The sequence below is a fragment of the Pararge aegeria genome, chromosome 6, assembly GCF_905163445.1.
Source record: "Pararge aegeria chromosome 6, ilParAegt1.1, whole genome shotgun sequence".
NCBI classification, from domain to species: domain Eukaryota; kingdom Metazoa; phylum Arthropoda; class Insecta; order Lepidoptera; family Nymphalidae; genus Pararge; species Pararge aegeria.
The window spans coordinates 10,413,419-10,528,820 of record NC_053185.1 but is presented as its reverse complement, the minus strand read 5'-3'; the positions used below and the strand labels follow the sequence as shown (position 1 = coordinate 10,528,820).

Sequence of the window (115,402 nt, the reverse complement as noted above, 5' to 3'; positions counted from 1 at the left end):
CTACAAATGATTCAAACAAACAAAATAAACGCGGGGATATTAAGTGGGGTATTGTTATTCCCAACAGCTACAGATATAAACAGATCGCGGTACATGTAACAAAACAATATAAACCAAATTGGAAATAAAAATTATTGATAATAGGCATACAGGTTACTTTTGCAGCTTTTTGATAATAACTCTTGTAACATAAACGAATTTTACACATTGATAATATCGCTCTTGTTAAATTATTAAACCTAGTTTAATTTTTTTCATATTTTCGTAAGTAGCTACTATTTATAGGAACTTACACCTGACTGATAGTTTTAGAATAATCTCTTGATTGGTGTAAATAATTAAAATATTCATATAACTCCTAAAATCAGAAACTGCATGCATAAGACATGCTTATCCGGCACAATTCTTAAAAATCTGTGATTTATATTGTTTTTCTTTTTCAATTACATATTGATTAACTAAACTTAAGGTAAATATCATTTTCAGTGAAATGATTTTTGTGAATTTTATTGTTTAAAAAATTATATGTATGATTTTGGTTTTATAGATTGAATTGTAAATTCCAATTTTACAGATAAAATAATTAATAACATATTTTTCAAGGCAATTGTAGTAATTACATACGGGCCTTGATTCTCTATGGATTTAAAATCTTAACTATACATGAACAATTGTGACGTTAATTTTTATACTTTAGCAAGTAGTGCTAGAGTATAAAAATTAACTAACGTGGTAGGCTAAAGCACTTAGATACTGTCAATTAATTTGTCAGAAACTGGTCAGTTCGATTTGAATGAAATAGAGAATCAATGAGTCGAATTACACTGGTGCCATTGAACTAGCTACTTAATTTTTATAACCTTGTGTAATATTTTTTATGACACAATATTTTTAAATACAAAGACTAGTAAATGACGAATAAATTATAACATTGATTTCGTTGTTTTATTTGACTTTTTTTAGTTTAAACGAAGAACCCTATCAGGCGGAGGGTGTGCTTCCAGAAGGAATAAAAAGAAAAACCTAGAGCAGCAGCAAATGTCCATTACATCGGATTCTACAATGAGCGGTTCGATTTACTGACAAAACGCAACTACTAACTGTAATGAACTCTGGTATATTCATTTCTATAAACATAATATAACGGATAGTGCACGTTGAACTTATACCACTTTCTTTACACTCTAGTCGCACCATGGGTCGCTGAAACAAATTAGCAATCAACTTTTACAAATTACTACTAAAACCCTAGAATAGCCCCATGGCGCTAGGACACCATAGGCGCTCGTTAGTAACTGTAAAATCTTTTCTCCACGTATACCAACGTCCCTCTGTTGTGTTACCAACAAGTAGAGTTCATGCCTGATAAATAACTACAAAAACTAAAGAGCGGTCGTCATCAATTTACGAAAGTTACTACGAAATCCAAAGGGGCGGGGCGGGTCACAACGGCAGTTGGTGTGGCAACGCACAGTGGGCGCAAAATTAAGCTTTCCTGTTATATGATTTTTTGTGGCCATGGATTCGACTGGGGCATTTGTCATACCATTATTTTACTATGACCCAAAACGAGACCCCTGGTCAAACTGAATCATTGTGGTTGTATGGAGTAGGAAAGCGGCCAGGAACTCTGCTTTAGTCAATGTAGGTTAACCGCATCTTTACTCATTGGATTACTCCCGAAGACTTACTGGTCGACATATAATGATTATCTCTACGATACTTAATTAGTCTGCGATACTCCTGCCGGTGTGCCCGACTAGAATCAGGATTTTTTATTCGATGGTATGACTGATTGTTGTTGTAGCTGTTATTGTTGTAAGTGTAGTTATGGTCGTTCTCGTATTTATTTGTTCAGAGATTGGCGATTGTTGTTGCTGTTACTTACTCTTACTTGACCTATACGTTAAGCATTTAAATAATCATCTAGAACTTAATACAAAACGAGTCAATATTGTTGTGGGAAATTCTTGTTTTCTTTCAAAGAGTGAAACAGACGACAAACATTTACCTATAATTTAAGGGAAACTAAAGAGTCAAATTATTTTATTGAGGACTTCCTTCCCTGGCGCGACTTTGAGCTCTGTGGTCTCATGTGTGTGATGTATCGGGTTCTCGATTTCCGACAGGGGCAACAACTTAAGTATTTATAATTTCTAAATTTTCTCTGGTCAGTATATATATATTTACACGTATTTTCAAAAACTACAAAACAGGTATCTCTTATTTTTAAATCAAAAGCTAAAATAACAAGTTTTAATAATTTATCTTGGAACTGTTTAACTCCCTTAACCTCTGGTATGCCTGAACGTGGATCAGCGCAAAGCAGTTATCTGCCGGAACGTGGATCCACGCTCTCCGACCAGCAGACAATTTTTTATAATTTTCTCTCATAAAAACGATGCAGAAGTGTCAAAATCGCTTGCGTCCTTGAATGAATGAATGTACCAAATTCTCTTATACCTGTCTTTAGTTCAGAAACTTGTTCATTCGTGTCACTGAATACTCGACTTCGTTGAGAACTAAGTGTTTGATTTTTTGTAATTACTGGACACAGTGAGTATATTTTTGTGTTATTTCAATAATTTCTTTCATTTAGAATAGTTTTCAATAAAATCTTATGAGAAATTTATGCAATTACTAAAATAATTAGAAGTAAACGATTTGTCGGTTAGTTTTTTTTTTCAAATTTATTCATAACTATTGTATTTCTTTCATTCTGAGTGCGTGTTATATATAGTTTTGAAGACTTTTTTGTCAAGATCTTCAATTTGCAAAGTGTTTTCGTCCATAATTCATAGTTTATTCAGAATCTTTGTTTTTCGATAGTCTTACCGCATATTGAGCGCGGATCCGCGTTCCGGCTAAGACGTACAGGGTGTTCAAATTTATACCACGCACTTTACTTGTTTATTTACTTTATTGAGTTGTCCAGAAAATATTTTGAGATATCTTGCATTGAACCTAACAATATTTTATTAATTTAATTTCAAGGTTATAAAATAATGGTGGTGTACCTAGATGTTGATAAGTATCTCAACAAAGGAGATTATTGCCTATGTCTTCGTGAAGCTATATGGCCTTGGAAAGAGACTCATTTTATAAAATTAAGTGCTTGTTTCATATGTAAAAAACGCACGAATTCTAAAATGCCTCGACATTTATGTCTTCGGACTGACAAAAAAAGTACTTTTAAAATGATATTACACGCTAAACATTTTTGGTGTCGAAACTGTATGTTTGCCATATATGAACATTACACAAATGACGAATGTAACATTTGTGCTGATTTCTAAATAACAAAAATTTAATTAAGTATTACAATGAGAAGGTTACTGTTATTTGTTTAAAACTAATAAAAAAATTCACATATAATTAGTTTTATTCTTTGACAAAGCAAGACTATACAAAATGTTGTAGAGGTAATTTATTTACATTTCGACTTCATGTCTTACATTATAATTTTGCGCGCGGACCAATGATATTTTTCAAGTCCGTATTTTTCTAAGAAAAATTACCACTGACTTTAAACGGTGAAGGAAAACATCGTGAGGAAACCAGCAAGTCGAAGAACCTAGCAAGTTTGAGGACTTGTGATATCCACCAACACGCACTGGGTCAGCGCGGTGGATTATGATCCTGATTGGGTAGGCCATGCTCCTGCAGTGGAGTCGTTTAGAACGAAGGCTGATGATGATAGACATGCATTCATGAATATGAAAATAACTTTATCGATTCGAGTCGATTTGAATTTATGTAGCATTTTTTGTTTTTGTAATAAAACCATTCCACTATACCTACTTAGTTCACATTGTTTTATTTCTAAACTAAAATAGTTACAGTAGGTGATACAATAATAAAGTACAAAATAAAATTTAAAAATTAAAAAAAATGGAACATCCTTTGTACAAATATACATGGCTTTGCCGGAACGCGGATCCGCGCGTTCGTATCACTCTGTTTTTCGCGGCAGATAGCGTAATTGTCAAATGGCTGCGTCCGGCATACCAAAGGTTAAGAGAAGAATTTTCAGTAATCCTCGTTCTAAAAATATTTTTTCAAACCTCCAATTTCTTTTTAGCATTTTGGACTGTAGGCTGAAGGTTGTCTGTCAGTCAGTCAGGACGAAGCGTTTAAAAGATAAAGATACATAAGGATACTTATTCTAATAGAAAAAGGCAGTTTTGGGTATTTTAGCACCTTATTTATATAGGGTTGTAATTTGTGCAAAAACATGTCATAGATTTATATTATTAAAAATTTATTTCTTACATACAATAATGTTTACTTAAACTAAAAACTAAATTAAAACTAAAATAGCTAAGTCATATCAGCTAATACGATATCTTTTTCACAAAACTATATATATATAATTATATTCTTCTGCGAAGAGTTAATTTCCAAAGGGAGTCAGCTTTAAAGTAGATTACAAATGTAAAGCATTAATTAATAAATACAATAAATACTTAACATGAAAATTAAGCTGACTGACTGAACTCATAACTTCTGCGATAATTTATACAAATTCTTTGAAAATTTCATCACAATGTTTACAATTTACAAGTGTTACGTAATGTAACATTACACGATCGCGTTCAAATGTCTTTAACCAACCATGTTCGTCATCACTGTACACAGACACTGTTACTATTATCATTGCGTAGACTCAAATAGCTTTTCTCGAAAGTATTTAATTTTTTGCGCAAAAAATGCTTCCAAGCCTTCGGCGCATCTATAAAATTCTGAGTCTTTTGGATTAAAGTAACGGCAATTGTCAAATATCTTAGTCATATCACCAATAAAATCACTTAATGTACTATAAGTCTGATCGTTCACCTTTCTTTCCACTGTCTGCAAATCTGTAAAAGAATATTAAAATTGTATAGAGAAATCACAACCGTAAAACTATCTGAGCTGTCTTAAAGCCCGCGTTACGTGCTGTCCACGGGACAAATCGTGACTCGCGAATTTATGCACGATATAAACAAGAGTATGGGAGTTCGCGTTCCTTATTGGACGTGCGAAGTTTAGGTCGTAGCATGATGTTATTACAAAATGATTTGGAAAGGTGGGTTACGTTATTATAGTCGTAAAAATGTAATAGGCCCGTTTTGACATTTGTGCACGACCATAGAATGTAACTTGGAACGAAACTGATAAAAACAATAAAATAAAAATCAAGTACATGTTTTAAAAATACGTAATTTTTTTTTGGACGTTAAATAATATGAAAGAATATATCGAGAGTATTCTTTTTGCGCTTACTTTATAGTAGCATGCAATTTATAATTGTTGCGAAACGTTCCGAAAACAGTTACATTCTCAGTCTTTTTTTTTTTTATACTAGAGCTGTAACCATTTTTTTACTGAATATCGAAAATAAATTTTGTGTAGTAATTTATACTGCAAAGAATGAGCTTGGTTCTCAAAATGGGTTCTAAATAAATAGTCTGAGTTGATGAATCTGACCAAACGGCACAAGACTGAAGCGTCCCCGCGCGCACTGCGCAGTTTTTCGTTCCTCATCTTGTAAAGTTGACTGTGCGCTCGTTTAAGTTTGATATATATTGTTTACTATTACGTTAACTATGGCTCTTCTATTTTGGACATTAATTTAAACATAGAGATTTGACTCGATATTTGTGTTATATAGTTCTAACTCTGTTTCAACATGTTGAAAAGTGGATGTATAATCAACAGCCAGTCACAAGTCACACGTATTGGTTGTGAAGTTAAAGGAATACTTTGAACGAACGAACACTTTATAATACATAATAATATCAATCAAGTACTGATACAAACTTGAATTGATTTATCGTGAGTATCGAGTCCCGAGTCTTATGGTTCCATAACTAGTTACGTCGCGATGACAAATGTCAAAACGGGCCTATTACTTTTTTACGACTATAAGTCAAAGTATGAAGCGGACTGTAAAAGGGTACAGATGAACTCGCTAAAAACTGACATTCAGATTGCAAAAACCGTAAGCCCTTTGTAGCAACAGAAGCAATAATTTATCTGCATCAAAATTTACAGTTCACATTTTATTTTCCGGATCTAAGTTGAGTCATGTGTCAAAATGTCTGAGTAATATCGAATTCCCACAAACTGCATTCCTGTCACTTCAGTCAGGCTTACTAAGATCTCACATACTTTAGTATAATGAAAGCATACATACCCATTGGTTCTTTAATGACTTTGTAATAGGTCGGAGCCTCTCTAGGGTCAACTGGCTCCATGAAGGGCCAAGCGTTTTTATGTAACTGTATCTGTTTTATGAGCCTTTTGAGATTTTCGAAGTCTTTGGCGGTGAGCTCTTTCATATTTGCGAAGTTAACCGAATTGTTTTTCTGACAGTTCGGACAAATGTATTCATCGATGTTGTCGGCCTCGGACTGCAAGATACCGACGCATCGACCGTGAAACCAATCTTGGCATCGGTCACAGCAGATGTAAAATCTGAAACGTAGGTTTACAGTTAACTGATGCTGTGTTCGGGCTTAGCTAAATAAGAAGTATTAACGTATTCTTTTTGTATTTTAGTAAAAACTTAAAAAAAAGTACAATATTTTAGTACTAATTTATTGTATGAAATTAAATTCTGACAATTTAATTGCTTTTTTTTTTAAACATAATTTTTGCTGCTGCTAATTTAGCTGGAGTAAAGCCACTTACATCACAATTTTGTCTGACTTGTGTATTAGATCGTTTTTGAATAATTAACTCTTTAAAAAAATGACAAACGTGCAAGAGAGATTGACGAAATGTTCGTCTGAAGGATGATTTCTGTTAGGCCATGCCGTGGCATTATTGTAGGAACTGGGCACGGCCGAGCCTCGTTCGAAGCACACTGTAAGTGGCGTGCACTTCATGAATGCACCCTACTATTTTTATATAACTCGTATAAGAGGATATTTTTTGCCCTGGTAAGAAACCCGGTGCACGCCACACAATGAACTGCTTCATATAATATGTTTGTGAAGTTTCAGATTCGTGCGTCGTTCGCGTCTCGTACGTGGCACGGCCTGCGGCCGCCACCGCATAAATCATCCTTTAACGAGTTCTTGGAACGATCAAAAAGTTTACGTAGGTATATGATAAAGTGTGTCATACTGCGAGTTGTCGTAGGGTTGCCGGCACAAGCAGTATAGCTCCTGCGTCTCTTCCGCGCGGCGGCACTCCGCACACACGTACTCCTCCATGCTCTTGCTCATTTCCTCCGTGACGCCCACGCAGTCGCCGTGGAACCAGTTGCTGCAGTGCTCGCAGCCCACGTAGAACCTGTGGACATGAGCGGCTCTGTCGAAACTAAGGCAAAACACCCAATTGACACTTTTTTCCATTACATGTTAGCCCTTCACTGCAATCGAATTTGGTGATAGGGATGATGCAGTCTAAGATGGTAGCGTGCTAACCTGTTAGGGATATGGCAGTTGTATTAAACCCATTCGCCTATTCTGTTTATACGCGACAATACGTACGGCAGAACACAAATCGCTTAGCGGCACGTATATGTCGGTAGGGTGGTAACGAGCAACGGCCGAAGCGACAAAAAGGACACTTTAAAGATGACAATAATTGATTGAGTAATAGTTGAACCGATGGACGTTGGGGTCCCAAGGTGCTTGTAATCGCAGTGTTGGTCGGCTCCTAGCGAGTCGGATAGACGACTTCAAGCGAGTCGCAGGACGCAATCGGCACCAAACCATGGAATTTAAAACTAGACATCCACTGTTACACATCTGGGTATGTCTAACAGTGGATGTCTATCGATTGATAAGACGATGGTGAAAGTTGTTTCTAGATTGTGTGTAGCCGACAACTATAATCTGTATAGGTTGCAACAGTCACCCAGCGTCGCGGTGGCGGGCGCGAAGTATCATGTGAGGATAATAGTGCAACGTTTTATATTACAAACTGTTTTTTATTCATAATGTTTGAAAGACAAATAGGAGATAGTAAATTGTTTTAGGTAACTAGTATATTTCTGAGGTGTATAGTTATGTTGCACGTCTTACAGACTTACAACAATATACGTCATGGTTATTTTAACCAATTCCTAATTATTGTCGAACATTTGAAACTACAACACATATAATCCTTATTAGTATTTTAAATGCGAACGTATCTACCGCGCACTTGCAAATTGCGGAACAATCTCCCATCTGTTATTCAAGGGGCGCATAAACAAATTCCTTAATAGCCGGCAAAGCATCGGTGGCTCCTCTGATGCTGTTCTATATAAAGTATTACAAATTTGTTCCACAAATTAAAAAAAATACAACCAAATAGATAACCACTCCTTTTTGTAAGTCGGTTAATAAGGACTGTTTTATTACAAAATTAACATTCATTTTTAGACGAAATATAAAAAATTTAATCATATAGCGTGACAGGTTTATAAAACCTCCGCCTATAAATGTTTCACATCAAAAAAGTTATTAAGATAAACTCACTTGGTGTTATCATAGGGTGTGCGACATACACACAGCAACTTCTCCTTCTTGCTGGACTTCTTGGCGTTGGAAGGCTTGTTGTCTCGCGCCGACATGGAAGCCGTGCGGCGTTTGCCCCCGCCCACGCTACCCGGTGCTCCGCCCGGTATGCCGGTGCCGCCGCGTACCTCCTCCTGCTTGCTCCGCTCCGCACGCGTGCGCAGCGCCAGCTCCGCCGATAGCTCCTTCTAAAATATTTATTCGCCATTCAGCTTATTTCGGTTGGACGTATTTAAACGAAAAGGATCCAACTCACCGATGTTAAGAGCGCATAGGCATCTAGGCAAGCGCTCTAACAGTAGGGCGCATCATTACCCGATAGTGTTGACACGATGTGTGATTGCAATGAAGAAAATGAGATTCAACGCTTTTATAAGCTTAGTGCGGGATTGCAAACATTTTCAAAGGAATATTAATTTACCTAAAAACGTTCGTGAATTTTTTTGTTGTTTTAGAATGTCTAATCAAATCTGAAGTATTAAATAATACGGAGCGGATAGTGCTTATAATTCATTACTTAGCTTCAGAATATTTCCGATGTCACAAAACCCGAAGACTACTATAAAATAGTTCAGTTCTAAACATTTTAAAATCGTCCATTGAATGGCACGCATGCCAACAGTTCGCTATAGCCAACAATAGAAAATTAAATCTTTCATAGGTACCTGTATTTCAACACCGAGCTCCTTTTCGAGTAGGCCCCGTTTTTTTATAATATCTTTCTTGAGCATCTCCTTATGTTTGAAGAGGAGAAGAAGGCGGGAGTGAGTGGAGGCGGCGCGGCGGCGTTCTTCTGGCGCGGCGAGCGGGGAGACGGGCGCGGGCGTGGTGGGCGTGGCCGGCGCGGTGACAACGGGCGGGACGCGCGCAGGCGGCCGCACGGGAGAGGCTGCGGGCACGGGCGCGGGCGCAGGGGTGGGGGCGGGAACTGATGGCTGCGCGGGGGCCGGAGGGGTCGTGGGCGGCGGGGTAGGCGCGCGCGACATGCGCGAGCGCTTGCGCGGACTGATTTCGACCCACTCGTCGTCGTCGTCTTCATGGCGCGACGGCCCGCGGCGCCGTGGCGGCGGCGGTGGTGGCGAGGGCGAGCGCACTGCTATTGCTCTTACTTCTCTTTCCACTTGAACTTCTGGTTTCATTTGTTTCTCCTGGTACCTTTGTAGCTGCAGTAATTTCTCCTCTATCTCAGGGTTCAAATTCTCCTGTTTCAGAGCGCTCTTGATTGCTGAAAGGCAAATATACTAAATATAATACCACTGGAACCCACTGGTATGAGATGTCATACCAGTGGGTTCCATCTAGCTGAAATATAAAACGAAGACTCGTTTGAATTATAAAATATCTTTGGTAAATCAGAACAGTTTTCGAGTTAAATGATTTTTAAGTAACAAATAATTGAAATATTTCATTTTTAATAATAATACGTTTCGACAATAAAGGTTGATTAAAAAGACCTCTTTAAATTTAACCAAATATGTTTTTCCTATAACGAAGGGTTTTTAACAACATGTATTTTATGCCATTAAAATTTCCATCTCTAGTAGGATCGTAAGAGCAAAATCTTGAAAGTAATGCTTCTGCGTAGCAATAAATTTTGTGTTATTTATTGCAAACAATACAAAAGCTACGCTAAGCTACTTTCTGTTTTGCCTCTGAACATTCTAATAGAGATGGAAATTTAGTATAAAAAAAAGATTACACAGCTGGTGAAGTCGAAGTATCATAAAGTTATTTTGGCACCGCCCATAGGGGAATGTGCTTTCTATTTGATAACATACACACAGGTTTTCTATGCCTATTCAGACGCTAGGTTTCAAAAAAGTTACTCGCTTCAGCTTTCGGTGACTGTTCTTCACTACTTACTTAGTAGTGTAAGTAGTACTTAGGAAGGAACTTTTTTTTAATACTTACTTTGTTGTATGTAATCCGGAGTAAGAACAAATTTATTATGACTATGATTTCCTCCGTGAACAGCATTAACTATATCAGTTTTGGTATTATTTTCAGATATATCCTCAAGTTTGGAAGGAATTGCCTCTTTTTGGCTCACAGCTTCTGCAACATGATCTTCGCCATTCAATAAAGGTGGCCGTTGTATTTTTTTATCGTCGGCTTTACCATCCTAAAAGGAAAAGTAACAATACGTCACTAAATAATTGTTCAACAAAACAGAAAAAAAGTCCTAAAGAAAAATCAACAAAAAAAAATTATAAAGAAACTACTGGTTTGTGGGAATATATAAGTACAATAAGAAGTCTTAACGATAGCAATATTAAATTATCTTACTTATATAACATGTAACAAATTTTAATATATTTAACATAGATATTACTTAAATTATAGATTGCCCATACACACCCCCACAAAACAATGGCAAATATAATTAATATGTAACTAAAGAGTAAAAAAAGTTACAGAAACAATAAAAGGTCTTGATTAAATGAAAGTCAAAAGCTATTTGAAAAATTTATTGAATAACAATTTTGCACTATCCATTTCTTATAAATGGCATTGATTAATTCATCTACACATAATACACAAAAACAGGAGGTGTATGAGCAATTCCATTGTAGAAGACTTCAAGTCTACTAATACAGTTTTGAAAATAGCATTAAAATATTTTACCATGTCATATTACAAATTGAATCGATGAAACAATTATATTCAGGCCCATCTAAGGGTGCGTCAGATAGTGTTTGAAGATCGTTAGTAAATAAAATAAAATTTTTCCTCCCAGCAGGATTCTAATTCTGCGAATATTTTCCTCAATTATTGATACCACGAGGAACCCGGTTAATGTCCGGTGGCACACAGGTCCAACAGGTTTGAATTTTAACACGCTTAGTGGCAATGGGCCCGAGGCAGTAGTGCACTTCATTTCTGGCTTTTTTTTTACCAAACCTTAACCCCAATATTACCAAACAACTCGTCAGGACAAATGCTTCATAACGCCGTAGGAAAATCTGTAATACGGTATTTATGGCAAATATACACACTAACCGTGTAATATAATATGTTTATCTTGAAATGCAACAGCCTATGACAAAAACATAGGGTGTATAAAAGAAGAAACATTTGATTGAGCGTGTTAAGCGTGGAAGCAGGTAAACAGAAACTGGAAATTGAGAATTTTATGCCTTAGAGACCGGGCTGTTCCAGCTACAACGTTAAAAATAAAAAATCACGAACAAAATTATTATAAGTAGCTAAATTATTATAAGTAGATGGATTAATAATTTTCCTTGTGATTTTAGATTGTATTTGTAAAAGAATTGTCAAACTTCCAACCGAACAGAGTTTCTCAGATCAATACATTGGCAAAAAATACAGTTACATTTTCTCAAACATCACGAACTCGTGATATCTCAAATACATAGGCTACGTCAGTTGAAAGTGTGTATTAAATTTTATATTTCCATGTATACTTCCAGAACTTTAAACAGAATAATTACACAGCGTTATAATACGTATTTAGAAAGAAATTTATCTCGATTTCATTAATTTTAGAAAAGACTTCTTAAATCAATTCATCCTAAGGGCTATATTGCACTGCTACGGACAAAAATTAATTTCAAATTAATTGTAAGTATATTGCTCTTACTCATATTGAATGTACATAAGTCAGAGATAATTTTCAACGACTAAACCGTAAATATCAAAATTTTCAAAATTTAATTTGCTAAAACTTGCACTCGCGCTTGCAAAAGGCCCTGGCTAAATTATCCGTTTCCATTACTGATAGTAACACGAAATCGGCTGAAAAAGAATCTATAGTAAATGTACATTTAGTCAGTGGGGAATCCAAATTTAAGATGTGAGATATGATAACATGTCATACCAAAAAATCAAACTGCTTGGTCTATTTTTAGCGTTTCTATGCCATGCTAATAAATTATTTCGAAATATGTTCTACTTATACGTAAACAATACATATTTATTCTGTGCTTACATTTAATAATATAGGTAAGTTCGTTACTATACTAGTATTTAATTTGAGGATGTCATTTTTAAATAATAAATAAATAGTTAATCTAATTTTATAATTGAGCCAAACCAAGAATTAGTTTGTTTCAAATTTCGTTAATAACTAATGATCATTGATAAATGTGTTAAACGTTCATCTGACATGGTATTGACTGACGAAGTGCTGGTTGACTAATTGTTTCCGATTTTTTTTTTGAATTCCTAAAAAAAAGATCTTAAAAAAACTCCTGTAATGAAACGAATTATAAATAACGATTGTCGATGAGTGAAACAGTGAACCTTGCAAGCGGTATCCTACCCTACCTTAAAAAAACTTGGAATCTGTTCGCAGCGGACTGCTATACTGCATATAATACCAGGCAAATTAAACACGAGCAGTGGAAATTGAGTATTTTTTTACCCAAGTTTCTGATACAAACTGAGCATAGGTGTGGAACGCCCCTTTGCGTTTCTGCTTCTTATTATTTAAATAGAATAACGTAAATTATGGACATTTAATAGACAAGCGCGGTGGAGAAGAGCTAGACTCCTAATAAAACCTAGCTAAATAACCTCAGTGCATTTAAATCAAAGAACACTGTTTGATTAAAGACCAAATGTTAGAAACTTTATAGCGACATATTTATTCTGTGGCTTGGCTCAAGTATAGTAAGTAAGTAATGCATATTTTAAATATTAGGATGTATTGAAAATGTACTATATTACACATGTATTTCTAAACTTATTTAATATACATATGTAGACGTACAAATACGTAACAATAATTAATTTAAGCGCGAAACAAACAGCAACCTGGGCTGGTGCAGTCGCGAAAGCGCAGTCCTCATGGAAAACACGAATACTGCATTGCGACAGTATTTATAAAATATAAAACGAACTATTCAAAAATGCCAGCATTTAGACCAATCCAGCACCGGGTTCTGTGTGTTCAGTGCTTAAAAGAATTAATTACATAATATTATATTACTAACAATTTGCTTAGTGTATGTACATTCGAGTCTTTGGTTAAGAATTACAAGTTAATACACAATGATCTTGAAATATCCATTCCTGTAAACAAAATATGCCACTTTTATTATGAGACTCATAAAAATGCATTAAAGCCTAATATCCTTAGAACTAAACAAAGTCCGAAAAGACATTTTTTACACTCAATAACCTATTAATTAATTAATGTTGAAAAAAAATTGCTTGAAGGAATGGAAATTTTAGTTTAATTGACCATTTAAAAGTATAACAATTTAATAATGCAGTCTTATAAACGCTATATTTAATAACTATTTATCAATTATCGATATTATAGAATACGTGACCAGACTTTTAAGCAATACTTACAAAAGACACTTTAAAACAATGTGTAAAAAAAATAGTAGACCTATCTCACGAAGACCGATTATCTAAGGTCCTTGTAGAGCTCATACAATATTGTTGTAGTGTGATTTCACGGTTATCTCGCCCTACGTTTACACAGAGCATAGTGACAAGTGCATAAGACACTTTCGTAGAGCATCTGTATTAAATAGGCAGTATATAATCCACCAATTTACTTACTTAATTGAATGTATGAAATATTTTGAATTAGTTTCAGTTTTTGTTTTGGATGGAAAGTAGCTGATCACCACCATAAGTATTGTAAAAGCGTCACCAGAGAGTTGGCCGAGCAAGAAGCTCGCAAAAGGCGAGCCCTCGACAACATCTGAGGATCGCCATCTAAGGTCGCCTCCTGTTAGGCTCGGATATCGGACATAGGGCGACTCATGTGGGTTTACTGTTCTAGAGATCAGTCCACATCTATGTCTGGATGATGTTAGAAATAGGGAACCTAAGCTAGTTCCAATTCAATTCAAACGATTGCAAATTTAAGTAGTTATAAGTTGTAGTTTCTAACTACAACCCACTTTTAATTTTTAATAAGACGCTGATCGAATACGTTTCATTATCAGATAGTGAATTAAGTTTATCGATATTGCATTGCATTTTATTTACTCTTTTTTTAAAAACCTCAATTGTGACCTAAAAATATCACTCAATATAATAAAACTTAACTGATTGTGCCTTATTAATGAACGTGGCATAACTTTGGAATATTTACGCAGTGTTATAACGCTCTGAGATTTAAAAGATACTGTCAGTTGAAATAATACATAACAATTCCGATGTTACGTTTATTATAAAGATCCATTTGGTATACACACATATGTGTATGTTGGACACTGCATAACCACAAACAAGGCTCAACAGTCTCCTTGAGGTAGATCTACTAAACGGGCTAGTAATTAAATGGCTCCTAATGTTATTATAAAGCACTATAGCTGCAAATAAATATTCTAAAATATATATCAATAATACACCAATATAATACTGGGAGCAATATTAGGATCGCTCAGTCAAGAATATCTCTCTTTATGAGTTATTGAAAATATGACCCAAAGAACTTTAACAATGAATAAAAAAAAAAATTAAATCACTATTTATTGTTGTATTACATATTAGACCGCTCCTAATATTGTAACTCCATTACTGCTTTAACTCCAATTTATTCATAGTATTCAGTCCAGACATAGGTAGTGGTGGGTCGTGTAACGAAGTAGCTGCCGGACGAGTGGCGCCTAATAGTAATATATTACCTGGAGCGGGGGTACGGGCGGCACGAGGGACGCGAGGGGAGCGAGGGGCGCGAGGGGCGCGGGAGTCGGTGCCAGCGGCTGAGCGGTGGGCGAGGGATGCACGGCTAAATACATCTTCCGAGGACCCAGCATGCCCTGTTTTCCTGTGGATTCTTGAGCTGAAAGTAAAATTTTCAGCTTTTATTTATTGGTTTTAATTCTTTTAACTAAAATTGCAACCAACAATGAACAAAATGGAACATGAAAGCAAATGTAAAGTATGAAAAATAAGATACCTTTTAATAGTTGTTGTTTCACTTGGTGCTGTACGAGCGCCAATTGTTGTGGTGTTAGAGAATAACCATGGAGTCCTTGCAGCACAATACTTGGTCCACTGCTGGTTTGCATGACCTAAAACCACGAGAAGATTTGCATTACTTCAATCCTTCAATCATGCAGATCTCCAAATAAATAACAAATTATCAATAATTGGAAATTTTTCATTTTAATCACCTGTGCGGTTACTGTCTTGATGACGGTACCCGGAGGTTGTCCCGCCAGAAGCCGTTTCTCCGTCATTTCGTCTTCTGAGAGTTGCTGCTGAACCGGAGAAGCGGCTGGCGGCGGTGCAGGTCGCGCGGCGGCCGGTTGAGCTGGAGCAGGCGAAGGCATAGGGGCAGGGGAGGGTGCGAGCGCGGGTACCGGCGTCGGCATCGGACTTTGGCCTATATGCGCGACGATTTGCGCTTGGTTATTGCCCGTCGGCCGGATCAGCACTTGTTGGCCATTAACGGTTGCTAGTTGTATCTTGCCGGCCGCGATTTGTTGTACAAGCGCCGGGTTGTTGACGACTATCTGTTGCGCGGCCGCAGGGCGGAGTCGAGGCGCCGGCGTGCGTTGTGGCGCTGGCGCACGCTGCATCAGTTGGCCTTGTACCAGCATGGTCTGCACGGGCTGGACGCGAGGAGGGCCCGGCGTCCGTGCCCCCGCTTGCACGACCACCTGCTGCGGACTCTGCATCACCACCTGCGGCGACTGAACGACCACTTGCTGAGCTGGCTGAACTACGATGTGCCGCCCGCTTGATACTATTGTCTGCGTCGTAGTCGGGGCAGTGTTTCGGCTTGTCGATGAAGCGATATCTGAGTTATTCTTGATTTGAGTATTATTTCTATCGGCACTATCAGTCGACGGTGTGTCAGTTTCGGTCTTGACGGGCGCCGGCGATGCCGCAACTAGTTGCCCTGCGATGCCTTGTTGACCCGGCATAACCACGTGCAGTTTACCATCGGGCATCTGTATTAGTTGTTGCCCCGGCAACAAGCCTCTTACTGTAATTTTACCATCAGGCGCTCTAATTATTTGTACCTTCTGTGGACCATCTTTCTGAGGGGGCGCACTCATTTTCGCGGCTTCAGATGCCAGAACTGATTTACCCGAACTACTGATCGGTTGACTTATCACTCTGGTGGTGCCATCTGCACCTTTAGTCATAATGATTCTTCTTGTTCCAATAACAGTTTTTTGTCCAGTGGGGGTAGTTGCATTCGAGGTTAGCAAGGAAGTCAGAGTACTTTTACCAGAGATCTGATTTGGGGTAGATTTTGACTTTTCTGTAACAAAATATTAAACACTTGAAAATTAACTCAATGGCCTTGCAAGATGTTGATTACAATATTAGAAATAATATTCATTAAATTAGCTCAACTCTAATGAGAACGATCGAGCGGCAGTGGCAATAGCGTGGCGAGACGGGAAAAATGCCACAGACTACTGGGTGTAGGCGGCTGCTGACTGAGGATCTTAACTTGTAATTGTACAAAAATAAATATAAAAATTTAGATTTGACATGTATTAATATCCTAAACTATGAAATTAATTTACCAAAACACAAACGCAAATGAAGCAAACAATGTATATCAAAACAAAAATGATTATTTTGGACTAAGAAACAAATTGTTGTTATATTCTTTCTGGAAACGCCCTGCTCTATTTTTGAACTGACAATTTACTTTAGTTTTGGTTCATGAGAAACTGGCTTCAAAAATTTAAAAATAAAAATGTAGGTATAGCCTAACAACAAAAACTGCACACAATATGTCTTTTATAGTAGCGGTTGTACGCACTTCTCGTTGTGATTTATTAAATAGAAACTATAACTACGTAAGTTGATCTACTATGAAAATTAAGCTTAATTTGCTAGGCTTCGCGAAAAGCAGGAGAATCTGTAATATGTTATTTATAATTTATTCAATCTTTATAATCCACACCAAACAGATCTTCGGCAATGTTCTCCTTACGCACGTTTCGGTCAGACACCAGAGCATCCTCCAGAGATGTTGACTTTACAATGAAGAATCGTTTTGTATCCTATCCAATATTTACGTTTACCTTAACTTTGAGGGAAGGCCCCATCCATTGCTCCATCCAATGCCCCAAACCCCAAGAGTTATAGTTACGACACTGCCGAGCAAAATACTAGTTACATCTACCGATAAGTATTTACGATACTCAATCGAGCGTCAGTTCGATTGCCTTATCGCTTCAATTAACGAAGTTGCCATCTTAGAGTGCATCATCATTTTCATGTCAGCACGGCCCGAATGGACAGGAGAGGCCCTGAGGGATAAAATTGCCATGTCCACCTGCCAAAGGGCGGCCACAGGGAATAGGAGACGTTTACCCCCGTTTTTTATTACACGTATATTATTTGTATATCATTTCAACTTGCGCGCCAATGCTGGCAGAGTTGTTAAACCTGTGTGAGAAGATAAAGTTCTTTTCCCCAGGAAGTTAAGTGTCTCCTGACCATGCTAGCCGTACTTTTTATAAATTATCAATAAAAAAAGGCTCTTAGTTACGTTCAGACCTTGCTCTAGGGCTCTCTTCTGTTGATGAGCCGCTCGTTGCTCGCGCAGTTGTTGTTCCATCTTGTCTTTGAGGTCTGCCGCGTTGGCCGGCGCCGAAGCAACGCTACGCTGAGGCAACTTGCCGGTTGACGTGCGGGTGACCGGAGTTACTCTCTCCGCTCGCTCGCCGTATTGACGCACTTCCCATAGGTCAAGCTTTTCTTCATCCACCCATTCTTCTGATACCTACCAATTAAATAAACTATTTGAAAGGTTGCATGCACCTTGTTTAATTTTTTTTTCCTTATTCTTTCCCCTTGGGAAAAGGCAAAGGTACAGCCAAACACCTGGTTTAAACTTTATTATGTTATAGCTTATAGTTATACCTTGAGTGAAAAGATCTAACAGATTTAGACATCTTGAATGCACACACCTGTGTATTTTGAAGATGATGATAGTCGTTCTTTGACTAGTTGTATAGTTTTAAAGAGTAGTTTAATCCATTAAATTAAGTTTTTTTCTGTATTTTAGGCACTAATGCGACAAACTATTACTTCAATTTTACCATATTTTATCGCGTTATGCTACCAAAATTTATTTTTGTAATAGAATAACCAATGTTGGGAACACATTGGAAAAGGAAACAACTAAAATGTGAGCTAAATTGCTAATACGATCGAATTTATTGCTAAGCCTGTTGCTATACAAATAAATACCTGCGGTTCAGTATTTTGAGGTGATTCTGCTCGTTTTCTTTTTCTTAAACCGCTTCGTATAGAGGTTACCTCGCGCACAGTTTTTGGTAACTCCAGTGGTATTACTACTTTTCGACGAAGATATTGGGTTCGTTCTGAAAACTGCCCAATGTGACGATGCTTTAGCAATTCCAGCGAAACAATCTCGGTATCCGTCGTAAGTTGATGTTTTCCATCGGCAGTGGTAGGCTTCGCAGACATATCGTCCCATCGCAAGCAAGCCCACATTATACGCAATTGCAGAGCTGCACTAGCTAACCACTGTAAGTTAACAGTACGATAAAGCCAACACGTTTTAAAAAGAGGCCTCGCACAAGGATACGGCCATACAAGCTGATTGGCTTTAGCACTTAGACTGAAACCAGCAATAGTGCTATGCCCTGCTTGTCTGCATAACTTTTTCAATTCATGGTGAGGCAAAACCAATATAGTTTTAGCTTTGCTTTTAGTATGGAATGAGGAGCAAAGAGGATATTTTACAGGGGTCCTTTTCTTTTTCTTTTCGACTGCCACTGTTTGAACACGTTTCAAGTAAACTTTTCCACTTGGATTGTCAGTTGAATAAATTCTTGTGACAGCACTATCGGTCTTTTCTTCTTTTATTTTGTCTTCTTTCTTTACATTTCGGGTTAATCCAAACCGCCTATTGATGATAGCACGATATTTCGGTTTGACAGCATCTTTGTCTGCTTTCATTGAACATTCATAAGAGGAATTCTTCCCTCTACTATTCAATGGAGTACCACTAGAATTAGACGCCGTTTTCGCAGATTTACCGCGAGTTATCTTTAGTTTAGGTATGGGTGGACGTCCTTCAGTGTTCTTATCTTTTTCATCCAGTTCATGATCGGTAAGTTCTTTTAGTGGGCCTATTTCCACGTCATTTTCTTCGTTACTGTTACTAGTTATATCAATGTCCATTTCATTTCCGATTGCAGGGACGGAACATTCGTCGAGTGTGCTCTCTGTTTTAATAAGCGATATACTACTATCGATCTCATGCTTTTCCATTTTTAAATTACTAACATCACCATCTCTAGATTTTCTTTTAACAAAGCAGTCAGAATTTTTATTGTCACATTCCTGTGCACATGCTACTGCAGATAGTAAATCTGACACTATGTTTTCACTGGAAGTTGTAGATTTACCTAGTAAATATTGTTCTAATATTGATATTTTGCTTTTTTCCTTTAAATCAGTCAGTAAAAATGAATTATTCGTATCATCTTTTATTAAAGACAATAACTGATTTAAAAGTTGTCCTTTTTCAATACATATAGGCGAGTAGCACTCAACTTTGAAGCCTGACAGCTTGTCAGATGACTCTGATCGGTTACACCCTTCTGAGTAACATCTATAATGTTTTGTTATATTACTAAGATTTTGATATTTTTCTTTCACAGAATTGACGTTTTTCGAAGCACATATTAAAGTTTTACTATCACTGCCTGGATCTATATTAGGCATTTCCGCTTCAGGCTCCTCATTCTCTACATCTATATTTCTATCTTCCTCACTTTTTATCTCTGTTTCTTCTTTTTTTATATTGTTCAACATATTACCGAGCTTTTTTTCCTCCATAAATTTTAAATACGTACGACGAGCTAAAAAATCATCCAATTTAGATTTTTTTCCTATTTTAGGATAATATCTTCTTGTCGAGGAACTCAGTGCTTTTTCCACATCAATCTCTTCAAAATCTTCAGTTTCCTTTTCCAATTCCATATTTCTCATTGAAGCAGGTACTGCAATAAAAAAAAAGTTCATATGTCTGACATTCATAATTACAAACTCCTACTTCTAGACTTATTTGCAAAAATCATTTTAAAAAGTCACACAATGCATTCAAAAGAACATAGTTTTCACCATTAAGACTATTGAATGATATTTTATCTTTAAAAAATCTTTACTGGAATGAACCTTACGTTTAAGATGCATCATGCAAATGCATAGAAATTTAAAATCCACCTACAACCTACAATAGACATTGATTTTAAATACAATACTGTTCAGTAAGACATACACGTTGATGTGACATCCTTATCTGCATAATCATTTGAAGTCAAATATTCATAAGTTTTAGGTTCCACTGCTAGTACTTTCAATATATTTCCTTCTCTGACCCTGACAGTTATTTTCGCTGGACCATGACTTAGGCTCAATTTTAAATTTGAATTGTGTTTCTTTTGCTTCCTTGTTGCGGAATTCCATAACCAACCCCATTGGCCATGAATTCGATATTCTTCTCCTTTTTGTTTCCAAACCTAGAAAAAATATTAAATTTTTAAAGATATTTTTCGAATCTACTGCAAACAATTAGACAAGTTGTAAAGAAACAACCCCAACTTTTTAAGACAATATTCATCTAATTTATTTCCAAAGTACATTTTAATGTTGATATTTCATTTTTATACAAAGCAATTGTATTTACTTGATGTCGCAGTCCTAAGGAGTACTTGACAAAATTGTATGCAGTTCTATAACGTTCTTCCTCTTCATCTCTCTCCTTTTTTTCTCTTTTGTCTAGTTTTTTCCGCTCTTCTCTTTCTGAAGCAGTGGTACGAATGAGGCGCACATGACCCAATTGTTCATGCCATGCTGGCACCCAGACAACATTTTTTACACATGCCTGTACAAACAAAATGTAGTAATGAGTAAACATTCAAGAAAATAAAATATACATAATATAGTAAAACTGGATACCTGTAGGACACAAAGAGCTCTAGCAAAATCACGAGGTGCTTGGCAGAGTTGAACAGCCTGTACCCAAGGTTTTCGCAGCAATGTCCAATTGGGATGCATAAATTGTTGCACTATATTAGATTCCAGCTGAAGCAATGTCTGTCTTAATGTAGCCACAAGTAAAGGCTTTGTCCCTGTGAAACAAATGTTACCATTTGCATTTCATATTCATAATTTGTATTAACCAAAACAAACATGAAACAATATTAATAATTACCATTCAGAAGACCAACCCATTTAAACTCTTGCCCAGATGACAAAGAAAATTTATGTGAAATATACCGCTTCTTGTCCCTTTCTTCATTTCTTTGAGGCTTATTCAATGCCAATGGGTTACTTGTATATTGATTTATATAGGTTTTAAAAGTATTTTCGTTTCCTAATTTAAATAGATATGTCCCATTAGAAAGCTGATTTGACTTCAACCTTGTCACCCTATCTGTAACTAAACCAACAATACAGTTATAAAGACAAAGACACAGAAATCAATTTTTTTTATTGCAACAGTGGACCCCAAGTCTGCTATTACAATTATTATTATGTCTCAGTTGTTAATATAATGTTGTAAATAATATCATAGTACTAAAGAAAATGTAATGTAAGTTTACTTTGTTAGCTATTAAATATTTCACAAACACGCATATGATTCCAATAGGCAACACCAACTTCTTTTGCTATTCATAGCAGAATATATTTTAAAGATATTAAATTTTTTGATCTCATATTTTGAGAAACACAATGGTAATATTTGATTTGGGGCCTGTCTGAGGAAAACTCAAAAACTTACCATCTTCAGTCTTCTTATTTATGAGAGATTTAATTTTAGGTGTGCAACTGTTTTTATTTTTTTTTGTTTCATTATCATCAGTATTGTCATCATTATCCTCTTTAATTGGATCATCACTTGTTACAGTTATTTCATTTTCAACATCTACATCAGAAACTAATGAATGGTTCTGTTTTTCACTCAATTTCATATCAATATTTTGTCCATACTGGTTATTTTGTTCTTTTGCTTTTTTTTGTTTTATAATATTTGAATTCTCAACTTCTAAATAAGACTTACGATTTCCTTTGACTTGGTCTGTCAACCTCTCAGTTATATCCATTTGTCTTGATATTTCTTGTTTCATTTCTAAAAGTTCCCTTACTAATGGTGCTTCCATTTCACGTGCATCTAATACTTCAAGAAGTTCTTGAAATTGCTGGCTAGTACTATAGTACCAAACATCCCCATTTTCAGCCTCTCTGTGGACAGAAATGGAAATGGAAGGTACTGTTTTTTTCTTTTAATAAAAGTAGAACAAATAGTATTATTTAAACACTTACACAAATATACGTCTAGCAATAAACCAATACTTTCGGCCATGTCTATCAAACCCAAGATGTTCATGGCGACATAGTAAACCTTGTCTTTCAGCATCAGGTAAGCAATCAGTTACACCAATTGTTTTGTGTTGCTTACATAAAACACACTGCCAATCTTCAGATGGAACATTCACTAATGGTGGATCAACACACTCAAGATGAAAAACTGCTGGGCAAGTTTCACAGCAAAGCAGATCTCCCAAGCGATGACATACTCTACAGTGATCATCATAATGTATAGGAACTGTAATAAAAATTAAGTACATGAAATAGTTGCATGAAAAGTTCAAAATTTTTTCAGTATTATAACTATTTTTCACTTGTCATTATGCCTTTTATTATACACAGAGTCACACTAATGGCCAGAACCTCATAATTATTAAAGTCTCCCCAATATCTGTGATGCTACAGATGAACATTTTATTATAAATATAATAACCAAAAACATAAACTGTTTGACATTAACATGTATAATATATAAAAAGCCATCAGCAAACGGTAGATATATTACTTCATACTATAAAGGTCCACTTCAGGACTAAAGGCCTCTCCCAATAGAAGGTTTTGCCCATAATAACCATGCTGAGCAGATGAGCTGTTGATCACAGTCGGTGGAAGTAGCATAGAGGATGCTTCTGCCTGTTATATTCCCATAGTAGCCTTATACGACGCCCAAGGGAAGAGGAGAGGTGGTTGCACCTGTATCCTGATTTGCTGTCACCATATGGCAGATACATTATTTGCATCACCATATATGTATAAGTATACAGTTTGTGCACTGCACTCGTATAGTTTTGTCATGTAGCATGTACTAATATTATAATTGCAAGTGCTTTGTTTGTATGTTTGTCCATTCTTAACACTCTTAATTAAGCCCACTAATAAACATGTTTTTTTTCAGGGAACAAAGAACAGAGAATAACATACTCTACTTTTTAACCCAAGAAAATGGACGGTTCCCCAGGATTTGTAATAATTATTATTTCTTAAATACTACCTAAACCCTGCCAAGCTTTTTGTGTGTATTAATTTGGGAAAATTATTTTATTTAAAACTATAAGCTTAAAATTTCCTTAGGGATGATAAGTACTCAAAAATACTAATTTGTTAATGTAAAAATTTGAAGTCACTGCATACATACTACTTATTTTAAAATGTTGCAAACACAAACATTTTGTAGCTCATTTTCATAAAGATTTCCTTTACATATACATTCTCTAATATTTACATTTACTATACAATCCACACTGCCTACAAAAGTCAGTATTTTAATTCAGTGCAACAACCCAGTGTCTATTGAATATGACCAGTATAAATTTTTTCAATCTCGTCCAGTATCCATCAAGCCACTTAAAAAAAGCAGCTACCATTCTTTAAATCTAGTAACTACCTCTACTAACTTTCTAACACATTTTTGTTTTTTCTTTATAAATTCTTACTTTAATATATGAGTTGGCTTATCAGATAATAAAACAATTGTTTTAAACAGCCTTTAATTCCCATTGATTGTTATACTATGAGAAACTGATATCATGAGTAGTCACCACAACAAATTTAACTAAGTTCTGGACTAATATAAACTGTGTGCCTATTTCTTCAAGTTTAATGGGTGATCTAACAACACACATAGTTACCAACCTCTAAGATAAATTTTCCTGATTTCCTCTTAGACTGATTTAATACCTATAATCAATATATAATCTTGAAGTTTCTAAAACAGCCTAGCCAGCTAGATGGAGAGAACTTCAGGGTCATATGTTTATTAAACATTGTAATTTAGAAAGTGGAAACTAAGACACTGCCTATAAAACGTATCACACTTACTTAAGAAGTACAATTTCATGTAACATATTGCACAACATGCTTCAGTTTAGAAAAAAAATTATCTACAAATTAAATTGCCAGCCATAACTAACAACACTGAGTTGACATTACATATAATAATTGTCTTCATGGGAATTATTTTTTAAATCTTATTGAGGATCTTTTCATTTGTTTCATAATTCTGTCCCCCTAAATACAAACTAAAATAGTATAATGTAGCACTCACCTTCACTTATAAGATCATCTCTCACTGGATTTGTAATTAAAAATTGATTACACATGAACTGAAGGACTGCCACTCTGTCCTCAACTATGGTAAAAGGATATTCACAGGAATTCAAGATTCTTGATATATTTTGATCAAAAGATTTATCACTCTCTACATATACTCTTAAAACTTCTGGCCATGTCATAGTATCTAATAGAAAAAGAGTAATATTGACACTGTCTTTATGATCCAAAGGTCCAAAATGAGTTTGCTGGGCATCTTCTTCTCTAAGTAAAGCTTTAAGCAACATAATGTGTACTTCTATGAGCAAATTGCTTTGATCCTCACAGCTAACAGCTGCACAGAGGTCTTCTAATCTAAATGGAGATAATCTCACCAAATGTCTGAAATGGCGTATCACTTCATATATGCCTACTATTTGTAAAACTAAATTATGAGAAATTATTAAATCATCTGATGATGGAGGGAGCACCAATGGAGGAATCTGACGTTCTTCTTGCAGCCAAAGAGGGTCAGGGCTGAGAGGCCTTAACAGATTATTGCTTGATTTTCGAGGAGTCCCTGCTGTTGAACCATAACTGCTGATAGAAAAATCACTATCACTAGCAGCACCTTCAGCAACAGAGGCTTCGGTGCTTTCACTGCCGCGATCTTCTTCACCTTCAGATCTGTCACTGTATTCATCCCCAAAATCTGATCCATAATGATATTCTGATTCATGATAATCAGCTGCTTGAGGATTGTATCCTCTACGCGAATATGCATTTGATAGACCACCTCTTTTACTTTTATGCGATTTGCCACCTCTTTGTTTTCTCGTACTACGTTTGCTAGTATCACTTCCTTGTGGCGACGTTGCTCTGGACGCAGAAGGTGTACTCGCCAGAGAACCAGAAACATTTTGAGATTGTAAATATTTTGGTTTTTTCAATAAATGATATTGAAATTTCCTATTCTTTTCAAAACTTCCGGATTTCGGGGGCCTCCCGCGTTTTTTCGCCCCCCTTCCCGTCATCATTATAAACAACTGTCAATTTTGCACAATTTTGCACGTGTATTGCAAGCACATTATTGTTTACAAAAACAAATCGATGTAATACTGTAATGTATTTAGGTTTACCCCAAATCTAAAGCATTCATGATCCAAGCCTTCTTTCAAAGATGCTTCACGGCAGACAAATGGCACCGCGCACATTCACAGTATTTTTCACTGTTTCATTAAAAAATACGTTCGGTCATAATTCCAGTTTGCATTTTTGGATTATTATCTAAGAAACAAGGCACCAAATCGTAATGACGCGAAATGTGAATAGATACATGCAATTCTGAAACGCTCAATGCTTGCGTCCTATTGGTCGATTATCAATCCGCCATGTCGTTTTTCTAACTTGAGGGTTATTGAATTTTATTCCAATCGAACTTAATTTATAAACCTAACATCACACAGACAAACTATTTTGGAAATAAAAAAAAATGTTTATTTCGACTTTATTTACAGCATACATTGTCCTTTTAGATAAAATACAACAAAAGTTGCCCACAACACTATCACATAAGTTATCAGCTAGGGTTGACAGGAGGCAGCCATTTTTATTGTACGAAGCAAAATGAAGTCAATTGACGATTTAAACGAAGAATAAGTAAAATTTAATAAAAATTTTGCTACAAAAATTGTTTTTCGATAGTAAAATATAATATTTACAAATAGAAAATTTGAAATTGCATTTACTTTTGAAAAATTAGTTGTTAAATGAGTAACATAGAGTAACGTATGTTTTTGATGAAAAATTCGCACCAAAGACATTGAGTTATTTATTTTTATTTATTTATTTATATTCTTATTCTAACACTTTCATCACAGAATACTTAAACCTAATGCGATAGTGTAGTTTTTTCGGGTTATCTCGCAAGAGAAGAGATTAATAATCAGCGAGAACCTTATACACGTAAACCCATTGTTTTAATATGTTGTATTTGTAACCTCACTGCGTAAACCACCCTAACTATGACTAACACTTCCAACTTCAATTTTAAATTTTAATAACAAACAGTACCTACTGTGAATTTCAACGGTATTTTATGGTTGAATTTTTATTCTTTTCTTTATTTTTATTTCATTACAAGTTAGCTTTGATTCTTCCGAGACTAGTCAAAGATAGTAACGGGCAAACTAAGGAAACGGTAGTTATATTAAGCTTATACCCCTAATTGGTTTCTACGCGACATCGTAACGGGACGCTTAAACTGCATGTCGTTTTTGACGGTGTAGTAACCGGCCACGGCCAAAGCCTCCACCAAACCTAGACCAAAAGAAAATTCACAAATTATTGATTCTTAAATTGCCGCTGCCGAGGATCAAACCCGAGACCTCCAATTAAAAAACTAGAGCGCTCAACGCTTTCCAACCGTTGTCGTCAAAAATTATAACTAATCTCTACTTTACAGCCTGCTGTCACTCTATTCTTATCCTGTTATTAATGATCAGTATTTTGAAGCTAACGTGTGATGCTGTTAAATACAAGAGCTAAAACTAGAACAAGTAACAACATATAATAATATCAAATATGTTATAGATTTTTTATAGTAGAGCTTTTATAACAGAGCTCGACCGGGGAAGAACTATCGCCAAGTTTATTTCTGCCGCTAAACAAAATTGTTGCAATGCTGCGTTCCGGTCTGAAAGGCGTTGTGCCGGTGCAAGCCTCATGTGCTTCTTATTATTCAGACACACGAGGCTTGAGCTTGGCCTTACCATAAAGTGGGCCATCGGCTTGGTCCGTCAATTATTACTAAAAAAATAAAGTTCTTGAGACCTAGGAACAATGAATTGTTTCGGACAAAACCACATTTTTTATTATATAAGTATAATAAAAAATGTGGTTTTGTACAAATAGACAAAGTTTAAGCTGTCATTTTGGACACTGACCTCTATTATATAATAGTACGCTGACCAGGCTTACCATACAAACTGACAACTAAAAATTGTGCCGATTCGAAGCGCTGATGAGAATCCTACGATAGGGTTGTGCCGAGTACTTGGTTAATAGTACACAACGACACTATTGAACTTACGATTTATCAAATTACAAAATTAATATTTTACATTAAAAACATTAAACTTAGAATCCCAATTTAAGACATTATGTCATAGTTTGCATTTCATTGGTTGGTTTGCCTCGGCTGCTACAAAATATAAAAATAAATGTCAGAAATCACAGAACAACAGTGGCTAGGCCAGGGGTCAACTATAGGGACAATCACCCTACTTAGTGTAAAAGACAAAGTTTGTATACTTTAAATATGGTCTTTCTGCCTATCTAATAGATGTTTCTGACGTGCTTATGTAGTAAGTCTACTTGAAATGAATGAATATTGATTTATTTTAATACTTGAATAACAATCAGAAGTATTTTTTGTTTCTATATTCACTGTCTCAGATACCTTTTCTAATGATAATGTTGTTTATAATACTTAATTCTCCAATTTTTATTTTAAAAACGTTTGGCAAAAAATCTTTTTACCTAACCTAACCTAACATCCAAGCGAGAACAACTTTCAAAATCCTACTATTTAGACTGTTTTCTGAAAACGGAAAATATGATATTATTTATAGTAGTGGGTATTGAAAAAAAAAGCAAGTAAATTGGGTAATTTATTAATTCTACAGGCAAGCCTAGATAATTTGGCATGACAAAAAAATCTATTCATAACATTAACTTAATAATACTCAAAAACCAGTACATATAAATGTGGCTATAAAAATGATCTAAGAACAAAGTTTATTTAAAAAGACCTTGAATATCGGGACACAAGGTTGAAGTTGCATCATTCATTGTCTGGTGGGATGTTTCGGCTTTGGCTAGTTAGGTACCATACTAACAACAAAAATGAGCCGTTACGCGATGTCGCGTTGCTGTACGATGCAGCATAGAAACCGATTAGAGGCATGGTTTTAATATAACTGTTTATACTAGGTAATATGTCTTTACTGGTAATTAGTGTTAATGCAACACTAATTACCACGTTCACATTTTAGTCAAGTTAAAAAAAAAATGTGTTGTATCATTTATTTTAAATAAAATATTTACCTATCCCTAATTGGATTTAGGAGACCGCAGACAATCAAAACATTTATTACTAAATCACCATTCTAGTACCAACACCACCACAGACCTCAAAAACCTCCCGAAAACCCGTTTTATTTGTGGATTTTGTAATAGATACGTCCTTATCAGCATTTCTTAGTCGAGTTGATTTATTGGCAATTCATTTTGATCAGCCATTAGGTAAACCTACAAAATATGACATATTTTAATAAAAAATATATGCTCTTTAAAGAAGTCATAAAGAGTAAATAGGAATATGGGCTGCAAAGAAATAAGTATATTATATCTACGTCCATTTTAACGGACAAATTAAATGTTGGTATACTGCACTTCTTTGAAGTGGTACTTATACGAAGTCTTTTTAAAATAATACCTACTCAGTAAAATGTTTGGAACATAATCATTTAACTTGAATATATAATGAAGTGGAATCGTTATTAAAACGCATAATTTAATATTAAGTACAATTATAGAGGTTAAAACACGCACGCACAGGCACACGCACACACACACACACCCACACGCATACTCACACCCTCACGCATACTCACAAACACGCACGCGAATTACTTTACACTTTAAATATATTGTAATGTCATTTTTCTTTAATGTTCATTTTTTAGTTAACTTAATTTCTTCTGTTAAAATGTCTATTATTTTTAATATCAACACAAATATTTTTGTTTGTATACCTACCCTCGTTTTTATGTTTATTTCTTGTTATGGAAGAGCGGTGTCTTCTGACACAGGGGTAGTAATACTACCCTTAAAAGAAGGCTCCAGCCATTAGTGTTTAAAGTAATTTTATTTACCCAAATAAACTATTTTTATATTTTTTTTATATTTTATATTTTTATTTTACTCGAAACCCCAATTTACGACATTCATATTTCTCAGGCTTATGGATTTTAATCTAGTAATGTAATAATCGAAACCTGTTACAATCGTTGCTTCAATAATTTGTAATTTGATAAATCTTAACAGAAATATGTCGATGAGTACTATCGACCAAGTACTCGACACAACCATATCGTAGTACTCTCATAAGCTCTTCAAAAAGGCACAATTTTTAGTAGTAATTGTATATGGTAAAGCCTGTCTATTGCACTTCGTTTTAATAAAGGTCAGTGTTCGGGTCTATGACTCATCTATGGTCTATGGTTGACAGCTGACGTGGGCACTGAGCTGCTGTTTGGTGTTTAGTGTTTACTGGTCTGTGCTGAGTGTTGACTGCTGGGCGATCAGTAATTTGATCGTGTGAATGTCAAATCGTGTGCGTTATTTACTGGTCTGTGTCGTGTGCCGTCTGTCCATCGTGGGTGTTACTGTTTCTGCCACTACCGGTATCTATTAATCAGAACATGTATCATATGAAAAATATTGTATCACAAGAACAGCTGTTATTGTTGCCAAAATGCATGTACCATATACGAAATTCCATAGAAGAGTGCACGAAAGACGAAACGGATATAAATATTAGTGACCAGGTTATCAAAATTCTTAAGGTTTATTTTTATTTTAATAGTTCACAATGATTTAAAACTTTTAGTCTTTCGAGTCCAAACCAATAATTGTGTGGTAAATTAGTTTTAGCTACTTTGTCTACTGTATAATTGCAATAGATTTATTACTCATGCCTTGTTGAGTTGGAACTTAGCATGTTTTATGGATCAGGTGGTTTCAGGGTTTGATTCCCGGGTTGGGCTAAAAGTTGATAGGTTAGGGAAAATTGGTAAAAATAAATTGACACTGACACTGACATTAGAATTTAAAATAATAACATATTTTTCTTTTTGTAGAAGATGCCTAATAGTCAACTAAGTGAATTGGAAGATAGACAAGATAAATTGCTTGCAAAATTAGATATTCTTTATGAAAGAATAAAAAACATCAGCCATCTTTGCAAAATTAATACAAACGAGGAATCAAAGAAGAAAGCTGTTAATAATGTGAGTTATTTCACTGGGTCCTGTGAGGATTTATATCATAGAACTATACTAGTTTACTGAACTATTAATTACTTTTACTTTCATTTTCCAAGTATTTTCCTCACTCTATACTGAACCTGGATAAAAATATTAATAGAAGGTAGCATACACCTCAACCTCTTATTCACACACATGTGTGAAGGAAGAGCAAATGTTCTAGTTTATTAGATATTCATCTGGGAAGTTTTCCACTTAGCTTGACTTTGTGTTCTCAAGCTGTTTAACAAACAAACCATTGTTTCTCCATTGGACTTAGTATTCTAGCCATCTTAGCTTATTATAGAAGCCCAGCAAATTGTCAAGTATTAAGGAAATGTAGCTCAGGATCCCAGGTAGCCTTATCACAAACATTTTATTTCATCTGCGTCCATTGAAGCTCTGCATATAGGGCTTTCAGTGGCACATTGTGGAAAGATATTTGTTTAACTGGCAGTCTTGGATTAAAAAATTCAGTTGACAGTGTCATTTTATATTGTTATAACAGTAATGCATTATTTTTCAGATAATCCCAGAAGAAGTTGTTATAGTGCTTAGTTCTAATGCACTTCCATGGTTTCTAAACAAGTTTTTGAAAGAAGTTAAACCGCTTAATGTTACATGGCATCTTCATTCATCTGTGCCTACTGAGAAAATACCAAAAATTGAAGCTTTTTTTAGAAAGTATCAAGATTTGTATAGACTGCAAATGGGTGCTAAGATTAATCTAAGACTGATTTTCAAATGTGGTATGTAACCATCTCTTATTGTCACTACCTAAATCATAGCATTTACTTTGCGCTCAAAATCCATGAATCTTCTTCTTTGAACTATGCCATTTCCGCACATAAGGGCTTTGTATGTCATCATGATAGGTTCATCATCATTAGAGTAAGAGAAACTGTTTAGAAATTACTCCCTATAAAGAACAAAGAAGAGAAGAATAGCCCATAGTCTGTGCTTATATAATAAAGAGTAAAGATTAGATTTTTTGAAGAGGTTCTGTTGTTTGTTTGTAGCAATGGGCAGAGTACTAGTTTATTACTCTGTACTCAGCATGCTCGGTTTAAATGCATAGTTATTCGGCTAAGCATGAGTCTCATAGAAAGGAACCTTCCTATAATATATGAGACACACTAAACTTGATTAAAAGACACTTGTTACCTATTACAAGACATATAAACATGCTTAAGGAACCCTTGCTACCTTTATGCGAGACGTACATTACTAAACTTGCTTAAAGACACTTGCGACCTTTATAGGAGACCTACTGAACATACATAATAGTCACTTGCGACCTGTATACGAGATATACTCAACTTTAATAAACGACACATGCAACCTCTACAAGAGACTTATTGAACTTGCATAAAAGGCACTTGCGACCTGTATACGCGATGTGCTAAACTTGCATGAACCACACTTGCTTCCTGCATACAAGACCTACTAATCATGCATAAAGGGCACTTGTTTCCTGTTTACAAGACATACTAAATATGCCCAAAAGACAATCATTGATTCCTGTAAAGGAGACGACCGGACCGGCTGCTCGCCGCCTGGTTTATCAGGATGTGAAGAGATGTGAAAACCTGAATAAAGGAACTCTGCCGAGTGCCTACTCGGTTTCAAACCAAATAAAACTGGATACCTGGTTACTCGTCGTAAAATTTAGGTCCTCTATGCATCTCTATTTCTTTATATCTAAGAGATAAACTTTGCGCCCAAATGATAAGCAGTTAAAGCAAATCTATTTTAGATTTATCGTATTTTTGATTGATAACAGAATGACTTTTTTTTGGGATTAATATTAGGATGAAATAACTTTTAATTTTTAAAATTATGTTTGATATAAAATGCCTTATATCGAAAATAATTTTGGAGAATACAGTGTTCATGTTTAAGAAAACCTTTTTTAATTGCATGAATAAAGCAAATTAAATGAACCTTAACTAATTACTTTTTGTCCCTTTCAGAATCCACTAAACCAGAATTAAAGTTCTCATCTTTGGCCTTTCCAATACTTGGTGCAGTGAATATCATAAGATACATGTGTCTTATATTTGATAACGTAGCTCCATATGACTATTGTAATCATGAAGTAGATGCAATGTTAGACTTGTCTTATCAGCTTGAAACAGCATCAGAAAAGAGTAAAGCACTACTAATTTCAAAATTGTTTTTGGAGTGTAAGGAATGGATTCATAGAGATATGTTCTCCATCATTGATTTAGCAGTCTTCAATGTTATAAACCAATCACAAAATGGTATTAAATATGTTCCAAAAAAATGGTTCAACAATTGTGAGAAATTGATATTGTAAATTTAAATCAATAAACAGTTTAACTGCGTTGAACTTTTTTGTACACTTAATTGTAAATTAAGTTTAGCTCTAAATAATTTATAAATTATTTGCATAAGATCAACATTCTATTTGCGCTTACAACATACTATACTTTTCAATATTCAGCCAACTAATACTATCTATGAATTGATAGTGGAAGCGGTGATAGCCCAGTGGGTAGGAGCTGGACTTAACTTTAGGGGGGCTGAGTTCGAATCCCTGCTCGCACCTCTAACTTTCTTAAGTTATGTATGTTTTAAGTAATTAAATATCACTTGCTTCAATGGTGAAGAATAACAACGTGAGGAAACCTGAGAGTTCTCCATGTTCCCAAAGGTGTGTGAAGTCTACCAATTTGCACTGGGCCAGTGTGGTGAACCAAAGCCCTTCTCATTGTGGGAGGAGACCCATGCCCTGTAGTTGTCCGGTAATGGGTTGATTCAATGATCTTACAAACAGGACAATGTATATTCAACATCAGGAGTATACAGAATATTTCCCATTAATTTATAAGACCAAATTAAGATGCCTTGAACTTGCAATTCAAGCAAAATTTTAATAGTTTTACAAGAAATGAAAAATATAGTTCAGCTGGTGTGTGCAGCAGTGACCTCTTTCCGTCCAAACAAAGATCAGTTTTCAAACAGTGTGTTCTACTTGCCAAAGATGATTTTACAGCTTCAAATGGAGTTTAATTAGTAAACTCCATTTTTTTAACTTTTCTTATAATGTAATCAATATATTCATTACTTGAAGTATATTTTAAAAATGTAAAAAAACAATTGCAATATCTTATCTTATACTAATATATAAAGCTGAAGTGTTTGTTTCTTTATTTGCTTGAATGCACTAATCTCCAGAACTACTGGTCTGATTTGAAAAATTCCTTATGTTTTAGATAGCCCATTTATCACCAAAGGCTATAGGCTACAAATCATCACACAAAACCAAAAAAAAGGAGGACCAAAATAGCACCATTGAAGAATGTCCCAAAGTAAGGGATTTAGGAGCTTTTTGAATTGGCAACTGAAAAGCAAAACAAAATACAGTTCAGATGCCTAAGACAACACTTGGCGCAATGAAGTCATCTCCCACCAATGCACTACAAGTGGAATGTGTTGATTCTCCACCTTGATTAAACTGAGGTTCAATCAAATTATTTAAAGTAATTGGCCCGAATACCTTAACATATTTACTGATGCCTCAAAATTATTACTGTTTGGTTGCGTTGGCGTAGCATGTTGGGTACTAAAATACAAAATTGGAATTCAATCCAAATGTATCTTCAGTATTTACAAGAGAGTCCATAGGAATTTAAGAAGCAATACTCTTTGTGGGAAACTGACTCCTTAAGGGTGGGTTTCAGGTCACTTCAGCATCTTTGGTAATCAGACAGCTGACGCCTGGGTTAAACTTTCAACCGAATCAAGTTCTATGACCTCTTAAAATCGAGTTCTATGAACTTCGCTGCTTAGGAAAATCAGACTTGGACAAAACTTGGAATGGTGAAAGGTGTATTGAATCAAAATCGGTTAAAGGCATACATCATGCTTATTCTTTACTAACAAAATAGATTCGCTGGGTCACATCAACTATCAGTCGTCTACGGATTGGACATGCTTGTACCCCAGTACATCAGCCAAAATAAGATTAAAGATTTCGAGATTATTCTCTGTGTTAGTGTTGCCTGGACAAAGGATCAGTCACACATATCCCTTTTTCCTAACCGAAATTGCCCTTTAATCTGTATGATATACTCCCCCTTCTACAATGCCTCTTTTATGGAGGGTAGAGGTAAGGAGAGTCATCTTATATGGGAGAAAAGTTGAAAAAGTGTCCAGTTGTTGCGCTAATTAACAGTTCAAAAATCCTCCACAATGGCGCTGGTGGATGCACAGGGTATGGTATGAATGTAGCAATCGTAGATGAATTGAAGTATGCAGAGTTAAAAAATTTAATGTCATTATCGACTAAAGTAGTTAATTATTGAGAATTTCAACAACTTACGTTGTACAAAATATTGTGGTAAATAACCTTACTTCCTTGTATCTCCATACTTCCTTGTTTATTTTTCAAGCCTACTCTAACAATATTTATATTTGGCGCTTCTTTTAAGAGTTACCCTGATGCAAATGTGGCGCCATCCTAATTTAATACATTTTGACGACACTTTTTCATATACACAGATGACTCTCCTTACCTCTACCCTCCATACTGTTTTGGCACTACGAAAATCCATAAATCTAAAGAAAAAGGAAAAAAATGATGGTGATTGCTTCTTTAGAAAAATTATAATATATTAATTTCATGTAGTGGGTACATTTAATCAATTATAATAGTAAAATGTAACCTACAAAATGAAATAAATACATAAAGAGGAAGTCGTAAAGACTGCAGAAAGAGGTGAAAATACAAAACACTAAAATAACAAAAACCGATCCAGTTTCATAAGTTTCTCCCTACAAGAAATTGCTCTATGCGTCTAAAGAAGAAGATTTCACTTCGAATACGGACTTTAGTGATTATATTCTCTTTGGTTCTTTGGTGTAAGGAAACGGTTGCATAAATCAAAATGACTAGTAGCCAGAGCAGTAAAGCCAGTAAAAAAAAAAAGTCGTAAGAGGTTATGTTTATAAAGTGGACAATTTTGTCGAGTCAGATCAGTTATTTGAGGAAATATTAAATTTTGTTTATTACTGATAAATAGCAAGATGCTCGTGACATTAAAAACTTTACAACAACAAACTTTTCAAATAGACATAGATCCGGAGGAGACTGTGAAAGCGTTGAAGCTCAAAATTGAAGTTGAAAAAGGTAAAGACTATGCGGCAGATCATCAGAAACTTATATATGCGGGTAAAATTCTTCTTGATGACAATAAATTGTGCACCTATAATATAGATGAAAAAAAATTCGTCGTTATTATGGTTACGAAACCTAAATCAACTGATAGTCAACAAGCGTCATCGACCTCTGCGCCCGAAGCTGGAGAAAGTGCGTCAACCGAAAGTGGTGATGCTAAAAACAAAGCACTGGAAGAAAATCCGAAGCCAGCTCCTGCTACTGAACCTGAGCGCCCTATCGAACCATCTGTCACTTCTACTGATCTTGACTTCGAGTCAACGGTCCAAAGCATTATGGATATGGGCTACAACAGACTGCAAGTAGAACAGGCCCTGCGTGCGTCGTTTAGTAACCGTGAAAGAGCAGTTGAATATCTCATAACAGGTATACCTGAAGAATTGCTCCAAGAACAGGAAGTTGAAGAAAGTTCCGATTCTGATGATCCATTAGGTTTCCTACGTGACCAACCACAGCCTTATTGCAAGCTATAAGCCAGCACCAACAAGCTTTTGTTAGAATGCTTAATGAGCCTATCAGTGCCTCACCAGCAACCAATATGGGGGCTACTGCAGCAACAGCTATAGGACCGACTGAAGGAGTTGCGGCAGACAGTCCAGTTACACAATCACCACAAAATGTCATACAAGTGTCTTCTCAAGATAAAGAAGCTATAGAACGATTAAAAGCTCTAGGATTTCCAGAGCACATGGTAATTCAAGCTTATTTTGCCTGTGAAAAGAATGAAAACCTTGCAGCTAACTTCCTGCTGTCTCAAAACTTTGATGATTAAAATAGTGCAACTACAAATTGAAATCCAGTCAGGATATTAACTAAGAATTCTTAATAAAACAGTTGAAGTCAAGTTGAATAAACTGTTAGGTTTACTTTTCAATCCTTAAAGAATGAAAACAAACACTGCAGTATATGATCTTATGCTTGAAAATAAACAGCCCATTAACCTGCTTTGTTTTTTTTCAAAAAAAATTGTCATATTACTAGTTTAAAGTAATAGATAATATGTAATAAAAATTCATATTGTTCAATTCTTTTAAATAAAAACAGTTATATAATGTATGATAATTATTTTTTTTATATCGGGTATTGTGACATGATCCTAGATTATTGTAAATGTATTGACAGGGTCACGAATCAAGATCACCCTAAGCTTAGCAAATGAGGATAGCATGCTGGTTAATTGGATTAAATCTTGTCTTTTCATTAAAATGATAATAATTTTTCAAATTTATATTAGCGTGGATTATTCTAGATAATTTAAATAACCTATACAAGTCAACTGAGTGTACTAAACATGTTACATATGAAAAGCACAATGATCTACCAGAGGATGTTTTGTCATCCAGGCCATACCTTTATTTATTCTTGGTGAATCAAAACATGGGAACTAAAGACCACATAATAGAAATTAATAAATATTTCAATCTATCAAATAAACTAACCCAAAATATGTCACAAAATTCAGCAAAGTCCAGTAAAAAAATATTTTTAAGATTAACATTATTTATTGCTCTTTCTTAATAGACAGGCTATACTTTTTTATTACACAATATGGTTTATTAGTTTAGAGAGGGGAGTTAAATGACACAATTTTGAATTGTGAACCACAACAACAACAACCTTCAATTAGTGGACCTATATATAAGTGGAGTGCCTGGGTTGGATCCCCAGTGGGTGCTATTTGGAAATTTATAATGTCTGAATTTGCTTTTGTTTGGTCTGCCGATGCCGCGTAGAAACCGTTTTATTAAATAGAAATTCATTTCAAGTAAGCCTAGTAAGCACTTTTGAAACGTCAAGTCTGTCTGTTTATACATATTATACATGTGACTCTACCACCGGTTAAGAAGGCAGATTCTACTGAGAAAAAGCTAGCATGAAACTCAACAGTTGCTTATTTCCAATATCAACAATTTACATTATAACATTCATTTTTCTATATTGTGAGAGATGAAAGTGAAGTCTGATGCTTTCAAGCAACCTTGTTAGTAGGAGATTCATCAAGGTATAGTAAACTTGCTGTAATAATGTGTTTTAACATATTTTTTAAACTTATGCATTGGTAGGTCCAAAATTACCTAAGGAATAATATTAAAAAATAATAATTATTATTTATTCAGGCTAAAAATAATGGATAAAATAATTACATGAATGCCCTAATCTCGGCGGAAGGAAAACCTATGTTAAAGAGGGTAGGTCTTTCCAGTTGTTACAAAGGGTGCTTATTTATTTTAAACTTATGTTTTATGATAGGAAAATAAAATAAATATTAAACAATAACTGTAGAATAAATTATGTAGGTCTGTATAGAGCATTCAGCATTTTAGGTGTTGTGTGACCGTATGTGCGTAAATGAGTGTGCAAGTGGATGCTTGTGTGCGTGCGTGAACAATATTTAAGACATTTAAAAAAAAAAAAAGACAAAAAAAACACATTTAAAAAAAAAAGACACTGAGCTTTGGTGATATTTCTCAAAGAGGGTCTATATACACTAGGAAAAGAGTTGGACCCAAGACGCTACCCTGAGGGACTCCGTAGGTGATAACAGCAAAGTCACTAGTTTGATCACCTATTTTCACACATTGTCGCCTACCCATAAAGTAGTTTTTGAAACAGTCCAGGGCAATACCCCTGACACCTACGTTGGAGAGCCTGCCACGCAAGATTGGAATTGAGAAGGTATCAAAGGCTTTTTGTTGGTCTAAGAATATACCAAGGTACTTTTTGCCACCATCGAGACAGCTACTTATATAACTGGTAACTTCAAGAACCGCGTCTAGGGTAGATCTTTTAGACCTAAAGCCGAATTGGTTCGGAGCAAGCATTTTAGACTTCTCAAGATATTTTGTTAACCTTGAGTTAACTACCTTTTCCAAAATATTGCTTAGCACACTCAGCAGCGAATTGGGTCTATAGTTCGAAACTACCCGTTTGTCACCATTTTTATGAACAGAGGTAACAAAAGCCTGTTAACAGCCTGAAAACTCCACTGATAAGCTCACGTTAATTAGGTGCACAATAGGCTGCGCAAGTAAGTTTTTAAATCTTTTAATAAAAGGTAAGCTTATTTTGTCATATCCTGCAGCACTACGTGATTTTAGCTTTAACATAGAACATGAGTGAGTTTAGGGGCACCGTATCTGATGAGAGGATTGGGTGCTTGCAGTGCTTATTAATGATCGAGGTAGAAAGATCACGACCTATACTTGTAAAATACCTATTTACACTTGATAAAGATTCTGCAGATACTTTATTTATAGTAAGTAGGGGGTTCATTGACGGTAAGCAAGTTACAAATTACAAACACAACTCCACAGGTACCTGTGGAGTTGCCACAGTTCAGCTTCAGCTTGCCTCGTAAGTATTCGCGCTTAAGCCACTTTAATAATTTGTAACAAATATTTCTATATCTATTAGATACTAGCTGAACCCTGCCACGCTTCGCTGTGGCACATTGTGATTGAATGGTTGAGAAAAATAGATCAAGGATAGAGACAATTATATATAATGCTAAAATTTCAGCTCGATCGGTGCTCGAACTTTTTGAGTTTTTGAAGCGTAAGTACACAAACCAACATTACATTTATATATATATATATAGATATGTTATTTTATTATGATCCGAGGGAGACTTTTTAAAAACTTTATATTAGCGATCTCTTTTCCTCGTACACTTCAATATCGACTGATTAATCCAAGGCTTAATAGGTTTCAATTTGTTCGGAATTTTTTTGGCATGCGCATTGTTTGCAATTATTTCATTGATATTATTACTAAGATAGTTAGCCGTAAAATTTGCCTCATAAGATTTATAGAAGTTTTGCCAGTCTAACTGCCTAAAACTTTCCTGCATGGCATCATAAATATATGTAGGTACCTATATTTAATTTTCGGATTCAACGTTGCTTTTACTGCAAATGTTCTTATTTTTAGATTTTGGTGTAAACATTTACATTTTACACATTTGTACAACATTCTTTCATGTTAGTGCTCTTTTTTTGAATGTCTTAAATGTTGTGTTCACGCACGCACACAAGCATCCACTTGCACACTCATTTACGCACATACCGTCAGACACACACACACCCAGAATGCTCCATACAGACCAACCTAATTTATTATTATTTTTAGCCTGAATAAATGATTATTATAATATGATTCCTTAGGTTATTTTGGACTTAGGTACCAATGCATAAGTTTCAAAAACATGTTAAAACACGTTATTACAGCGAGTTTACTATACCTTGATGAATTTCTTAATGACAAGGTTGCTTGAAAGCATCCGGCTTCGCTTTCATATCTCACGATAGAAAAATGAAAGTTATAAAGTAAATCGATGATATTGGAAAAAATTTGGAAAATCCAAAAGTGCACGACTCATAATGCTCATTTAATTATCAAATATTGAAAAAAAACAAATTTAAAACAGCTGTACTAGGAAAGTGATGCACAGGCGCCCCAAGTGGAATAAATTTTTCTTTCGCATCATGAGTCGTGCAAAAGCATCTGTCGAGTTTCATGCCGGCTTTTTCTCGCCAGAATCTGCCTTCCCAACCGGTGGTAGAGTCGCCTGTATAATATGTATAAACAGACAGACTTGACGTTTCAAAAGTGCTTACCTATACTAGACCTAGGTACTTGAAATAAATGAATTTCTATTTAAATAAGTGACTACATTGAAGGTCGGGGTTTCTTTTTAATTTTTTTCTAATCAAACTCGCATATTTTTTTAATATGTAAATTTATTTGTATAAATTGTATCGGCAGCCACACGTCGTCGATGAGAAGACATTGAAAGACTTCTGGGAAACGTAGCACTTACGTAAAAAAAGTTTAATTTTCCTATAAGTTTATCTCATAGTGGCTTTCAGGAGTAAAGGGATTTGTTACTATACCTAAGCGGGCACCAATCACGAGTAACGATAGCCTGTGAGAATGATTCTAAACGGCTTTTTGGCTCTGGACGGTTGTATGTAATTTGTATAGGCGACTACCGGCTTTTAGTACATTATGTGATGGGATGAGTCGTTTCTGTATCTACCTACCCTAAAAAAAAGACTTATCCTTAAGCAGCTTTGTTGAGAGTTTCGCGTTGAAGCTACTGCGTCCACCGAATGACTCCAACTTCCAGGTACTTCGGCTTTATGTTTAGCGGCCAAGCGAGTGGTCTCATAAGTTGGGATTCCCGGGTTCGATTAAGCGTTCTGGCACGATGCCGCGTAGAAACCAATTACGGACATGGGTTTATATAAATGTCACAACCCGAACAGATCAGACTGCATCATCACTTACCACCAGGTGAGATTACTTACAATAGGTAACATGTAGTAAAAAAAAAACTTCGCAGGGAATAGAAAGCGTGTTTTTAACTTGTAGAATACCGAAACACAGGCAACTTTGGTGCTCAAAACTTTGAAGTCTTACTGACTATTGTCTCGTCACTGGTGAGTCTCCTATCACGGCAATCCACCGAATCCAAAGCATCAAGCTGATACTTATCAGAGCCATCCCCATAAATGGCTGCTGCTTTCTATTTGAATTAAAAAAAAGGTTATAAACATTGTAACCATATTTGTAGCCGGCGTTTAGGCTGAGCTGTTAGTGTATATAATTAGTCGTCACTATATATACGTTGCTATATGTATGTTGTATTTTCATGAAATATGAAAGCTACATCCTTACCATATTTGGAGCCCGCGTTAAAGCTGAGCTGTTAGGGTCCATTTATTTGACGTTACCGTTTTAACACTCGAAAACGACTCCACGACAACTCATAAACCAAGCGTAGGTACCCTAAGTAATATTTGCATGCTCACAAACAGTCTTATTCAAGATACTAAAAAGTCAGTGTACCTACTACTTACTACTTTTACTCGTTTTAGACTTTTAGAATAGCAAATTCTGTAATGCTGTATTTAACTTACCAAGAACACTGACTGGAAGATAAATTGAACTCCGACGTTACAGAAGATCTACAGTAGACATTCACCTTGAAGGAGCAAACGTACAAATCTTTAAATAAGGCTACAATATTTTTCACGGACCGCAATACGCGCACGCATATATGACAAGATTTCAATTCAAGCAGTTTCACGTTAAGTGTATATCCCAATTGTCATAGGTCTATTCCTGCACCCTGGTGTTTTAGTATGTTGTAATATTCAAAGATAATTCCACTTAATAATTTAGTGTTGGAAAGGCGGTGGAATTACTACATTAAAAAATTATAGCAAAAAACATCATTGTACCCCGGTTGCCCATTACAAATAATATATTCTTGTAACTAATTCATGAGTTGAAGGTGGAATTATAACATTAATAGGTAGATGTTTGGTGGATGTAGATTAGTGATCAACAGGAATTGGCTTCACCATCATTCCCCTATAATTAAGAAGGAATACCTACCCTAAAGATCACACAATTCTTTGTATTATTTTTTCATATTCAAATGTTCTAATTAATTAAAAATAAATATTTGTTAATCAAACTACTCATTACATTTTGATAAATAAGACTCATTATTATTGTCTTTATAAGTCTCATATTTTCCAATTCCTCATAATTTCTTGTAGCTAGAAAGATTAAAAAAAAATAGGTGTTATTATTTTAAAGCCAGCGCTATTGCCCGTTTTACAGTTGCAAACATTACCTGAACTCTCAGGGTAGGTTCCACCAATCAAAACAATGTGAAATGACGTATCTGCCATATTTCAATAATCGGGATTGGTTTAACTTACGGGTAGATAATTTGTAGTATTTATTTTAAATAAAAAATAAACATTACGCATGGTAAATACAATTAGAAAACAAAAATAAACAACATAATAATACATCAAAACAGTTAATATTATTAATATTTATAAATAGCATAAGTTAACATATGAAGCTATGTCGGTATAAACTTTATTCATTTTAAATTTAAAGGCACTTTCCTCAATGTCTTACATTAATCTTACGTCACTTGCCATGGTAGACATGTTTAAACATAATAAACGACTGTTATGTCAGTTAACAACAACTTTGAAGTAAATGAAAATAAAACAATTAATTATAACTATTATAACATTATCTAGGTATTTTACACATCAATCATGGCAAATGATCCATATAAAAATCTTATATTTATTCCTAAGAATCAATTTATTTTACCCTTTTACAAAATAATACATACCTATCTTTACATTTTTCGTGAATCGAAATTAATGACGTTTAAAACCATTCTAAAACAGTAATGTGTATAAAGATTCTTTTATAAATACAATTAATCAGCATAATTGAGAATTAATTTAGATGATATGCAACGTCAGCTTCCGTTCACAAATACATAATATATTATGTACAAAATAATTGAAACTTTTAAAATACACTATACATAGGTTCTAGTCTATCTATACATAATGTACACATCATTTCCGTCATATTAAACTTTTTTAATGGGCTGAAAAATGGTACTTTACTAAATCTGTACATTGCAAAATAATTATTGCACAAATATCTAAACATTAACTTTGGCTTATCCATTAAAATACCGTGAAGTATTGTGAATACATTACTAAGCAACCTACGACACTTGTTTTATACAATTAGATTCGGTAAAATCTATCACCTTTTTCCTCATCACAGAATGAGATAAATGTTTAATTTAATTAGTGAATGTCTTTACATTCCAAAATCACACGCCAGTTGAAAAAAAACAGCTTGCAATGCTTTAAAAATAAAATGTTAGTTTTGGAGCCAGGCTATTAATAAATGGCACTAGTCATGTTAAAGGGGCTGGATAGAACTTTATTAACTATTAGTTAGCCACCATATAAGACCAAAAAGTACAAACCAGATCCATAAATTTTTTGGTGGCTTTATCCGTTTCAGGGTCCCATATGTTCGTCCATACTATGACAGACCCACAGGTCTTTTGTTCAAAAGCTATGAAAATTGTACACTTGTGAATAAAGATAGATAGGTATTAAAATATTACATCCAGTTTTTTTTAATAAGTAAAACGTGATCTGGTTTGCGTTGTGAGAAATAGTTAATCGGAGGGTTTTCAATAGTTCCGTCATTAGCGAAACGAAAAAACTCCGACCTTGTAACCATTGCTTTATGGAAAAAAAAAAAAACTAATATTAGAGTATAATACGAAATTCAACGACTAACGTGGATCTGTGTGTGATTGAAGTTGCTCTGGCTTTGTAGAAACAAAGTATAGACACAGAGCAAAAGACAATAAAAAAAAAAAAAAAAGTTTATGGCTCTGTTCACATGAACCACTACTATATCATTTGTCTAAATCCCACTAAATCAGTTATTTCTTATTTCATTCACATGCCACAAAAAATTTGCATATAAAACTATTAAGAATATGTAAAATTATAGATACATTCAATCAATAAATGAATATAAAAATAACTGACTTTGTTAACTGTACATAAAATATGTCCAATTCTTAAATTATTAGTTATGAAGTCAGTGTTTTTATTTATAAGGCTAGCCGCGCACTAGGCAACCTGACTGCGGCAACCATTTCATTGTTTGCCGGCAAATTGGAACTTCCTGAGCAATAGGCGGTCAAGAATGTCTGTCCCATGTTTGCGCAGGCTAATGAAAATGTAATTAGTCTTTGCGCACTTCTTAAATCAGATATAAATATTACGCGCTATGAAAGAATGACAGGTCGCGCCATGGCGTCAGCTGTCTGTTTAATAGTGCGGCTACATACAGTGAGCGGCCAACCTAAATACTTTCTCTTACTAACAACATTCTCTTAGTTACGATTCTTCTATATTTGTGTAATTAGTTCTCATCTGTTGTAAATAAAATTAAATATTTTGAATGGTAACATATTCTCTTCTGGACATTTTTCCATTTCGATAATTGTATACGTGTAGGCATTAGAACTATGACTAAGTGCTGATAATGGCGGAGAATCTTTACTAGAGTAAAAAAGTAAATAAAAGTATATTAACGTTTTCTCCCAAAGATTCATTTAGAATCAGCTCCTATTATATTCATAAACATTTCAGTAGTCCACCTCGGCACTCAACCTGGACACAACCGAGTACTCTGTACACAGTAAAGTATTTCTTTAGCGTGCCTCTAAGCTCTTACCGGCAGGGCAGCGGCACACCTGGTTAGCCGGCTGGATCTCATTCTGTTTTTTGCTGACAATACAGTTCTTTGAGAGATTTTAGTTCATCTATAAGAGCTTTGTTTTGGTTTTCTAACACTGCAACTCTATTTTCCAAACATTTGATGTATTCTTTCTTCTTTCGTCGACATTCTCTGGCTGCTTCTCGATTTTTAAGTAGTCTTAACTCACGTTTCCGTGTTTGATCTTCTAGAATTGGCCCTGTAATTATAGTAGGATTTGCTCGTTTCGTCTAAGGGTACGGGTCATCTTTTAATGATCCGGTAAAATGTAAAACGTTTGTAATAAATATAGTTACCCGGTACGTAGAACTGTCCATCTTGATTGGCGTACTGTACTATGGCACCGCCGCCACCCGTCCCCGACACCGCCAGCGTGTGCAATCCGCTTTCAGTCTGCAGCGCTCCGGCTGGAATCACTGTCAATACATAACGATTTTACTAATTTCTCAAGACCTTAGTGTAAATTCATATGTAAACTAACATCACATCGACGTTAATCTAGAATTTTCTATGGAGGACGAAACTTCTTTTGAGTACTCAATACGACAGATTAACTTCTTACTAGTTAAAGAGTTACTTAATATTTCCGAGTTATAAGAATAAATAAGTGAAGTATTATATAATGTAGATGGATAGATATTCTTTGTTGTCATAATTTTCAATTATGATACTCTGCATTAGCGAATAACGTTCAACAGATGTACAACGAGTTTTGTTCTAATTAATCTGTACACAATTCTAAGTTAAACAGCTGACAGTTCTAAAAGTATCTTATGCTTTTGACATCGAAACAGAGTGTAAAGAGTATTAGATTTGTCAGTTTGGATAGATTTGATTATATTTGTTTGTTTTTGTCTGCCCCTATAATATAAGTATTCATATTGCAGAGTTGTTACCTATGTCATATAAAACTGACGTTTCATAATAATGCCGTTTAAAGTGTAGATTTATGATATAACGTGGAGAGAACGAGCCGCGCTCCGAACGAGATACGGAGCCGGCGAAGCCTCGTTTCAAGCACGGACGCCACACGGTGTAGCATAAACTACTTCTTGTTATATTTTCGTGATGTTTAGGATCCGCATCACGTACTGGCGGTGCGGCTCATTCCCGCCACGGTCTAGCATAAATCATCCTGTAACTGGCAATTCAATACCAGGGCCCCACACTGGTAAAAGAATGTTTATATCCTGTAACTGCAGTAGCCTACGTCAACAGCCGATTAGATTAACAGAACCTCAAAAAATGCTCTCCCAGAATCGAACGTTAACTACTATCAACATACAACAAGTATAATTGTTGTAGTGTCGACGAAAATAGCGTCAAAGTGATACGTAACGTCAACATAGGCTTACATTAATTATGTCTAATGATATAAAACATTAATAGAATAACGATGTATTTGATGTAATTTGATATAAAGATTGTGCTCGTAATTATATTAGAATTGTCTATCCATTAAAAATAATGTTGCTTATATATTTTGGATAGTGGAACAATGAAGATGAATGAAAATTATGAATTATAGAATTATAACAAAAAGTGCCATCCTAATATAACAAAATGGAAGAGTTAAGTGATTACCGCCGCCCATGTACATCTATACCAAGTATCAGACGGATCTGTTGTATATCCGCTCCTTGATTAACCCTGTTTTGAAACATAATGTAAACATCGCAGATGGATTTACAATTTCCAGGAGCCGAATGAGCTTCTAGGACGGAATACCAGACAGTGGGGGTAACATTTGTTTCTGCATCGGTACGATTAGAGAATACGGATGGAGGAGTTCGTTTAAACAACTCTACACATTCCCCTTTATAATATAGGAGGCACATAGAAAGCTGGAAGCCCTACGCACTGGGCACCGAATGGCAAAAATTTACATCCAGTCCCTTTGAATTATCGGACTGCGGTTTGGGAATTTAAGGGGAAGATTGTGACCCAATAAATGGCAGACCCTAGAAGGTAGCCTGCGGTCTTCCGCGCGCGTCTCTTTGAAAGGGGCCAGCATCTGGCAGGCTACCTACGATGATGGCGCCCACCATACACTGATGGGTCAAAACCGTGGCGAGAGTACGGTGATTACGCAAGCAATACGTCATATTCTTTTTACTATAGGTTAATTAAGGGACACAAAGAGTTTTAAAAGCCCACAGTATGTGAGCCGCATAACAACTCCATTTGCCACAACCTGATGGAATGCGTCAGGCATTTTCTCTATATAAAGAGGGAGCTGAGGATAAATTACTTTATAAACCGATTGAGCACCCTAAGATTTTCTATTGCGTTAAATATATCGATTAATGTTATAGAGTTAAATATATAACATCAGTCATAATGCTACTTATACCACCGCGAGGTAGTAAGTTTTATCAATCAAATATTTTGATACAAAAACAATGAAATCGGTTCCATTATTTCCGTTTGAATTCTTACTCTGCTGCTATACTAGTATTGGATAAAATTATTAAATCTGGTATAAAAATAGTCTTTTATAAAATTGCACGAGTATACTAATTGGCTGTTTAACTAATAAGATTAGTGTTCATTTGCATTATAAATGTATGCAGAAAGGAAATACAGCCTCACTTTTTGAAGACGGTTAAAAAGTCAACATTCAGAATATGTTGAAACTGGTTTGTAGCTATAAAAATACATAATATATTTTTCTTCGTCGTATTATTCACAGTAGGTAGGAACACTCACACAAACATGACGTCACCTCGCGCTTATTTAGCATTCGGTTACGTCATCCGGCCACACAAAGAATAAAGTTTAACAGTAATTATGTATAAGGTAAATTTGACTATGCAAATAGACTTTCCTTCGTTTTAATATTAATAAAGCGTATCATATCTTATAACCAACTAATTTTGAGATTAATAAATAGGTGTGTCAGATACTGATCTTCCTAGCTTATTAATGTTGCTCTGCTGAGGCGCAGGCCTCCCCTCTGCTAAGAGATAGTGTTTAGAGAACAGACCCAATGCGAGTTGGCGAGTTGGGTTGATTAGGGTTGCCAACTTTCTTTTAACGAGAAATAGGGAGTATATCTGGTTTAAACAATTACTTGAGAACATTTTAGTTTTTGGAAAGGTTATCTTTGGTGCACTTTGCGGCACCTAACGAATATTCATTTTTATATAAATCTTTATGTTCTCTTGATTAATGGCTTTTAGAAACGACAGAGTTGGGTTTGGGGATACCGACATATTAACATTAAAAATTTTGGGTTATGACAATGGGTGTGTATGGCTGTTATTAGTACAACAAAAATTGTGCGAAAAAAGTTTTTCAGCGTACTCTTTTATTGTTACGTTTATAAAGTACATCACATAAAATAAGATTACAATACTCCATTCTAGAGTATGGTTGGCATCCCTACTGGTACTGTCATTATATAATTATTATGACTCGAGTAAATATGTAGTGCAGACGGATTTTTGAAGCCAGACTTTGGAAACTATCACTTAAGCGTTGATCCCAGAGATTAGATAGATGGATACGCGTAGCACGCGCCGAAAGTGCCGCGGACGCTACTAATCTTCCTCGAATTTGCCATGTGAGCACGCGTGTTTTTGTAAATTAAATCTTAGTAACTTCTATATCCAAAACATATTCTAACACCTTACACGCTACATTCTCTATGTGCTTATTTACCCAGTATTTTTATTCACTAACTGAGTTATGTGTTTCTTGGTATATAACAATCTAATATTTAATTCGATCCAACATGCGTTGCGTCGCGTTGGACTGTGGTGGTGAAGACCGGAAATACCGGAGAACCTATTGATAGTTCCCGATCCACGACACAGACCACGATAAAATACCGTACCGTAAAAATATCATCTTATAGAGATGTTTCAGAAAATGCAGATAGTGAAGTGGTGATGAAGACGGCATCCATTAATAACGTGAGGTGTTCGGAGGACGAGAGCGAGGTCTAGGCTTATCTAGCGGAGAGGCGGAGATAGATCTCAATGAATATGATGCAATTTTTTTTCACAATATTGTGCTAAATCTTACACAATGATATTTATCGCGGTTATGCGGACGCCATAAAGGCAAAGTAGAAAATAATTAATAAAAAGATGTATTTTTAATAATATATCCGATCAAGTTAAGTGTTTTCAATAAAAAATAAGCATTTAAATAAACTCACGTGAGAGTTAGAGGAGTGGAGGGTGGAAATCTTACATCTCTCCAAAATGGAATGGGGGTCAAAAAAAGAGCAAAATTTACCTCATGTAATTATTGGACGCCCTTTAGACATTTGTTATTAACGATGAAAATTCTCAAATATAGATAATGTGACTGTAACTATTGAAACAGGTTAGTGACACAATGGTGTCAGCCCTGATGTACATAAATCTCTGAACTGAAAGAATTTGACAGGCCTAAAAATATTGTTATCCATTTCTACAGGCAAAATAGTAAAAAGGACAAAACTATTTATAGACCTGACAATTTAGGTAAGTTTAGAGATTTATGTACAATAGAATTTGCACCATTAGTGTCAATTCTATTGTACACAAATATCTATCTATACTAAATTAAATTGATAATTAAAATAAGTGCCTTTTTTGTCACTATGTTCTTAGTGGAAAAATAGCACTATATTTAGCCCTGTCAATTTAGTTTAGAAATTTGTGTACAACCGAACTGGCACCAATATGTTGTACACAAAACAAAGTGTCAGCTGTGGCACATTCAACTAACCTGGCGCAAAGGATAAAGGCGACAGCGACACTTCACTTTCCAATCCTTTAGTTCCCATGCGATTTTCTGTAATTTTTATCAGGACTATGAACGATTCAAAACTATCATCCTTATCATCCACTGCTTATAATGTCCCATGGTTGGGCACAGTCTGTGGATTTAGAACTTAGATACTCACCCTGCTCCAATGCACTTCCAAAACTATACTTTGTCTATGAAATATGGAATACTGGGCCTTGCCCAGACATTCATTTTCATTTTCCTTATTGTTAAAAATTCAGGATAAATTTATTCCCAAGGTTATATGCATGGAGTAGGATGAAAGCTACCTATATCCAAAATTTGCCAAGATAAGTCAGCATGAATGGCGGAATATTACCTAACTTAATATATTACCTATTCTGGGATAAAATCCTATGCCCAACTCCAGGATGCAAGCTGTATACATGCTAAATTTAATTTGTAGTGCAGTACTTGAACTGTACCAGTCAACAAATATACAAACAGAGACACCTTCGCAGTTATACTTTGTTGAACATACATATAAATTTACATTATGTGCAAGGCAATCATTTACTGTCATGCAATTTAATTTTTTTTAAATGCATTTAGTTATTACCGTTAAATTTTAAAATATTTGGTGAGAATTAGATATGTAATTAATTACACTGGTAATCCCTAATATGGAATATTTTAACTGCATAATTTCAACTGTGCCATGTCACAATAACTTGGGGATTCAAATAGCTGAAGAAACTATTTCTTCAGCTATGTGAATCATATCTCCTGTTAGTCCCCTAGATTCAGCTTTACTTTTCATTCAAATCCATTCAGCAAATTTAAACATCTCCAACATTTCATTATATTACTGATACTACAAATAACTTTTACTATTATTTCTAGATTAAAGGCACATTCTTTATACCATTATTAGATCCTAGTGTCGATTCAAATATGTACCACTTTAATGCTAATCAAAGTAAAGCAAATGTTTAAATAAAATTCCCAAGTTTATTATGAATTTCAATGAAAACATATTGAAATGCATAATAATGAATACATATTTATTCGGATTTAAAGTCAGTGTATCTTATTATATTATTAAGTTATCTAATTTACATACCAGCAATCTCTGCACCACCAAGATCATTCAGAATTTTTCTATATGAAGGGCGACGAGTTAACATCTCTCTATATTTTCTTTTGGGGCTTTCATCATCACTACTATCGTCACTAGATTGCCCTTGTGCACTTAATATGGTGTTTGGTTCAGGTTTTATCTATAAAAATAATTAACAGTTATAAATACCACTTTCAAACTATTTGCTACTATTATCTGAGTGGCAAAATCTCTATGTTTCTGTAATAATGTCAAATACCCAATCAATTATAGCATGATAAGACAGTTACTATATTTAAAGCAAAAAATAATGGTTAAAAATAATTTTATCATTTTGACTTGTTTAACCAAATGAAAAGCTCAGAAAAATACAATGAAATCTTTAGTTTGGATATAATGTCTTATCAAAAGCAATAAAAATATCAACCAGCTAAGTGAAAGGGTTCCATAACAAGGTGTAATATGAAACACTACATTATTTACTCCAAAAATATATTTATTGTATCAAGATCCCTCTGTAATTTTAAATTTTGTTTTTGTTTTAGCAACAATAGGAATTATACATACAATGTAAAAATAGCAACTCTTTACCTATGACAGTATATTTTAAATAGACTGCTGGCAAAAATAAGGAAGGACAGATAAAATGGTCATTGCGTATTTACATATAATTAAGGGGCTAAGTAATCTTCATTTTAAAGGGGCAAGTTCCAATATAGCAAGTGTATAGTTTATATAACTTTTAATATTGGTAATTTCTTTATTACAATTTATAGGAACAATGAATAAATAGAAATAACAAGTCTTAAAGTAATGCAACCTTTTTTACAATGTTCCCACTGGAAAAGGACAGCATTATTTTCAAAGCTGGCAATTTGGTTAGGTTTTGTGGGCTGTGTAAAACAAGTTTACTACAACTTGTTGTATTTATTACTTATAAAACTATTTTTAATTCAGTGTATTATGATGCATTGAATTCTTATTATCCTCTGTATGCTATGTATTCTTGAATAATAATTAAGAATTAATAAGGAAAACCACATAATTTATCTGGATATTCCTATCCAGATAAATTATGTAGTTTTGATTACTTTTTTTATTCTTTGTAGCACTAGCATCAAGATATAAAATGAGTCACTAATTTACTTGTTGCAAATCAAACTTTAAACAAATTTCCAAATTTAACTGTGTTAGTACAAGTGTAGTATCTATTTATAATAAAAAAAATCAAACCTGTAATGTTTGTAAAGTTCCCTGGGTAGTGTGTATAACAGAGCTTGGTTTAGTGACCAATATAACATTTCCTTTTGGTAATTGCACTGGTTGAATATTTGATGCTGTTTGAATAACTGACTGCTGATTAGGTTGTATAACTGATTGCACCTGTAAACAAAACATTGGTGATAAACAAATTAACTTTTTCAGTCAAAACATAGTTATTAGAAGTTAAATAGTTTGAGGTTCCTATAAAAGCTATCTAAATGGACCAACATAAATAATAAACACTTAATCTGTATCGCAGTTTATCGAAAGCTCGTAATGTGTAATCAAAATAAACACCTGTGCTGATGGCGCTTGTGTTGGCAACGTGAGTTGCACGATGCTGGTGACGACGACGTGCGGTGCGCTGGCCGAGGACCCCGCGCTCGACAGAGGATCCGCGACGCCTGCTGCGCCAGACGTGCCGTTCTCCTCGACCATTCCGTCCATGCCCACTTTGCTTACCTAAAAGATTCAAGGTCACCATTCTGTGTATTCCTTGAGCTTCTGGCACACTTTGTTAAATTATTCGTTCATATTAACATCAACTTTGAATACAGATATATTTGATACCAAGACATTCTAAAAGGGAATCATCGCGTCATAGCAAGGAAATTTTCCTATTGCGTCTATTAGCTCATACGCAACATATTTTTCCCACTTTGGAATCCTATAGATTTCATATGATAAAATAGTAACGTATACAATATCCATAAATGAGAACCCAAATGTAAGCGACCGTGACAGACCGCAAGATGTCTTCAGTACGAGCACTCACCAGTTACGTATTCCTCGTCACCGTATATGCTGCGTCCGGAGTGGGCGAACGGGACGGTACGTAGTAGCCACGTCAACTGCGAGAAGACTCGTCACTGGCGGAGACCTATGATCTTGTATGCGTCATAACAATATGGCCGAAAGGCGAAAATTGTGAGACGCATGCGCTTTAATTTCTCATAAGTCAAAACTCTATGTCTATGGAGGATATGACAGTGACAACGGGAAGTAGAAAAGACAAAATAAAATAGACACCACAGAGAATAAATATTGTGCTGTGTGTGTGTGTCCTCATTGTTTTCGAGTGTGAATGAGGTTCTGTCGTGAACTAGAGTACTATAATTAAGATACATACCATTCTCTTCCTATCTAATCTCAAAATCCGTGATAAAATAAAGCGGGTCATAAACGTTCAATTATTTCGTTTCAAACAATTTTATTAAATTATCACGATCTGAAGAGCGATGCAGTTTTTCTATATGAGAACAATTATCAATTGTCATTTATTTACTAGTCTGTGAATGTCAAAAAAACAATAATAATTGTCAAAAGGGTGTAAACATGGTGTAAATATTGAATTAATTCTTCAATTAAATGTTTGCATTTGACTCGTAATAAACTGTGACACCGCAATTCAATCAATTACAATATTTTGGTATGCACTTCTATCCCTGAAATAATATAAATATGAAACCATAACGACAACAATGTCTTCAAGCATATATGAAAAAAATCTTAATAAGGAAGGCCCTAGGCCTTATAAATGTTGCAATTATGCGAATAAAGTATCTGTTAATCTTAACCACTTCAGAAGGGATGGTAGATTTTGTGACATAGATCTTATATCGGGAAAAACTAAAGTCCGGGTAAGAATGGCCTTTCAGTATGTTTGTTTAATTTTTATATGATATCGTTTGAACCACTATATTTACTTTCCGAAGTCTACATACAAGTAAGATAATTTTGCCTTTTAACTTGATATTGTTAATCCAAGACAATAAGAACCATACAAACCCAACAACTTCAATTAAATCAATGATAAAAAGTTATTCAGCTTTGAAAAGTAAACATATTAAAATGTACATACTTAGTAACAAATGTAGTTGATTTAATTAATAATATATTGGTGCAATACAGGCACATCGAGTAATTCTTGCTGCTAGTTGTGAATATTTTGATGCAATGTTCAGTGTGGGCCTAGAAGAGAGCCAGAAAGGCAGGGTTGTACTACCTAGTGTACCACCTGGCATACTTCCAATGATTATTGACTTTATTTATACTGGTAAGAGTAAATTTATTAAATATTTTTATTAAAAATAACATTTTATTTTATTTAAATTACTTTTTATAATTCATGTTAAAATAGCTTTCTACATCCAACAAATGTTTGTGTATAGGTGAAATTGAGATTGACAAAGCCACAGTACAGCATTTGATGATAGCAGCTGATATGTTTCAACTACATGAACTGGTGGCTGGTTGTGGAGAATTTTTGAAAAGAGAACTGCATCCTTCCAATGCACTAGGCATATTTAGGTAATAAATTGTATTTATTCAATTACATTCATGAAATTTCAATTAATTACTTACTGGCTATGTTTGTCTTAATAGTAATATTGTTTTTGAACAATTTGAAGTATTATATAACTCAAAAATCTTTCTTCTATTCTTCTTTTTTTTTTTTTTTTCTCTTTATTTAAAGAGCTTAGTGTGTATGTATAATATATAATTAGACTATGTCGCTCTGTTAGTTATGTACAGATATTTATTCTCTTAATCTAAAATATGTTCTTACTAATTTATATATCAGTTTTGATTCTGATCTAAGAGGAAACGCTAAAAAGCTAATTACATATATTTAAATATAGTAGATACTTACATAACTATCTAGTAAACTTATTCTAAGTTGTTCATTCCGAACACATTCCAACACAACATGATAAATATCCTCAATTACCCCACATGTGGAGCAATTAGGGCTTTCATTTTTTTCAATGAGGTAGGCAAACTTATTTGTTGGAATATGTCCGGAACGAAGTCTTAACGGTGTAATTGTATCAGAGCGATTGAGATAACAATTATCGAACCAACAGTACCTACATGGCTGGCGCTGCATCGTCTTGTACCAAATACCTTTCTCTCTGGATCACTCATCGAAATATTCAGTCCAGTGAGAAAGGCACTTTGTTTTGACTTGCCAAGTAATATCTGAAAAATAGGGGTCTAGTAAAACCTCCACACCATCCAGACAAGCCTGTTTAGCAAGAAGATCTACAGTTTCATTACCCGCAATGCCTACATGGGATGGGATCCACTGCAAATATACATTTTTAGATTTTGAAGAAAGGTCTAAAAGTTTTTTCATAACTTTGTAGGCTATCGGTGTTCCTCAATAACTCGAGGTACATAGAGCCAAATGTTGCAAGGCACTTTTCGAATCACTTAAAATTATAAAATTTCTGAAATCAATTGTCCCAATATGCGATAACGCCATAGAAATGGCCAAAAGTTCTATAACCATTATGCAATGATTTTGACTCAATTTAAATTTACTGTAACTATTATTTTGCTTATCATAAACTGCAGCTCCTGAAGCACTACAATCTTTTGATCCATCTGTAAATATTTGGTAGTAATTATTAAAAGAGTTAGAAATAAATTGTTCAACTAAAGTTTTTAATAGAATTGCGTTGTATTCACTTTTTGGTTTGGTAATGGTCGAAATGTCCTCCCTAACAAATTGTTTAGCATTAATGTTGCTTACCCATATTTCTAAAGAAAACATCTCTAACAGTTTGCTGCGATATATGGGAGTTAAACTAAATTCCTGATGAACTATTACTGTTACTAACTAACAGAGGTTTACGCTTGTTTGACCAATAATGGACGGTTTCGCACATGGTAGACAATTTATCCAACAAGTCTATAACACTGTTATTTTGGAATGATTTAGCTTGTAACCAAAATTTCCCCGCCAAGAAGTATCTGCGAATGTTCAGTGGTTGCAGACACAGCTCGCTTTCCATAGCATGGATGGGTGTGGTTTTTATAAATCCTCCTATTATTCTCATCGCTCGATTCTGTACCTCATCGAGCTTTTTAAGATAACATTTCGCAGCGTTATCAAACAGACAATTACTGTAATCCTACTTCTTATGATAGAGATATAAAGTCTCCTTAGATGTTTAGGATGGACCCCCCAATTAGACCCCGTTAATACTTTAAAGATGTTTAGAAATTGTAGAACTTTTTGCGTAGTCTTGTTTATATGCTTACCCCAGCGTAGAGAACGATCCAGCCACAACCCAAGGTATTTCACATTTTGGACAAGTTGAAGCTCACAATTATTGACACTTACGCGAACATCGCTTTGTTTTTTGCCTTTAGAGAATAAGCATATTTTACTTTTAGTTGGGGAAATATCAAGACCTAAACTACTAATTAATTTATCAAAACTTTAACGCTGTTTGTAATTCATTTTGAGCGAGAGTAATATTTTTATCGGAAAAATAGAATACAAAATCGTCCGCAAATTGAGATAAATTTACAACAAAGGGGACAAGGGGTCTCTTGTGCTAGTCCTAGAGATGTATTTCTGCATACTTTTGAGGGCCCAACATGAATTTTAAGACGACGTTCATTAAGGAAATTCCATAAGTAATCACATATCTTTGCGCCTACACCAAAATCATATAGAAGTTTTAAAAGCATTAATATCAATATATTACGTTATTGTAGGCATTATTTATATCAACAAAGCAAGCGAGAGTACTCTCATTTCTGGAAAATCAAATTTGTATGCTAGACACCAACCGACTTAAACTATCCTGACAAGATCTAGCTTTCCGAAATCCGACTATTCTATTCTTCTATTGAATAGAAAATTGCTACTTATAATTACTTATTTTTATGATCTCACAATCTGTTAAAACCTATGCAGTGATTGGAATAGTTCTTGTAACTTGGGACATTGTAAAAATAAAAATGGATGAAACTTGTAACTGTAACTAAAATATATGCTGATATTCTCTTGCACTTAAGTATCAACCATTTTTATCACAACGCATACACACACATAAAGAAACATCTTTATCAGCCAGCCAACAATTACTTGCAATGGTATAAGTTTGGTTATTTCAGAATTAACATATAACATTGTTGTTAATTTTGAAGACTTCATTGTGTGTGCTGCAATTTCTTATTGATGTGTCTGATCAACATGTAAATATTTCAATACAATACAAAACCTTATTTAGGGATAGATAAGATTAAAAATAACTATGTAATTAGGATGCAGATATTTTCATGGGGAATATACATAACTATATTGGACCTATGCCAAGTTAATTGGTGTAATTTTTAATGCAATCTTTTCAAATTCCATTTATTCATTAAAGGTTTGCTGAAAATCACAACTGTACTGAGCTTGCTGAGGAGGCATTGGTGCATGCTCAAGCTCACTGGAACTTGGTAGCAAATGGTGAAGAAATGTTAGAATTGCCCTTGCAGCAACTGCTAACACTGTTGTCCTCAGAGCAACTTAAAGTGGATAATGAAGCTCAGGTATTTAAAGTACTCAATTTTTTTTTTTTTATTGTACTTGAGGAATTGGGTTGTTTTTATAGTAATATTATCAATTATCAAAAATTAAGCATTGCTATAATATTAGTATTAGTATGACCAGTGGCGTGCATAGAGGGTACGCACAGGGTATGCAGATTATATAAAAAGAAGAATATCCCCAGTAAGAGCTATAAAAAACTTAAGGATAGGCATTGTAAGAGTTATAAAAAGCCTATCCTTAAGTATTTATAACTCATACTGGAGATTTTCTTTGTTTTATATAATCTGCATAATGCAATCTGCTGTGCATACCCTCTATGCATGCCACTGATTATGAGTAATAGTAGAGTTTCTTAGAAATAGTATGCTTATTTCTACTGCAAAGCAGCCTTGGTGCAATGTTGTTTACTGGTCTGAAGGGTGTGGTTGCCAGTGTAATTGCAGGCATATGAAGCTTAACAACTATTCCTCAAGTTGATGGACTCATGGCAGCATGTTGCAGGATGTGTTCCTTGCATAGTTCAAAAAATTCAAAATTCATTTATTTCAAGTAGGCCTAATACAAGCACTTTTGAAACGTCAAGTCTGTCCGTGTGTAGTGACTCTACCACCGGTTCGGAAGGCAGATTCTACCGAGAAGAAGCCGGCAAGAAACTCAGCAGTTGCTCTTTTCCAACATCAAAAATTTACAGTTTATATTTTAACATTCATTTTTCTATCTTGTGAGAGATGAAAGCGGAGCCGGATGCTTCCAAGCAACCTTGTCATTAAGAAACTCATCAATTGTATAATAACCTCGCTGTAATAAATGTGTTTTAACACATTCTTTAAACTTATGCATTGGTAGGTCCAAAATTACCTTAGGAATCATATTATAAAAGCGTATACTCAATCCCACAAATGACTTCTGCACCTTTCGCAGACGATATGCAGATGTCACTAATTTATGACCATTACTTGTAAGTCGACTGTTTATATCCACTTTTTGTTTATAAAGACTAATATGTTGTCATACAAATACTATATTGTTATAAATGTATTGTGAGGCTACCGTAAGTATACCAATTTCTTTAAATTTTTCACGGAGGGATTCACGTGATTTAAGTTTATATATTGACCGTACAGCTCTTTTCTGCAATATGAATATAGTTTCAATATCAGCAGCTTTGCCCCATAATAAGATCCCGTAAGACATCACACTATGAAAGTACGCGAAGTAAACAAGTCTTGCTGTTTCTACGTCAGTAATCTGTCTAATTTTCCTGACGGCGTAGGCAGCCGAGCTTAGTTTACCTGCTAGTGAATCTATATGGGTACCCCACTGAAGCTTACAATCCAAGGTCATGCCCAGAAAAACTGTGGAATTTTCCATTTTTAGTGATTCTCCATTTATTATTATATTTTTATTAACTTTCTTTACATTTGGTAAAACCCAGTAGTTCACCCAGTATATAGGCAATAGATTTCCACTTACCATCTGCTTGGTCCATCAATTACTACTAAATTATGTACCTTGTGATGACAACTGTGTTTTGATCTTTGTCAGCACACAGCACTTAACATTAAAACCTAGCTTAATTTTTTTTACCTTCAAGGTACTGTATCCAGCTTTGAAGTGGCTCGAACATGATCCATCAACGAGAAGACGCCATTGTTTTGAAGTCCTGAGCCATGTGCGGTTGCCACTTATATCACCGCTAGTGTTGGATGACGCCATGAAAACTGTTCAGGATCCTTCTATAGCTGTTGCTTTGAAAACAGTCAGAGTTGATATGGTAATTTTTAAATTGTGCATGGCTAGGCGTTAGCATGGGCGGCAGGAGACATTTTTCTCCCCTGGGAAAGACAAAAAGTTTTGTCAACTGTCCAAGCAGCACGCACTTTATTAATATAACTTCTTCTTCTAAAATATAACTTTATAAATAATAACTTCTCCTATTCCGTGTTGCCATGGTTTGGCAGGTCGACACGTTAATTTTATCTCATTTCAGTGGATAGAATTTGGGACCTCCCACATAATTATATATAACATATAAGAACACAGTGCTCACTGCTGACCCTAGGAGGTCATCGAAAAATAATCCTTACTAATATTATCTATAAGAAAGTGCGCTTGCGCTTCATTCACACTGTTACTAAGCAACCAATCAACTTGTTTTTTGGCATAGAATTAGTTAAACAAACTGTCCTTACGGGATTTGCAAAAACCGTAATAAACGCACACGAGTAACGCAAACAACAGTTAGTATAAAATAATTACTTGTACATGACTAGAGTGTGTCTATTTATAGAAATCTGGTCGCGGTGCCCTAGTGGCGTTGTCGGCGGAACCGCGTGCGCGTGCGCGCCGCGTACTGGTGGTCGCTGGCGGCTCGTGCCACGACGCATCCCCGCACGCAAACCCACCGCACGCAGCGGACAACATTCTCTCTTCCGCACTCAAATTCGATTTGTACAAACGGTTAGTTCTTCCACTACTCGTTGCTTATAATAGATTATAACAGTCCACTTCTGGGCTAAAGCTCTGTCTAGAAGGAAGGAAGAAAAATACCAAAAATTATCACAAAACATTAGTAACTAAAAATAAGTAAAAATAAAAGGATAAATGTTTCACGTTACATACATTTTTTATTTTAATTACCATCCTATTGCATTAGGAAATCAATTTTCTGTTGAATTTAATAATCTGTGTACACTGAAGAAGTATCCAAGATTGGGTGTTGCTACAGTGCAGTAATATGCACTGCATATATATAGAATAAATAAAAAACTTTATGCTTATATAAAGCATAAAGTTTTTTATTTATTTTCCTTTCTTTTTGTGTTATCTCGTTTTGAAAATATATTCATGAAGAACATCTTTTTTTTTTCAACACTTTTGTTTTTCTTTTACTGTAAAGCATACTTTACACTAAAAAATAATGAAAAGATTCACGTGATAAGACAAGTTAGAAATAATTGGCAATAGGTAAATATGTAATTATTTTTTTTCTTAATTTTGAATAAATTATTAAACGTAATTGAAATTGTCTTTTCAAGAGAATGGGAGGACCTGGCGCCGATGGGTATAGCACGAATTCAACCGGGAGTTGCTATGTTAGGTGGACGAGTTTATGCAGTCGGCGGGGAGCAAGGCAGTCAAATATTGGCAAATGGCGAAGTGTACGATCCCCAGGTATATAATAGAAATTATAAATAACTAACTTTCGCCCGCGTCATCGTTTGTGCTAATTTCGGGTTTTAAAAATCCTTTATTTGTTCCGGGATGAAATGTTTCCTATTTACTCCAGGATGCTAACCATTTCTACACGTGTTTTCACCATGATAAGTTAAGCGGTCTAGCCATTGAAAGGTAACAAAGCAAGATCGATTTAACAGTTGAGAATCTATCATTGTAATCATAAAATAATGTGTAAAGTAAAAATTGTGCCAATAGCTCTTTGAATATATATAGATTTGTACGCTCCTAATCGAAAATTGGTTGGGACTATCGATACTCTGTAGCCTCTAGAGTAAAATGGAATTTGCTCGCCTTTTACAACTTAAATTGGTTCTCCTCACTATAACAAGCACTGTTGGGAACATAAAATTCAGGTTTAGAAAACGAGTACAGTTAAGTCCATTTTGCTTTGGCGTATTGCAGCGGTTGAAGTACAAAAAAATAATTTCTGCACTTTTAGAAGAAAAGTTGCCATAGTTTTGAGCCTTAGCCTTAGCCCTTTTTTTATTTGGAGAGCACGAAATTCGAAACACAAAATCAACTATATTATTCTTCAGACCGACAAATGGTCGAACATAGCACCGATGAAAGAAGCACGGTGCGAGTTCGGTCTGACGGCGTGGAACGGTAATCTGTACGCCTTTGGCGGATGGGTGGGTTCGGACATGGGCTCCTCCGTCGAAGTGTACGATCCCGTATCAGACGAGTGGACGCTCACTGGAGAGATGCCAGAACCGCGCTTCGGAATGGGTGTTGTTCATTTCGATGGTAAGTTTGAAAGCCTTAATGGGCATAAATTACAGCATATCCAGACATCAATGTCAGTCGTACATACGCATATAAGGAGTTTCTACATATCCCATGGGAACCGTTTTTTCCTGGGATAAAAGTAGCTTATTTTACTTTCCGTCCTATGAACTAACTCCATGCTACAATCAAGTTGATTGGTTGCTAAGTTGGGGCGTTTAGGAAAGAAAAACAAACATACACACTTTTGCATTCATAATATTAGTAAATAGATAAATAATAAATAAATATACTACGACAATACAGACATCGCCATCCAGCTCCAAATTAAGAGTAGCTTGTGTTAAGGGTTATATAAATAAATACTTATAATATATATAAACACCCAGACACTGAAAACTATTCATGTTAATCAGTTCAGTTCAGTTTTGGGAATCGAACACACGGCCTTGGACTCAGAAAGCAAGGCGCTGCCCACTGCGCCAATCGGCCCGACAGTAAAATTTATATTTACTTGAAGAAATTAGAGCCCATCTACGACTACGCTATTAACCCCTTGTCATTGTGGGCCATGTGCCCTGTAGGTAATGGGTTGACATCATGATCATGATGATATTTATATTTTTTGCAGGACTAATATATGTGGTGGGCGGTTGCACGCATACGTGGCGCCACACGCGGGACCTTCTGTGCTACCATCCCGCGACGCGCAAATGGCACGCGTTGGCGCCTATGCGACATGCGCGGAGTCAGGCCGCCGCTGTTGTACTGGGCGCGTATCTCTACGTCATCGGCGGAAACGCACCGCGACGCACTGTGCTCGCCTCAGTCGAGAGATACAGCTTCGACCACGTAAGCTCACTAACCTAAATCTTAAACTTGCCTTCTAAAATAACGCATACATGTTTGATGAAAATCGGTCCATGATGGCGGATTAAATATTTTTACTCCCTCTTTATCTATGAAACTACAATAAATTTCAAATCCGAGGTGGCCGACACAACAAAATGGCGAATTAAATTATTTTCAAAACTCCCTCAGAATGTGTATAAAGGAAAGGACTAGTAGGAAATGTAAACGATATTTAGAGTAGGGTTTTTTTTTATTTTAAAGTAATTTTATGCAAACAACGAAGATGCTTCGAAGATGGGTATCTATGTAACTATGATTAATTTCAAATCCAATATGGCCGACACAACAAAATGGCGAATTAAATTATTTTCAAAATTCCTTTAGAATGGGTATAAAGGGAAGGACGAGTAGGAAATGCACACGATATTTAGAGTAGGTTTTTTTTTTTGAATTCTAAAGTAATTTTATGCAAATAACGAAGATGCTTTGAAGATGAGGTTAAAAAGTTTGGTATCTGCGTCAGGACTCGTGGGAGGAGGTGGCAAGTCTAAATGAAGCACGCGCGGGTTGCGCGGCGGGCGCAGCCGACGACGTGCTACTGGCGGCGGGTGGGGATAGCGAGTGTGCGGGCGAGCGTGCGTTCTACCGCGCTCGCACCACACTGGCGTCCGTGGAGATGTACGACGCTGCACGCAACGCCTGGCTTCCCGCGCCTCCACTGCCACACTCGCGAGCCGAGGCGGGGGCTGCGCTGCTCTGACGAACCGACGAAGCCTTACTGAGTACCAAACTTTATAACGCGGCAAAACTTAGTGCTACTTTTTGCGAGTAGCCTTAGACAAGATTAGCCCGTTCGCAATCGTTTTCGCATATCAAAACTGTGTATCGTCAAAGTAAAATGGACCTAATGTCACAGTCTTAGAGTCGAAATTCCTGTACTTCTGAGATTTGTATTACAAACGTTCTGTCAAAAAACCCGAACTAAAGTATTGTAGGCAAATTTGCGCTGTAAAGCATTGCAAATAAGATTCATTTTACTACGATGATCAAGTATTCCCATACTCGAAAATGACTCCCTAGATTGTAAGCGAGCAAATCTTCTACTAAGGCTACAGAGCCTACTACTACTACTGCAAGGTTTTCTGCCTACTATTCGATGGCGTGGAATTGAAAAAGCGCCATCTAGTTACGATTTTGGGAAACAGTCTCGTCACGAAATGGCATACTTTCGATTCGATTGAATAGGAAGAAAAATTCAAAGTGCACTGTGGGCCCGTCCAGAAAAAACCGAGCTGCGTACGTATAATTCGAGATGGATGACGGACACCTACTCATTTAAAAATTATATGAAATTTGAGTTTTGATGTATACATAAAAATACAGCCCGGCACATATCATTTTAATTTTGCTGTTTTACGCTGCGCCTCGCGCACTGCTTAAAATGTGCGTGCGCTTATAACTATGATAAGACTGTGCGAATTATTGTGTGGTACATAAGTCTTTAAACTAAACGAAATTGACATGTTCGTTTTTTTATTATGGTTGCAGTGTGAAAGGTAGAGTACTTCTTTTTAGCAAGTGCATAAATTATAAAATATTTCTTGTTATATGAAACGATAGTAAAGAGTCTCAGAAATGCATTTTCGATTATTAAACACACATATTCAAACAAAAGAACTTTAGCATCCGAAATTCTACAGATGTAGAATTCACGTTACACAGCTCCTAACATAAATTAAGATAACAGTGACGACAATGTATTCGAAGCATGTCGACAAGGCTTAGTTGCAGAGCAGCCCATATCTAACATATATGATGAATTATATATTATCTCAACCTGGGCACGTTATATCGCGAATCCAGCGGCCGACTATAATATGAGGTCACTATGAATTGAATAAGGCGAGTGGGCTAAGACGCAACCAATTTCGCTTTAGCCTAAAGACCACTCTTGATATGGGTTTGAAATTAAAGAGATTTGCAAGCATAAAACCGCATACTCGATTCCTGGAGTTCTTATTTGTCATAAATGATTTAAAATGTATTATGTATATGAGAGTGAAAACAAATATGAATAGCATTTTACCCAAAAAAAATTATGTGCAGAAGCAGATATGAAAGTTATCTCAGTAGAACGGGCTAATGAATGAAAATAACATAACTAAATCTTTAACAAGTGCGATTTCACAATTAATTGCTCCCCTCACACACTTTAATATTATTGACAATAACATGTGTGCGAATTGAAGAATTGGTAAAAGATTTTATGGACTGTTATACATTTCAGGATAGGGTAGCCACTAAGTTTGCCGTGGTAACATTCCTACATCATAATATTGGATACAAGCAGGTGTTACTTTGCGGAAATCCATTATATATTATGAAAATTAAGCTTAATTTGCTATACTCCGCGAAAAGCAAGAGAATCTGTATGGTGTAATTTATAACTTCTTCAATCCTTATCCGTGGAGTATCCACACCAGACAGATCTTCGGCAATGTACCCTCTACGCACGTTTCGCTCCGGAGATGGAGATGTTGACTTTACAATGAATAATTGTTAAGTGAACTAATCGTTAGTTAGATTGTCCTAATTTTTTTGTTGATTTAGGTAAAAATGTATATTTCACGTCTCCCTCGGTTTAAAGGTCACTTACGGTCTTAAGCAGAAGTATTTTTGTATTAAGATTATTTCGCTATATATTCACGATCTGTTTTAACCAAATCGCACGTATATTACTTTTTTCAGTACATTTTATGATAAGGTAAACCTGAAACTACGAAAAGTATGCAGGTCGGTAAGGAAAGGTTTTTAACTGAAAAATCTCTTTATTTCGATGGCATAGTATGTCTTAGTTAGTCGGCAATATGTTTTTTAAGTTATGACAAAGTTGACGGAAAACCCGCTGTACGAACAAATGTAGTGAACAAAACACTTATGGTAAGAACGTAGTAATTTATTTATTTATATATTTTTGATTAGATAAAAATATTAGTAAGAGTAGCCAATATTAATGCGTGTATTATGTCGTCTCCCCTTACTTTAGATATGGCCTCCACGTTGTATCGCGACGCTTCTGCTCCCAGTCCGTTCGGTATACTCAACGGTAAAACTACAATTTGTCAGCATAAAGTTGCGAATTGTATCGTATCGCCGTGTGTTAGCAAGGTTTCGTTTGGTTTAACACAAAAACTCCTTTCTCAATTCCAGCCTTATTGCGTCCATTTTTTCTCACCTGTATGATAATGTAATCAAACTTTTCTTTAGCCTGGCTTACCTATCATCCGCCATTTCGATATTATTTCGAAATAGCATTCACGAATAATCGTTTCAAAAAAGGAGGATTAACATAATTAGAAACATAAAATACTAGCGTACCCAGCCCGCTTCGCCGGGCTAGATTTTGCTTTATTTTATTTAAACAATAAGTCTCATTATATATTAAATCATTTATTTCTCTCCGTATTCATTCTCTTCTCGAGCGGGTGAAGATCATTATCTACACCCATGTACACCCAACAATAGAATATCATCATAGTAAATAAAAGCTGTATTTGACAGTTCAAAAATAGGAGTGCTCCGATCGTTACCAAACTTTACAGGATTACTCGCCAGGTCAATCCGGAGATTCCCTGAAAGTTTCATTGAAATCGGTCCAGCCGTTTCGGATCCTATACGGAACATACCCACACACTTTCTCTTTTATATATATAGATTCTTGGACCAATACTAGTAGTCAAATTTCAAAGATATCGGCTTCCAAAGTTTTAGTTTTTGTTTCGAATAGGTACCTCGTATTTTCAAATATATACACATCCTTGTTCAAAAATAATCATTCCATTCTCCTGCCGCAGATGGTTTGTTTGAATCACTCTAAGATTAATAAAGTTGATTATTAGCGCAGGACGCTGATTTTATATTTTGTATGTATAAAATCAATAAAAAACAGAATTAATAGTAATTTATAGTTAACTAAAAGTACAGCTAACTTTGTTGAATCTGTATTATTAATTTTTGTTCTTGTAATCCTTTAGTATTAACGCATTTCATCCACATCCGTCTTAAAATAGTACAAGCTCCGTTTTTCGTTCGCCTTCATCACAGTATTTTAAAAATCCCGTGGGAACTGGTTGTTTTCCTCGATTAAAATAAAGCGTATGTTATTCTCCATCCTTCTAAGTTGGTACTTGATGTTTGGCACAGAGTAATTGAAAGGACGGAGATTTTATTTAGTTTAGGGCGTAAAAGAAAGACAAACAACCAAACAAACACACTTGCATTTATAATATTAGGAAAGCATTTAATTCTTATCAAAGTAAAAAATAAAACCTTAAAAAGCGGCATGGCTTTTGGCATTGGCATGCATGGACCAAAAGAAATGCTCTTCAATGTCAATTTTCAAAGTATTTACTATGATTTTAAGAAATTCATTTAATTCCAAAAAAAAAAAAACTGACGTTTATCTTTCTAATGTAATTTATCTAATTTTTGTATTGGCGTTAACTATCCATTTTTGAAAGAATTATTCGTAAAAAATTAAAACTTTCGCAGCTTATATCTTCGAAATGTGACACTTTACGAGTTTTTGTCCAAGACAATTTTTTTAAAACCAATATTTAATCAAAACCCAGTCCGAGCCTGAGAGCAAACTTTCTTAACGCGGTTAAATTATAGTCAAGTAGTCGCATAAGAACAAGTGTGGATAGGAACAACTAAATCTTATTTCACGGCATTTCTATGTCATAGACGGATAAAATAGGAAAAGATAAAATTATTATTTGTATTTATCTTCGTCCGCAAGATCTTGCGCGTGTAGGTATGCTTTTAGTTATATAAATAAATTAATAAATGTTAGCATTTTATCATAATAATCTAGTTTTAATATGTAATGTACAAAAATTATAACTGTATGTAATAATATAATTTCTAAACTTTATTTCGTACGTAACCATTTTTATATCAGACCAATACTTTTTATATACCTATATCTGTTCATTTAAAGTGTAACTGATGGAGTTTAATAAAATAACTGATGGATTACATTGTAAATTACATATTTTATTTTATTTCATTATCACTTCATAAAAGGCAAACAAACTACAATCGTAAAATAATTGTTTTTTTTGCTATCACTATAGAAAAAATATATTTGTATATGATTCTTCTGCCCTTCTTGTTGTGGGAGGATAGGCGTGCCCTGTAGTGGGCCGGTAATGGGTGTTCTTTGTGTTTTGAATCATATTTTGAAAGTAACATAATTACTTATCTTTTCAAGTTCACGAGACCGAATGTTTATTAAAATTAAGGAGAAGTTTTAATTATAACTAGATGTTGCCCGCGACTATGTCCTCGAATGTTTTTATTTTTAAGGTAACCATATGAACTTTTAACGCAATTCCCGAACGAATCCTATTGTTTTTCGAGATGAAAAGTATTTTTTATTTCAACCCCAAGTATAAGCTATAAATGTACCAAACTGCATTCAAATCAGACAGCAGACATACTGACAAATAGACATAAATTTCAAAAATTGCATATTTACGTTATATACCTTGCTACAAATCTTTGATGTACAGACACTGCTAGTTATCATTTTATTATATGTATAGATACACTTTTGGTCTCATGAACTCAAAAGAATTTATTTAGTGTCAAATGACAAATGATTCTTCTTTCGTTGCCTTCATATTGATATTTAAATATTCAATGAATATTATATTACATCAAGTAGACTGTGTGTTTGGGATTAGAGACCCATAAAATATTTGGGCCAGGATGTTTGTATACTTGTTGTTTTGACCTTATGATGTTCAAATATACACAAATGTTACATCATTAATCTTTTTATAATAATAAATTAATGTCTACACTAAAAATATCTTAATATGTACTTTCCTAGAGATTTACTGTAATGTTTAACTATATTTTTTATGTGGATAAATTTTATCTTCCCTATATAGTACTGCTTAGTTTTTGTATTGTTGTTGTTTATCTTAAAATATAAGTCTAGAGAAAATAAATGTATTATTGAGTATAAATTACAAATTGTTTTATTTCATGTTAAATTTAAATTTATTTTTAACAACATAAAACATATTTTAAAATGCAAATAACCACATTGTGCAACTGGCTGATTTGAACACGGCAATCGTAGCCCAAGTGTTTGCAAATTGCTTGTAAAATATCCATGAAATTGTTAAAACCCTCGGTACTCCTGAAATTCATTAGTGTAAAATGACAAAAAGTTTGTTGTTGAAAAATGACCATTATGGTCGACATGCGATCTATAATTTGATAATTCAAATGATTATATATAAATATTAGTTGTTATAGTTAGCTGATAATTGAATATGTATAAATATTAGTTATTGGCCGCGTTTATTACGCTTTCTTACAAATCCCGTGGGAACCGATTGTTTTCCTGAGATAAAAAGAAGTCTATGTTATTCTCTCTGAACATTCAACTAACTTAACTATGCCAAAAATCAAGTTGATTGGTTTACAAACAAATAAACAGACCCGCAAACATTTAACTGTAATTTCTACAACAATTGCAACTATATAAATAAATAAACTAAATTTAAAAAAAAATCACAGACAAAATGCTGGGAATTTGGACTGCAAGGGATTTATAATATCTTCAACTAAGTATATGCGACCCAGTAGCCCCTCGAATAATGACGCTGGTCTATCGGGCTTATGCAACTCGGCTCCAGGACGTTCCACAGCACACCACTCCAGAAAGCAACATGCTCTGTATAAGTACGCAGGTTTCTGAAAATATTGTGTCGTATTTATTTTTTAGTTGAATTTTTGAAACTTCTAAATTTACACTTTTTCTAAAACCAGTTAGGAGCTTTTATTTAAACTAGAGCATTTAAGTTATAGGATATGAATGGAATGATGATAGTATTTTTATTTTTAGAAGTCTAAGACCTTTATATTAAACCCGTTCTTACCATAACCCTCAGGGGTATGGCAATTTATAAAAACTATTCTTACCTCAACAGTTTTGCACATAAGCCATTGAACGGTGGAATGCGCTCCCAATAGACATACGGCAGTCTAAATTATTTGCTATATTAAGCTTTTTAAAATCACGACGAATAAAGACGACTTGTAATTTTTACTGTTATTTATGTATATACTAGCGGACCCCAGCGCCATCCGTCGGGCTGATTTGTGAATCTACACCATCCAGGGTGCCACCCAAACGCATACCGAAAAATTTATTCAAATCGGTCCAGCCGTTTAGGAGAGGAGTTCAGTGACATACACACGCACACAAGAAATATATATATAAAGATGATATGAGCATTTAAGATATGATCATTAATATTTCGTAATTCAGTTACACGTTGTATATATCGACGACGCGCATAGTACCTACGCAACTCGATGCGTACCTTTATAAAAGATTAAATTAGTGACAAGAGCCACAAGGTTTAATCGAAAAGAACTCTTTTGTTCTTTTCGATTAAACCTTTCTTTAAAATATTCTGTTACCTATTTATTGATTAAGAGCCTTTTCAAATATTTTATTTTTTATTACTTTAAAATTCTATTTCGTTTTAAGCTGTTGTTTTTTGCTTTCTTTATCTTTTTAATTCCGAAGTTAAGTTTATATACGGCTATGAAAAACGTACAGACGGACGGCCAGACCTAACTTGGCTTGGGCAACTACAAACTTATAATGCCATACCTTAGTGGCCTGATATAGTTGCAGAAATGCGTAAGCGTTACCACTCACTCCATGACAGAGGCTATAGCCTTTTGTGCATAATCCTCGTTGCCAGATTACATCGCCACAGTGGATGGCAATTTTTAAATATTTTTCTTCCTCGAATACCTGTAAGTAGTTAAATCATATCGTAATCATTAGTAACACATTACTACCGGCTCACTATAGAGCATCGGTATGCTCTCTCATAATGTAAATATACTACGACAATACACACATCTAGCCCCAAAGTAGTAAGCGTAGCTTGTGTTATGGGTACTAAGATGGCTGATGAATATTCTTATGAATTATATACATAAATACATAGAATATTCGTTGAATTTTATACATATAAACACCCAGACACTGAAAAACATGCTCATCACACAAACATTTTCCAGTAGTGGGAATCGAACCCACGGCCTTGGGCTCAGAAAGCAGGGTCGCTGCAAACTGCGCCAATCGGCCGTCTGAAAATGTAAGTGTTGAAGCCATCCACAACACTGGTCAGGTGCAGATTGGTAGAATTTAAACGTCGCGTCATGGAGAACTCTTGAGGTATGCGCGTTGTTGCGTATAGTTCCGAAAAGAAACAATGTGTTATCGAATGGAGGCCCCCCAAAAGGTTAGTGGAAGCCCTAACCTCTAGGCTATCGCGGATTACCGCTTCCTTAACGGCATTAAGTATCGATTTTTTTTCTGTATTCTTTGAATTATGATTGTAAAAGGACGACGCTCTTGCCGTATTCCTTCATATCAATAATTATGTATGCGATGATTTTACTTGGCGGCGGTGAGGCAAGCACGTATCACGTATAGTACCATTTCAAACATAAGGAACTACATTACTACTCGTAGGTACCTGATAAGCTAATATACACAGAGGTACAAATCCAGGCGCGCCATGGCACCACTGTACCAATCGGTCACCGGAAGCACTTTCTAATGACGATGGATAGTTTCCACTTGGAAATTGTTGACTTAGTAGCCAATCAACTGCGGGTTTTAGAAAACTTCGTACATCATCCACATGAATGTATGCGCGAGCCTGAAAACAAAATTCAAACAATATTTTTTTTATCACGAAAAGCACTCAGTCCTTCCTTTACTTTACCAAAAGACTTTTAAAAATATTTATTATATTGGATGATGAATGGCTGAATCTATATCTCAGGATTCTCAGTGCTTCTACCTCAAGCCGCGATACGCAATTTTAAATCTTTTTGACGGTAATTTTAACCTTTATTACTTTAATAACAAATTGAAGTTGGTATCGGACATTTTATCATGTTATATTATAGAGACTGCAAAATATTCAGAGATCCGTTAGAGATTTCAAAGGGATAACGTTTTTTCTTGATAAATCAACGAAACATTTATTAATGACCAGAAAACACAGAAATAGGCATAAGTCAGTACAACCTGCAGTAGCATATACAAAATCCCAGCCATGCCATGTGCTGCTCCCAAATATATTTTGTCATGCCATTGCCATAGAAGTGGACTTTTTGATTTCATTTGTTGTGAAAACTTTTTACCAGATTTAAGGATGGAGGCAATAATCTGTAAGGGATTGAATAGCTTATAAAATATTAATTTTAGCCAGATAAATTTCTTATAAAATTTCTAGCAGTAAGTTTATAAAATACCTGTTCAATATGATTCACAGGAATAACTTCTTTACCACTGATATGTTTATTAACAAACAGTACAGCAAAAAGATATCCAACTTTTCCATATAGCAGTTCATCGGGTGATTCATTTAACAGTGAAGTAAGATTCATCAGTCTAAAACAATAATAAAACAAAAATTATTTGATATTTTTATCTACATGGTGTTTATCTCTATATTCATATTGTATACTTAACATATTTGATATGACACTTATATTGTATTACTAGCTGTTGCCCGCGACTTCGTCTGCGTTTGATTTTGTTTTTCATATGGCATTAAATTGAGTTGCAGTTCTAAAGTCTTCAATATCGCTAAGCCTTAAATTAGGGGTTTGCTGCTTTCCGCTGAGGAGTTCTGTTCTATATCTCCAACCACAGTTTGGGCAAAATTAAACAGATATTCTAACCTCTATAGTACAATAAATAAAAATTTAAATCTGGTATAATTTGTCGGAGTTATGGTGTAAAATCATCAAGCACTTTCATCCCCTTTCCCAAAGGAACCGAGCTTAATGTCGTGATATAAAGTATCCTATATTACTTCTAACACTTCCAAGAATATGTATACAAAGTTTCATGGGGATCGATTAAGTAGTTTTGCGTGAAAGCGTAACAAACAAACTTACATTGACATTTATAATATTTGTAGGGAAGTAGGGATAATTGGGTGAACAGTCACCAGGACACCTGTTTTTAAATGATAACCACTGTCCATTAACCTTAAAAAGCTTTAAAATGTATTATGTTTTATTATAGAAAATAAATTGCTATATACCTAAGCCTACTTGAAAATATTAATGTATAATGAACTTACCTATTTCACACTAGTATTGTATCATTAATGTTTAAATGGTTTGTTTAACCACATCTTATATATTTATTTATTTAAAAGCACTAACAACATGCATATTACACGTTTTTTAAACATAGCACACACACGAACACATGGACTGATATGCACGTCAATGACAAGTATACATAGCATTGACAAAGCGTCATATAAACTTAATTTGCAAAAAAAAATTTAACTCACCGATAAGTGTTCGGTGAGTTTTTTTCTAAAAGCTGTGGGTGAGTCATGGAAGATATCGATGCTAGATCTTTTTAGATAACTCGTTGTATTTCGCACAAATACGTATAATAGGCGCTTGTTTTCCGAGATGGGATTTAGTAAATGGTATATGAAAAAAAATTGTGGATTTGCAACTTCTGGTGTACCGGCGCGGGACAGTCAGAGATATATAATTGAGAAGGTTGTTACATTTAATTTTGTTTTGTAATATTTTATGTAAAAAGCACAGATCAAGAATATCCCGCCTGTTTCGAAGAGATGTCATTTTAAACACTGCCAATCGCTGATTATATGGCTGTCTGTGTGAAAGGCCACTGATATAAAAAGCCAGGTGCCGAGTAAAAGCGCGCTGTATACTTTCAAGGCGCTGCGAGTGCACGCTGTAAGCAGGATTCCAGATAGTACTTGCGTATTCGAGGCTGCTTCTCACTATGGCATTATATAATATCATTTTAGTCTTAATGGAAAACCCCCTCGTATTACGTTTTAAGAACCCCAGAATCGCGGCTTTAGTAACAACATTATTCACATGTGATCTGAAATTTAGCTTGTTGTCAATAGTGACTCCTAAGTCTTGGATCTCCGGTACATCTTGCAGTACAACATTACCGATTGAGTAACTAGAGTCAAGTGGTTTTTTCTTTCTTGTATATTTTACTTGAAAACATTTTTTAGCATTAAGAGCCATACAATTGACACCATTTAACTATTCTATTCAGGTCATCTTGTATCAAATTAATGTCATCTTCCGATTTTACGGTTTTATAAATTTTCAGGTCATCTGCAAATAATGAGCAAGAACAGTTTTTCACTCCAGTTGTTATGTCGTTAATAAAAACCAGAAATAATAGAGGCCCTAAATGAGAACCCTGAGGTACCCAAGATTGGGCTAGGTAACTGATAGATTCATAACCATTATCAACAACAATTCGCTAGATTATACTGTACTTTTCAAATGTTTACCTAATTCTGTTGTTGCTGTGCCTTAGATTAAAATAATCTATTGTAAAATGAGACATAAAGTATTGTTCTTTAATAAAAAAACGAATGTTCTCATAAGATTTGACATACCTGGGCCTAGGAAAGCCTATTCTAGTATGTTAGTAGGTAACTATAAAAGCATAATATACTTTCTGAAATGAAAACAATTTGACAGCCGACCAACGCAGTGGTCAGCGACTCTGCTTTCTGGGTAATGGCCGTGGGTTCGATTCCCACAACTGGAACATGTTTGTGTGATGAACATGAATGTTTTTTATTGTCTGGGTGTTTATCTCTATATTAAAAGTATTTATGTATATCATTCGCAAAAGTATTCATCAGTTATCTTAGTATCAATTACTTTGGGGCTAGATGGCGATTTGTGTATTGTCGTAGTATAAAAAAATAATATTAATAATAAAAAAGTTCAAGCTGTTCAAAATCGTTCATAAACATTGCACAACTACTACTATTACAATTCCATTGACATAATAAATATTACAAGCATTACATTTTGGAACAAGGGTTTATTTCACCTTTTTGCTAAATGTCCATACTGAGGTAATGAGTCTGGCCGTTGTTGCCCAAGTTTGTATGAAATTACAGTAGCTATTGCTAAGGGACCAGCATCACCACACAGGAAACTTATTCGTCTTCCTTTTAAGTTATTAAGGTCAACATATTCTAATGCCTTCTAAAAAAATTACATTTGGTTAATACTAACCAAAAATATTACAAAACTAATTTGAGCTTTGAGCTTTGAGCTTTTATTTGACAATTGAAACCATACAAAATTAATTTCTGTACAACATCTCATGCTAAAGATCAAACATGGTTATTATGTTGAACAACCCAGTGACTGTAAAAACCATAATTGGTAATTTCTTATGGGATAAACTTACAAATAAATGCAAATTATTAAATTCATCTCATACCTGTAAAATCTCATTACATTCTTCATTCTTACCAAATGAAGACATTAAATAATAAAATGCCAATCCAGCAGAACCAGTGTAAACAGTCCCGTCATGATTAAATACATCCTCCACTTCCTGAGATGTTAAGTATGCCAATTTAGCATTTTTATAGTTTTGTAATTTTGTAGAAAAAATTTCGGAGATCTAAAAATATGGAGTACTAGTCAAATGCAATTTATATTATAGTGCAACAAATAAGTTTTAATGCTTTTTTATTTCATTTCCAAAATGAAGTGAATTAAAGACTTAACATAATTTTCATACATATCTCACAGATTACCCTCTATAGAAAATATTCTTCTCTATCAAAAACTTCTCCAGATGAAATCTCATGAGTTGAACAAGACTAAGCTGCAGGAGAACAACTATACCACTGCCCATGTGGTGAAGTTTTTTTGGTGTGGATCCAGTTCTACCTTAATTAATCTTGCTCATTTTGTTAAACTAACTAAAATAGTAAACTAACGAATCTGACAGGTCAGTAAACAGTCCGCGATCAAACTATTCAGTTAGACTCAGTCAGAAGACATGCTCAGTTAGTTTGGACATTTGTATACGGCATCATTTAACTACATTTCAATTAACTTACCGCATCCTTCGCATGATTAAGCATATAATAACATGCAGAATTGGACGAAAAATCATCCATCTCATTCTGAAATGCTTCCTTGCTAGACATTTTGTGCAGACTGCAGAACTTAGAGTAAAATCAATAAAACAGTTACAAAAAGTACATTGAGCTTAACATTAACATATTAAATTAATGAATAAGTAGAAATCGTAGGTAAGCAATTGTTTTAAACGCCATCAACTACGAGCAATTTCAAATTTAACTTGGGCTCAGAGGCCGGAGCGGTCAAAAGTTTGGACCTTGGAGATTATAATAATTTTATCAAATTGTTTTGTTTTGCATATGTTTTGCACAAATTGTATGACACTCACAAATGACACTGACAATTTCAAGGATGTGAGACGTTAGAAGTAAGTGCTCTTTGGTTCAGTACCTGTGATTTATTTTGGTAATAGATTATAGTCCTTTATCCGTGTTTATTCTAAGAACAATGATTTTATCAGTTATATCCGTACACTGCACATGAAACATATCACTTAACTAAACACACCAATTAACACTTTCAAAGCCGAGTTTTTGAAAACTTGAGATTTAATTGGATCACTGCTAACGCAAGGCCCAGGGTTTCCGACAGTAACCTCGTGTATCTATCTCGCATAAGGTTGAACTTTGTTCTTCTCTGTCATTAAATCTAAGACTCACTAATTTTCCGACAGTTGCCAAGCCATGTTACAAATGCTTCCTTAATTTTTATTTTTTTGTTCTATCCTGCACGGCTAGCATAGGCAGGAGACAATTATCTCCCCGGGAAAAGGATAAAAATGTATCTTCTGCGTAGCTTTATCAACGCTCAGAGCATTGGCGCACAAGTGGAAATAATATTCAAATAATATTTGTGTTAAAGTAAGATATCATCACAGAACATGGCTGTATATATGAGAATGAGATCTTTGGTGTAAAAAACTTTACAGTTCACTCAGTGTGAATTGCGAAGTTTTTTAAGCTAAAATGTAATATTTAAACTTATCTTAGTTTTAAAGCTAAACTGTAATATTTTTTTGAAAGGCCTTGAAGGACTTGGATCCATGGCCGTAAAATAAAAAAAAATAAAAAACTGTGAAGTTACAATTTTTTAGTCAACTAATCTGTGCGTGTGCTTTAGTCTATTGCAGTGTAAATAAATAAATCAGTTTCTAGTTGTGTAAAGAAAAAGAGCCATCCTGGGGATGATTTCAAATAAAAATGAACAAAATGTTGGCCTCCTTGAAATCGTTTTTGATACGGAAATCCCCAACGAGTTTTGAAATGAAACAGAATTCCTCATCCTACTTACTTATAATTTTGATAAGTATTCTCGAGGATGTTTTACTGTGGAAAAAAATGTGGATGTCATTGTTATTCTTTCTATTTTTTAATATTGTTTTTATGTAAGTGTTTTTGCATTTTATGTACTACGCAATTACTTTATTAACTTTTTAATTACTTTTTTCTTTTTTTTGTAGGGTGTGCTTGTATCGACAACTGAATTTATTACAATTTATAATCGGATTTTCAATTGTATTTATAAGTTGCGATGCATTTGAAACTTGGTTAAAGTATAAGCATCGTACTACGTCATGTCTAAAACGCTTAGCTTCGCATGATAATCGGAAAATTAATACAGCAGTGTCTGCTGTTAGCAACTGGATTAAAAGACATTGCAAAGAATTTGTTTATTTACGCAATGATAATCATACCAAAGTAAGTCTTTAAAAATACCAAATTTGAAGAAATATAATTTTAGATTAGTTTTACAGTTTTCCAGGAGAATAATAAGTTGAAACTTCTTTCAGGCATTTCTACTTCTCCAAATCATATTGAACATAATTTTCTTCATTGGAAGGTATACTAGTGGATACACATTACTCTATTTGCTATTTACCATGTTGTTTTTCCTGCATAAATTAATTCCACCAATAATAAGGGTGTATAAAAAAGTTCAACAGAATGCAGGTACGTTTTCCATAAACAAACAAATAATGAATTACATTATTTACTTCTTTATATTACAGGATTAACAGCATATTTTTAATTAATGAATAATAATTAATTTCTAGAATCTGAGTTTGAATTGGAGGGGCTAGTACCAGATGCATCTGATGTAAATTTAGATTTATTGACTATTGAACCAGATCAGAAGCCATTGTCAGATGATAGACAAAGTTTAGGTGAGTAATTTTTTCATTTGATACATAAGTAGGTACATAAGATTTATTAAAATCATTTTTAAAAGTTGATGCAATGTCCATTTCTGGTTTTTGCTATTCCTTAGGCTGCTTTTCAAAAATCAGCTAAAGAAATTTTTATAATTAAAAATAAAACTCTTCAGTCTCTTAACTTCAGAAAAATGAGTCTGTAACACTATTCATTACTACAACTTAAGATTGGGTTTTTCATGAAATCTTTTCTATCTACTGATAAAACACTACAGACAGAGTGACTGCAGTCTAAAAAGTTGCTTCCTTCAAAAACAGAGCACTTTTATAGACCTTCCTAACACATAGATTCTCAGCTAAGAGGTTGGGTTATAGAATAACGACTTACATCTTGAATAAATATCTCATTTGTGTTGTATTTGTGAAAGTGCCATAGAATTACAATAATTGTTAAAACATGTGCTAAACATTTTATTGATAAAATTGTTGCCTTGTAATAAAAATAATAGTTGAACCTGTTGTGATGGGTTTTCAACATAGTTAATTTTTTCTTAATTTAACTATATTTTTATTTTTAGCATTAGCTTGAGTCCCTCTTTTTATTATTGTCAAATCTATTCTCCTTCCCTCCAACACTAAATGCCTAGGGTTACTGGTAGAGATCTTTTATACAGATTTTAGATAATTTTAGAAATTCTAGATAGTAATCTTATTATTATTAATAATTATTCTTAATGTTGTTTGAACATCATAGGGTTGGATTTCCAGAATAAATAGTAGCCTGGTTATCCTCAATACATCTGACAAATACCACATAATTCAGCCATTTGTTCATTCTGTCAATTTACTTATTCTAGCAGGCAGATGAATTTAACTGTAACTGCTGATCAAATCAAATAATCATATTTAAAGAATAAAAAAAAAGGCAGGGATTTCAAAATTTCAGTAGTTTTTATTGTCAGATGCAGGATTTTGGTTTTTCATATTGATGATAATAAATACTTTTTCTTGCTTTCAGATTATTGGAAACCAGAAGATTTGCCAATAGAAGATGCAAGTGATAGTTCAGATAATAGTAGTTCTCTTGTAAGAAATTTATCTATAGAAAAAATGCAAACACTTTCAAAAGATGTTGATGTTACAGATTCTAGTGAAGATGAATATATACCAGAAGGTTAGCAAAAAGTTCTAAACTGTGTTTAGTAATATGTGTATATATTTACTCCTGAGAGGAGAGGCATACACTCGATTGGTGGAGGGATTGAGGGTGGATAAGCAGAAGAATAGTCAGTACAGTCGTACAGATAATAATAGTCGTTGCTAAGCAATGCCCAGATAAATAGTCATTGCTTACACCAAGTATGTGTTTAGCATCTAGTCTTAGCATTACATTCCCTTAAATAGACAGGACCTTAATAGCATCTACTTTAGTTGAAAGACAACCTAATACTAAGTGAAGCGCACAAAGTTTTGTGGACTTATTGATTTACCATATTGTTAAAAACGTTTTCACTTTAATAATATAGCATGCATGTGGATTTATGCCACAAATCAATAATGAATCCATAAAAATACAAACTCTCAAGAATTGATCTCACAGCCTGAGGAGAGCAGATGTTAACATTAACGCATGTCAACTTGATCAAAGTAGCGTTCAATTTTAATATATTTTGTAAAATTCTAGACTTTACTATTTTTAAATAAAATGTTCATAAGTGTTATAATTTTAACTTGATAGTCAATAATATTCATTTGAAATAAAAATTGATTTCCATGATGATTTAAAAAATAAGGAAAGTTGTACTTCTTAAACTATGACTATGCTTGTGCGTAGCAAAGCAATGCCCTTTAGACCCGTTTATTTAAGTTGGTAAGTGAAAGTGCTTAGGTATCTCAGCATAGTTCTTTGTGAAGTAATACTTTCGCCTAATGCTAAGCAGTGAGTATATATGGGCCTTAGCATAAGAATAATTGTTGACGGACCATTGGCGAAGTTTGCAGCGACCCTGCTTTCTGAGTCAAAGGCTGTGGGTTCGATTCCCACGACTGGAAAATGTTTGTGTGATGAACATGAATGTTTTTCAGTGTCTGGGTGTTTATCTGTATATTATAAGTATTTTATGTATATTATTCATAAAAATATTCATCAGTCATCGTAGTACCCAAACACAAGCTACGCTTTCTTTGGGGCTTGATGGCGATGTGTGTATTGTCGTAGTTTATTTATTTGTTGTTCTTTGTCAGAATCATTTCCATTGGTAACATTGGTTTGTTTTCAGCAGGGTAAAGATGTATTTCTATTATTATTATTATTATTATTATTATTATTCATAAATCGGAAATAACTCCTTAGTTTTATCAAAATCTGTAAAACCACTTTAGCTTAAAGAAGTATTAACATAATTGTTGTCCTATAGGAACCCAGCATTTTTCTATGATAAGAACTATTTCATTCATGATAAAAGTACATAGTGGTGCCAACAACTCAATTGGCATGTTTAAAACTAGAACCATACTTTTCCCACTGCAAGGATCGTGCAAAGACAGCTAACAGAGTTTGCACGAATGCTTATTTTTTACTCCCTAGTCTATAAACAATCTTAGCACTACAATTAGCATGGGGCAACCCATGTTGCTTTTATGAACCTAACAAATGCCTGATTGGGTGATTTGCTCTTATTTAAGTTATGAAACTATCAGTCTGTAGGTTTTTTTTGTGGGTGATTGGCAATAACAAACCACATCTTCAGTGGGAAAAACCTCCCATCGAAAAATAACACTATGATGGTCTAGTATAGCAGAATTCTAAATTACAAATTACATAATGCATTTCAGTTGTGTCAGACATGAAACATTATTTTAAGGTATAATTCAGGGCTTTTTGTATAAATATATTTATATTGGAATTGCATGCTGATTGCCAAGTTCCATGGATGGATTCCTTCTGGCTATAGTGGCTTAATTATTGTCTTATAGAGTAGGAGTTTGTTTTCGCAGGGCGGAACAAAGGACAAAGGCAATATACGACAACATGGAAAAATCAAATTTCGAGAATTGCAGACCCGAACCCCCTTAGGGTTGTAGCGACGCATGCAGACCTTTGGGAGACCTGAGCATGACCTTTATAATCTGCGTCATCCGTACTGTCGTCTGTGCAAAATATGCTGTTATATTTAGAAATTATGAAGTATGAACAGTGTGGTGACAAGACTGACTACTGCGACACGCTTGCACTAGTAGAGTTAGTTTCAGTCAAAGTGAAGAGTGGCTTTAATATTACGCCCATAATTTATAGACAGTAGACATTATTAAACCTTTCTTTTCAGAACAGCAACCTGAACAGTACCAATCTTCCTTAGAGGTGCAACCATCTGGCATTTGGACCAATGCTGCTTTCAGTATGCTATCAAATATCAAGGGAGCTGTTGTTAACATGGTATACAATCCCCAGGATGCAAAAAAGAGAAGAAGTGTTTCTAGTGTAGATTCATCTGATGGGTTTGAAATGATTGATAAAAATGAATTGTAGTATATTTGTGGTAAAGAAATAACAATATTTTAAATATAATATTATTATTTTATTGTAATACAAATGAATTATTTATTAAAACTTTTAGTTGAGATGTACTTAAACTATACATTACAAGACATATTCTCTAATCTAGACATCAATTCCTGGTGTTGTTTTTTTAGTGCCCTTAGACGAATGCTGTTTAATGCATTCCGTGCAACCAGTGCTTCTAACATAGGACGTGAAACCTTAGGAGATAAAAAAAATTATGTTGATAAATTAATTTTAAAACCTCTTCAGAGATATGTAACGACTCACAATATCATCGAAAATAGTAAACCTAATATCTTAATTATAATTTTATGGATAATGTACTATGGATATTTATCAGGTTTTAAATTGAACTGTTTACGAATAATGCATAATTGTCTATTATAAAATATGTTCTTAGTGACTAGCAATTGAATGTCAATATATTAGTGTTTAATATTAAATAAATAATTACCTTTTCAACTATATGCCCTATGGCAATGGTCCTCACAGCTGAATTGTGCTGTTTGTTAATTATATCATCTGTTTCAATTTCACCAGCTTCATTTTTAAATGCCTCATCTTCCTCTTCTTTTAATATAGCTGGTAGCTGTGTCAAAATCTGTTAAAGTGAAATTATTATAAGTAACAATAAAATTCAATCTGATTATGTGGCATTAAGTATGGTTTTTATTATTGTGATTTGGAATTATAATTTTGCCTCTGGGTTAAGCAATTCAGTCAGACGGATGCATGCTTATTATGCAAAGATAGAAACCTAAACATCTAGACTGTTCCAAAGTGTACTGTACATGCTAGTTTACTTGGAGGTAAGACCAACCTTAAGAGTAAATTAAATAATAAATGTATACTTCACATATAATTGTAATAAAAGTTCATTAGCTAATTACTACATCATTTCCAAAGTATTACCTGAAAGTTATTATTTGTAAGAGAATCATTGTTATTTGTTATTTCTATCTCTATTTCCCGTCTGCTTTGAGTGGAGCCTTCGTTGATAGATTGAAAACAAGTTATTTGTATCTAAAAAGAAAAAAAATTTTTGTTAAATCCCTATTCCAGTTGTACATTCAAACAAATAGTATTAATATTTTTTGCGTGGCGATTATATTAAGTGACTATCAGATTTGAGAAGTGTGGTTGTATATAACAGAATTTCAAGCATGTGCGGTTAGGACCAATATCTGAAAGCAGGGGCTCATAACCACAAGCTGTGTGTTTCAAGTAGCATGTAAAAATAAAGTTAACAGAATCAAAGCCTCTTCTATCTAGATACCTTCTGTATCTAGTGAAGCTAGGAAAGAATAGACTTATATTTGAATAAAATCCTGTTGTCCCCATGGAACAAGTCAAAACCCTTAAACTAAGTATTAATATTTCTCATTCTGAGAGATCTGTCCCTGTAGTGGGCCTAATTGGATGATAATGATGATACAATACAACCAGCCTGAACACAGGTCAGCCACAACTACTCTGCCTGTATGGGGAATGTTTGATGCTAGCAATTGTTTTTATTCTGCATTCAGCAGCTCTCAAAGCCTGAATTTTATTAGTAATTTAGAAAATAAAAAAAACATCTTACTGAGGGTGCTTTTGCCGTCTGATCTGAAAGGAATACTGCAAATATTATGCCTACAAAGCTAGAGTCCATTCTCTGGTACATAAACTGTGTAGCAAGATCTGTAAAAAAGATAATTATTTTAACTCAAATCAATCAATCTTCTTGCACTTTAAATGCAAAAGTGTGGACATTATCTCCCTGTCCATCCCTTCAATAGTCTCATCCCATCATCTTATTGGGATCTTTGAAGACCAGCATGGCTAGCATGGGCAGGAGACAATCATATCCCCAGGGAAAGGGTAAAAATTGATCTTCTTCCACAGCTTTATCAACTCTCAAAGCAATTACACACAATTGGAAATAATATCCAAATAATATATGTATAAACAGGGGTACACTTCTCCTATTCCATGTTTCCATGCTTTAGCAGGTGGACACGTTAATTATATACCTTGTTGGCAGTGGTGTGCATAGAGGATACGCACAGGGTATGCAGATGATATAAAATGAAGAAAATCTCCAGTACGAGTTATAAATACTTGATGGTAGGCTTTTTGTAACTCTTACAATGCCTTTCCTTAAGTTTTTTACAACTCTTAATGGAGATTTTCTTCATTTTATATCATCTGCATACCCTCTATGCACGCCACTGCTTGTCAGGGGACTAATGGGGGGATATAATTTTTGTCTCTTCCCCTTGCTAGCCCTGCTGGGCTCTATTGCTCTAGTGCTAGCTACTAAACTTGGGTTCCTCCTTGCAAAATTCAAAAATTCAAAACTTCCAAGATTAATCTTAGTATTAAAATTCTTTTCATGTGTCAAAAAAACTATTAAACCAGGTTAAGGTTCAAAGCCTTTGAAAAATGGTTATTTGGAAGGATTCTAAATATCAACTGACACAGCTACACACAAATTGATAAGCTAACAGAAACTGCTATAGAAAGACAGAGAACTCATTTCCATCACTTTCCACAGAAAGTGACTTCCTGAGATAAGGAGAAAGCTTACCCCTTAATAAACCCAAAGCTCAGCAGATTTACGAGATCAATTTATGTATTATATGGGTAGTACCTAGAAAATAACGCCTATGCCATCAACACAGTCTTATAATTATTATTATAAAGTATGATCGATCAGTGATGCTCACTTCCTATGGGCCCAAAAGCTCTACCTACTCTAACATAACCTGACCTTTATTTATAAAGTATTTATTAATTTTAACCCTTGAGCATACCACAGTATATGATAAAAAAAAAAGTGCTGGCCACTACTGTGCTGTATTATATTTGCACATTTGTAAAATTTTTTAAATCATTTATTTATTTACCCCTACTAAAGTAGCTTGGCAGGTCTCAGCTCTAAATTCTGTTTTGTACAAGTAGTAAGTTTGTTGTTCTTAGCAGTAGAATAGGTTGATGGTATTGATGATGAAACAATTCTAGTAAGTGATGAATCTGTATTTTATTCTTAAATACTCACCAACATGTGATGGCCATACTGTAATGTGTGGATGGGAATGGTACCAGCCTACAACTCTCAGTGGTCGCCCTACTTCTGCTGCTAATTCTTCAGCTCGTAATGTAGCCTGAACAAGTTGCTCCTCAGATATTTCAACCCTATCAGGTTTTTTATCCAGTCGTCGCAATATAACAGATGATACAATTGATACTAAAGTGTTATTATTGTGCACCTGTAATAAGCAGAAATCTGAGAACTATTATTATATAGACATTTATTCTAGCATGGCAGTAACCAAAGCCATACATAAGTCAGTAAAGGAATACTTAGTACTCGATAAACTAAATTTTATGCTAAGTGTATCTCCCAGGACTGACAGCTTAGGCACATCACACTGAGACAAGTGAGAATAAATTCACCGTACCTCGCCTATAAGTAATCCCATAATTTCCTCTTTTTCAGTCGACAGGGCATGTTGTACACATACCAGAGTCACATCTGTAGACAAGAGTACTTTTTGTAACATTTCGTTAAATCACTATTTCATGAACTAAAATATTCAGCTGTTGTTTTTGTTAATGACAATAAATAACAGCTTTAAAGCAGTGTTTGTTTTTCTTTGAAAATACTTATTAGAAAAATACAATTTAAGACCCCAATAGGCGTAGGTAGATAGTTTTGCTAGAAGAGTGTTTACAAAAAGCAACTATAATCTAAATTTCAAATTGTTAATAAATCTGTCTGTGGTTATGTCACTAAATTAACGGCAAATTATTTATTTTATTTTTGAAGTCTGTGGCTCAGGGTTGTAGGCATTCTAATCACACTTAACTGATGGGGTCTTTCATGACATTCACATGGACATGTGAACTATGTTAGTTCGCATGTCCATGTGAATGACACATGGACATGAATGACTTCGCTGCTGCAACTATGTTAGTCAGAGGTGCCCGGAATTCGAACCTGCGACATACATGCGAGAGGTGGTGGTCTGTCACTCAACCACTGGGCTATCACTACTAATTGTTGTGCTGTTATTTACTCGCAATTTTCATGCGTCTGGAGAGGGCCTTAATCGATAAATTTCTTGATTAAATAAGTGACAGGAGTTACTTGATTTTGTTTTGCAAATGATGTTAGGGTTGTACCTGATTTCTTTCAGTAAAAATGGCAGTGGTTTACTTAAAAACTATTAGCGTTTAGATTTCACAGATAAGTCTCAGTCTCAGATACATTTAATAATGTTCCTCTAAAGCCTGTGAAAAATTATTTCGGTTTTCATTTACACGTTGTATATGACGAAGTATTGCTATATCCCTGAAGTCCATTAAAAAACTAATAGTATATTTTCCGTTAAAAGCAATTCGAAAGATACCTTTAATAGCAAAAGTTGCATCACTAGCGTTAAGTACGAGAACCTTCACCATTGCTATTAGGGCCAAAATTGGCAAAATAAAATGGCTTCAATACGGAAAATGTCAATGTAAGTTTGTTTATTACGTTTTCACGCAAAAACTACTAAGCCGATTCTCATGAAACTTTGTATATATATTCATGGAAGTGTTAGAAGTAATATACGATACTTTTTATCCCGACATTAAGCTCGGTTTCTTTGGGAGAGGGGATGAAAGTGTTTGATGATTTTACGCCATAACTCACGACAAATTAGAACCTATTTAAATAATTATTTTTGTTCTATAGAGGTTATAATATGTGTTTATTTTTGCCCAAACTGTGGTTGGAGATACAGGACAGAACTCAGCGGACAGCAGCAAACCCCTCATTTAAGGCTTAGCGATACTGAATACTTTAATTTTTTTTTAGAACTAGAACTAAATTTAATGTCACATCAAAAACAAAATACAACGCTGACGAAGTAGCAACAACAAGTTTAAAATATTTTTTATGAACTGTTGAATTTTTATTCACTTTGCTATTCACAATTGATCCGTTTGAAAGCATTGGAAATAAATAATCCTAATTGATTATGATATTTGCCACTAGCTGGCGCGGGCGTGAGTCAAGAAGCGTGGAGTGGATTCAAATTATTATTTTTAAATAGCGGAAACTACACAGACGTAAAAAAATCTGTGTTACTCCCTAGTCGCGCCTAAAGAAGTTTTACTTCAAAAACGAAGACAATTAAAACGACCACAACGACAAGTAAAAACTCAAAACAATGGAATAACTGTGTTTCAACATTGTTTCTGACATTTATTTATCGAAATGAACATATATTTCTATAAAGTACTCACTATAGGTTTAAATGATCGTACAGTGTACTTACAGTGTATAGTCACAGTGATTTAAGATTTTACATAAAATATAAATATTAAAATCACAATTATTATAGCAATATAACTTAATAAATATAATAATATCAATTGTGATATTTTTGTAAAATATTCTAAAACAATTTTTTACCGAAATTCAATATTTGTTTTTCTTTACTAGTTACTTAATTGTAGCAGTTTCAGTAATCGGAAATATATCGATTTCAATACTATATCATATTTGTTATGTTTGCGATATTAAATCGATTTATCGATAAACTGATATTTTTTATGCAAGCCTAGCTAGACCCTTTAATTGGCTAGCCACTAGACAGTAAAACACTAGTATTGTAGTTTTTGTCTGGACGGTCGTATTCTGGGTCCGGGGCTACTTGGTTTTAAAAATTTACTAATTTTTCTAAAATTAGATTTTAATCACAGGCCAGCTTTATTGGATCTCAATTATTCGGTAAATAAGTAATATTTAAAATGTTGCGTATATTCAGACAGCCATTTACGAAAAGATTTTTACACCAAGGTGAAAAACGTAAGTTTTATTCTAACATCATTTAAAAAAAAATGGAAATTCTGAAAGCAAAGTAATTGCTTTCAGCATCTTCACAAAATTTCATTCTTACTTACTATAGTGTACGTGTAAATAAAAAATCAAACAAAAATTGACAAAACGCAGAAATTAAATTTTAAAAATTAAAAAGTAAGAAATTAATATTTGCTACAACATTTAAAAAAAAATATCCAAATTGCTATAGCTGTGCCTATAATATTTGAAGAGTTCCCTCAATTTCTCCAGGAACGCTCTAATAAGTCTTCACCAAATTAAAAATGGTACCACCTCTGAGATATAACATACCAAACAAAAAAATAATCATTTATAAATCCTTTGTTAACTTAGACCTAAAGCTACAATGGTTCCATCCCACACATCCTGTTCTGAGCAGCTCACAGAACTTTGCTGGGTGTATATTTTCTTTGATATCCCCATCTCAAAATGGCACTAAAAACCAAATTAGCTATCAGGAGCAATTGACAACCTATCTTTTCTCTCATTTTTGTAATTATTTATCTTGTAATACAATTTTTTTGTAAGCTGGTTTTATGTAAAGTTCTTATCTTTTGAGAGTTGTTATCCAGTTGTTTTATGTATGTAACCTTCTCTTTAAAGTTAGATGGTCAGAAGTTAATTAATATAAATGGAGCTTTCCATAAGCTTCAGATAGCTGATTTTGATAGATGGACTCTGTTGGCTGTGTAAACTGACTAAATTAGAAAAGAGTCAAAAGTTCTACACAGTATCATCATTAATCTGTATCTAGCTAGCCATAGGTAACAGTTAGTTATATAATACAGTATATTACAGTATTGTAGTAATAATATTATTACAGATTTAAAAAGCTTTTCAACAGTACCACAAGCAGAACCAAAGAAACCTGATATTAAAACCTCAGTTCCTGGGCCGAAAACAGAAGCCCTACTCAAAGAACTGTCTTCGTTACAGGTATGTGCCTGTAAGATTATGTAGTTACTTAAATTTTAATATAGACCTTTATAGTAATAATTACTACAGGTACATTGGACTGGTTTTAAGTGAATTGCTTCTAAGATCCTCATTAGCTACCTAAATTCAAATTTAGGACATAGACATAAACCTGTTGAAAAATTGGTTCTGATTTAACAGAGATGTGAAACTTATGTCATACTTTAACAAAGCTGTTTAAAATAACAATACCACGTTGAATTAAAAACATCTTGCTTGTGGGAAGAAGTTTAACATCAAAGAAATGAAATAGAAATATATTTTACAATTAATTACCTACTACAAAAATAAAATAAATATAATGTCAACAGTGTTACTGAAATCATGAATCCTTCAGATATTATAATACCATGTTAATTCAATTAATGTTTCCAGCAAGCAGGTTCGGTGCAACTGTTTGCCGATTATGATAAATGCATTGGTAATTATTTTGTGGATGCTGATGGAAATACGTTTTTGGACTCGTTTACGCAAATATCATCGATACCTGTCGGATACAATCATCCGGAGCTATTGAAAGCTTTTGAAGATAAACATAGTCTCGTAAGTTAATTACGCGTATTTAAAGATTTAATTTCTTCAGTGCCGTGTGGTTATGGCTGGTCAGAATAAATTTGTCACCGAACCCCAGAATACAGTTGTCAACACCCCTCGTTTTCCCGCGGTTGTCGTAAGGGGGACTAAGAGAATAATAGGGACATTGGGCAGCAGCGTCTTCCGCACAACTATTACCCCCTACTGCAATCATAAATTTGTCTGCCGAACGTAGTGTTTATGGACAAATCCTCCCGTAAGGAGCGGCCTTAGTCGAGCGGTGGACTGTAATAGGCTATTGATGATTGATGAAGATGCAGTGCACAGTTACACAGATATAGAAACAAACACAGTATGGGGGACAATCGTACAAAGCGTCACGCGTCGCACTTAACTCTCAAGAGATCATCACATTGCAGTGCACACAGCAGCTCTCCTTCCATAGTGCCTTAAACCCTGCAGTGGCGTGCACTTCAGACATGCACAAAAGCACTTCTTAAATAAAACACACATCTTCTTCACACATCTTAAATTTTTTATTTTTACGGCTGCTGGAAAATGTTTGTGTCATGAACATGTATGTTTTTCAGTTGTTTATATGTATATTATAAGTATTTATGTATATAATTCATAAAAATATTCTTCAGTCATCTTAGTACCCATATAAGCTACGCTTACTTTAGGGTTAGATGGCGATGTGTGTATTGTCGTAGTATATTTATTTATCTTCCCGCAATATTACTACTGTTGTAGAAAACCTCGTGCATGCCACCTGTATGAAACGTGGTGCTGCTAAAACGCGTGCAGTCAATAACACTGTCGCAGCAGCTGTTTCCAGCAGTGACGCGTGTTCTGTTTCTGGCTCTATTTAGTTCTAAAAGTAATAGTATCTATAATTTATGTTTCATTCACCAGAGATCCCTCGTCAATCGTCCAGCTCTCGGTGTGTTTCCGGCAGTGGATTGGCCTCAAAAGTTAAAGAGTGTATTAATGGCAGTTGCACCACAAGGCCTAGACGCAGTTACCACAATGATGTGTGGTTCCTGTTCTAACGAGAATGCATACAAAACTGTATTTATGTGGTACCGATTGAAAGAACGGGGAGGAAAAGTTGACTTCTCACCCGAGGAGATGGCGTCATGTATGGTTAATCAGCCGCCCGGTTCTCCAAACTTGTCGATTTTATCATTTAAGGTAATTTTGCGACATTAATTAAAAAAAATTTGAAAGTCCTTTCAGAATGTGAAGACTCGAAGGGAATGGTGCTGAGGAGTCAAGGTAAGATGAACATTGTTCTGGTACACTGCTAAATCTAAGCATAACGTGAACTTGGGTTTGCGTCTATCTCTATGCATGTTCTAGGTAGATAGGATGAAGGTTTGTGATACCAAGAATAAATAGGTCTGTTACGCAACGGAAAAGCGCATTCCAGGCTCCCCACATTGAACGTCACACTTTTCGGAGTTATGTGCGTTTTTAATTTAAGCCAATTAAATATCACTTGCTACTGGAAACCTGCGTGACTGAGACAGATTTCTCCATAATGTTTGGAAAGGCGTGTGAAGTCTACAAATCCGGCCTTGCCGGTTGTGGACTGAACCCATCTTGCTATTAGAGGAGATCCATTTACTGTAGTTCATAATGATGAACTGTGAATTATTAAAACACCGCTAGGTATTCGATTACATTTCCTTGGTTTAATTGTATTGATGTTTTTGTGAGGGTGAGTGGTATTATTATGTGTTGTAAATTCGCTGTTTTGCTGTTTCTGTAATACGCCCCTTCAAAACACTAGATCTAATTGTGGCTTAAAAGTAACATTTATGGAGAAAAAAAAATGCCCGTATTTAAGAATTGTGTAATCACTTTTATACTTGGAGTGTAGGAACCACAAATAGAATAATGTTGTATACTTATCTCAAAACCTGATCTAAAATGAGTTCGATGCTTTTAACAAGTTCTTTTTGCAGATAAGCCTAGTGGAATTATTTTAGAATATTACGTTTTTTTGGTGTAAATAATATAATCGTAAGAGATAAATCTAAATTGTTATTCGGTTTTACAGGGAAGTTTCCATGGTCGTACATTTGGGGCCTTGTCGACTACAAGATCGAAACCAATACACAAGCTTGACTGCCCCGCGTTTGATTGGCCGGTTGCTCCGTTCCCGAGATACAAATATCCACTCAATCAATTTGAATCAGAAAATCACGCGGAAGATAACAAGTAAGGCGCAAGTTATGAACTTATCATATTTTTTATTTTCTCTTTCTATTTCACGCTTTGATAACAATTATAGAAACACTTTTGAATACTTATTCAATTTAAGCGGATGCCTGTGAAAGGGAAATCAATGTTCGTCAATAATGTACCTGAAACTTTTATTTTGTTTTATTTTATTATTAAGTAGCTGTTGCCCGCGTATGTTATGTTTTTTTACTAATCCCGTGAGAACGGTTGGTTTTTTCCAGCACGGCAGTTTTATCAACTCTGCAATTAGTATGTAATGTTTGGGACGACTTTTTTTTATTTTAATACAAGTTACCTCTTGACTGCAATCTCGCGGCAAGGCCAGCCACGGCCGAAGCCTCCCGGTAGACAAGGCCAGAGATAATTTCGCAGTAAATAATTATTTGATCAAGTAAATTTGGTGTCAAAATCTTTACGTTCGCGCCCGCTGGCTTAGAAACTTATGGATATTGTAATCAGGATTTCAAGATATGAGATTGCAGATAAAATATACATACAAAACATTTGAAAACACACATAAGTCAAAATTAATAAATCCTTTATAATCCAGTATTTTATCTCGGATATGATAGTTTCACTTGTTTCACCTAGCAATTTTTATCGTCTTCGCAAATACCTAAAGTAGGTATGCTATTGTAGTCCTAAATTAGTATGTGCACGCAATAGTAATAAATGGAGCCCTGTAAAAGAAACGGAAGGTGCTCCAAAAGTCCCCTTGCGCGCACGCGACTCTTTGCATGTGCGTTTTTTGGAGTAATTAATAATTGGTGGACCAAGCAGATGAGCCAACTGATGGTAGGTAGAAAAAAACCGACTTTGCTCAGGGAAACACTTCACGGAGATTGCAACACGTCCTACAACGTGCCACCCTGAAGAATAGGTTTTAAGCCTCATGTAGCTGCAATTTTACGCAGTATAAGTGGAGTCATTAAGAGATAAATTTAAAGATTTTAAAATAATGACAGTGTGTATGACTATACACACATATTTGAAAATTTAATGTATGTACATAAAGACATTTCTAAATTTAAGAAAAATTGTGACTACAATAATTTAAACATTAGAAGTAAGAATAAACTTACAGTGCAATATACTACATAAAATTCATAATTCGTTTAAAGGAAATTGCATACAATTCTACAATAAACTACCCATTGACATCTTGGAGATGTCTCTTGAAAAATTTAAAGTTTGTAGTAAACGTAAGCTTATAGAAAAGTCATATTATAGTATAAAGGACTACGTAATCGATAAAAAAGCTTGGGTGTGAATGATTGCTCTAACCAGGTTGCACTTCTAATAATTTTAAATGACAATGTGAGATGGTGATAACAAAAAAAGAACACCCGTCTAACTTTGTTGTGGGCTTCTTCTTAGACCAGGACGCGTTTGGAACCCTTGTAGCTTTAATTTTAAGTTTACGAACATGGTTATTGCCTATGGGCCTACTTGAATAAAGATATTTTTGACTTTGACATAACATCAAAAATTTAATTAGAAACAAAAAAGGAGATGGTAATATACTCCGCCAGCAAATTTGCTTTCTCTGCTGTCATTGTATTTATTGCTTGCTTGTATTTATTAACGGTTAAAGACTTACGGGTATTAGCTTAGTTAGTAACGTGGAAAGAAAAAACGTTCAAATTTGCGCAAGTAAATTTTCTTTGCCAAACAAAAATAAATGTAAATTCTTCCTTATTTGTTACACCAATCAAATGGGTCAATGATGTGGATCAAATCACTCTCGTTAAGCAATAAAGAAACGCGGCGCGCTCGGTCCCCCAGTCGTGTCGCCGGATATAACTTACTGTTACTATAGATAGGCACGTTATTATATCAATCTATCTTCGCACTGCGGTTGTATTATGTTCAGTTTACATTTTCCTTTAATTGCATTCTAGGCCGTTGGAGACTAATATTTTCCTAATTCAAACGCTTTTATGTCATAACAAAACTTGCATCATGGCCGGATTATGTGTTGACGTACTTTTTGCTTATTCAAAACTAGCCCTTCTCCGCAGTTATCAAATACGTGTATTACCTTTTTCAGAAATCCCGCGAAAACGGTTTGTTTTCCTGGGATAAAAAGTACCCTATATTACTCTCCGTTCTTTCAACTAACTCTTTGCCAAAAATCAAGTTTATTGTTTGCTTAGATAGAGCGTAAAGGAGGATGCAAACAAACTTTCACATTTATTATATTATTAAATTTCATTAGTAAGGATTAAAACATTAAAAACAATTCAAATCTCAGTCCACAAGCTAAGTCCATGAACATAAGACAAAAAACATTTTACTAGTGTTGATAACCAATAAATGTATCCACGTTTCGAATGACTCAAAAGTCTATAAAAGGTGCTGGCGCTTATTTAGCCCGAATTTAGACATACGAGACTGACCATTTGGATGATATAATATATTTTATGTAAATATTTTTCCTAGTAGCTAAGTTATTTTTTATTCTTGTTTATAAATAGTTTAATTTAATATGCAGAAACTCTTGTTTCTCTTTTTAATAAAATCGTTAATTAACATACAATTTCTACATAAAACAATTATTGTTTTGCTTCTCCTATTTGAATAAAGCACTTAGCCTTAATGCTACATATCGCTAAGGCCTTGGTTATCACCCTTTACTTATGTTATCTAGATCAATAATTATAATAGATATTAATAATTTTATTTACATTACATATTATTAATGCACAAATATGTCACGTTGTGTGTCAATGTCAGTAAGATTTTAACGGAAACAATAGATAGATATAATTATTTTCCATGATAAAAAAAATACAGTATACGTAGTCCGGAATTTCCGAACCTCCTCGTAAGAGAAAGAGTTTTTATAATATAGTTAGAACTCCTGTAGGTGTAAAACAATATATACCAATAGCTGTGCGCCTGTATACCAACTTCCATCCTATTGTAATAAATGTGCATTAATATGCATTTTTCGAAGATATTTTTTTAGAATATCCTTATAGAATACCTACGATTTCCTTCGAGATATAAAAATTTTGCAATTTATTATCATTAAATATACAGGGTTAGGATTATTTGTTACTAGCTGTTGCCCGCGTTATTTGTTAGGTATTTACAAATCATGTTAGAATCGTTTGCCGTCTAGGAAAAAAAAGTAGTCTTGATCCGATTTTGGAACCATTATTGCAACAGCAAACTTTCAGACAAGGTGTTGCACTATGTATTGAGATTGGAGATACCATCGTTGAATATAGTATAGCTTTTAAGTGAGTGATATCAATTGTAAAAAATACAATTATACACATAGCTTCAATGGGTAACTAACTAAAGGATTGAGTGAGTACTCTCTATACTTTAGTTAAACTCTAGTTAAACCAATATTTAATCATGTATTTCAGATTGTATATAAGCACGAAATTGGCAAACCCACATTGCCTGCCTAAAGTCGGCGTCCGAGTAACATTAGTAAACTTCATGTTAGCCAAAGACGGTTTATAAGCACAGTTGCTCTTACTCTTAACTCAGATTTACAACAAGTCAAGGCAGATCTAACAACGGCAGGGGCAGAGCACTGTCGAATTTTGCAAGATATTGAATACGTCGTCTCTACGTCGTTTGAACTAACTCTGTGCCAAAAATGAAATTGATTGGTTACTTTCTTAGGGCGTGAAGGGAGGACAAACAAACAAACATACTATCGCATTTACAATATAACTAGTAAGAATAAGGATTTACGAATCAGCCTGTAATTTTCCTTGCAGATGTCTCGAGCAAGTAGCTGACACAATAGAGAAATATAAAATGAAAGGATGCCCAGTAGCCGGAGTTATCGTTGAACCTATTCAGTCAGAAGGCGGCGATTATGAAGCATCGCCCTACTTTTTCCAAAAGCTGCAAAAAATATGCCAAAATGTAAGTACTGGTTAAAGTGGCGTGCATTCCCGCCTACCCTACTATTTTTGTATAACTATAGAAGAACGTTTATGAATATTAAGTTTTGATTAACAATTCGCAATAGGTTTGATGACTTATTTTGAAACACTGCCCGATGATGTTGGAAAGTATCTACAATATACAAAAAAATATTTTAAAAAATAGTGCCCGCGAAATTCCATAGCTAAAGATATTTTGGTACTGATAACAAAGAAATTTGCAAATGATAGTTTGAAATTACAAAATACTTCTTATACGTAGAGATTTTCGAAGTGGTACAAAAATCATGTTTATATAGAAGTGACGTCATAATTTTGATTTCGGCGTTATACCTGTCATGGCGGATCGCTAGATTTTGCAGTTTTATTTATTGCAAATAAATACCAATCTCACTTCGAATATTAATAAAAAAAAACGCTTTTCATTAAAATCAGCGTGTTACAAGAATTATTATATATCATTAGACAAATAAAATATTTTTGTAATTCTTTGTTACTGTCATCATGCCAACGTAATAGACTGCGCGGCCTAAATCCTTCTCATTCTGAGTGGAGACCCGAGCCTTGTGTGATAATGATGATGATGCTGAGGATGGTAATAATTCCGCAGAGCGAAGCGGCTCTTATCATAGACGAGGTGCAGACTGGCTGTGGGCCCACAGGCAAGATGTGGTGCTACGAGCACTTCAACCTACCCTCCGCCCCCGATGTGGTTACCTTCAGCAAGAAAATGTTGACTGGCGGCTTTTACTTCAAGATTGAAAAAAAGTAAGTTAACTCATTTCATACTTATTTCAGTAAACTTGAGAAGCGGTACTATCCTAGGAGGTAAGGCTTCGGCTTCCCTTTCGGTGGGACCGAGTTCGATCTTCGGCACGCACCTCTATATTTTCTGAGTTAAGTGCGATTTTTAATAATAAATAATTAAAATCAAACGCTTCAACGGCGAAGGAAAACATTGTGGAAAAACTTTTAGCATCAGTCACGCATGTTTTTAAAAGGGCCGTCTACTTATAATCGATACTCAAACCAAAACTGTATTTCTTTTAATTTTTGTCTGTCTGTCTGCATCTTGCCCGCCATGCATTTTTAAGAGAGTACATTTGACGGCCGAGGGGCGCAGTGGGCAGCGACCCTGCTTTCTGAGTCCAAGGTCGAGGGTTCGATTCCCACAACTGGAAAATGTTTGTGTGATGAACATGAATGTTTTTCAGTGTCTGGGTGTTTATCTGTATATTATAAGTATTTATGTATTATATTCATAAATAAATATTCATCAGCTATCACAGTACCCATAACACAAGCTACGCTTACTTTGGGGCTAGATGGCGATGTGTGTATTGTCGTAGTATATTTATTTATTTAGTTATTTTATTATACATTTTCTTCGAGATTTCCAGGACTGAACTCTACCAAAGGTCATCACTGAACACTGTGAAACTCCATTTTATTATTGGCTTCACTCCAGTTGCATAATATAGCAGATGATGATTTACGATTCATGATTTATACTGTTATTTCGTTTGTTTTCCTTCAAAGTAGAAAAATAAAATATATTTATATTTCTTTCTCTGTTGGGTTGCCTGGCAGAGATTTATTTTTAGGGATAAGTATATATATTGTTTTATTGAGTAAAATTCCGTTCTGTTAGGTGTACAAAAAGTGTATTTTCATTTCAAAGTTCAATTTATACCGCATGAACTGGATGTTTCTAGGAGTCTTTTCACCAAAAAAGCTAAAAAAAAATCAAATTGCAATGTCGCATACTAAAAATCAAATGCGGTCATCTCACGATCTTAAACTAGTTTATATACCCATTCAAATACAATGATATTTACAGGCCCGCGCACCCATACCGGGTATTCAATACGTGGATGGGAGACCCAGGCAAATTGATTTTGTTGGAGAAAGTACTGCAAGTTATTAAAAATGAAAATCTACTTTCCTTGGTAAACGAAACCGGAAAAGTCCTTAAGGACGGTTTACACAAGTTGGAGATTGAATTTCCTCAGGTGATAAACAGCGTGCGTGGACGAGGCACTTTCTTAGCGTTTAACGCTACGAATACACAATGCAGAGACAAAATCGTTGCAGATTTGAAAACTAATGGTGAGGAAATCTACCTCTGTAGTCGGACCCGGTTTTTATAACTATAATATTGTTGTGATCATTATATTAACCCATTACCGGCCCACTCCTGTAGTGGGCCGGTAATGGGTCGCGGGTCGCACAATGAGAATGACCCAAGTGACCGTGGTATTTGGCTGGGGCAATTTGGGAATTTATAATTTCTGTATTTTCTCTGGTCTGGTCTGGTGGGAGGCTCTGGCCGCGGCTAGTTACCACCCTACCGACAAAGACGAGCCGCTCAGCGATTTAGTGTTCCGGTGCGATGACGCGTAGAAACCGATTAGGGGTATGACTACCATAGTCTCTAACAGTTTAGCCCGCTACCATCTTCGACTGCATCATCACTTACCACCAGGTGGGATTGTGTCTATTGCATGACACAAATCACAAAGTTATAAACTAAGTTGACAGCTTCAGGAGTAGTGCTCATTAATAACCCGTGGAAGAAGAGAGCACTATTTTCAGACAGTTTAGAGGTTTATGTCCCCCAGAATTGGTAATCCCAGCGCCAACCGCCACTTTGCAACCTATGATTAGACTTCTAATTTTAAGGGCCGATTGCACCAACCAATTATTGTTACTTTAGCTACCGGTTAAGTGCTTTAATGGACTGTGTATCTGTCTGTCTATCTGTGTGTCTGTCTGTCTGTCTGTGTGTCTGTCCGTCTGTCGGTGTGTGTGTCCAGTTTTAAACTACTGAGTATTGTGTCTTTCGCATGATGCTTGATTTATTGATGGTATGACAAATATATGTCTTAAAACGTAAATTATCTTAACATTCCTGTTGTTTTTGATGCCCCATTGGCTGATGCGAGTTTATTGGTGAAATTGGACCTAAGTGTATTAAAATATGCGATTATATTCTTGTTTGAAATGTTTAGGTGTCTTGGGTGGAGCTTGTGGAGAGAACAGTGTTCGCCTTAGACCGGCCCTGGTGTTCGCGCCGAAGCATGCTGCTATTTATTTGGACATTTTACGGAAAACTCTGCGGGAAATATAAGTATCTCGCATTTATATTCATGTCCTAACAAAGGCTTATAGTCGCAATAATCTAGGTCAATTCAGGATAGTTTTATAGATATAGATTTTTTGTGATATTATGATAACTCTAAAAAGCAATTTGAACTTTTATGTTTCGCAATAATATATCATGCCCTAGGTTTAAAATAATTTATTTTAAATGATTATTTATATTAAACGAAAAGGGGCTCAGATTATATTTTATTTTGTGATATTCAGTATTATCAATTTAAGCATTAATTTTTTATGATGCTGTATCCAGTGAGCCATTAAGTTCTAAGAAGTTTCAAGTATTACTATTATAGCATTTATTTATTACATGCTTATAATATACTTTTAAATGTGATATGTGTCTAATGTCTTCCAATTAAATTGATATTGATATTAGAAAAAAAAAAGAATTTTGGTCTGTATGTTGTGCAAGTTAGATTAGATACGCTATAAATAATAATTTAGTCCTGACTTTTTTGGCATTTAAGTTCCGAGTTTGTTTGTAATATAGCATTTTAAACATATATGGTATTATCGATTTTATAATAATATTTGTTATTTATACTTAGATATTATTATGTGATAATAAAATAATGTCGTGCCCTCAACAAGTCTTCCAATTGATGTTTAAAATTAGGAAAATATTTTATTCTGTATGCAATAAAAATACGCTATATGCACATAACTAAGGCCTGGGTTTTATTTTATACTCCGTCAATAGTTTACTATTGGTATAGATACCCACGTAATATAAATGCTGATGGATTCCTGTAAGCTGTTTATTCATCTGGCTCAGCATTGGGATTTATTTATACTCTTTATTTGTACACCACTCAGAAAAACGAGGAAAGAACAAACACATGAAGAGTGAAGATTGAGTGGGATAGACGGTCGGTAAAGATTTTTAATGTTCTTTAAAAAAAAAACAAGAAATTTTTATAACCAGACCAAAGTGTAGAAAAATTGACATTTCACATTAAGTTGTCGGTCATGCGCCTGATCTCTTTCGAGTAACGTCGGATCTGCCGTCTCATCGGAATACGAGAGTGAGGGTCTATTATCTGCACCTTGTGCACACTAAATTAAATCACTCGCGTAAAATCAATCTGGATTGACAACCGCGGCCCAAATCAGTCAGGGAAACTGTGATATTCGTCTGGGACCACATTGAAATTATACCATCTCAAAAGAAAAAGATTATCACGAATCTGTAGCCTTAATACAAGATTTGGTCGCTCGCTATCGAAAAGTCCTTTTCGCACATCAAACTCTGTATCTTCCATGTAATATGGACCCAATTTTACTCGTTTTAAATTATAAACTTTCTGCCAAACGTTGAATCTAATTTAAGCAAATTGAGTTAATTGAAGCAAATTTGTGCTTTTAGAGAAATGCAAATAGGATCCATTTTACTTGGATGTTTAAGAACATCGTTGGAAAATGGCAAATAGGCTATTCTTTGTTCTGGAAAAATGTACGGTTCTCGTGGGATAGATTTGTTTTTGTTTCTTAGAGCAAGAGATCGTCACGTGACGTTTTGCATAGTGGTAGTTTAGGGGTCCCGGTTCAGAAAATAACATAGGCAACTATGATACAATATAATACACAACAAAGAACACTTTTTTACATAGTGGTAGTTCAGGGGCCAGGCTTAGTACACATCTTGTTTACTCGGTCGAAGGCGCGGGTAACAACTAGTACCTACCTTCTTCTTTGGCCTCTCTCCGTACCTACTTGGCTGGCCTGTATATATATACATAATAATAAATATTATGGAGCTATATTTGTTATATTCGGTAATCGTAAAATTATACCATTACCCAATATAATGAATATCGCTCCATGATGGCCGCTGCCAGAACAATAAATGCATTGTATCCTAAAAGTACATAATTACCTAATTCCATAAATTAATATTGTTTCGCTAAATACCCGTTGTGACGTTTCATACTTACTCAGTAGTCTATATTAAGAACATTGCTTGGGCAGCTAATTACGGATGTTGTCTATTTTCTATTTGTAACATGCATCTAATTATAACATACCTTCCCAAAGTTAAAATAAGCTTTCTCATGATACTGGTTTTAAAAACTGGTGGGAGTGAATATTTAGAATGAAGAGTCATAACAACCTACGAGTACGCCCGCGAGCTGAGTGACAACCTAAGGAATGCAGTAAAGTAACGCAAAAAAAAATTATCCATAGAAATCAAGCTATTAATTATAATTTTGATGTTTGTTTCATTTCATTTATCTGAGCTTGACGACTCTTAAACATCATCATAGTATTATAACTTTCAAATTAATTTGAAAACACTATGAATTTGCGGTTGGCATTTTCGGATAAAATTAAATAAGTAAATAATAAATAAATATAATAAAATTGTTATTTACCTTTCTTTAGAATCTAATAAAACTCTCGAATTCTCGTTCTTTAGAATCTATTAATATAGTTATTAGGCCCACCTATTATATATACCCTACCCTATAGATACCCTAAAGACCTAAAATTCCTATATGGCGATTGCATTTAAAGATATTCGAAATTCAAAATTAATTTCTTTCAAGTAGGCCTAATGTAAGCACTTTTGAAACGTCAAGTCTGTCTGTTTGTAGTGACTCTACCACCGGTTTGGAAAGCAGATTCTACCGAGAAGAAGCCGGCAAGAAACTAAGCAGTTGCTCTTTTCCGAAATCAACAATTTACATTTTAACATTCATTTTTCAATCGTGTGAGAGATGAAAGCGGAGCCGGATGCTTCCAAGCAAGCCAATGTCATTAAGATATTAATCAACTGTATAGTAACCTCGATATAATAAATGTGTTTTAACATATTCTTTAAACTTATGCATTGGTAGGTCCAAAATTAGGTACCTTAGGAATCCCATTATAAAAACGTATACTCAATCCCACAAATGACTTCTGTACCTTTCGTAGACGATATGCAGATGAAACTAATTTATGACCATTTCTTGTAAGTCGACTGTTTACATACCACTTTTTGTTTATATAGACTAATATGTTGTCTTACAAACATTATTACAAATAGGTATATTGTGAAGCTACAGTAAGTATGCCTATTTCTTTAAACTTCTCACGGAGGGATCCGCGGATTATTATTTTCCGACCCGCAATAGAACACCCGTATTGGGTCTAAGCTCTAAATAATTCCACTATTGGGCTCTATAGGAGTTAAAATAAACTAGTACTGCATGCTACTAGACTAGTAATTCATTTAGAGGTATACTATACTTTAGGTTCAAACAACTAGCCGTTCCCACGGTTTTACTCGCGTTAACTAAAGCGGACGAGTACGTCAACTGTATGCCCCTTAATATAAATTTCTCATTAAATCCTGAACTATCCATACACTCAAGTGGCTTGCAATGGTATTTTGACCAGGGTAGTATTAAAGCAGAATGTTGGCATAACATGGAATAATCTTCTAAAACGAGCTATGTTAAAAATAGGGTAAGCAGTGCTTTAGTGCATGTATCAAGACCACGCCACTGACACATTCTATTTAAGATTACAACTATTAAGCACAATGTATAACTGACTCTTTTTATACTCTCTCTTGAATATAAATTAATACAATTGATGTTTTCTTAAAATGGATAATGAAAATGAGCGGCAAAATGCGCACCCACTGACATTCCGCAGAAAGATGCGTCTACTTAACTTTAACGCCCTGAACTAAATACGACTACAGTAGGTCCAGTTTCTATCTTCTTTGTAATTACATAACATATTATATCCTCATCGGTTGCTAAAACTCTACCACAGACTAAAGCTTCAAATACCACCAAAGAGGAAATAAACACTACTGTTAGACACTTCGACAACATTGATTAATTTATTTTTATTCTGTATTCGAAACCTATAACAATAAAATATTCGGAGAGGAGGAAAATTAATCATAGGTCTCTTGCTCTAAATGTAAAAATAATTCCTAAGTTTGGTCAAGTGTTTGTTGATTTTGTATGCAATCATTTTACTTTTCTATTATAATAAAGTTTTACCAACAAAGGAGTGATTACATTAGTGTTATTCTCTCTCGAACGATCATTAAATGTCATTGAAAAAACCAATCGTCCATTTCATACATGTGATTGAAATAATTAAACTTCTGTGATCACAAAATTGATTTCAAAGTGATTGTATACCTACACAAGTTACAATAAAGTGATAGTTTGCCCAAGTTTTCCATTGTGACACTGGGTGGTCGGCAAACATCTATGATCTTTGCCGTTCGCGATCACCTGTTTTTGCACTCAACGGATTTCATAATTATACAAATGCTATAAAGGTTTGTATTATGTAAAGCGATTGCCTGTAATTTTTTAATTTATCATATTATTACAAAATCACAGTTGTCTGAAATGAAGATTAATATTGTCTCAACTCTCACATATTTCAGTCTGCACCGTCTGCATCATTCATGTGTGGGTGTCATATATTATTTTATAATTTCTTCCGATCTACGTAATATTTTGCGATGATTCAATCTATTTTTAAATATTTCAAATTAGGTAAATGACTTTGTGTCAAAAATGGTTGTAATTAATGCTGTTTCTTTCAATATTCATTTGATTTGATTCATTGATCCAGTACTTACAATGGATCTTAGGCATATGAAATAATACTGTAAAGGTTTAAAGTCTCACATATTAAATGTAATCAAAAAAACTACTGAATTTAAATTTGTAGATACAACAGCAATAGATTTTTTCCGCTTACTATACAAGGAGTATGATTCATAGTGAATGAGCATGTTGAAAAACTGCAATAAACAAATACCGATTCATTATTTTAAAGCTTGCTTATGTAGGTATAATATCATTATATTAATTACCAGGTTATGTTTGTATCAAAAATTGCATTCAAATCATAGTTAATTAAATAAATGAGAAAGTTTGGTTGTTTGTTTGCTTGACATCACAAAGACAAACAATAGTTGTAATGTTAAACAGAGATAGCTTTAAACTTATTAACATATAGGATTTTATCCTATAAAAGTAAAAAGTTCCTCCAGGATTAGCTACAACTGAATCCTACACAGATGAACTATAGCTTAGCTAGTGTAATTTATCTATGAAAATGGAGTTTTGTATTCTGTACCAGATACCTACCTTCTGATAATTTGATAACAGGAATAGTTACTCAAACTATCTAAACATTCTTGCCATTAAAAAGGTAGTTAATAAATGTCTACTGCTGGAATCTATTATAAGGTGATTTTGAATGCTTCTATGGAATTGTAGTTTCCAAACAATATCCCTTCCCTCTTAATAATGGAAGCCTGTTGGTCTGGGGAGTACCTATAGTGTATGAGAAAGAGTGTTATCACACAAGTGCTTTAACTTTTCCATTGTTGCCAAAATTTGTTAATGCCCCAACATATTCTTGCAGGCATTAGCATTCAAAAGTAAGGACAAAGAGTAGTTCCCTGGTTTTAGTTGTTGGTCTTATTTATTTATTTTTGTCTTGTCAAAGTCAAAGTCAAAGTCAAATATATCTTTATTCAAATAGGCACATAGATGGCACTTTTGATGCGTTATTATATACAAAATGTGTACATAGCAGTGAGTAGTGATGGCGATAACTACAATCGTAAACTTAAAACTAAAGCTACGAGGGTTCCAATCGCGCCCTGGTCTAAGAAGAAGCCCACAACAAACTTAGCCGGGTGTTCTTTTTGTTATCACCATCTCACATTGTCATTAGAAAATATTTAAGAAGCAACCTGGTTTGAGCAATTGTTTACACCCAAGCTTTTTTATCGTTTACGTAATCCTTTATACTATAATAGGACTTTTCTATAAGCTTTCGCTTAATACAAACTTTGAACTTCTTTAGTGACATCCCCAAGATATCAACCGGTAATTTATTGTAAAATTGTATACAATTTCCTTTAAATGAATTGCTTATTTTGTGTAGTCTAGTGTACTGCACTGCAAGTTTATTTTTGCTTCTAACGTTCAAATTATTGCAGTCACATTTTCTTTTAAATTTTGATATATTTTTGTGAACATACATTAAATTTTCAAATATGTATTGGCTATAGAGTGTCATTATTTTAACATCTTTAAATTTATCTTTCAATATAAATTTAAAGTCTATTTGTCTTGGCAATATAATAATTTTTGAACGCTTAAAATATTCATAAAATTATAAAATATTGTAATTAAAGTTTATCAATTTTATGCTTTTGAGATAGATAATTATATGTAATTATTTGTCAGCACTTAATGTGGCACCAGAATAAAAGAAGCTATAGTTGATAACAACAGTACCTACCACTAAACTGAGGCTTTACTGGCTTATGTTGCATATTGCACTCTTTAAATCATGCTTGATCTCATATGTATCATATTGATTTTCTGAGCAATGCATGAATATCAAACAAGTTGACAGCCAATTATTGATAGCAGCAATTGCATATAATATATCTGGAAATAATTGTACAATCTGAGTAGCAACTATAGTTTGCTATATTTAAAAAAATTAACAGCACAACAATATTATGTTCTAAGAGTAGCCCCAGAATCTAAACCATAACTCTTAACAAGATCTACATGATAAACACTATACAATATTTAAAGAAGACAATAAATAAACTACAGATATTATGAACCATAATAAAACACAGACTTTTGACACACACTGTTTTCATTGTTCAGTATTTTAACAAAAAAAACAACGTATTATTGTTGTTTTAACAATTAAAAATAGGACAAGTTCTTTAATATTTAAAGTAAAATAACATTAAAGAAGTGAAAATATTAAAAATTACCCTGATTTAGTTTATGCCAGAATGAATACCCAGCTGAGTTTTTAGTTGGTGTCTTTAACCAATTTTAAATAAAATCTGGAAATTTAATATGCACCATGTACCTGAAACTATTCCTTTTTGAATAAAATCTTTTCAAACTTATTGGCCAGAAAGTCCTCGCTTGCTTTGAATCACAATACTATACAATGTCCTTTTTTCAAAGAAGAACAAGTAGTTCTTTATATATATTTTAGTTTTCTGTTGGTTGTCATATAGAGTCATTGTCAAATCATTTTGTAAGTTTGGACAGTAACATATTAAATCAATGGTTTGATAAATAATATTTAAATGTCTTTCAATTCAGGATGCCCATTTTAGTTAGAAATATAATGGTGAGTGAATAATTATGTAGAATACAAATAATATAAATAATCATGAAACTATGTGTTTGAGACTTTTATTGCAATCATAAAACATAAACAAAGGTATATAGTCATATTTAAATCTTCTTATGTATAATATTAAAGTGGGGCCAAATGTTGTTGCAAAAAATAGAATTACAGTTCTGTTCCTTTTGAACTAAATAGTGAATACTCAAAGAATTGTTGGGCATGGGGTTTTATTGTAAAAATTCTCAGTACCAGCCCAGCATTAGGAAATTGGTGGTGTGGAGAACAGTGTAGTACCTATTTCCAGCTGTGGGACTGATGGCTTATATGGCTGCTGATAATAATGATGCTTTAATGTTGCAAACCTACTTTAAATTTTCAGTTTGAGCCATGGTCAGGGGTGACGATGAAAATAGAGATATAAATCTTTTTAGAAATGTGCCTAAAGTCAAGTGGCATAGCAGCTTTAATGAAAGCTGCTGTGCCACTTGACTTTAGGGGTGTTGAGACACTAACCTGCCTATCCCTGGGGTAGTTACTCTACCAAAGGTGAATATATTCTTCCAACTATTTAATAAATTGCTATTGTTTTTATTTCAGAATATATTATACCCCTTGAGGGATTAGAGATGGTGGACTACTACAGAATATTGGGTGTATCTCGGACTGCGACTGATGCAGAGATTAAAAAAGCGTGAGTATCACATACATATCCATTTTGAATAAGGGTGTTAGGTAGGCCTCCGCAATGGTTCTTATTTATAGTATTACTTAAACAGTAATTCATCATGAATGAATCATCATTAATTTATCATAAGTTCTTTCAATGCTACTGTCGTCCATACTGGCTCCAATTTTCATAGGATTAAAAATTATTATGACATGCTATTGATAAACAGCTTATAGTGCAGTGCCAATTTTCTGGACTGGTACTGACATTTTTTATATATCAGGGAATCAAACCCAGAAATCAATCCTCATTATTCATTGTTAACCACAAGACTATTGAGGTAGTTAATGAATCATTGATCATTGACAATTAAGAAAATATTATCTTTGATTAAAATCTTTAAATAAATACTGGTTCACAGTCTGTTGTACACAAATCTCAATAAAAGAGATAGCACTGCTATGCCCCCATCCCCATTTCATAGAGATTTGTGGAAGTACAATTGTGTGTTTAGTTTGAAGAATTGCCAACTTATTAAATTAATTCAGGCACACACACTACTCAACTTATAATTTTGAGTAGTGTGTGTGCCTGAATTATTCTTGATTTCTTCTTGAAATTGAATAGTTGTTTTATATCTAGTTACCGAAAACTGGCACTAAAATGGCATCCTGACAAGAATCCGGATAATGCAGATGAATCGAACAGGCGATTTAAAGAGATATCTGAAGCTTACGAAGTCCTTTCCGATGGTAAGAGTTGCAATTAATTTTTTATTATAAATTACTTCAATAGTACCCTTTATTCCCAAATTGTTAAAAATACTTTATACAAAATAAGTGTTATAACAGTATATTCAGACACACTGTTACAGTGCACCTAGGCCTAGATCCGTTCTAAAGCACTATGTTTATTACACGAAATATTTCGCACTGTGTTTGTCTCCCTTATTTATGGCCTATGCTGTGATAATCTGATCGGATCAAATCATTTTGTTCCATGAGTGAGAGTTCAAATTTTCTAAGTTACATGATTTCTGAGATATCATCTATCACATATCAAAATACTAAAGCGATCAATACTGCAAACTAAAATTATCAATGACACTAACTAGATAGCTAAAGATTTTTTTGTGATTGCCTCAAAAATTTTTTCAGTTAAACATTGGGTAAACTTTTCAACTTATGTTGTATGCTAAGTCGTTACAATTTTTGCTATGTTTTGCATACAATTTGCTAGTAATATAGGGTCTTCGGATTTTACAGTATTGTGGTTAGTAGATCGTAGAGCTAAAGTTTATAGTGAAGGTCAAAGAAAGACACTTTGTTCAATTACTGAACCTTAAAATCTGTTATGGTTTTAATTTAATGGTAGAGTCACACAAACATGCATACTTGACGTTTCAAAAGTGCCTTATTGAAATAAATGAATTTTGAATTTTGAATTTTTTGAATTTTAATTCATTTTTTATTATATAATATAGTTTTTTATTTATTTTTAAATTATATGATTAAATCTATTCATTAGTTGTTACAAAATAACTTATATTTAGATTTATTTAAATGTAATATTGTAACATTTAACTAAAATTATATTTTATTAATCTTAACATATTATTTATACCAAATTAAATAATATCCCATATTTATTGTGAATAACTTGCTTACTATAAAATGGATATTATATAGTAGTAATAACCTTCACAACCTGATCGTGTCGCAATTCGTATAATACATAAAAAGGTAGATGGAGAATATAAATAAATAATCCGGTTGCTTGACATTATACATTAATAAAATAATTACAACTGTATTTTAGAATTATTAGTTTTGTACAAAATGGTTTTATTGTTGGGTAGAAAACAAGCGGAAATTATATGATGCTCGGGGATCCTGTCACCACAGTCACAGATATTCAAGCAAGAACGGAGTTAATGGCCATCGACACTTTAGCTTCAAAGGTTTTTTTGGAGAGACACCATTCCACCGTTTTTTTGGTAGATTCCCACTTCAACTAGGGTTTATTCATTTGAATATTGTCATTTTATCATTAACTGGGTACGTTTGCGAATCTACCTTTCCTGTACAATGTTCATTATTATTCTTAATCTTTTAAAAATAAAATAATAATAAAAGTTTTAAGTAACACGTACCTGGTGTTGGTTTATTATTTTTTGGAATATAATGGCATGGAACGCAATGACAATATTCAATAGTAATAATATAATAGAATTCTACTATATTATTATTAATATGATTCATTTTATTAATATAATAGTATTGTAACAATGGAGTTTTTTGGCAGCTACCCAATTTAATTGCTATTAACAATCCAAAATTGTGTGGATTTTTATACTAATCATCTGCTCCATATGATCTAATGCCCTTTTTCGTTATTCGCAAACATCATAAATCAACTTGGCATTAAAATAATGATGGCTATTACTAAATCGAATTAAACTCATAAAATGCGTGTGGTGTATATTATATATTACCTAGTTAAAATATTTTGCTATTTAAAACTCGTTGTTGTTGGACATTATTTAATTTTAAATTTAATCACATGAAAATAAGACTTGCTTAGTAATAAGAAAAACCGTTACAATAATGTGAAATATTTTAACTTTCAAAGAAAACATGCTTCAACGCCTAAGTTATTCAAAGATAAAGATTTTTTAACTATCTGTAAACATGTAGGTTATTTGCTTAAAATGCAAAATATCTTTACAGTACATACTGCATTCATTTCAGGCGTAATAAAATATTTTTAAACTCCATGCTTATTTTTCGCTACTAGTTGTTACCTATTCAGAAAAGTTAGGAATTAATTATACTACGATAACAGAAAGAAAACGTCGCGTCTACGATCAATATGGCAAAGAGGGGCTGAACAACAGCAGAGGGCGACATTCCGCGGCTGATGAGGACTATGACTTCGGCTACCACAGTTTCCCCTTCAAATTCCGAGACCCGGAGGAGGTGTTCAGAGAGTTCTTTGGCGGCTCTCCATTTGGCGAGTTATTTGCTGGTAAGAATCTTAGATAAAATTGCGGTAGAATCAAATACGTTGCATTTACGATATTACTTTGACACTTAAAACTGGATTTGTTTTTTTTAAGTGTTGTATTCCAATTAGCCCCTTAATAAATAGAAATATTTTAATAAAAAATAATACATCTTAAATATTTACTACAACTTTTTTTGTACTTTTTACTACAACTTTTTTTGTACTTCATTCACGCCGATTAAGCAACCAATCAACTTGATATTTGTCATAGAATTAGATGAAACGACACAACAAAAACGAAAGCTTCTTTGTATCCCAGAAAAATGAACTTTTTATAACTCGGACGAAGAAGGCGGGCAACGGCTAGTTCCGTTATAAATAACATTCTTTCACAGAACAACGAGACGACACCGTGAACGGTGGCATCCTTATGTGGTGACATACAGGCAACATGCACGAAGCGCTTTTCATCTACGTTTCTGATACGGACTGCTAAAGTTTTGAACGCAGGTCCGGCATGCCTTCAAGGCAAGAGTGAATAGGCATTTTCTAGACAAGCGCGCCCTAACTTAGACCGCATCATTGCTTTACATCAGGCATGATAGTTGTCAAGCGCAAGTCTATCTAGTATAAAAAAAAACTAATTTTATAGCTGGCGTTAGATGGAGAGGATGGAAAAATTTCGAGGTTGCCCAAAACGCGGTTTATCTGTAAATTTAAAGTTTCACAAATTAAATAAACAGGGCTCCTAGTGTAGAGACAAACAACCAAGCATGAATGAAAACTTTTTTGTCAATAAAGAATTTTAAGTATTTATTTTATTTATTTATTTTTTGTCTATGCACCAGATATAAACGGGCACAGCCACCGCGGAGGCCGGCGCAGTCACCCGAGCACGTCGCTGACGTCGTCTCTATTCAGCCCGTTCGGCTTCGGTATGCAGGGCCTCGACGACATCTTCGCGCACGCGGCGTCCAACGGGAACACGTTCACGTCGTTCTCCACGTTCAACAGCTCGATGGCCGGCCCGGGCAGCGCCAACATGCGCAGCACTACCACCAGTACAAGGATTGTGAACGGCAAGAAGATTACTACTAAAAAGTAAGTTCCGATGTTATTGACGATGTAGTATCGTCGTACTGACGGTAAGAGCTTTGCCTAATTCATGCCTTGCGTCGTCCATGCTGCGTCTTTTTCCATATATTTTAAATGGCTTGCCACAATAAAGCGTGGCGACGTCGCACGCGTCGGTTAACGGACCAATGGACGAGAGAAGAAGCGTGAAGCGTGAGAAGGGAAGATAATGCTGCGCTGTCGGAGGTAGGATACGACGAGGTCGCTGTGTCGTCCGTCTTACGTCGTCGCAACGCAAGTGTGGCATACAATGCTTTGATCCGTTGCGACGACAGCAGCACCGTTTAGAAACCATCCAGAAGGTTTCTGGATGGTTTCTAAACACAATAAACGTTGAAATATACGCAAAATTTCATCCAATATCCAATCGGTCTAGCCGTTTAAGCGGAGTTCAGACAAACACAAACACAACAATTATATGTAATATAAGAAGGTAAATTTCATCGTTAGAAAGATTCTTTTTAGTGATTTCAAAAATAATGAAATTTATATTTTCTCGAAATCATTTTTATGACCTCCCTGGCACAATTGTAAGTGCTGTCAGCTTTGGGCTTGTTCGAGCGTTTGTGATTTCTAATTTCTGTATTCTCTCTGGTCTGGTCTGGGCTACAGCCGTATCTAGCGCGCAAGACAATCGATTTAGCAGTTCGTTACGATGACCCGTAGAAACCGATTAGGGATATGTAATTTAATAAAAATGTATAATAACTTACCACCAGGTGAGATAGAAGTCAAGGGCTAACTTGTAGTTGTATTAAAAAAAAAAAAAATAAGGTTAAGTGCGTCACTGTTGCCAATGCTACCATACTACATTTATAGTCTTTAGTAACTGTGCCCTCATATTAATAGAATTCGTTCCTGACGAAATTCGTTCCTATATAAGAAGTATGAATAATTTAAAACAATATCGTTTTCTCATTTATTCAACAGTAAATTGAGCAATATCAGCAATATTTAAAAAAAAATTTCAGTCGGAATATTGTTTTTAATAATTTAATGTTAGTATGGTGTAAATAAACATTAAAATATGTTTATCAAGAAGCAATCCTCTCATCCATTCAATCTTTATCTGTCAGGAGCGCATTCTTTAAATGGCCGAACTAAGCAAATCTAGCCAAGCCAAGGGTATTATGTTATATTATTATTATGTTATATTTATTAAAAATATATTTTCTTTATTACAGGGTCATGGAGAATGGTCGCGAGACTGTAATGTCCTATGAAAATGGCGTTCTCAAATCAAAGACTGTTAATGGCGTACCTCAATCTTTAACATACAGTTAAATATATATCATATAACCAAACTCGATCCATATGACAACTTACTCAATACAATACTATGCGAGTAACATGTTCCAACTTCTAATTTAATTTTGCTTATTTTAATTAATGTAGTTACTGGCACTGTAAATTTTGCGGTGAAATTTCTAAACAATACTTAATTTAGTCATAAGTCTCGCTTTTTATTTTTTATATTCAATTAAAAGTGAGCCAATTGCAAGTTTGTACCATTTTTCATTTAAAATATTTCACGCATCAGGACTATTTGGCCGATTCTTGATCTCAACCTCGAACGAGCATTGTGTATTGGTTTTGATACTCCTATTTTACAGTCAACTATAGGTTAGTGTCAACTTGCTGGTCAGTTTATAATATGTAAACGTACGGGGCGCCATTTATGAGTAAGGAATTATATGATTACTTCTAGCTTATGTGGCTCTAAAAATTTTCATGTAATGATTTTTATAAATGTAGTTTAGTTGTTTGATTTTGTTAATACCTTTACTGCCACGTTGGTTAAGCTCTCGAGTGTGGCATTATATAATATGAAGCTTAAAATTTTTGCTTCATATATGATATGAATGTTAGATAAAATTTTACAATGATGCCAAAAAAAGGTATGGGGTTATATATTTAGTTACAATTGTGTCGTTAACGACGTAAAGCAATTTCAATTTATAAGAAGTCAACTGCTCAGGGGACTTGAGTTCCAGACTACCCACGTGGGTTAGTCATAGCTTTTAGTCTATTATCACAATATGATTCTTTACTCTTTAGTCGTAATATGATATATTATGTTAGTATAAAATATATTTGTATTAATTCACAAATTTTGAAAATTACTCTTATGAATATTATTTACACACTGGTGTTTCTTTTGTTTAACGGCATTTATTGTATAGCAATGTAATTAAAACGCCATTATATATTATGGACCAAGATCCCTTGTTCGCCAGACAGACTACTGTATTTAGATAGAAGTTTTATCTTGTGTATACTCTATTTTTCTTAAGCTGGATAGAAAAATGTCACTAGTTTTTCTGTAAAAAAAATTTTCTTACTCCAAACAATGAAACCTCTCAAAAATGAATGTTAAAGAAAATTATTTTTATGTGTTCATCAGGGTAGTAATTTGAACATATATTAAAAACTGCAGGACTCTTATGATGTCGCGATACCCTAATCTGCAAAAATAAATATTACCTTTTTTGAGTTGAGTAATCATCTAAAAATATTCATAATTTAATTACCCATATTTTATTTCTTGAAATATCTTTGAATAATTCTATTATGTAATCTTAAAGTGTTGCAGTACCTCTGGCAATCCATGGGATCTCACTTTATTAACATAAATGATAAATTAATCTGCCTTTGATGTTAATTAAATGTAATATTTATACATATATATTGATATATATACATATACATATATATATAACACGATGAGTTTTTGTCACGGGCAAACGTAATTCCTTAAGCGCAACCAAGTTGTTTCATTAAATATTTTGTTGACATTCAATTGAACTAGCTGAGCTAAACTTGTGTTCTTATTGCCCTAGAAAGAAAACTGACGAAATCACTACATATCCTTATGTTTAATACACACGTGGGTATTTCAGCTTTATCGCTTTAATAGTAAATTATGATTAAAAAGGCTGTGACGAAGCAGGATTTCTACTTTATTATTACTCAACAAAAGTATTACAACACTTAGTAGCAGATTCGTTTTTCGTAAAAATAAGTATCTCTTGTTCATATCAATTTTTTTTTTTGGCAAAGCAATCAGGCCGCTATTGCCGTTGAAATGCGGGATTGATATTCTGCCGGTTCGGAAATATTTCTATGCATTCAATTTACATATGCATCATGTTTCTTCAAAGTGTAGAACACTTAAATAGAAATACAAAATTAGTTTATAATTTTGGTTTGAAAATCTTGGGTGCGATAGCTACAATTAAGCATGCCCATGTAAAAAACTCATTTGTATACTTTTTATAATAAATAGATGTCATGCATGAACAACACTTTCCAGAATTGTACAATAAATATTTTTAATGTTAGGGCGATGTAAGTATATTCAAGGTCAACCATATTGTAACTGGTTGATATTCCTTAACTCAGCAACAAATTGAAAGTTTAACGATTAAGATTGTCAAATAGTTATCAATAATAATTATATTTTGCTATGCTAATTTAGTAGGTACTTAATAATTCTAATTTATGTTGCAAGAATTTTTACTCCTTTTGTTTAAAATTAACTGTGAAGCTTACGATACTTACGTTCATTTAGGTTTTAGATCCGCACATAACAGGAGTTCTTGCTATTTACACGAGTGCCATTGCTATTCTAGATTCTCTTCTATTTTACCATCGTTGATTTTCAAAATAATTGTAAATAGATTTAATAATTAATATTAAATGGTTTTCAATATTTTGTGTTCCGCAAAATTATTGTCAGCAAGTAATGGGCACTGCGAAATAAATAAAGAAACTTAATTGTAATATTGTTTAATTTTTGATCACACCAAGAGAGCGCACTATTTTACCCGGCTGCTGAAGGGATATAAACAATGACTTTTATCTTTTAATATGAACTTGAAAAGTATACGAATATTTTTGGTGTTGTATAGTCTATTTATCGGCTTAAGTCTATATAACATCACGCTATGACTAATAGCTACCGCGAACACGATACTCAATGAGAAATGTTGCAAAAACACCATAAAATATCCTATTTTGGAGTTTCCGATGCGTGCGATGCGTAAATACGACGGAAGTAAATAGTAAGTATGGCGGAATTGTTCATCTTAAAAAACAGTCCGCGAAAACCTAATATACTATCTTATAAGGTGGTCTCTTAGATAAGCTTTGTTAAAGTGTATCTAGAATGAATGCCCAAAATGATGTATAAGCAGTAAATTTCACAAGTAGTTAGTACCTACCTGCCTGTTTCGTAATACCGGAAGCAAATAGCAATGGAATGCTGCGGACTGCAATCAACCGCTGTGAAATAGTTGTAAAATAGTTTAACTAACGATAAAGTTTGTTTTTTTTTTGAACACGCTCATTTCTAGAACTAAGTACCTTTTTTTGAAAACCCAATTCTTGAGTAAGACTATCATTATAATCATCAAATCAACATATTCCCGGCCCACTATAGAGAACAGGTCTCCTCATCCAGCGAATTGGTGGACTCCACACACCTTTGAGAACATTATGTAGAAGTCTCAGGCATGCAGGTTTCCTCACAATGATTTCCTTCGCCGTTGAAGCAAGTGATATTTTAATTACTTTATACGCACTTAACTTTTTTTAAGTTGAGCGTGCTGGGATTCGAACTCGGCCCCCCGAAAGTGAAGTCGAGCTCATACCGCTTGCGCTATCAACGCTTCGTGTAAGGCGATAGGTAGGCTATAATACTATTTAATATGGTTATGGGGTATTTAATAACATGCTACAATCCTTAGGATCGAATTTAAAAATACTAGCCCAGGCGGGGGAGCCGATGCGGTGGGTTAGGGTATATTAGGTGCGGTATAAAGTTTGTATGGGATACTTATTAAAAGTTGTATGCGGATGAAGTAGCGGTGGATCGCTAAGGTTTGATATTCCGCAAGTTTACAAAAAAGCCAAGTTCGACGGGTATAATTCCAAATATGAAATACAAACTATAGCATAATTATTTATTAACATTACTATTAAAGATAAAAGCCAACAGATTGTGAGCGACATGAGTTAATTTGAATACCTACCTACTTTTGTAGGTTCTTTCCATTGTCAAGGCCCGATCAATAACATCTGCACGCAATGATCGTTTGTTACGAATGAAAAAGTTGTTGGATTTATTTATATAAAAATCTATTTAATATGTCCGTACATATTGAGGTTTAATTTAACTAAGCGATTTTTGTTTATGCTAATTTACTACAGTGTTGATCATTCGTATCCTCTTAACGTTCCACTGTTGGGCACAGACCTCTTCTATCATAGGAGAGAAGGTTTGAGAGCATAAGACCCAAAAGATTGGTGGTCTTAAAAACTTTATCATTCATCAGAATGTATGTACGTATGTGTGTAGTATTTTTTTTAAATGCTTTTATTAAAAGGATAGAACTATTTTCAAACATGTCAACTAAGTTTAGTTTAGGGGTTTGTGTACAGTTCAGTTCAGATTATTGC

At 34.4% G+C, this 115,402-nt stretch overlaps 10 protein-coding genes across 19 annotated transcripts; 6 read left to right on the top strand and 4 right to left on the bottom strand.

Annotated features, from left to right (window-relative positions):
• Positions 1–4,270: 4,270 nt before the first annotated feature.
• On the bottom strand, positions 4,271–26,454 carry LOC120624737 (nucleosome-remodeling factor subunit NURF301). The gene is made up of 18 exons (XM_039891430.1): positions 24,850–26,454; positions 22,761–23,043; positions 22,219–22,679; positions 21,649–21,876; positions 21,393–21,565; positions 21,121–21,318; positions 20,713–20,953; positions 18,651–20,434; positions 17,955–18,180; positions 15,599–16,698; positions 15,382–15,496; positions 15,107–15,264; positions 10,407–10,617; positions 9,161–9,720; positions 8,457–8,683; positions 7,114–7,281; positions 6,179–6,459; positions 4,271–4,859 (listed from the first exon to the last, which is right to left on the bottom strand). Exons 1-18 carry the CDS (start codon positions 25,868–25,870, stop codon positions 4,654–4,656), a joined length of 7,641 nt encoding a protein of 2,546 aa, XP_039747364.1. The 5' UTR covers positions 25,871–26,454; the 3' UTR covers positions 4,271–4,653.
• Positions 26,455–30,150: 3,696 nt separating this feature from the next.
• LOC120624704 lies at positions 30,151–33,275 on the top strand. 3 transcript variants are annotated; one of them, XM_039891384.1, is made up of 4 exons: positions 30,151–30,445; positions 30,758–30,907; positions 31,449–31,671; positions 32,896–33,275. In XM_039891384.1, exons 1-4 carry the CDS (start codon positions 30,320–30,322, stop codon positions 33,240–33,242), a joined length of 846 nt encoding a protein of 281 aa, XP_039747318.1. In that variant the 5' UTR covers positions 30,151–30,319; the 3' UTR covers positions 33,243–33,275. The 3 variants fall into 3 exon arrangements, with proteins under 3 accessions (XP_039747318.1, XP_039747317.1, XP_039747319.1); XM_039891383.1 differs by having other exon boundaries at positions 30,151–30,463; XM_039891385.1 differs by having other exon boundaries at positions 30,152–30,301.
• Positions 33,276–35,854: 2,579 nt separating this feature from the next.
• Positions 35,855–37,181, top strand: LOC120624714 (UV excision repair protein RAD23 homolog B-like). Its single transcript, XM_039891398.1, is given in 2 exon segments — positions 35,855–36,575; positions 36,578–37,181. Coding segments are annotated over 2 exon segments (921 nt in total). The 5' UTR covers positions 35,855–35,974; the 3' UTR covers positions 36,898–37,181.
• A 5,766-nt stretch (positions 37,182–42,947) lies between these two features.
• On the bottom strand, positions 42,948–53,296 carry LOC120624818 (cyclic AMP response element-binding protein B). Of its 5 annotated transcripts, none has more exons than XM_039891573.1 (7): positions 53,150–53,296; positions 52,672–52,836; positions 52,345–52,494; positions 51,115–51,271; positions 49,992–50,057; positions 45,566–45,685; positions 42,948–45,468 (listed from the first exon to the last, which is right to left on the bottom strand). In XM_039891573.1, exons 2-7 carry the CDS (start codon positions 52,819–52,821, stop codon positions 45,266–45,268), a joined length of 846 nt encoding a protein of 281 aa, XP_039747507.1. In that variant the 5' UTR covers positions 52,822–52,836; positions 53,150–53,296; the 3' UTR covers positions 42,948–45,265. The 5 variants fall into 5 exon arrangements, with proteins under 5 accessions (XP_039747507.1, XP_039747509.1, XP_039747510.1 ...); XM_039891575.1 differs by having other exon boundaries at positions 42,948–45,456; XM_039891576.1 differs by lacking the exon at positions 49,992–50,057.
• A 411-nt stretch (positions 53,297–53,707) lies between these two features.
• Positions 53,708–64,937, top strand: LOC120624817 (actin-binding protein IPP). Its single transcript, XM_039891572.1, has 10 exons — positions 53,708–54,014; positions 54,286–54,430; positions 54,546–54,684; positions 57,546–57,711; positions 59,307–59,486; positions 60,003–60,172; positions 60,751–60,886; positions 61,489–61,699; positions 62,310–62,530; positions 63,054–64,937. The coding sequence occupies exons 1-10, from the start codon at positions 53,856–53,858 to the stop codon at positions 63,288–63,290; spliced, it is 1,764 nt and encodes a 587-aa protein (XP_039747506.1). The 5' UTR covers positions 53,708–53,855; the 3' UTR covers positions 63,291–64,937.
• Positions 64,938–66,516: 1,579 nt separating this feature from the next.
• Positions 66,517–75,943, bottom strand: LOC120624372 (glutathione S-transferase LANCL1-like). The gene is made up of 8 exons (XM_039890877.1): positions 75,544–75,943; positions 74,913–75,098; positions 74,514–74,671; positions 71,900–72,038; positions 71,673–71,813; positions 71,113–71,298; positions 70,233–70,379; positions 66,517–69,304 (listed from the first exon to the last, which is right to left on the bottom strand). Exons 1-8 carry the CDS (start codon positions 75,631–75,633, stop codon positions 69,122–69,124), a joined length of 1,230 nt encoding a protein of 409 aa, XP_039746811.1. The 5' UTR covers positions 75,634–75,943; the 3' UTR covers positions 66,517–69,121.
• Positions 75,944–76,661: 718 nt separating this feature from the next.
• Positions 76,662–81,942, top strand: LOC120624481. 2 transcript variants are annotated; one of them, XM_039891048.1, is made up of 6 exons: positions 76,662–76,952; positions 77,028–77,265; positions 77,358–77,517; positions 77,622–77,732; positions 78,739–78,894; positions 81,047–81,942. In XM_039891048.1, exons 1-6 carry the CDS (start codon positions 76,768–76,770, stop codon positions 81,247–81,249), a joined length of 1,053 nt encoding a protein of 350 aa, XP_039746982.1. In that variant the 5' UTR covers positions 76,662–76,767; the 3' UTR covers positions 81,250–81,942. The 2 variants fall into 2 exon arrangements, with proteins under 2 accessions (XP_039746982.1, XP_039746983.1); XM_039891049.1 differs by lacking the exon at positions 81,047–81,942 and adding an exon at positions 80,718–81,005.
• On the bottom strand, positions 81,346–85,023 carry LOC120624482 (lys-63-specific deubiquitinase BRCC36-like). Its single transcript, XM_039891051.1, has 6 exons — positions 84,726–85,023; positions 84,323–84,533; positions 82,865–82,962; positions 82,195–82,305; positions 81,737–81,883; positions 81,346–81,479 (listed from the first exon to the last, which is right to left on the bottom strand). The coding sequence occupies exons 1-6, from the start codon at positions 84,825–84,827 to the stop codon at positions 81,354–81,356; spliced, it is 795 nt and encodes a 264-aa protein (XP_039746985.1). The 5' UTR covers positions 84,828–85,023; the 3' UTR covers positions 81,346–81,353.
• Positions 85,024–86,914: 1,891 nt separating this feature from the next.
• On the top strand, positions 86,915–98,294 carry LOC120624657 (4-aminobutyrate aminotransferase, mitochondrial). Its single transcript, XM_039891325.1, has 9 exons — positions 86,915–87,121; positions 87,978–88,090; positions 88,505–88,672; positions 89,579–89,857; positions 90,729–90,889; positions 94,657–94,807; positions 95,438–95,595; positions 96,668–96,936; positions 97,839–98,294. The coding sequence occupies exons 1-9, from the start codon at positions 87,064–87,066 to the stop codon at positions 97,955–97,957; spliced, it is 1,476 nt and encodes a 491-aa protein (XP_039747259.1). The 5' UTR covers positions 86,915–87,063; the 3' UTR covers positions 97,958–98,294.
• Positions 98,295–101,846: 3,552 nt separating this feature from the next.
• LOC120624212 (dnaJ homolog subfamily B member 6) lies at positions 101,847–113,725 on the top strand. Of its 3 annotated transcripts, none has more exons than XM_039890625.1 (7): positions 101,847–102,277; positions 105,733–105,826; positions 106,445–106,554; positions 107,661–107,762; positions 108,647–108,829; positions 109,657–109,909; positions 111,127–113,725. In XM_039890625.1, exons 2-7 carry the CDS (start codon positions 105,762–105,764, stop codon positions 111,224–111,226), a joined length of 813 nt encoding a protein of 270 aa, XP_039746559.1. In that variant the 5' UTR covers positions 101,847–102,277; positions 105,733–105,761; the 3' UTR covers positions 111,227–113,725. The 3 variants fall into 3 exon arrangements, with proteins under 3 accessions (XP_039746559.1, XP_039746558.1, XP_039746560.1); XM_039890624.1 differs by having other exon boundaries at positions 107,661–107,798; XM_039890626.1 differs by lacking the exon at positions 107,661–107,762.
• Positions 113,726–115,402: the final 1,677 nt, after the last annotated feature.

Bases quoted from the DNA above. Each gene is read 5' to 3' on its own strand.
- LOC120624737 (XM_039891430.1), bottom strand. From the start codon at position 25,870: ATGATGACGGGAAGGGGGGCGAAAAAACGCGGGAGGCCCCCGAAATCC. The intron at 20,435-20,712 runs GTATGTCTTACT...TTTTTATTGCAG, and splicing joins TAAGGATGTCACATCAACGT to TACCTGCTTCAATGAGAAAT. The intron at 15,265-15,381 runs GTATCTTATTTT...TTTTACTTTCAG, and splicing joins GAAACAACAACTATTAAAAG to CTCAAGAATCCACAGGAAAA.
- LOC120624704 (XM_039891383.1), top strand. From the start codon at position 30,320: ATGTATCATATGAAAAATATTGTATCACAAGAACAGCTGTTATTGTTG. The intron at 30,908-31,448 runs GTGAGTTATTTC...ATTATTTTTCAG, and splicing joins AGAAGAAAGCTGTTAATAAT to ATAATCCCAGAAGAAGTTGT. The intron at 31,672-32,895 runs GTATGTAACCAT...TGTCCCTTTCAG, and splicing joins AAGACTGATTTTCAAATGTG to AATCCACTAAACCAGAATTA.
- LOC120624818 (XM_039891573.1), bottom strand. From the start codon at position 52,821: ATGGACGGAATGGTCGAGGAGAACGGCACGTCTGGCGCAGCAGGCGTC. The intron at 51,272-52,344 runs GTTTGATTTTTT...TTATTTTTATAG, and splicing joins GAACTTTACAAACATTACAG to ATAAAACCTGAACCAAACAC. The intron at 45,469-45,565 runs GTAACTATATTT...CTATAATTACAG, and splicing joins TGGACAGTTCTACGTACCGG to GGCCAATTCTAGAAGATCAA.
- LOC120624817 (XM_039891572.1), top strand. From the start codon at position 53,856: ATGTCTTCAAGCATATATGAAAAAAATCTTAATAAGGAAGGCCCTAGG. The intron at 54,431-54,545 runs GTAAGAGTAAAT...GTTTGTGTATAG, and splicing joins TATTGACTTTATTTATACTG to GTGAAATTGAGATTGACAAA. The intron at 62,531-63,053 runs GTAAGCTCACTA...TATCTGCGTCAG, and splicing joins AGAGATACAGCTTCGACCAC to GACTCGTGGGAGGAGGTGGC.
- LOC120624372 (XM_039890877.1), bottom strand. From the start codon at position 75,633: ATGTCTAGCAAGGAAGCATTTCAGAATGAGATGGATGATTTTTCGTCC. The intron at 72,039-74,513 runs GTGAAATAAACC...TTATTGTTTTAG, and splicing joins TATGGACATTTAGCAAAAAG to ACTGATGAATCTTACTTCAC. The intron at 71,814-71,899 runs GTATTTTATAAA...AATCCCTTACAG, and splicing joins CTGTGAATCATATTGAACAG to ATTATTGCCTCCATCCTTAA.
- LOC120624481 (XM_039891048.1), top strand. From the start codon at position 76,768: ATGAACAAAATGTTGGCCTCCTTGAAATCGTTTTTGATACGGAAATCC. The intron at 77,518-77,621 runs GTACGTTTTCCA...ATTAATTTCTAG, and splicing joins AAAAGTTCAACAGAATGCAG to AATCTGAGTTTGAATTGGAG. The intron at 78,895-81,046 runs GTTAGCAAAAAG...CTTTCTTTTCAG, and splicing joins AGATGAATATATACCAGAAG to AACAGCAACCTGAACAGTAC.
- LOC120624482 (XM_039891051.1), bottom strand. From the start codon at position 84,827: ATGTTACAAAAAGTACTCTTGTCTACAGATGTGACTCTGGTATGTGTA. The intron at 84,534-84,725 runs GTACGGTGAATT...TGCTTATTACAG, and splicing joins TGGGATTACTTATAGGCGAG to GTGCACAATAATAACACTTT. The intron at 82,963-84,322 runs GTGAGTATTTAA...TCTTTTTTACAG, and splicing joins AGTATGGCCATCACATGTTG to ATCTTGCTACACAGTTTATG.
- LOC120624657 (XM_039891325.1), top strand. From the start codon at position 87,064: ATGTTGCGTATATTCAGACAGCCATTTACGAAAAGATTTTTACACCAA. The intron at 89,858-90,728 runs GTAATTTTGCGA...TCGGTTTTACAG, and splicing joins TGTCGATTTTATCATTTAAG to GGAAGTTTCCATGGTCGTAC. The intron at 96,937-97,838 runs GTGAGGAAATCT...TGAAATGTTTAG, and splicing joins TGCAGATTTGAAAACTAATG to GTGTCTTGGGTGGAGCTTGT.
- LOC120624212 (XM_039890624.1), top strand. From the start codon at position 105,762: ATGGTGGACTACTACAGAATATTGGGTGTATCTCGGACTGCGACTGAT. The intron at 106,555-107,660 runs GTAAGAGTTGCA...ATTGTTGGGTAG, and splicing joins TTACGAAGTCCTTTCCGATG to AAAACAAGCGGAAATTATAT. The intron at 107,799-108,646 runs GTAGATTCCCAC...CTACGATAACAG, and splicing joins ACCATTCCACCGTTTTTTTG to AAAGAAAACGTCGCGTCTAC.